The sequence below is a fragment of the Coptis chinensis genome, chromosome 4 (assembly GCF_015680905.1).
Source record: "Coptis chinensis isolate HL-2020 chromosome 4, ASM1568090v1, whole genome shotgun sequence".
NCBI lineage: Eukaryota > Viridiplantae > Streptophyta > Magnoliopsida > Ranunculales > Ranunculaceae > Coptis > Coptis chinensis.
This window is the reverse complement of record NC_141459.1, coordinates 108279870-108390809: the sequence shown is the minus strand read 5'-3', so window position 1 is coordinate 108390809 and position 110940 is coordinate 108279870. Positions and strand designations below refer to the sequence as shown.

The 110940-nt window shown below is 36.9% G+C and overlaps 7 protein-coding genes, 4 long non-coding RNA genes and 3 pseudogenes across 18 annotated transcripts; 5 read left to right on the top strand and 9 right to left on the bottom strand.

Annotated features, from left to right (window-relative positions):
• Nucleotides 1–17737: 17737 nt before the first annotated feature.
• LOC147506936 (uncharacterized) lies at nucleotides 17738–18508 on the bottom strand. The gene has a single exon (XM_086605862.1). The coding sequence runs from the start codon at nucleotides 18506–18508 to the stop codon at nucleotides 17738–17740; it is 771 nt and encodes a 256-aa protein (XP_086461988.1).
• Nucleotides 18509–38264: 19756 nt separating this feature from the next.
• On the top strand, nucleotides 38265–39994 carry LOC147506935 (uncharacterized). The gene is made up of 2 exons (XR_015194032.1): nucleotides 38265–38440; nucleotides 38609–39994. It is a non-coding gene; the product is annotated as an uncharacterized LOC147506935 (long non-coding RNA).
• An 8287-nt stretch (nucleotides 39995–48281) lies between these two features.
• LOC147506934 (protein TRIGALACTOSYLDIACYLGLYCEROL 4, chloroplastic-like) lies at nucleotides 48282–54027 on the bottom strand (annotated as a pseudogene). Its single transcript, XR_015194031.1, has 5 exons — nucleotides 53870–54027; nucleotides 53561–53790; nucleotides 50643–51024; nucleotides 50079–50392; nucleotides 48282–48708 (listed from the first exon to the last, which is right to left on the bottom strand). The product of XR_015194031.1 is annotated as a protein TRIGALACTOSYLDIACYLGLYCEROL 4, chloroplastic-like (transcript).
• A 1240-nt stretch (nucleotides 54028–55267) lies between these two features.
• Nucleotides 55268–56335, top strand: LOC147506933 (enolase pseudogene; annotated as a pseudogene).
• A 2561-nt stretch (nucleotides 56336–58896) lies between these two features.
• LOC147506932 (guanosine nucleotide diphosphate dissociation inhibitor 2) lies at nucleotides 58897–65693 on the bottom strand. The gene is made up of 13 exons (XM_086558982.1): nucleotides 65418–65693; nucleotides 65209–65271; nucleotides 65060–65143; nucleotides 64854–64961; nucleotides 64568–64740; nucleotides 63519–63630; nucleotides 63337–63417; nucleotides 63177–63239; nucleotides 62951–63052; nucleotides 62590–62714; nucleotides 60574–60784; nucleotides 60409–60483; nucleotides 58897–59152 (listed from the first exon to the last, which is right to left on the bottom strand). The coding sequence occupies exons 1-13, from the start codon at nucleotides 65502–65504 to the stop codon at nucleotides 59102–59104; spliced, it is 1335 nt and encodes a 444-aa protein (XP_086415108.1). The 5' UTR covers nucleotides 65505–65693; the 3' UTR covers nucleotides 58897–59101.
• Nucleotides 65694–70888: 5195 nt separating this feature from the next.
• Nucleotides 70889–71472, bottom strand: LOC147506931 (uncharacterized). Its single transcript, XR_015194029.1, has 3 exons — nucleotides 71352–71472; nucleotides 71206–71247; nucleotides 70889–71027 (listed from the first exon to the last, which is right to left on the bottom strand). It is a non-coding gene; the product is annotated as an uncharacterized LOC147506931 (long non-coding RNA).
• A 3751-nt stretch (nucleotides 71473–75223) lies between these two features.
• On the bottom strand, nucleotides 75224–78622 carry LOC147506930 (WAT1-related protein At5g47470-like). Its single transcript, XM_086558981.1, is given in 8 exon segments — nucleotides 75224–75506; nucleotides 75725–75876; nucleotides 75963–76124; nucleotides 76314–76354; nucleotides 76357–76526; nucleotides 77764–77880; nucleotides 78033–78098; nucleotides 78283–78622. Coding segments are annotated over 8 exon segments (1038 nt in total). The 5' UTR covers nucleotides 78483–78622; the 3' UTR covers nucleotides 75224–75376.
• A 472-nt stretch (nucleotides 78623–79094) lies between these two features.
• On the top strand, nucleotides 79095–82470 carry LOC147506929 (HhH-GPD base excision DNA repair family protein). The gene is given in 8 exon segments (XM_086558980.1): nucleotides 79095–79339; nucleotides 79342–79541; nucleotides 79620–79679; nucleotides 79764–79886; nucleotides 79966–80063; nucleotides 81146–81693; nucleotides 81800–81894; nucleotides 82104–82470. Coding segments are annotated over 8 exon segments (1332 nt in total). The 5' UTR covers nucleotides 79095–79209; the 3' UTR covers nucleotides 82182–82470.
• Nucleotides 82471–83167: 697 nt separating this feature from the next.
• On the bottom strand, nucleotides 83168–88519 carry SMU2 (RED family protein). The gene is made up of 10 exons (XM_086558979.1): nucleotides 88083–88519; nucleotides 87877–88020; nucleotides 87639–87803; nucleotides 87508–87556; nucleotides 87315–87404; nucleotides 86591–86659; nucleotides 86374–86500; nucleotides 84504–84856; nucleotides 83955–84338; nucleotides 83168–83650 (listed from the first exon to the last, which is right to left on the bottom strand). Exons 5-10 carry the CDS (start codon nucleotides 87351–87353, stop codon nucleotides 83381–83383), a joined length of 1242 nt encoding a protein of 413 aa, XP_086415105.1. The 5' UTR covers nucleotides 87354–87404; nucleotides 87508–87556; nucleotides 87639–87803; nucleotides 87877–88020; nucleotides 88083–88519; the 3' UTR covers nucleotides 83168–83380.
• Nucleotides 88520–89429: 910 nt separating this feature from the next.
• On the bottom strand, nucleotides 89430–93430 carry LOC147506927 (RAP domain-containing protein, chloroplastic-like). Of its 6 annotated transcripts, XM_086558961.1 has the most exons (5): nucleotides 93289–93430; nucleotides 92345–92830; nucleotides 92119–92230; nucleotides 90850–91057; nucleotides 89430–89780 (listed from the first exon to the last, which is right to left on the bottom strand). In XM_086558961.1, the coding sequence occupies exons 1-4, from the start codon at nucleotides 93311–93313 to the stop codon at nucleotides 91012–91014; spliced, it is 669 nt and encodes a 222-aa protein (XP_086415087.1). In that variant the 5' UTR covers nucleotides 93314–93430; the 3' UTR covers nucleotides 89430–89780; nucleotides 90850–91011. The 6 variants fall into 6 exon arrangements, with proteins under 6 accessions (XP_086415087.1, XP_086415084.1, XP_086415085.1 ...); XM_086558958.1 differs by lacking the exon at nucleotides 93289–93430 and having other exon boundaries at nucleotides 92345–92921; XM_086558959.1 differs by lacking the exon at nucleotides 93289–93430 and having other exon boundaries at nucleotides 89430–89750; nucleotides 92345–92921.
• An 11-nt stretch (nucleotides 93431–93441) lies between these two features.
• On the top strand, nucleotides 93442–94828 carry LOC147506926 (protein STRICTOSIDINE SYNTHASE-LIKE 10-like; annotated as a pseudogene). Its single transcript, XR_015194025.1, has 2 exons — nucleotides 93442–93695; nucleotides 93875–94828. The product of XR_015194025.1 is annotated as a protein STRICTOSIDINE SYNTHASE-LIKE 10-like (transcript).
• A 251-nt stretch (nucleotides 94829–95079) lies between these two features.
• LOC147506925 (uncharacterized) lies at nucleotides 95080–99847 on the top strand. The gene is made up of 5 exons (XR_015194026.1): nucleotides 95080–96735; nucleotides 96827–97747; nucleotides 98058–98286; nucleotides 98447–98534; nucleotides 98644–99847. It is a non-coding gene; the product is annotated as an uncharacterized LOC147506925 (long non-coding RNA).
• Nucleotides 99848–99986: 139 nt separating this feature from the next.
• Nucleotides 99987–110690, bottom strand: LOC147506923 (uncharacterized). Its single transcript, XM_086558964.1, has 5 exons — nucleotides 110532–110690; nucleotides 110355–110451; nucleotides 100821–100899; nucleotides 100666–100747; nucleotides 99987–100428 (listed from the first exon to the last, which is right to left on the bottom strand). Exons 1-5 carry the CDS (start codon nucleotides 110562–110564, stop codon nucleotides 100288–100290), a joined length of 432 nt encoding a protein of 143 aa, XP_086415090.1. The 5' UTR covers nucleotides 110565–110690; the 3' UTR covers nucleotides 99987–100287.
• Nucleotides 106878–110346, bottom strand: LOC147506924 (uncharacterized). The gene is made up of 2 exons (XR_015194027.1): nucleotides 109799–110346; nucleotides 106878–109751 (listed from the first exon to the last, which is right to left on the bottom strand). It is a non-coding gene; the product is annotated as an uncharacterized LOC147506924 (long non-coding RNA).
• Nucleotides 110691–110940: the final 250 nt, after the last annotated feature.

The following is a 110940-nucleotide window of genomic DNA, read 5'->3' as shown; positions in this document are numbered from 1 at the left end:
TTTTGCCCACTATATCGCCTCTCTAAAATTTGAAATTTCACTCAAAAATTTCAATTTTTCGAAGTTATATAAATTGGGCCCAAACATCAACCTCCGGTCCATATTATCGACAAAAATTTAAAACAAACCGCTTATCTTTCCCACAACTTCAAGCTTCTCCTAAATGCCACATCTTCCGTAACGATTTTCTTTGTTGCATTCTTGCCTTCAAATTCTTAGAAAGAACCCCAACTCTTTCGTGCATGTTTGTAACCTCCCTCAGATTTTGTTAGTTTTGCTATACCATACCTTGCCATAACTCACCAAGATAATTATCTTGGTTTTTAAAGGTTGTTGAAATTTGAATACCTAAGTTTGGCCACGTTCAGATTTACACTACTATAGACAATATTATAGAATGTTTGATAATGTTCACAAGTTTACATTTTACCATTTTAAGATTATACTTAGATATTCCTCATCGACCGTTTTGCCCATCTGATATATCCATTTGAGCAGGTACCAGATATCAAACTTCGAGCAAGCACTATTTATATCACAATTTTCGATAACCCTATAACTATATATATATTAAATTAACTTACTAAAAAATGTCTTTGTCCTCGTGATCTTTGTTTATAGTCCTCCCCAATGGCTGAAGATACCATCTCTCGATGATAGCATTAGTAGCTGGCGAACCCTTCTCGACGATAAACTCAGAGTCATAATCTTGCCTCTACTTTTCGAGGCCCAATCGAATTCCAAACTTCGGATTTGTCTTATGTTGTATAAGGGATTTCTTGTTATCCTTTCAAACCATCACTTCAAAATCTGAAAGCACAAAATCGTGGAAGATACAAGTCAATGGAAACACGGACCTCGGGCTCTTTTTCTTCATCAAAAGACCCAATCTAAATAAGTAGTTCGGACCGCTTATCAAATTCCCCTTTTCCTCTTTTATCTACACCACACTACGCCGTACTGGACTTTTACCAAATGTCAAAGTGGCAACGCATTTCGAGTTTATTATCATTGTCAATGACTGCCAACTCGGATTGATTGAGATTTCCTCCGACCAATCTCGACGCTGAAGCTAAACCATCTGAAAAATTTCCCGGTCAAGGTATGGGAATTTCGAGGTTAATGTTTATCCGCAATTATTACAATAGCCACCTTCCCCTGTAAGTATGAAGCCGATAGAATCAGATTATCCGATATCCTTAGGCACTATAAATTTGGTGAAAAACTTCGATATTTTTACCCTAGAAAACACAACAAATCAACCATCAAGGGTATTATCCGTAAAACCGTAAAAGCCGACAAGGAATGGACCAAGTATCCCATCATTGTTTTTTGGTGACTGGAAAGTGTCGATCCTCCAAATAAACCTCCTCCAAACATCAAGTCTTCAATTCTTCGTATACCCTCCTTTTGACTTAACTTTGATAACTTGATATTTATATATATCGAATCCCACTCGACCCCCAAATTTTCTCAGATATTTTCGCATTTCCCTCATTTTGAAAAAGCTCGTAGGAAACCCCGTGATAGAATGCCAAACTCTTAGAAGGAACTCGATGAAGAAATTGATGTCAACTCAAATAAAGAAGGGAACCCTCGCTCATCGTTGCTCTTCCCGACATCAAAAATTATCGAAAGCACCTCTTTATGTTCTTCAAATTCGGCTCTTCTACAAAATGGGTCACGCCAATTCCCACTCAATCTCCTTCAACAAATCCTCTAAATGATCCTTTCTTTTCTTATGTTCTCCTTCGCTTTGCATTAACTACCTCCTAGTCTTCCCCAAAGTTTCTTCGACTACTTAGATAACAATCTTACCATGACTCCAAATCTTTTTCCCCAAATTAAAAAAGTTCCTGATTTTTATGAATATCCGCTTTTACAAAAATATATTTGACCAGCATCGTTTATTGTATACAGATATGGCCCCTCGATTGTCAGTGAACCCAAATGTTAGTCGCCAACTTCCTGCTAAAGGAAAATGTAAAGTTGTTGACACTACATCGCCAAAGCTCCACAGACAAGCATCCCCGCTTCCACCATCGACATTCGACCTCTTTCTTCCAAAGATAAGCATTCTGCTCCTCCTAAAGACATCTCTCGTGATTTCATCGCAAGATACCCATACTCAATCTAGTTCCAAGAAATGAAAAAATTTGGGGAGAGCGGGCTTGTCAAGGACAAACACTCAATCCATTCCTTCGATACCAGTGAACTTTTTTAAGCCTCAGATTCCATCTATGTGATGGAAACTATATTCCCTTAACTGCCTCGCTTTTGCTGATAATCCCCCGAAGATTTAGGTGTGTCGCTATCTTCCAGCTCATTCTTCCAAAAGATAAGATTGCTATGGGTGTCAGTCTCTCCTCACAATGCTTAACATACTTCAAGCAATGTTATAGAAAAAGGTATCCATTCTTCTTTCTTAACCACATATCCTTTGACTTTATTTCCCATTTCTATCTCTGCTTATCTATTTTTAAAGCACTTTTTAGGCTAAAGTAGTCGCTTCCAATTTTGACTCTCACTATCATCAAGACCGACATTGGTTGTTTGAAAAAAAAATTGAGACTCAACAAATTGGAAATTGAGAAACAACAAGAAAGTAACTTGCTTTACAAAAGAAAAACAATCAACTGAAAATGACTTGAAAATGAATGTTGAAACTCACTGAACAGACTTTACAACAGAATATTGTCGATCATACAGAGATTCTGAAGAAAGAACATGTCGAACTCCTAAAGAAAGTTACCGAAGACTTTGCTAGCGTAGAAGCAAAGTATAAAGAAGCTTCAGAAGCTGCAGATAATGAATTTAACGAAGTTGTTGAATCTCTGAACATTCTTGGTGATCGGTTGGAAGCCTTCAGAACATATGTTCCTCGTTCTGTTCTTGAAGAACATGGACTTACTGCCGATAATGCCCTTCTAGAGGAACTTCCAACTGCAACTCCACCTATTCCTGACGCTACAACTACAACAAACTCTTGCATTGCTGCTAATACTACCCCTTGTATTACTACTGACTTTGGCGACATAGATGATCTGCTTAATACCCTCCAGCTTGATCTCTGTACTGTTTGTTGAGTACTTTGTAATATTGCTACTATTTTCTTTTATCCTTGTCAAAATTTCCATTTGCTCAACCACTTCTGTAATATTTTTTCTTGTAATATCTTTTAATGTCTGTGGAACTTGAATCTATACCACTTTTATAATATATCATCCACATGTATGTGCTGATAACATATATTTCAAAATTTTTTGATACCCTCAACTAAAAGAAAATATCGGCTACGATACTAAGATTTGTATCACCGTGATTTTCAATACCCCAACCAAACAAAGAGTATCGGCGATACTAAGACTTGTATCACCAAAAATTAAATTTTTGATACCCTCAACCCAAAAGAGAGTATCGGGCGATACTAAGACTTGTATCACCAGAAAAATGATATTTTCGATACCTTCAACCAAAAAAGAGAGTATCGACGATACTAATACTAAGACTTGTATCACCAGAAAAATGAAATTTTCGATACCCTCAACCAAAAAGAGAGTATTGGCAATACTAAGACTTGTATCACCAGAAAAAGAAATTTTCGATACCTTCAACCAAAAAGAGAGTATCGGCGATACTAAGACTAAGAATTGTCTCACCAAAAAATGAAATTTTCGATACCCTCAACCAAACAGAGAGTATCGGCGATACTAAGACTAAGACTTGTATCACCAAAAAAATGAAATTTTCGATACCCTCAACCAAACAGAGAGTATCGGCGATACTAAGACTTTTATCACCAAAAAAATGAAATTTTCGATACCCTCAACCAAACAAAGAGTATTGGCGATACTAAGACTTGTATCACCAAAATGAAATTTTGATACCCTTATCGGTATTAGACTTGTATCACCGTGAAAATAAAATTTTTGATACCCTCAACCAAAAAGGAGAGTATCAACGATACTTAGACTTGTATCACCAGAAAATGAAATTTTCGATACCCTCAACCAAAAAGAGAGTATCGACGATACTAAGACTTGTATCACCAAAAAAATGAAATTTTTGATACCCTCAACCAAACAAAGAGTATCGGCGATACTAAGACTTGTATCACCAAAAAATGAAATTTTCAGTATCCTCAACCAAAAAGAAAATATCAACGATACTTAGACTTGTATCACCAAAAAATGAAATCTTTGATACCCTCAACCAAAAAGGGCACTAGTTAAATCCCTGTATTACCTTTAATAACCATAAATCAACCAATTGATTCAAACACCAACATGCATTGAAATAATAATCTATTTAATTAAATTATCATTAAATGACTTACTACTTCCCAAATGTCCCTTGCACAGATAACCACAAAATTACTTTTTCTACTGACTTTAGTTACCAACTCCTCGTTTTTTCCTACTAATCTCCCTTACCTTTTCTTGTTTTTATGCTAAATACCATTTATTTTCCTCGTTTTTACCATCTTTTTACTTGTATAAAAACCAATTTTGCACATTATGTTTTAACTTACTTTTTACAAACTATTCTACTGAAACACGTTCAAACGTAAAAACATAAAAACATGTATCATTTCTCCCTCTATCTTACTATTCTTGCCATTTTAATGGTTCTTCCAAAGTGGCTCGATTGGTCAGATTACCCAACCACGGAGTACTCTGATGAAGAAGAAAAAAATAAAGCAGAAGAAGAAGAAGAAAATGAAAATGAAGAAAAAGAAAATGAAGAAAATGAAGAAGAAGAAAACGATGATGAGTGGCTCCGAGATCCTTATTGTTATGACTATAACAATAATGGATCTTCCACTGATAGAGAAGACGATGATGATGAGAATGAAGATGAACATGATGATGAGGATGAAAATGAAGATGATGATGAAGATGAAAACTAATTTTATCTTTCGTTTTTCAGTCGCTTTTATGCTATGTATCTATCTTTGACAACAACCTGCTAAGAATCAACTATTATCATTTATATTTTGACACTCTTATTGCACTCTACTTTATCCTTGGGACATGCACCTTTTTAAATATGAAAACCTTTCAATACATGCAACTGTCGCAAAAATTAAAAATTTAAACCACGCACCTTTATCATTAATATGGTATCTGATGCCGCATTTTTGCTGTTGATATGCCTGGTATCAGTCATCGCCTTTGATACCAAGATTCTTGACGATATGCCTAATAGCACCATTGCTGATGATACTAGGACTTTATATGCCTGGTATCGGCCACTATTTTTGATACCAAGACTTTTGACAATATGCCAAATACCATCATTTCTGCTGATATCAGGTCTTCATATGTGATTGACATTCTTTCTATGAGACTACTTTCGTGAAGATGCTAAAGTGAAGGACCCGACACTTCATATGTGATTGACATTCTTTCTATGAGACTACTTTCGTTCAGAAGTCTGTTTTTCAAGGTAATATGTGGGATGTTCGTATGCATTATTCTTTTCCCCACATACATGAGGTAAACTAGTATACCATCTTCCTCGAGAGATTCTTTGTTGAGTATGACCGTGAGGATTGAAAGTCGAGATTATCTGCCTAAAGGTAAACTAGGGATTCCATTTCTTGAATAGGAGAGTATAAGAGATTGACTAAGTACAAACATAAGCCTTGATTGAGAATTTTGTCAATTTTTACTATCTCCCATCATAATCTATGAGTCTTTGCAGCAATGTAGTTAGCAATGGAGACCGTCTGTTGGAGTAAGCACTAAGTGGGTAAGGAATTTCTCTCTCTCGAAAATACTATTCATTCTTGAACATGCTATTGATTGATTTTGTGGGTATATCACCTGAAAACCCTCACGAGACTATAACTCGTCCTTTTTGGGGAACTTAAAGGTTTAAAGCCTTGTTGCATATGGTAAATGCAATCGCGATGCCTGCAAAAGTGAGTTAGGATTTTATTTTTGTTTTTAGGATGTAATTTTGATCACTTATCTATTTTTTATCTTATTTGCTAAGAGACTAGCAAAATGCTAGTTGGGAGTTGTGATAAGTGCTCAAAAAGTGCAATTTAACCCTCGATTATGCCTCTTGTTTAGCCATCTTAGTAGACTAATAGTGTTTGTAAGTTATGTTTTAAGATTCTACAGGTGAAAAAGAGAGTTTTGTAGAATATTAGAGAAAATGGGGTAAAACGAAGCAATTCGGAGCATTAAGGATCACATGGGAGGCCCATGGACAATCATGGAGAAGGCCAAGAAATTGGAGCTAGTAAAGATGCGACTTGGACCTATTTTAAAGTCTATTTGGAAGCCCAAGGCCAAAGAATTCGTTGCTTGGACCAAAGCCCGCAAAAGAGGATAGAAGGATAGAGCAGAAGAGAGAAAATAGGCTTATCGTCGGGGCCTGGATCGAAAGCGCCCGGACGATTGATCAAGTCCGGGACGATGGATCGAGTGTCCGGATGCATTGATTAAGTCTGGGACACATGAATAATGCGTCCAGAAGCATGAATCGACACTGTAGCCAATTCCTTCTCAGTTTTGGAGACGAAGTCGGACTCTGGAATAAGTCTATTTGTATTAGGAAACAAATGACGATTTGGAATGCTTCTAGAGCTCATTGTAACCCCTATAAATAGAGGACCTAAGTGCCTCATGTAATTGTGCCAATTCACTTATATTCTTATCTCCGGAACTTGGAGGCGAGAGATTAATAATAAAAGATCGGTTTTAACTAGGTAGTCTTAATAAATTAGTCTTTCTAGTCTTATGTTCTTCAACTCTTCTTCTTCTCGCTCTTCATGTTCTTCTTTCTATATGGAAGGCTAATCTTCTCCTTCAAGGGAGGAGATGAAGCCGATGTTTAAGGTTTAATGATTCTTCCGGTTCATGGTGTTCTTCAATCAGGGTTAGTTCTTTATGTTTTTAGTTATTAGTTCCATTGCCCACACCGTGGGGATGGAAGTATAGATTAAGGTTTTATTTATTACAATTGAATATCATCATGCTAGTTTAGGGTTTTATTTATTGCAATTGAATATTTGCTAGTAACATGCTTTTTTATTTATTGCAATTGAATATAATGCTATAATAGAGTTTTATTTATTGTAATTGAATATTATACTATTATTCTCTACTTTTCTTCTAATTGTGTAGTGTTTTTAGAGTAAGGGAAGTATTCCTTGTGTTTGCCTTAAAATGGTGATTCATTGAATAGCCGCCCAAGCTCACATAAAAGGAAAGAAGATACTAGTAACATGAACATAGGAACAACCTTAAGTAGAGTTAATTGTTTAACGATGTTTCACCCAAAAAGGCATCAACACTTGCTTGATTGCCCGATTATGTAGTCTACTTGGAGAACAACATGAAGCAAAAGGTCATTGAATCAAAAGCATTGGTGGATTTGAATCTCTTGAATCTATCTCTCTCATATTCTCTCCCTATTTCCAATTCTTAGCTTTAGTATAAGTTTAGTTAGTTTAGTTTAGTTTAGTTTAGAATCTACAATATCTATAATCATAGTTTTTAATCCCTCAAACCCCCTTTTCCAGTCCTGTCCTTCATATAAACATACACTTAAAAGTGGAACGATACCCTACTCATCCTTTTACTTATTGAGGGATAATTAGGTTTTGATACGCTTTCTATTTGTTCAATCGACCATCATCTATCTACATCATCCATATACCACATCTCACACACAAAAGGAGCGAGTGTCATAATGCCAAGGGTGAATATGTTGCCACGCATGGTCCTATGAAATGGAGGATCTGTATTGATTACAGACGTTTAAATGCCATGACACGAAAGGATCATTTTCCTTGACCCTTTATAGATCAGATGCTTGAACGCCTAGTCGGTCATGTTTTTTACTATTTTTGGATGGCTACTATGGCTATTTCTAAATTATTATTGATATTGATGACCAAGAAAAGACTACTTTCACATGTTCTTTTGGAACATAATGCCTATAAACGCGTTTTTGGCCTTTGTAATGCTCCCGGTACCTTCCGGTGGTGTATGCTCCATATATTTATGACATGGTATAACGCTCATGGAAGTATTCATGGATGATTTTTCTATCTATGGAGACTCTTTTCATCGATTTACTGTCTAACCTATCTAAGGTTTTGACACGCGTGTGAAGAAAGAGTCCGGTTTTGAATCGGGAAAAGTGTCATTTCATGGTGAAAAAAGGGAATAATGTTATGTCACATTGTATCTAGTGATGGCATCCAAAGTAGATAAGGCCAAACTAGATAAGATAGCGACTTCTACCTATACCACGGAAAGTTCGCGGATATTAGAGCCTTTCTAGGCCATCGAGGTTTTATAGGCGTTTTATCAAAGATTTTAGAAAATAGCTAGGCCTTTAACTAATCTGCTTTTAAAGGATGCCATCTTTGATTTTAATTTTAATTGTAAAAACAGTGCTTTTGAAACTTTAAAAGTCGCCTTTAACATCTACCCTCATTATACACTTCCCAATTGGTTTAAACCTTTCGAACTCATGTGTGATGCTAGTGATTATGCAGTTGGTGTTGTCTTGGGACAGAAACTAGATAATAAGTCCACTGTTATTTATTATGGTAGTAAAACTTTAAACGATGCTCAAAGGAATTATACAACTACCTAAAAGAATTTTTAGTCAGCGTCGCTTATGCTTTAGATAAGTTTTGTCCTTATTTGGTTGGTTCTAAGACTCTAGTTTACACGGACCATGCAGCCCTTAGGTACCTTCTTGCAAAGAAGGATGTTAAGCAGAGATTAATCCGATGGATTCTTCTCCTGCAAGAGTTCACATTAGAAATAAAGGACAAAAGAGGGGTCGAAAACGTAGTTGCCGACCACTTATCTAAACTTACAAACGATGATGATAGTAATTCTGAGCCCATACCGGACTCTTTTCCTGATGAGTATCTGTATGCTATTTTTTCTGCACCATGGTATGCTGACATTGTGAATTATTTAGCGTCTGATGTTATTCCTTATGATTGGTCAAGAAATGAACGTAAGAAGTTCTTGGCCAGAGTTAAGCTATACTACTGGGATTAGCCCTACCTTTTTAAGTATTGTGCGGATCAGATTATTCGTCGTTGTATTCCCCAATGGGAATATAATGAGGTTCTCTCATTCTACCATGACAAAGAGTGTGGTGGCCATTTTAGTGGTAAAAAAATAGGTGCTAAAATTCTTCAATGTGGGTTTTATTGGCCTACTCTCTTTAAAGATGCCCAAATGCATTGCAAGGCGATGTGTTCGTTACCAACAACTTAAAGTTAATCGAGAAGCGTAATATGATGTCATTAAATCCAATCATGGTGGTAGAAATTTTTGGCGTATGGGGCATTGATTTCATGGGTCCTTTCCAGTTTCCCACGGTTTTATATATATTCTAGTTGTCGCCGACTCACGTCTAAATGGATAGAGGCCATGGCTTGCCATAGCAATGACCATAAGACAGGTTGTGTTTTTGTTAAGGAATACATTTTCGTCAATTTGGCATTCCCAAAGCCATCATTAGTGATGGTGGAACACATTTTTGCAAATGTGCGAGTTGTTGCATCTCTAGTGAAAAAGTATGGAGTTACACATAAGGTAGCAACTCCGTATCATCCACAAACTAGCGGACAAGTAGAAGTTTCTAATAAGGAAATCGAAAAGATCTTAGAAGCAACTGTAAATCCTGATAGGAAAGACTGGTCAAAGCGTTCATCTGATGCCTTATGGGCATATAGGACTGCTTTCAAAACTCCTATAGGTATGTCTCCCTTTAAACTTGTATTTGGAAAACCTTGTCATTTTCCCGGTTAAATGGAGCACCGTGCTATGTGGGCTATAAAAAGCCTTAACTTCAATTTTGATGAGGCAGTGTCAAAGCTTAAGTTGCAATTGAATGAGCTTGAAGAAATCCGTAGCGATTCTTATGATCTCGCGAAGGATTATAAAGCTAACATGAAACGTGTTCATGATAAGCAAATCTTGTGCAAAGAGTTTGTGGTAGGTCAAAAGGTTTTGCTTTACAACTCCCGTCTATATTTTTCCAGGGAAATTAAAAACCCGTTGGTCTGGTCCTTTTCTGGTTACTGAAGTCACCCCTCACGGGGAATCACCTTGGTAAATCCCAAGAACAACAGTACCTTTCAAGTCAATGGCCAACGGTTGAAACATTTTCACGAGCTATTGTCCCCTAATGTAGAGGAAGTCCTTTTACAGGACCCTATCTATGAGGACTGACATTTTCCTTGGTGTACTTCCTTTCATTTTCCATATATTGTTAAGTGCACCATTTAGGTAACCAGGCCCTCCCTATGGAGTGTGTGGTTGTAAGTACCGGATCCTAAGTCCACGTTTAACATAATTCACGTTTTCCACTCTTGCATGTTTTCTCGGTTTTTGAGTCATGTTCCTCTACGGTGTGAATTATACATTTATTGCTTTCTTGTTTTTCTTATATTAAATCTTTTTCATAAAAAAAAATAAAAACAATTAAAATCACAAACATAGTAATTTAGGAGGTCTCGGGAATCTGACTTTAAAAGACCCACTTTTAAAACAAATTTTCTAAACTCTGTTGTCTAAAATTTGTTTAGGGGTGGGGTGTTCATTTTTATATCCTAGATTGTTCAACTTTCCATTTGTATTGCTTAGGCCGTTTAATCGTATTTCAATTCGGGTTGACATTATCTATGAATTTAGATTTCATTCATTCGCATAACTTACGTCATGCACACACTTTGAGGCTTTTTCCATCTTCTTATATGTCACCCACAGTTGGAATTGAGTGTTTTATGGATCATTAGATTGGAAATTCTCTCCTGATCATTTTCATATCTCATTCGCAAAAATCGGACCGGTAACGAAGCGGCATTTTTAGTTTGAAGTTGCGCAGAAAAATCGACAAATTTCGAAAAATTTAATTGGGCTTGGGCCCAATCTCGCATACCTTACGCCACGACGTCGTCTCCATCTTCCATACCAAAACGGATAGCGCGTTTCACTTTTCACCACTGCCATTAACAAAGCTTCAAACCCTATAAACCAAAATTAAAAAATAATAAAAATAATAAAAAACCTAACTACACCCACGCCAAAAGTTCAATCCAAACCCAAATCTTCTCCAAACCATCCTCACCACCGTCTCTATTAATTTCAACCATCAAAACATTAAAAAAAAATCAAAAATTGGAACTGCCGCTGCCACCACAATCATTTTTTTTAGTGAGGTTGTTTCACATTGTTTCCTACACCTTATACAAACCCTCAAATCAGTTCAAAACTTTTAATGGCTCAAAGACGGAGAATTTTGCCGGAACAAGTGTTTATGGCCGACTGCTTCGTGCCGTTTTACGGTGATGAGATGATTAGGAGGGATTGGAGTAGGTTGTGGTACTCGACAGAGGATTTCTATCACTCCGATTTGGTGGAACAATTCTATAAGAAGAGGGAGATGGAGGGGAATAGAATTTTTGTTAAGGTGGTCGGGACTAGGAGAGAAGTATCTAGGAGGTTGTTGGCTGAGATTTTAGGCATTCTGCCTAGACGCCATCTCGACGCCACGTTACAGGAATCCCAATTTGGTGGGATCAAGCCTTTGATGAATGCGACGGTTGTGGAAGGAAACTACAATGCGAGTTCGCATTGTGTTCGCCAGTCGTCACTGCGAACCAACCAGCTGGTTGTAGCTCAGTGGATTGGTAGGAATGTCATGGGAAAAGAGAAGGTAAGTGACATCAGTCTGAACTGTCTTCACGTTCTTTGGATACTCTAGGAGCAGAAGTATGGATTCTATATTCTGGAGTTTTTGATTAATATGATTAGGGGAGTTGGGAAGAGTATTGCACCTCTCCCCGTATTGGTGGCAAAGATCATGATGAATTTGAGAGCAACTCCTAAAACTGAGCGTACTATGATTAAGATGCATACGAATGTCGTAGCATATACGGACTGTGTTCAAAAGGTTTGGAGGTTGCCTGATGACTGGGTAGGGGAAGAGACTGACTCGGAGGATGAGGAGGACACGGCATGTTTTGATGCCGATGCCTTGGAGAGGTGTAGGTCGGATGCAGAACGCATGTTGGTGCTTCATCGTGGCATGCATTCTCTCAATACTATTTGCGAAGATCTCCGGACTCGGCAAGTTACCATCCATCGCAACTTCGAGACTCGTGCCCAGCGCGAGGATGTGCGTTGGGAAGAGATGAAGGCCGAGATGGAAGCTCAGCGGAAGTTCCGAGCAAATATGCTTGACCACTACCCACCCCACGGGGGTTCTTCTTCTGAGGAGGCGTCTGTGAGGCACGAAGCGTCATCGCCCGAAGGGCGGATGGCTCGCCCATCGGAGAGCTCGTGAGTCATCTCCTTCCCATGTGCCATCCACAACCAGGCAGCGTTCTTTTCTTTATATTATGAGTTGATGTTATTTAGTTGTTTTATTTGCTTTTATTAGTTCGGATGTTAAAAAATTTAATTCCGTAGTTAAATTTGAATTTGGTAGTTAAATATTGTTTGAATTTCAATTTTAATATAATGTGGTTCTTTTCAAATTGTGCGTTGTTCTTATTGTTAATCCCACCTTCCCGAATTGTTTGGGGGTGGTATTATTTATTCTAGCATGATTTGTTATATGATCCTCCATTTTAGAAGTTGTTCTAGAGTGAGGGTTGAGAATATTGCCGATATTGGTATGCCTATGATTAGATGTGGTGGTCAGATGATATCTATAAGAGTTTAGAAGTTACTATTCTAAATTCAGTCTAAGAGATATTAGGTTTGTATTAGAATCAAGAATATGGGTTGTTTCCGTTTCCGGTTTTCGAAATTGTTGTTTTCGGCAATTGCCTTTAAAACTTTTGAAAACTTCCCAATTCGCTTTGGAAACTCAAACCTATATAAACTTCATTCATTCTCCACACAAAACTCACATCTCTCACATTCATCTCTCACCTTTCACTCCCAAGTTTTCCTTCTTTTTCCTTCTAACTTCAAAGACTCAAGACTCGAAGCGCTGCCAAGGAAAATGAGCCACTGCCATGCTGCATAACACTGCCGGTCATCCGGTTTACCTAAGCGAACCCGAACCATACTACCAAGCCCAAACCTGAGTGCCACATGCGCCCAAAAACACCGAATTCCATTTTTCTCTTCTTGAGCGACCCGGTAATACCCAAGCATAGGTTGAGCACGACCCGCGCCCAAAACACTGTAAGTCCAAAATTCTCCGGAGCGCGACTCGCGCCCATACAAGGCTTCAGTTGAGCGCACCCCGTGCCCTGACCCCCGTGGGCACAAAAAAAAATCCAATTTTTTGTAGGTTGTTCCAAGATCGTTTGCAACTGTTCCAGAGGGTAGTTTTGTGATGACATCTCCTACAATCATACCTAAACAATCTTTCGAAGACTTGTTGGGAAGCGAGTCTTATGGACATTGGTTCCGCGACAGGATCTTGCAGTTAGGATGGCGCCATCTACTAGTAAGTGATGACAACTCATATTCACCTCAGCTAACTGCTTATTTCTATGACCATATCAATTTCTATTATAACCAAGATGGAGAGCAAAAATTCTCCATCGTAATCGATGACATGCCACTTGATTTCTGTAAGTCTTTGGTAGCGTTAGTTTCGGGATTGCCCTTGCCTGACCCTATGCACACGTGGGGATATATGACCGATAATGCCTACCTCTATGACTATACATACTTTCATGAGAATTATGGGGGAGGGGTGTTTCGAGTAATGGACCAAGGGCGATATAGCATAGCCCTTGGTAGCCTATCCCTGAATGTTGGCACAACCATGTTATTCATTATGATGAATATTTTAGGGGAGTGGCAGTTTACTTCTGCAAATAGTACCGCTGGTGACATTTTCCTTGCTTTAGCTGAGGGACGTCGCCGCTATGACATTCCCCGAGTATTAGTGTCTAGTCTTAAGAGAGCCCATAGCATGAGGCATAAGTATCTTCTTATGCCTGTTTTGGTTTGCCGCATCATGCGCGGTTGTTTACCTGAATTTTGTACCCAGTTCACGGATTGGAAAAGGGTTGAAGTCATGAGACCCACCAATTGGGTGGTTAAACTCATTTCGAAGTTATGACTTGGCCGGGATGGCAAGTGCAACCTCAGTTGGTTGCTCCTTACACCCCATCAGACATAGTAACACTCGACAGGTTAGCACGTGTTGATGACATACGGCGACGGACTTGGCAAGTTATCATGGCATGGCAGGACACGAAGGAACCTCATCTCTTTAAAGAGGATGAAGAGGAGGAGGACGATTAAGCGGGAGATAAGGTAAGTTTTTAGTTTCAGTTAGTGTCTGCTTATGTCCCAAGCAATTTATTTCTTATTAACCCCATAACGGGTGGAACTCTTATAGAGTTTCATCAGTTTTTATTTTCTATATTAGTATGTTATAACCTTGTTTTGCAGATGTTCTAGAATTTTACGCGTTTCCATAATATATTTCTACCCTTTTTATTTAAATACTTTGAAGACAAAGCATGCTTCTTGTTTGGGGGTGGGCATAGAAACACGTGTAATTAAGGCATCTGTTAGGATATAGATATGTATAATATGCATTTGTTTTCTAGTTAAAATTTTTAAAAAAAAACAAAATTTTAAAAATAAAAATAAAAAGTTTGCTATACACTTAGGAATATTGGTATTGTTTTCTTTCTCTATGCTCTTAATAATCTAGAAGTCTCACGTAGCTTTTGCATTAGAATAATTTTTGGAAACTTAGGTTAATATGTAGGTAATAATCTTTGCATCTATCTATAAATATATTACATGAGTATCTATGATTGTTAGCAGTAAATTTCTGAAATCTAGGCTAGAGTACTTATTCTACAAATCCTGTGAGAATATAGCCTAAAGCCTTATATGATTGAAACATTTGATAAATGACACAAGGGAGAAGTAAAATCCTGATAGAGAAATCACACGTCCACTTGCTTGATCACTATACCATATCCTCAGCGAGAATTTAGGCCCTCTTTGGATCGATATAGCCAGAAATTCAACCCTTATGAAATTATTTTCCGCTAGTCGCCCCTCTGAGCCTTTCTTTAGCCTTTCATAACCGCAAATCCTTTAACCTGTAACAAAACAAAATAAAAATAAAAAATTAGCCTACCTATTCTTTAAATGAGTTTGAGAATAAAGATGAAGAATAGAAAAGAGAAAGACCTTTGAAATCAAGAATTTGTTAGTCGCTTCAAATAAAAAAAGAAAGTTTCCATCCAAATAAAAAATAATAAAAGAATAAAAAAAAAATAAAGAGTTAGAACTCCAAAAATAGAATCAAAGGAGTCAAAAGCCAAAGAAAAAGAAAAATATGGCTAAGGATGGAAACAAAGTGTAGAAGCAAAAGTAAGAAACAAGGTTTTCTCTAGTTACATAATATGAAGACTCTATTATCTCAGACTTGTCCTTTTTGAATATCCATTTCCTTCCTTCTTAAACCATCTCCTAATCCCCGCAACACCTAATAAAGACCTCTAGCTCAATTAGGAATAGGTTAGTGTGATAGTAAGTGGCAAATGTGTTTGATCGACTCCGGCTTCCTTGTGTGTCATTGAGATTGTAAGGTAAAGTGTGCCCACAGCACACTGGAGTAGCGAAACTTGAGTGGAAAAATCAGAGTAGTTTTTGTCTTGACATTTATGTGAGGACCCACTTAACGACATTATTCCAAGTTTTCATAAACAGACCTGCTAGGCATTTTATAGTATTACTCATTGTATATATGTTTATTCATAAATGATTGATTATTATGCATATATTAGCTTAGGTTTAGACTTGATTATTCTCAGATTCATTCTTAAGTGAGATATATAGATAATTGGGAGCATAAATAAGAAAACAATAGTTTTATTTCTTAGTCGTTGTAGTATAGATGAAGTTTGTGAGTACCTTCACTGGAAAACTCTCACGAGGCTATAACTCGTCCACTAGGGAATTCCTAGTGGTTTAAGGCCTTGTTGTATATGGTCAATGCAATCGCACTCAGCGAAATGAGAGTAATTAGAACTCCATTTTTGGTCACTTATTTTATTTCTCTTATTTGCTTGAGGACAAGCAAAATGCTGTTTTGGGGTGGTTTGATAAGAACCCAAAACTTTAGTTTTAACCCCTTAACAATAATACGTTTAGACCAATTATGTGAGTAATAAATAAGAGTTAATGCTGATTATGTGCTTTTATGTATTTCGGGCATTGAGTCAATTATGTCAAAATATGCCACTTTGGCGAGATAAAGGAGCAAGGGTTGGTTGCTAAGAAGTTCTATGATTAAAGGCCAATATTCAAGGAGAAAAAGCCTTTGTCAAGCCCGGTCAAAAGCTGAAAAGTCAAAGTCAACGCGCAAAAAAAAGCAGGTGCACAAAAAAGTCAATGAACTTAGAAGACCAGATCTTTGGACTTAGGCCTTGAATTGGGCCTACCTTATGTCAAAACGACCGGCTTGGAAAGAGCTTTCTAATGGTCTAAGCCTTGATCCAATCAGAGGAGCAAAAGTGGACGAAAGGTCTATGGAAGTCAAATCTAACCCAAAAAGGCCTATGTGGACTACAAAATTGGGTTTTGGGCTCGATTTTCCGCCCAAAACATGGCTCCTCAGCCCATGCACGAAAATGTGGATCTGGTCTCCTCCATTTCAACACACAAGACTTAACTCTTAAGAAAGAAATTAGTTAGGTAGCAAGTAGCCATTAGAACATAATTTTAGATCTAGATCTAGTTTTTACATTAATTAATTAGTTTCTATTATCTTGTTTAATTGAGTATTCTGAATCAATTGTTATTTCTTCATTAGATCAATAAAGTTAATTAGTTCTTGATAATTTAGTTTTATTTTCCATTAAGTATTTAGTTTCAATTCATAGATTTAGTTATTTGTCATTATTAGTTTCAATCAATTCTTGCATGAGGAGTTTCCATTTGAATTCAAACAAGTAAAGTTAGAATCTTTATACCATGTCTTGTTTAATTTCATTGAGAAATGATAGCATAATGATTCTAGGCTAAACCTCCATTAGAGGGGGTTGAAGAAGCATTGATGAAGCTTCATTTGTGTTAGCGTAGAATAGTCGTGATTTCCATTCCATTCTAGAAAACGATTAGTTCACCATGAGAATGGGTTTGATTGTTTCACATGCTAGATGTTAGTTGGTAGAGATTATCATGAACAACTAGGGATTAGGAAGAACCAATTGTTATCGCAAAGCAGTTCAATTCGGATTACAACGATTCTTCGTTAGTAAATTAAGTCGAGTTAAGGTGGAATCAATCCCCCCCTAATTCCTTATCATAGTATCAATTTAGTATCTCCGTAATTGAATTGTCATAGTTAGTATTTGAGTATAAGTTGCATCGTAGTATAATTTTCATAAAACTCTCATTGACTTTGGTAGGATTGATAATCTTAGGAAACCCGAATTCTAAAGAACTAAGAGTGGAACAAATCTTCTATTCCAACTCTATTTCAATAGTATCGAGAGTAGAAATCTTTGATAAACAACCGAGTATAGTTCAATTTAGTTTTGCTTGCGTTTGAATTTCATCGTTTATTCAGAGTAAAACTATAATTTTACTTTATTATCACTTTCATGTGGTCCAAAAAATAGTCGGAAATCGATAACCCGATAAAAGGTACTAGGAACCGCTCTCATAGCATGTATCCATTTTCTTCCCAATATAGCATTATGATCCAAGTGATGCTTGATAACTATAAACTTAGTCATTATTGTCTATGGACCTGCCCTTACTGGCAATTTTTTTTCTCCAGCTGGTTTAGTTGAAGTTCCATTGAAGCCATACAAATTAAACTGCGGTTCCTTCAGATGCGACTCATCAAATCTGATACCTATATATTCTTTCCAAAACAGAATATTAACCGAACTTCCGCAATCCACCAATATTTTTTGCGCATCATATCCAGATATCCTTAATGTTATTAACAATGCATTATCATGAGGTAACATCACCTTCGACAAATCATCGGGAACAAACATAATAGCTCCAGGTATGCTTGCTGCTACTAATGATGGGTTCACTGGTATCGGCTCTATGTTCACCTCTAGCACCTCCCTTACTGTCGATATCTTTCGGATTTCATCCCTTATAATCTTTTTCTGTGGGATAAATCCTTTGTAAATCATATTGATAACTCCTAAAGGCTTATCATTCAACATAGTTGTTACTTTTGGCTGAGCATCTGCTCTGAACTTGCGAAGCTTCCCATCTCTCATTAATCTGTCCACTTCTCTGATCAGTTGTAAACACTTATTTGTTTCATGATTCTTTACCTTGTGGAAATTGCAGAGAGGTTTATCTGATATTTCTCTAAGCTTGTGAATCGGATGCTGGAAATAAGGTTCTTTCCCCACCCTCCTTAAGATATCCTCCACTGTTGTATTAATGGCGATATAATTGCTGGGATCTAACTCTTCTTTCAGCGATCTTTCGAATCTCTTTTTCTGTGACGGTTGGTTCTCCACCTTTGCATAAGAATCTACCATCTTCCTCTTATCAGACTTATTATAGCTATCCTCTTTAGCAGACTTGCTTGATTCCGATACCTGTAACACTGACTAATTCGATGCTACCATAATTCCCTCCTCAACTTGCACATCTTTTTCTTTTTTATCATATAATTCTCTCAGAGTCTTGATCTCCTTCCGAAACATATATTTGTGCATGTCATAACCTGGAATAAGTCCTGTCTAAAAAGCCATTACTGATGTCATTTCCGATTGATCCAAATGTTCCACTAGCTGTGCCTCTGCCTTGAACCACGATAAGAAAGTTTTTAAAGATTCCTTCTTCCCTTGCTTGAGCTAGAACAAGACTAACACCTGTTTTGGTTTTACTCGTTGATGACCATAATTGGACAAAAACTTCTCTTCAATCTCCCGATAACGTGATATCGACCCTTCCGGTAGAGAGCAGAACCACTTCAACACCTTCCCCTTCAAGCTTGAAGAGAAAGATTTACATAATAATGAATCCAGATAAGTTGTACCTCTGTATATCGAAAATTGATGTCAATATCCGAATAGATGGTCCATCGGATCTGATGTCCCATCATATTGGGTGTACTTCGGCAGTTTGAACTTTGGTGGAACGGGTATCATCTCGACACTATGATGTATCGGATTTCTACTAACATTGTCTGCCAGTTTCTTTATCGAAGCAGAAGTCTTTTCAAGAAGCTGGTTCTACATCATTTCCTGTATCATCTCTTTGGTGATGGGTTGTGGTATCAGCATTTCAACTATCGGTGAAGCTTCTGTAGTTCTTTCATGTCTTTCCTATGCTTTTTCTGCAAAATGACTACCTGATTTTGAGCTACACTCCTCTTCCTCGTCTCCCTGGATATCCTTGACAACCACACTCGGACTTCCCTTCTTCATCTCTTGGTTCTCCTTTTGTAATATCGCATTTTGTCGTTCCACTTCCCTCAGCCTTTTCAAAATCTCTTGAATTGAACTGTTACCTTCCATGTTCTCCTCCTGGTATCGCCGACTCACCAAAGCTCTTGTATTTCTTGATTGTGATTGATTCTCATTATCCACTCATTTGTTGTTTGTTTTCTTCATTGGAGCCATTATGATTCAAGGCTCACTGTATTACTCAAGTTCTTTCACTCCTCTATCACTCAACTGCAGAATAACAACTATGGATTCTAAATCGAAGAAAAAAAAACCCTTTAATGTTTCTTGTTCTTGATTCACAGACGGCGCCAATGTGATGTCCAAGAACACTTTCTCTCAATTCTCAGATCATACAAATGTAATACTGAATTGAATGAATGAAGAAGAATGAATGAATTGAATCAAAGTTTGTATTTATATGTAATAGACAATTACAATTTCCTTTTTTCTCACTCTTTCTCTCTCCTGTTTCTAATGATTTTTCTGACCATCAACTAATGAATCTTCTCTTGCTCTTCTAGTCTTTATATAGTATCCTGATTTAGCTTTGACTCATCCAATCTCTGACACATGTCCCTTGTCTTCTTCCTCTCTTTCCCGCTCAATACCTGCAAATATTTGAACATAACCACGAAATATACCGAAACATTGACCCTTATGTCAATGTTTCAAGTTTCAAAATATCAGTTATAATATCTCTAGGCACGATATTTGCCCACTACACCTAAGATATTTAAGGAGGTGTGATCCATGAAAATTATCTTTATGCGTCGCTTTATTATTGTCATATAAATTTTCCAATATCAAATAATAGTACCTTGTTCTTCCTTGTTTTTCGCCATTGCAATGGATATTTGAACAAAAGAATTATACGACAAACTCATTTACAGAATCCGACTTGTATCAATCAAGATTCAACTAAAAAACATATAATAAATCAATCATTAATAGAATCAAATCAAGAACAAAATAACTAATAAACCCAATCCAAATCTTTCGGGGAAAAAAAAGTGCTAACCTTTTTCGCAAAAAAATCTATCAAGAGAAGAATAAATACAAAGAGAGGTTTTGATATTTGCAGGATCATGATGATGTTGCCAAACTTCAATGGCAGCTCAAGCAAATGGCTGAAGAAATAGCTAACGGGAAGCAATTAAAAGAAAATTTACAGCAACAGATTGAAGTGAAAGACCATGAGATGGTGACAGAGAAGAATAAACGAAGAGATTTAGTCGATAGTTACAAAAAGTTGAAATCTCAATACAAATTTCTCTGTAATAAATTTGGTCTTAACACAGAGAACTCGCATCCCAGCAACAGAATGGAAGAGGAAAGCCCTTAACCAAGCCGATAGAAGAACGCAAGGATTTCCAACGCTAAGAGTACTATTTTCTACTTGGTTATGCAAATTAATATTCATTCTATCAAGTTTCTTTCCTCGGACTGTGCTTCAGCTATGATCTTTTATGTGAATGGATGAGCTTCGCTCATCTTAATTCTAATGAAGGTTAAAGTTCAGACTTCAAACATTTTCCTTCTGAAGTAAACCATTTCTAGTGATTGTGACGCTATATGCTTGCCCATTATAGATGTGTTTGCAAAGCAAGTTACAACCATCATCCGTGCCTTACCTCATCTAACGGAGTTCAGCTAAAATAGAGCAACAGTTTTAGTCTATCTCGAACTGTACAATCTATCTTTATATCTTGTATTGCTATTTGTATCAATAACATCACAATAATCTTTCTTTTTAACCTTACAGATCCTCAAACCTCTGGCATTGTGTTTAAGATGAATGAAACGGATGGCAGCAGTTTACTGGATAAAACCAACAATGGCCCAGTATCCGGGTTAAGTGGAAACTCAAGTATCAAATACCCTTCTCATCCAGTTTTCATCCTCTCAAATCTCATCACACTATAAAATCTAAGCCACTTGGCGGCACTAAGCGATCGACCCATGTCTTTCGAGAAACTGTTTCACGCCAAGAAGCATTAGTTAGCGAACAAATGAATAGAGGTGTGTAGTTGATTTTCGATTTGAATTTACACATACGTCCTTAAGGGTGCTATATCATCTTAAGGGTATAAATGGTAGTTAATTTTAAAATAAGGAAGTAGTCCTTCTTAAAATCATTGAATAATTTGTTTGAATATTTTATCAAGGGTATCTAGAAAAAAGGTTGGTCCAATTTAAATGTCCATGTTAATTATGGAGTACTCTACTAATTGAGATGACTTATGTGCCTTGCAATAAAGACACAAAAGAAGCTAATCTTTGCTTCAGTAATTGAATTTGACACAAGGTCTGCCGCCTAAACCTGAATATGTTGTTCTGTGCTTAAGAGTAATGATGATGCAAGACCTAGTGAAAGTTGGGTGCATAAGCCAAGTGCAAATAATGACTTGTCAAAGAAATGCTTTGCGACGTCCCGGAATGCCACCAAACAGTTGTTCTTTGATTGATGATATTAGTTTCTTGGGACGAAACTTACCAATTACTCCACACCACCTATCAAGTATCAAGAAAGAATTCAAGAGTTGAAATTTATTGATATAGAAATAGAATACATTGAAATTCATTTATGAGATGATGGATCCAATGGGCCGGGAAAAAGTCCATTCGATTTGAAACTAATAAGGTCAAATTCATTAATTTCTGTTTCCTCGATCAAATCGCGTTTTTCTAAACCCTAAATAAGTTTCCGGGCAATCTCAAAATGTAAGTAATCAAATCTTTTAAATTTAAATCTCTAGGCAACTTTTCTAATGAACTTTTATTGAGTTCTGCACTGTTAGAAGGTTCTTTTTGTTTAAGAGATCTTTCCGTAAGACTGTTGAGTGATTTTTTTTTTTTTTCTTTTGATTCATGTAGCAAGTTAGTTAATGGAGGAAAACTTGGTGATGATGGAATGCAGGAAAATTCTTGAAGAGACAATCTGCGATAAAAGGAGCAATTTGGTTGTGCCATATCTTGAGGACGATATCATCTTTGAAATTTTTGTAGGAAACTTATTCCAAAAATATTCTTATTGTTAAGTAAACAAGAAAATCAAATTGTTATGACAAATATATCATGAACAAAACTTTAGTTCAACTAATGAACTTAATTTACCAATTATTAAATCTGAGCCTAGTGAAGATTCACTATGCCCTTAAGACAGATTTTCCCCCTCACGGTGCTTGAAGGTTGATGGGAAACTGTCTATCAAGATAGAAGGGATTTCCTTCTATAGAAATCTAGCACTTCAATTCTATAGACTCAGCGAACACAACATAGTATTTGACTAAGAACAGAGGGAGAAGAGAAAGATCAGAACTCTGTGTGATCTGGTGTGTCTTTCTCTCCAAATTCATCCACTATTTATAGGTGAGTGGTGCCTCTTCGAAACAACACAATGACTCTTGGGAAAAAATAAGCAACTCTTTGAAAAGTCACATGTTTCGAAAAGACACACCATTTCGGCATAAAGCACTGTTTCGAACCAGTGCCTATTTCGAAAGGTCACACCTTTTCGGCATGATGCACTGTTTCGAACTAGTGCACATTTCGAAAGGTCACACCTTTTCGGCATAATACACTGTTTCGAACAAGTGCATCCTTTTGAAAAGGTTTTTCTCACTTTACGTACTGTTTCAAGAAAAACCCATTTCATCTCAAGTGGGGTAACTTGGGAGACAAACTACTCATTCATATTTCAATAGATTTGTACAAATCTATTTTTCTAACAATCCCCCACATGAATGAAGATTTGGCTTCTTTTAGCATAAACATCGGATTTCTGTTCTTTTACAAGTGAAAAGATACCGCGTCAGGTCAAGTAGCATGGGAGGCCTTGAACTTGCCTTAGTGAAAGATGGTCGGATTTAATTGGACGATCATCGAGACTTCAATTAATGTCCTTGAACTGTCGACCATTTGTATAAACCTAGACAATCATCTTCACGCGCGATACCTTCTCAAATACTGTTAGTTCTCACGTTTGTGTTCATTTTGGCCTTGAACACTTCTTGGTTTCAGATAGTGCTTTTGAGACATTTGCCTTTGAAATTCTCATAAAAGCGGCCCCACTTCGTACTAACATAGGTGATTTCTATAAAGAGTATCCTGCAATACTCCACTTGGATAACATAACTTTCCAAGATATAGTAAATCATTAAAAGCTTGACTTATCTTAGTTCTCGCGGGAGATATGCACTATCTTATATAGGAATGGGTTAGAGTATAATATTACTCGCCAGTGCTAACTGAGTCACAAACATAATTCAGTTGGCCCACTGAACCTAGATCTTGGGATCTCCAGTCAACTAGGTTGGTTTTTCCATTATGAGGACTCTTGGTTGATTATCTCAAAGGCTTTAAGCCCATTCCCCTTGATAATCTTTCAACTTGCTCTCTTGTTAAACCTTTTGTAAGCGGATCCATGATGTTATCTTTTGACCTTACATAGTCAATTGAGATAACTCCATTTGAGAGCAATTGTCTAACGATGTTATATCTATGACGTATGTGTCGAGACTTCCCGTTATACATGCTACTCTGTGCTCTACCAATAGCAGATTGGCTGTCACAGTGTATACACACTGCTGGCACAGGTTTAGCCCAATTTGGAATATCCTCTAAGAAATTTCGAATCCACTATACTTCTTCTCCAGCCTTGTCCAATGCTATGAATTATGATTCAATAGTAGACCTTGCTATGCACATTTGCTTTGAGAATTTCCTTGAAATTTATGCATCTCTCCTAGATTAAAACACCACATTTGATGTCTTTTGAGTAATGCTTCAACAAATTTCCAATTTTGAATTGATTAATTCAAGAAGATACATAATCCCCCACATTTTCCAATTTTTCATGACAAAGTCAATAAATTAGAAAACCATTTAGATATATGTTTTGTAAGTGAGGTGTCTTGTTAAGGAATGCCACATATCATTCATATAGTGTCGAAACACTTCTAAGACCTCAATTTTGCTTATAAGTATGCTTATAGAACAATATCTTAAACAATCTTCTTTATTGGCACTCTTTGGCGCAATAGTAAAACACATACATCTTACAAATAATACAATATTTTTAGAACCCTTTTAGCACCCGCCATTCCTAACATCTGGAATGAAGCAAGGGTTCTCGAAATCTTGGATCATAATTCCCCCCAAGTGTGGCATTACCACCACTTTGTTTGCTTTCAAAAGTCCATTCCAAGAATTACTTGAAAATGGTCTAAGCGAGCTACCATCAGTCCACCTTTCCTCGCCCAGGTTGTTCATCTTAATGTCAACTTCCAAAGCGAGTCCTTTCACCGGTTTGGCTTCTTAGTTCAAGCCTCTCATAGAGCCTTTACATTCTGTGAGTTTCAATCCAATGGCCTCGGATACATACTCAGAGATTAATGTATGAGTTGAACCAGTATCCACCATTGCTAGTAGACACCCGTAGTTGTTGAGTTCCACTTCTACGAACATAAGGTCATCATCGGAGACCAAAATGTTCATACTATTCAACGGACTAATAGGTCTAGCAAATGCAATAGGAACAACATGAATAGGAGAACCTAGTGGTGTTGTCATTTCTATTCTAAAATAGAAATGCACTTTGTTATTATTTAAAACCCAAAACAGAAACATATTCTGTTTAGAAAAAAAAAATACACTCACAAACTAATATGTGAACTTGCTTCTATTTGAGAAAGAAAGAATGGGCGTCGAAAGTACCTTTTCATTAACAAACCAACAATGCATGAGATGTCCTTTTCAGAACGTTCAAAATTGAAAACAATTTACCGTTTTCAGTAAAAGACAAAGACCATTTGAAACAATCTTCTCGAAATGCAGCCTCTAAAGAATGTTTTGTTTCCTGTACGAACCAATTTACTGGTTTCACCGCCAAAACAGTTAACACTTCATAACTTGAAAACCATTCACGTGTTGTATACTTAATACACTTGAAGAATGGCAGCCCACTCTGTTTCAAATTGATTTCAATGCTTGTTTCATTCAAACTTCAAGTCCAAGTGGATAAAACTCACAGCAGATGTCAACCCAAGTCTCAATTACACATCCAAACCCGCCACTTGTCTCTTGGCTGGGACAAACAGTTTTAACCACCCTTCACTAGGTGCTTCTATTTAATGTTGCCACAAAGACACACCTTACATACAGGCCGGACGGACGGACATATATAAACTTGCATCTGTACATGTTGGCTAAGTGCCTGCAAATATAATGTTAGTGAAACGGTGGTTTCACGTCTCTTTTTGCCAATGAACAATTGCGACTGTTCACAACATTAAAGTGTGCTTTGACCAATACATGTTTGGAAAGAAAAAAAATTATTATGTACGTCAATCTTAGTTAGTTGCTAACGGTTAAAAGAAAACTAATAACCAACATGTATGCACCTGACCCACACGTTCCTTTCTTTTTAAAAAATATTGAACCTTTCGGATGGATATCTAAGACCAAGGCATTTGTCATGTACAACTATCCAACAATAAAATTACTTAACAAAGTCATGTCCCGAAAAATATACCTGACTTTCTTTGTGTTACTGAATTGTACTAGTATTTACTTGTAGTTGCTTTCATATTGTCTCACACCAATAAAAATTATAAGTATGATAACCAAAGTTCCATCTAAAAAAGAATGAAAAGAATCTGTCTTAAGTTTGTAGGAAACTTATTCCAAAAATATATTTATTGTTAAGTAAACAAGAAAATCAAATTGATATGACAAATATATCATGAACAAACATTTAGGTCAACTAATGAACTTAATTTACCAATTATTAAATCCGATCCTAGTGAAGATTCACTATGTCCTTAAGACAGATTTTCCCCCTCATGGTGCTTGAAGGTTGATGGGAAACTGTCTCCCAAGATAGAATGGATTTCCTTCTATAAAAAGCTAGCACTTCAATTCTATAGACTCAGCGAACACAACATAGTATTTGACTAAGAACAGAGGGAGAAGAGAAAGATCAGAACTCTGTGTGATCTGGTGTGTCTTTCTCTCCAAATTCATCCACTATTTATAGGTGAGTGGTGCTTCTTCGAAACAACACAATGACTCTTGGGAAAAAGTAAACAACTATTTGAAAAGTTACATGTTTCGAAAAGACACACCATTTCGGCATAAAGCACTGTTTCGAACCAGTGCCTATTTCGAAAGGTCACACACCTTTTCGGCATGATGCACCGCTTTCAACCGGTTGCACATTTCGAAAGGTCGCACTTTTTCGGCATAATGCACTGTTTCGAACAAGTGCATCTTTTTGAAAAGGTTTTTCTCACTTTACGTACTGTTTCAAGAAAAACTCATTTCATCTCAAGTGGAGTAACTTGGGAGACAAACTACTCATTCATATTTCAATGGATTTGTACAAATCTATTTTTCTAACAATTTTCAGGGGGATTTGCGCTTGCAAAATTAACAAATTGAGGTATGATTGCAAACAGTGGTACAACTTATTTAGCAGTTCCTATTTTATTGATGGCTGCCTTCGTCAGTCAAAACTTGGTTTGATGGCCATACCAACCAGTCTCCCCCTACACCGTAAATGGGGGGCATGCATGTTGATCCTAATTTTGTACATGTTACGAATGAAAAGGTTTCCATTCGTAGTTTAAGTATAACAAGGAAAAATTTTGTGAGAGGTACTTGCAATGGTTTAGTATTGCTAGAAGATATATGTGCTAATCGGAAATCTAAGCATTGCCAATCCTCGCTCTTGGTCGGTGGCTCAAACTGCCTCCTTGTACTCAAAGAAGTAAAAAAAAGTGGATATTGTACGGGAATCACATACTTTGATTGCAGTGGGGAATATAAAATAATCTCGGTTGTTATTCACAAAACCGGATGGTTTGGATGTGAAATGCTTGCTCTAGGTTCCAAAGTCGTGGAAATGGGTTGCTTCACCTTTTGAGTGCGTGAGTAAGTGGTCCTCGGTCGGACGTGGTTGCGTTTTCTATTAAAGGAGTGTTTCATATTATGTTGTTTTCCATTTGAGGGTCTGTTCATACACTTTCTTTTGATAATCTGCATGTTGAGGAGAAATTTTACAAGTCGAATTCCAAAATAATTGCTTGTTAAGAGTGGAAGTTTTACACGAAATTGAAGGTTGTCCTTCATTTGTGGTGCCAAACTTTTGGGTGCGAGGTTGCCCGAGTTTGATATATGGGTCTTGAAAGACTTGTGCACAGGAGAATGGGATAAACGATACACTATTAGTCTTACAATATATCGTGACAAATTTTCGGGAAATTGGACTTTCCCTATATTGTTGGTGTTCTTAAAATGGTAGATTCTTGATCCTAAAACGAGATAGCCTATGGGGAAAGTACTATAGTTATGATGTCCAAATGCATCGGTTTGAAATTTTTGAATCTTGACCTAACGTTTGGAATATGTTTTCCGACCTCATGTTGAAAGCCTTGTCTCTTGCCATGACCATAGACCATCGTGTCACCCTCTATCTAGTATTTATTGCATTATTTTTTATCATTCTTGTCTTTTCATGTTATTTATGTTGAAGACTTGTATTTTGGGGGTTTTGTTTATGATAAATTTGAGTCATGCGAGAAGATGTTTTGAAGTATATATGTTCTATAACATTATTGCGATCACACCTACGTTAGATTTGGTGATGTAATATAGGAATGAGACAATAAGGGTGTAAGCTGTTCTAGTCATTTAGGGGTAGGGGTAGGGGTCCCATTAACAACCTCCTTGCATTAAAAAAAAAAAAAAGATTACTTAATGTTTAGTGTCTAAAGGTTTTTAGGGTTTAGACTTAGGGTCTAGTTTATTGAGATTTAGAGTTTATGGTTTAGGCTTAGGGTCTAGTTATAGGGATTTAGGGTTTAGCATTTAGAGGTTTGGGCTTTAGGCTTAGGGTCTAGTGTCAAATGCCTATGGGAGACACAATACTTTTAGTTTTTACACAATTACACTATATATATATTTTAAAATGCAAAGTAGGTGATTATAAGTTAATTCTATTGTTTTTAAAATGCAAAGTAGGTGATTACAAGTCCAAAGCTGCATGGGTTCCAGTAATTGAAAGATTCACTCGTAGGTTGGCCATTTGGAAGCAGAAATGCCTATCGAAAGGTGGTAGGTTGATTTTAATAAAATCTACCCTTTCGAGTCTCTCTACATACTATCTCTCACTTTTCACTATTCCTACAAGTGTTGTGAATGTGCTTGAAAGAATCATGTGGGAGTTCTTATGGGGAACAAATAGTGATGTTCGACGCTACCACCTTATCTCATGGGATAGTGTTTGCATGCCGATTGAGCTAGGAGGTCTTAGTATACGACGCTTAAAAGAGGTGAATATATCTTTGATGTGTAAATGGATATGGAGATTTGGAGATCAAGATTGTGATAGTCTATGGAAGGAGGTCATTAAAAATAAATATGGATTGGATAAGTACGGATGGTACTCAAAGAAGGTTAGTAGTACATATGGGTGTGGGTTATGGCGTGGTATTATGAATTGCAAAGAGTCGATTGAGGCTGAAATAAGTTTCAATGTTGGTGATGGCTCGAGGGTCTTGTTTTGGGAGGACAAGTGGGCCGTAGAGAGACCTCTAAAACAGGTTTTCAGTGACATGTACGAGATTTCAGAAAATAAAAGAGGTACGGTTCAGCAACATGTGGTTTGGGTGGATGGTAGCCAGTCATGGAACTTGTGTTTCAGGCGGAATTTATTCGACAGAGAACTCCCTCGAGTTGGTGAGTTCCTTGGTCTGATTTCGCGATATGGGGTGAATGATGAGGATAATCACAGGATGTGGAATGGCAAGCAGGAGCAATTCACTCCCAAGGTCATGTATGAGGTGATAGAAGCTAAGCAAATTAGTGAGCATCAATTGGGTGTTGCCAATTTCCCTCATGAGATTGTGTGGAACAACTAGTTCCTACAAAAGTTTGCTTCTTTGTGTGGGCTCTTCTCTGGGGAAGAACTTTAACAACGGATAATCTGAGAAAGAGGGGCCAAGTTATGGTGAACCGGTGTGTGATGTGTGTCCAAGAAGAAGAGAGTATCCAACATCTTTTTTTGGATTGCAGCATGGCGAAGTAACTATGGGAATACCTTCTCTCCACTCTCCACATTCCGCTTGATACCTCTCTTGGGTTAAGTAGTATGTTTCTTAAGAAGCCATCGGTGGGTTTATCTCCTATGGGGATGTTATTGAGTAAAACCATTGCTCATGGGATTACATGGACTATTTGGCTGGAAAGAAATCAAAGGATCTTTGATGATAGGTTTTGTGATTTAAATAGCATTATTTGTAATTGCAAATATATCATTTGGGGTTGGGCTTCTCATCTTCCTACTGTTAGGAATTTGAATTTTGAGTCAATTGTAATTGATTGGGAAGTTATAGTTCAACTTTGATGTAACTATTATAAGGGTAGTGTGAACCTCTCACACTAATTTTCTAATACAATACTGTTTTATCGACCAAAAAAAAAATCGAGTTAAAATGCATTTTAGTAATTCTTTAAATAAATGATTACTTTCAAACGCATTTTAAAATATTTTAAATTTTAAGAGATTATGGGAGAAGTAGTTGTAAATAATTAAAATAGGGTATTTCTATATTTTGCTTCCAAAAAAGAGTTAACATGTGTCAAATTCTAGTTTTAGTCAAACTTGGTGTTAAAACTAAAAATATTATGCCTCTGTATTTGGAGTCCAAACAATTCTTAACCGACTCCCTTAAACTAATATTTTGATAGTTGATTCTTGTCCAAAAAAGACAATAGTACTCGGTATATAGTCAAGAATAACTGACTTGATTACCACTCTAATTGTTACTAAAAAAAACTACAAAAAAATAGATATTGCTGGAAAACACACTAGGTTCCTTTAATAGGTACTAGCTTTTTTGTTCGTGGCGAATACGTGTCTTCGCCACGTAATCAATCCCAACAATTCCCAAAAAAAAAATTCCCACGTGGTAGACCCCACCGAATTTAGTTTATTTTTCTTTAATAATTTTTGGACGTGAAAGTACAATTTGACCCCTTCAAAAAAGACAAAATAAAAATAAAATAAAAATAGCATGAATTGTAATATTGGCATTTGGCAAGGGGCAAAATAAGAAAGAAAAATTAATGTCGTGATGAATTTTACTGTAGAGCCCCCCGTTTTCTTTAAAGAAGTAAGAAGTAAGATATATGAATGATCGAACTCTACATAATGGGACCACCCGACTAAGGGGTAGGAGGTGTCAGGGCCAAGGAAAGCTCCCACGTTGGCTAGGTAACTAAAGGACCTGAGGTACTCAAGTGACTAAACACGAAGGCACTTTTTAAGGGAAACCCCACACCTACCTCTAGTGCCCACACTAGAGGTGTTTAGGTCAGAGATCGAGTATCGGCATGTTCTGGACCTCACAACCTTGTACACTTTGTTCCAAATACTCATGCTTGAGCTAAACCCACTTTTAAGTCTTGGAACGCATCATCCATAAGAGCATTCCCAATGCAAGCAACTTTTTTTCACCTCCATATGACTATTACCCCTCTTTTTCTCCTTCTTTGCTACTTTGTGGTGAAAAACAAGAAAATGTTGCTGAATGAAGAGGTGAGTTTAAACCTCGGACGGAATATTTGATTCTGTCTGAGTGTAAAAAAAAAAAAAGACCCATACGGAATGAAACATCCCATCCGAAGTTTTAAAAAAATCAAAAAAACGACCGAGACAAAATGAAACATTCCGTCAGAAAAAAAAAATCGAAAAAATTAAAAAAACACACGATACGGAATCAAACATCCCGTCCGAAGTTCACAATTCAACTACTATCTCGGTTGAAGGTTTAACTCTCGTTTTGACTTGGGAAAATAGTCACCTTGATATTCACCTTTGCATTAGACAAAGGTTTTTGACCATTTGAAAGTGAATATTGTCACATCCCCTTGATATTCATCTGCATTGGGAATGCTCTAATGACTTACAATACACATGAGAACAGTTATTAATGCCAAAGTTCCACTTACGTCAGAGAGGATCAGATTAAAGTTATGAACGTATAACTATATTCTGTTATTAGTTAACTAATATGTGGAGTGACTTGGCTCGATTGGCAATCCAATGTGTACAGACCAAGCTACAAAACTAAAACAAGTACTTACCTTTGCTAAGCTATGTATTGAAGTTCCAATAGAACACGATTACAAGAAGTCCGTCAAAAGAGTCCGTCAAAATTAAGATAAGAGAAATGGAAACTAGACCTTGATCTAGAGTACCCATGGATACCACAAAGCAAACAACTGTGCATCCAAAGTTTCTTCTGTATGGGCAGTCAAGAAGTTTAATGATAAACAAGTAGAAAGAGAAGTGCCTACTAAAGCTGAGCCAGTTGAAGTAACTGAAATTATCAATGTGGTGGACAATATAATAGTGCACAAGGAATGGAGCCAACTGTAGCTTGTGACTCTCAGGTGAATACCAGTGTTCTAAAAAACGCTAGGCGGTAGTCGGGCGGTGGGAGAGCGCCTAGGCCTTCTAGGCAGTGCCTAGACGGGCTAGGTGCTAGGCGGTTTTTTTTCCTAATATATATAGTAATACACACCTATACTACAAAAAATGAAGAAAATAATTTACCATAACTCAAAAAATAAACACAAACAAAGATACTTATTAAAACAAATGTTTAATAGTTGAAGAATATCGAATTCATATAAAAACATACTCTTTGTTATAGTGACATATAATTTATATTAGACTTTAGTTTTTTAAACTCATTCAAATCTTAAGCCTACACGGGCCTTTAATTTTCGACATTTAATCATTTAAAAAAAAAAAAAAAAAAACTAGACCGCCTAAAGGCCGCCTAGCCCCGCCTAATCGGTTCGTCTAGACCCGCCTAGTCGGTCCACCAATTTTTTAAACGACTTAGGCCTAGGCGAGTCGGTTGGGCACCGCCTAGACCGATTTTTAGAACAGTACTGAATACTATGACTCATGCAAGGGAGAAACAAATTGAGCCCATAGTGCAGAATGTAAATTCTTTCGAATTGTTGAATCAAGAAGTGAATGGAGAAGATATGACTACACCAACTCAAAATGTTGCACACCAACAAAATGTTAGTACCTCAACTAATGCTTCCCAGTTGATTGGTGAGCAGGATTGTACTCCCGTTGAACAAGAGATGAGATATAAAGTACAACCTATCGATCTCTCCACCTAGTACAAGGTCTAGAGTTCAAAAGGAAGCTCAACCTGAGAAATGGACTATGGTTAGGTCAAAGAAAGTTAGCAAAGAACCCTCTGCAAGTGCAGTTAGGGGACGCTTAGATGGTGAAATTAGTCCTACCTTAGCTATGATTAAGCAAGCTTCCAAGGCAAGATATAAAGGTAAGAACCTTGATGGATACATCAAGGAAATTTCAGATGATATTCTTGGTCTAACATGTGTTTGTTGTGAATGTTGAATATTTTTCTATAATTTTGAGAATGCGCGGAAGCATCTAAGGAATGATCATCCGGTCTTAAGAGATAAACTTTTGTTTGGTGGGAGTCGTTCGATGTTTCTATGTAGTTAATTACATGTACCGAAAGTGGACTATGTTCGTGAGTTTTTTTTTCATGACTGTAAGGCTTAGAGCCTAGTGTTGTTGTACTGAAATTTCTCCCTCTAACGATCATACTCTTAGGGAGGTATGTAACTCTTTGAAGTTTAATCAACAGGTAGGAGTCTGCCTCAACCCCATCACCGTTTCAAAAAAAAACTAATATGTGGAGTATAAAATACTTAAATCACAAATACTATGCATTAGTTGAATCTTCCAGGTGAGGTGTTATGCTTTATTGGACAGTGTATTACAAAAATTTGCAATCCAAGTGATACCAAATGAGCCAATGGGGCTGCTTCACTCGGATTCAATAATACGATATCGAAAGTTGCACGGAAACATAAAACCCGACCGGATATTCGATGGGTAGACCCAAGAAACCATTTTAGGGAAAAAGCCCATGATAGATTGTGAGAATTTTTGGTTGGCCTGGAAGAGCAGAGAAAACAAGGAAGAAGGTTGTTGGTTTTGAGTGGTCAAGGTTGGGGAAGAAAAAACTTTGTTTTTTATAGTGGTTGTTGTGTATCACAAAGCATAAACTGTGTATCTCAATGCGTCTTGTGTGCCCATTGATGGATGGGAACATTGGGGCAGCGCGTTTCAAGCCCTTTTCTTTTTCTTTTTTTTAAATTAGAGCATCTATCTCTAGGTGGTAGTATCAACCCCAATTTTACTTCCAAAACTCGGAATTTTGCGAAAAACCAACTCTAGATCTAGGTCTAGGTCTAGGTGGAAGCAAATCCGGACTTATCATCGTGCATGCAAATTTGTGAATTCGGAAGCGGATGCGGCGCGACGCGCTCAAACTTTTTTTTTGACTTTAACCAGCACATCGCCCCATTACTAGTGTCGCGTGAGGGGTTTTTTTTTTTCAATTAGGCGCCACAGTGGGAATGTCGCGTGAGTTTTTTTTTTTTTTACTTTTTTCAACTTGGGGCGACAGTGGTAATGTCGCATGGTAGACCCTACTCCAAATTTGCAATTGATATTTGCGTCTATCTAGAGTTGGTCAAAATTTGATGATACTTTCTTCAAATTTCGCCCTCAAACATGTAGGTGATACTACCACTACCTAGAGATGCTCTTACTCCTCTTAGTATATGTTGTTTTTGGTTTGTGTGAGCGTGCCCAGCCTCTTTACAATAATCAACACAAATTTTGATCCCCTCGCCTACAGCCCACTCAACAAAAGAATGATCACAATTCACAAACAATGAATTGGTCACAGTTTACTCTCAAGGACAACACTAGTCACTCTCCTTGCCACATGTCATTGTCACCAAGTTCGGCGTTTTATTGAAAAAAATGGGTTTAAAACATGTTAAATTGGTAAGACGTCTTGTATTAGTTTAAAACCCGATTTTTTTAAAATATCGCGTTTTAAACATTTTAAACGCGTTTTAATCTTAAAAAACGTTTAAAACCGGAGATTTTGAAAATCTCCCGTTTAAAACTTTATTAAAACTTTTTTTTTTTTATCTAAAAGAAAACGCGAGAAGAAAAAGGGGTTTTGGGGTTTACCTTTTTGAAGAGTGGGCGTTAGATTGACTTATTGAGACAATTCTATTTTGCTTTGGACTATTAATACTAGGAAATTTTAACGCTATTAACTTATTTGTAATACTTGATTATGCCATTATAGTTGGTAATTAGTAGTATCTTATTTAGAGTCGTGTTTTGGTACCTTGAATCTGAAACTTCTAGTATTTTGATGAATAATGATAATTTGATACTTTCATGTATTTGAATTTTCTTTCATTTGTATTATTATTATTTTTATTTTCTATGTCTATTCTTTTTTCCACTCTTATAACAAATCAAATTCCTTATCTATCATATTCTTTATCATCAGTTTTTACCGTTTCTTTTATATATTATATGTATTATACGTTTTAAACCCGGTTTTTTATGTTCTACATTTTTTTACGTTTTTTTTCCCCTGTTTTTTTTCCGAAACGTTCTGTTTAAAACACGAACTAAGTTTTTTTCAAGTACACCATTTTAAACCCGTACCGTACTTGGTTTTTAAAATATCGCGTTTTAAACATTTTAAACGCGTTTTAAACTTAAAAAACGTTAAAAACCTGAGATTTTGAAAATCTCCCGTTTAAAACTTTATTAAAACTTTTTTTTTTTTATCTAAAAGAAAACGCGAGAAGAAAAAGGAATTTTGGAGTTTACCTTTTTGAAGAGTGGGCGTTAGATTGACTTATTGAGACAATTCTATTTTGCTTTGGACTATTAATACTAGGAAATTTTAAAGTTATTAACTTATTCGTAGTACTTGATTATGTCATTATGTTTGGTAATTAGTAGTATCTTATTTAGAGTCGTGTTTTGGTACTGAATCTAAAACTTCTAGTATTTGGATGAATAATGATAATTTGATACTTTTATGTATTTGAATTTTCTTTCATTTTTATTATTTTTATTTTTATTTTCTATGCCTATTCTTTTTTCCACTCTTATAACAAATCAAATTCCTTATCTATCATATTCTTTATCATTAGTTTTTACTGTTTCTTTTACACATTATATGTATTATACGTTTTAAACCCGTTTTTTATGCTCCACGTTTTTGTTTTTTTTTTCCGTTTTTTTCCAAAACGTTCCGTTAAAACACGAACTAAGTTTTTTTTCATGTACACCGTTTTAAACCCGTACCGTACTTGGTGACAATAATTATGATAAGTGACCTTAGTGATATAGGTAAAAGAGTATAATCCTTTTCGTATTGTATGGATGTGCTCCTCTTTTGCTTGTGGACATAGTGAATTAGGTACGGCTAAATGATTTTAAATCATTTTTGCATAGGACCTATGTGTTGTGGATTTCTGATCTTGCTTTATTATTATCATTTTATCTTTGTTATAATCATCTCAACGGGGTGCGTTATATCTGCATCATTGGAAGTGCCATAAGCAATCAGTAAAATGGTCCATCCAAATAATAAGTTGTCCCTAGCTTAAGTAAGATCCCTACAAGGAAAGACAGGATGTCTTTAAAGCTCGGGACTCGATTGAATATACACTTCTAGATCATTAATCATGACTAATACCCATGCTATGGTTCTAACCAAGGCCCAAAATTTCGATATCGGTTAATATATCGGTGTACCCAAAAACCGAGATATATCGGATATCTCGGTTTTTTTGGTGACCAGTCCAAAGTTTCTAAAATATCGGATATCTCACCAATATATCTCGGATATCTCGCCAATATATCTCGGATATTTCGAAAATTTCAATATTAAGTTATTAACAATTGGTCAAAAAGTCAACTGATATATATCGATTATCTCGGAAATATAGATTATATCGGCGATATAAACTTTCATATCGGAAATTTCGATATATATCGGAAAAAAAGGAGTTCAATATTCGGTGGATATATGTCGGAAATATCGATATCGGTGTACCAATTTACCGAGATATCGGATATCTATCTCGGCGATATTTTGGGCCATGGTTCTAACCAGACAGCAAGAAACCACAAACTAAAATTGCTCAGTAGCGCAGCATTAACCTCATGCCAAAGCCTTAAACGGGTGTAAAACAAAGACTGGTCGACAATTGAGACATACGACTTCTGTGCCTTGCAATAAAAACATAAAGCAAGCTAATGTTGCTTCCTGTAATTGAATTTGACACAAGGTCTGCTGCCTAAACTGAATATGTTGTTCTGTGCTTAAGAGTAATGATGATGCAGGACCTAGAGAAAGTTGGGTGCATAAGCCAAGTGCAAATAATGACTTATCAAAGAAATGCTTTGCCACGTCCCGGAATGCCACCAAACAGTTCTTCTTTGATTGATGATATTAGTTTCTTGGGACGAAACTTACCAATTACTCCACACCACTTGTGAGGGAGTAATACTCACATCTAATGAATATCAGGCACGCGTCCAGCATAAGCAGAGATATCCTACCGATCTCATGTCATTGTCATCCTCTAAACAATGTTTCATAAGCAGCTCGCCTCATGTAGGTGGTCTACTTCAGCTCGCTCCAGGATAACGCAGGTCGAACAAGACGATCTCACGCAGAACGCTTCATCTTATGACACCATCCCTTATCCAGATACAATCATTACCAGGACCATACTTGTACAACCAATAATCACCGTAATATACGAACTACTCCAACTACTCTCCATCATTACATAATTCCTACCAAAACTACCCCTACACTCATCTTTGATCTCAACCACACATCTGTATTTGTCGATACATGTTGCGTAGATCTTCATGCTCAACGGCTATAAATACCACTTACATGAACTACGTCATACCTGATTCAACTCTCCCAAAAGTGAGAGCTTGATACGCAGGCAGTTTGCTCAGAACGAACTCGGTCTTTCCAATCTCCAAACCCTTTCACCGGCCTCCTCCCTAATCACAATTTGTAAAGCCCAAACCAAATAGCACCTTTACATTGGCACTACTAAAAAAATGATTTTTTGCCATGACCAGTTTTGGTGGCTAAAAGTCCAAAATTCGTGGCGAAATGTGTTTTGCCACAGAAAAACGCTTGGCCACTCTCGAGGTAAAACAAAGGCGTGGAAAGAAGTTTTTTGCCACGGCTTTTCTCAACTCGCTACAAAAGAGTGAACATTTAGCTGCAACCATGTCGTGGCAAGACATTGTTTTATATTTAAATTAGTTTTATCTTCTAAAATAAATACATTTCTTTTTTGCGCATAGGCTGGCGCAAAAGTACTTTATTACCACACCAAGGCAAAATGTTTGTTTGTTTGTATTTTTATTTTTACTTTTTTTCCTACAAGTATTCATATATAAAATTATAAACAACTTCATAGAAGAATTTTAACATAAAAATCTCACATTTTCTATTAAATCAAATATTTCTTAAGCTACAAAATGTCGTCATTGAATCAATAAATAACTTGGTACAAGGAAGAACAAAAGGAAAAATATATATATATATATATATATATATATATATATATATATATATATATATATATATATATATATATAAAACAAGCTTCAGTTCTTTTCATGTTGTCAATTTGTCATACACTCGACCAGGTCATCATATGACTTGATCTTTCCAGTCAACCAATAATCAGATCCCAAATGAGTAATACTCTCGTCCATAGTACAAAATATTGTGATATATTACGATATTTATCGATATCTATCTATATTTCAGAAAAAGATATATAAATATCACGATATGTTATGTTCAGATATATATACGACTGTAAATATCAATGATATTTGCGATATTTTACGATATTTTACGGTTTTCGTCATTGAAATTCATTTATGAGATGATGGATCCAATGGGCCGCGAAAAATTCCATTCGATTTGAAACTAATAAGGTCAAATTCATTAATTTCTGTTTCCTCGATCAAATGGCGTTTTTCTAAACCCTAAATAAGTTTCCGGGCAATCTCAAAAGGTAAGTAATCAAAACTTTTAAATTCAAATCTCTTGACGTTTCAGGGCTCTTATTGTAGACTTGTTTCCAATGAACTTTTATTGAGTTCTGCACTGTTAGAAGATTGTTTTTGTTTAACAGATCTTTCCGTAAGACTGTTGAGTGATTTTTTTCTTTTGATTCATGTAGCAAGTTCCGTAATGGAGGAAAACTTGGTGATGATGGAATGCAGGAAAAGTCTTGAAGAGACAATCTGCGATAAAAGGAGCAATTTGGTTGTGCCATATCTTGAGGACAATATCATCTTTGAAATTTTCAGGGGGATTTGCGCTTGCAAAATTAACAAATTGAGGTATGATTGCAAACAGTGGTACAACTTATTTAGCAGTTCCTATTTTATTGATGACCACCTTCGTCAGTCAAAACTTGGTTTGATGGCCATACCAACCAGTCTCCCCCTACACCGTAAATGGGGGCCCATGCATGTTGATCCTGATTTTGTACATGTTACGAATGAAAAGGTTTCCATTAAGTAGTTTAAGTATAACAAGGAAAAATTTTGTGAGAGGTACTTTGCAATGGTCTAGTATTGCTAGAAGATATATGTGCTACTGGAAATCTAAGCATTGCCAATCCTGCTACTGGTCAGCTGCTCAAACTGCCTCCTTGTACTCCAAAGTAAAAAGTGGATATTGTTCGGTGGAATCACATACTTTGATTGCAGTGGGGAATATAAAATAATCTCAGTTGTTATTCACAAAACTGGATGGTTTGGATGTGAAATGCTTGCTCTGGGTTCCAGTCGTGGAAATGGGTTGCTTCACCTTTTGAGTGCGTGGTAAGTGGTCCCTGTCGGAACGTGGTTGGCGTTTCTATTAAAGGAGTGTTTCATATTATGTTGTTTTCCATTCGAGGGTCTGTTCATACACTTTCTTTTGATACTGTTGAGGAGAAATTTTACAAGTCGAATTCCAAAATAATTGCTTGTTAAGAGTGGAAGTTTTACACGAAATTGAAGGTTGTCCTTCTGTTGTGGTGCCAAACTTTTGGGTACGAGGTTGCCAGTTTGATATATGGGTCTTGAAAGACTTGTGCACTGGAGAATGGGATAAACGATACACTATTAGTCTTACAATATATCGTGACAAATTTTCTGGGAAATTGGACTTTCCCTATATTGTTGGTGTTCTTAAAAATGGTAGATTCTTGATCCTAAAACGAGATAGCCTATGGGGAAAGTACTATAGTTATGATGTCCAGCGGCATCAGTTGAAATTTTTGAATCTTGACGAACGTTTGGAATATGTTTTCCGACCTCATGTTGAAAGCCTTGTCTCTTGCCGCAGACCATAGACCATCGTGTCACCCTCTATCTAGTATTTATTGCATTATTTTTTATCATTCCTGTTTTTTCATGTTATTTATGTTGAAGACTTGTATTTTGGGGTTTTGTTTATGATAAATTTGAGTCATGCGAGAAAATGTTTTCAAGTATATATGTTATGTAACACTATTGCGATCACACCTACGTTTGATTTGGTGATGTAATATAGGAATGAGACAATAAGGGTGTAAGTTGTTCTAGTCATTTAGGGGTAGGGGTAGGGGTAGGGGTCCCGTTAACAACCTCTTTGCATTAAAAAAAAAGATTACTTAATGTTTAGTGTCTAAAGGTTTTTAGGGTTTAGGCTTAGGGTCTAGTTTATTGAGATTTAGAGTTTATGGTTTAGGTTTAGGGTCTAGTTATAGGGATTTAGGGTTTAGCGTTTAGCGTTTAGAGGTTTGGGCTCTAGGCTTAAGAGATCTTTCCGTAAGACTGTTGAGTGATTTTTTTCTTTTTTTTCCTTTGATTCATGTAGCAAGTTCGGTAATGGAGGAAAACTTGGTGATGATGGAATGCATGAAAAGTCTTGAAGAGACAATCTGCGATAAAAGGAGCAATTTGGTTGTGAGATCTTGAGGACAATATCATCTTTGAAATTTGGGTTAACTAGTATTACCCCCCTACTAGATGAGCCCATTAGAATTTCCCCCCACTAGATGGCCAATTAGGGTCTTCCCCCCCCCCCCCCCACAACACACGGTCAACTTGGTTTTACTGTTAACTTTTAAGTCAAATGGCTGAAAATGACACAATTGCCCCCACCTAATTAAAATTGAATATTTTTTTTTGAAAACATTGAGGGCATTTGTGTCATTTTCAGTTGTTTGACTTGAAATTTAACGGTCAATCCAAGTTTACCGTGTGTTTAGGGGGGAGACCCTAATTGGCCATCTAGTGGGGGGAAATCCTAATTGGTTCATCTAATACTAGTTAACCCTTTCTTTTATTGTTCCTCATTTCCTTCTCCAGTACCTGCACTACTAGTGTAGCAACCACACACAACCTCACCTGACAAAACAACATCCTACAACAACACAACCAGTACAAAAGCCAAAACACCCCCACCCCACCCTCACAGCAACTAAAATGCTCAAGATTACAGACTTCATTTTCTTCAATGAACTCAATATTCTTCGGTTCATTGTAGTATTCTTATGTTTATCAAAGCAGAAGATAATAAAAGAGTACAAGAACTTGGTGAATAAGTTGTACGTATATATAAGAAATATATACTGAATTGGTGTCGACTTTATCATGAAGAAAAAGCGTACTGAAACGTATTGAGTGCTATGCGTTTATAAAAGAACAAGTGGTATTCCGAGTTTTGGCAAGGAATTCTTCTGGTCAGCGTGCCGTTTAAGTTTATATCTTTCCTCATTGGCCATGTTAGCTTAAACTGATTTCTGATTCTAGCATTAAGCATATAGTGGCTGCATCTAAGCTACGGAGAATCAATATTTTTCGACGTTTGTAGAAAAGTAGAACCACAAGAGTTGTTGGCATTGGTTGTATTGAATGTCAAAATCATACCAGCACCCGTAATTTGCAGACAAGAAGTTGGGAATTTGGTCCGTGAAGTGCTTGAGAACGAAGCATTCTCCCAAAGTACCACAGACAACATATGCACGCATAGCTCTCTATCAAAAACATTATAATTTGGTTACATTCACCTCATTTTCAGGTTACAGTATAATGGAAATAAAGAAAAGTGATGGAGGTGATTCTTAATTATTTGGGTCCTCAGTGTGTCATCAGTCTAAGATTCGTCCACAACAGATTCTCTGAAGTAGTGGTGATGCTTAACAAATAAATAAACTAAAAAATACGTATAAAACAAACAACACACAGATTCACTTAAGTAATTGAGGTGCCCTGTGACAGTACCCATTCCCTGCATCGTCTTCATGATTCAAATGTAAATGGTCCACTCAAGTAGCATCAGTTCGTAAAATTTATATGTTTCGTGCTGCTCCTTTTATGTAAAACCAAAAGGCTTCCAAGTTGACGTTTCAGAACGAATCAAGGGTAACACAATCGATAATTCAGTACTTAAAATCGTGGCATGGATGCCAGCTGATTCCTTCATTCTACAAAACTTTTAGGTGCAACTTGGTAGTGTCAGCAAATGTTTATTTTGAACTTGGCTAGATGTGATTGTTAATTCGGTAGTAATGCAGCCTACAAAACAAAATCATGCCCTGACGTACAAAACTTCGCTGTATAACAAGCAGAAGCTCACAACCCAAGTACTTAAACAAAATTTTAATTCTAGGCCAAGCAGTCATAGTAAATAAACCACAGTGCAACATCTACTATCTATATACTAAAACAGAGACTTTTAAAGGAGGATTTTCTCTCTCCTATGTGTCACTCTAATATGAGAGTTAGCTTTTTCTCTATCTTATATGGCACTATAATATGAAAGATAGTATTTTCTAATAGTCTACAATCCTACATACATGGAACCTCTTTGGAGAGTTTGAGTGTATTTCTAATTATTATATTTGGAGCTCTTTGGAGAGTTTGAATGTATTTCTAATTCTTATATTTGGAGAGTTTGAGTGTATTTTCAATTCTTATATATTTGATCAAATAAAAAAAAATTGCTAAAAAAATAGGTGATTTGTAGAATGTAATTTCATATTACGAATCAAACACTTTTATTGTTCTAATTTTTATATATTTGATCAAATAAAAAAATTGCTAAAAAATAAGTGATTTGTAGAAACTAATTCCATATTACAAATCATACAATTTTAGTGTCTATGAGACTATGATAAAGCACTGACTTATTTCGAATATATCTTTAACACGTAACAATTATACTAAAAATAACATCACAAAATATATAATAGAAAATGAAAAAAATAAATAATAACGACAAAGCAATAATGACAAATATTTTAAAATATGTATAATATTGAATGAAACTAACGTAAAAAAAACAATTAATGGGGAACAAAAAACTAGATGCAAATGTATCGAACTAACCTCAAATAATATTTAACGGAAAATCGGAAACTGGATGCAAATACAAGCATTAAACTAATCTTAAAAAGTAATTAATAGAAAATCGAATATAGATACAACTACATTAAACTAACCTCAAAGAATAATTAACAAAAATCAAAACTTGGATGCAAATACATCAAACTAACATTAAAAAATAATTGTCATAAAATCGAAACTGGATGCAAATACATTAAGCTAACCCTCAAAGATTAAATTAACGTAGGAAAATCGAAAACCCGAATACAAACTGCATTGAACTAACCTCAAAGAAAAATTAATTATAAATTAGAAACATAATGCAAATCGTGGAACTAATCTTAAAAAAATAATTAACGGAAATCGGAAACTATATGCAAATACAACTTTATCAAATAATAAACGAGAAATCGAACCTGGATGCAAATACATTAAATTAATCTCACGGAATAATTAACGGAAATCAAAAAGATGGATGCAAATGCATCGAACTGACCTGAAGAACAATTAACAGAAATTGGAATTGGATGCAAATGTATTAAACTAACCAAAAAAAAATAATTAACGATAAATCGAAACCTGGATGCAAATCGGCATTGAATTGATCTCAAAAATAAATAACAAGAATTGGAAATTGGATGCAACTGCATTAAACTAACCTCAAAATATAAATAACGGAAAATCAGAAACTGGATGCAAATGCATTGAACTAACCTCAAAACATAGTTGGGTTATATGTTGTGGAAATGTCTCGATAAATATAGTTTTGTATTTAAAATGGTGTATATCTTATCTCTTTTCATATTCAAGTAGCTTCAATATATATGAACTTCACTTTATTAGGCAATCTCACAAAACATCAATCAAACTTCTATTATTAAACAACAAAATGAAGTTGAAGGATTTTATCAAATGTAAGTTTTTTTTTTAATGGAGAGTGAGGTTTTCACGTTATAAGAAATTTGGTTTAGTGATCAATATAATATTAATATATAATAGTTCTGCATATTTGCAAATATTTTTCAGAATAATTAATATAACAACACCCGTTCGTAGATAATCTTTGAAGATCGATTCCACATAGTGAGTCATGCATAATTTAAAGAATAATTAATTGGAAATCGAAAACTGAATAATCTTCGATGATCCCACATAGTAAATTAAGCATAATGTACTTTTTATGTCATGTTTGCAATGACACTACAGATGGATCAGTAGAACTTGGTATTACACACCACATTAGATAATTATAAGGAAATCGAAAACTGGATTCAAATACATAACTGAGCTCAAAGAGTAATTAACGGGAAATTAGAAACTTTATACAAATTGCATTAAACTAACAACAGAGAATAATTAACGGGAAATTAGAAATTGGATGCAAATCTTTAAAAAATATTTAACGAAAAATTAGAAATGGTATGCAAATACATCAAACAAACCTCAAATAATAATTAATGGGAAACCAAAAACATGATGCAAATGCATTGAACTTAACTCAAAAAATAATAAACAAAAAATAAAAAATTGAATGCAACTGCATTGAACTAACCTCATAGAATAATTGGTGGGAAATTGGAAACTAAATGCAAATGCATTGAAATAACCTCAAAGAATAGTTAACGGGAAATCAGAAACCGGATATAATTGTATCGAACTAACCTCAAAGCATAAATAATTAGAAACTAGATGCAGATGCATTGAACTAACCTTAAAGAGTTATTAACGGGAAATTGGAAACTTGATCCAAATGCAATGAAGTAATCTCAAAGACTAATTAACGAAATATTGAAAAATGGATGAAACCGCACTGAACTAACCTAAATGAATAATTAACGGGAAATTATATATTTGATGTAACTGCATTGAACTAACCTCAAAAAATAATTAACGGGAAATCGGAAACTTGATGCAAATGCATTGAACTAATCTCAAAAAACAATTAGGATAAAATCGGAAATCGGATGCAACTGCATTGAACTAACCTCAAAGAATAATTAACGGAAAATCAAAAACTGGATGCAATTGCATTAAACTAAAATCAGATATTAACTAACGGAAAATAAAAAATTGGATGCAAATGCATTGAAATAACCTAAAAAAATAGTTAACTAGAAATCGAAAGTCGGATGTAACTGCATCGCACTGACCTCAAAGCATAAATGTCCACTTTTTTAGCATTCTCACATGAATAATTACGAGTAATTAGGAATCCAAAACGAAAGTGAATTTATAAAAACAGACCCTTACATATATGTAAACTGTATAGAAATTGTAAACTATCGAACTAACCTAGAAAAACAATTAATAGGAAATCGAAAACCGATACGGATGTATTAAACTAACCTCAAAAGAGTAATTAACGGAGATTGGAACATGGATGCAAATACAATGAACTAATCTCAAAAAATAATTAACGAAACATCGAAAATTGGATGCAACTGTACTGAATTAACCTTAATGAATAACTAACTGGAAATCATAAAGTGGATACAATTGCACTGAACTAACCTCAAATAATAATTAACATAAAATTGGAAACTTGATGCAACTGCATTGAACTAGCCTTAAAGAATAATTAATGAAAAATTAGAAACTGGATGCAACGTACTACATTAAACTAATCTTAAAGAATATATAATTAATGGAAAATCAAAAACTTTATGCAAATGCATTGAACTAATAACCCTAAAACATATTTGTATTATATGTAGAGAGAATAAATGTCTCGACAAATATAGTTTTGCATTTTAAATAGTATTTATTATAATCTTTTTTATTGTGATTGGGAATGTCTTGCTATTCAAGCAGCTTCAATATTATTTTGGCCACATTAGACATTCTCAAAAAACTTTAATCAAACTTATATTATTAAACCTAACAATAAAAAGAAGTCGATGAGTTTTATCAAGGTTTGGTGCTTCCTTTTTATAGAGAATGGTGCAAGAAATTTAAATGAGTAATTAATATAATTTTCATTTTTTCATAGTTATGCATAGTTGCTAATATTTTTTAGAATAATTTAATATAATGACACCCGTTCATAGGACACGTTCATGTGATAAATCTTTTCAAATGAGAGTAGTGTATTCTTTGATGATATGGAAATAATCAATCTGTTTTAGTGATTTGTACACATTAGTACATAAGCTGAATGGTGATGATTTACAGCTAAATCACCATAAATCTAATAAAACTATTATACAAACTATATTAAGTTTAAGATAATTCTATTTGAAAATTATGGATTAATATTCTAAACCATAAAGTGAAAAAGGTTATCTCAATTTAATCCTTTAGTTTCAAAGTACTTATACACCATAATCGCTGCTCATTAACATATTTCGGTTTATTTTCAATAAAAATATATTCTGATTCGAAAATTTACCGCTAAATCACTATAAATCTAAGAAAACTATTATACAAGCTATATCAAGTTTAAGATAATTCTATTTAAAAATTACGGATTAATATCCTAAACCACAAAGTGAATATGCTATCTCAATTTGATCCCTTAGTTTCCAAGTACTTATGCACCATAATCGCTGCTCATTAACGTATTTTGATTTATTTTTAATAAAAATATATTCTGATTCGAAAATTTGTGTGAGACATTTTGTAAAGCTTTTTCAGCACACAAAATATTTAATAGATCCCGGGCGTATGCCCGGGTCCAAAATCTAGTTGATAGACTGAAACTAAAGACACATTGGAAGAGAAAATGGAACTAACCAACTATAAGGTTAGACACATGAAACCTGCATCATATTAACATTAAGATACATGTAACACGCTCATGAGGACTCCTGCTAACCAGTTAATAGGGGATACAACCGGATCAAACTCTTAAGGATTGTTCATCATGGATGACCAACAAGCACATGATTTGTTATGTGGATCAGTTTAAGAACAACTTTCAAACGTGTTTTCTTCATATGTGACCTTTTGTTTATTACCACAGTATTGATTTTCATCTCAGAACTTGTCTAACTGTATCGAACTTAATTACACTTCAATACTACATGAAGCCTGAAGGCTGTTTTTTGTTCAATGCAAGAATTTCTGAAAAGTAGCGGTTGATTAGGTTAGGTATTACCTCCTTTAATAATCACAACAATGGGCGGGAGCATCTTACGAAAGAGGAAGTTGCTTTTCTAATCTGCTAGCCTGAGAGAAAGATGGAGGAGATAAAAAAAGAAAATAGGAGAGGTAGATGCCTACATATATTGCATGAACTAGAGAGAAGACAACAAAGAGAATATCGCGGAAACTTCTCAAGGGGCCTGGATTCCGTGAACCAAACACAGGACTGATTGGTGAGATCAACTTAGCTATTTAAAACTTAATCTAAGACATTCTATATCCCTAAAATCTCTTGTAACAGTTGTATTTAACACCATAAACGTGCTAACTGGTTTCAGATCATGGAGTTCTTGTAACAGTTGTATTTAACACCATAAACGTGCTAACTGGTTTCAGATCATGGAGTTCTAAGGGACATCTCCATAGGCGATTTTAGGAAGACTTTATGTAAAACTCGTTTATTTTCTTACATGTATTGGAGTTATACAAGGCCGAAACTAACTAAGGTCATATCCTCTTCTTCTCTCTCTTCTCTCCAAACTTTCTTCTTCATTAGCAATAATATGTTTTGACCACTGAAATTTCGGAGGTCGAGAACAGTTGCAAATAAGATCACATATATAAGCATTGAGTAAGATTCAGGTCCAAATGGCGTACATTACCAAACAAAAGAACAATAAAATCAGTAGTGTCCTAAAAAAAGTCCTAGGCAGCCGTCTACGCAGTCCTGACTAGGCACACATAACCTTTTCTTCTCTAATTCAGGAAGAGCAACAATCATGATATTCCTAAATCAAACTAAAATTTAGCTCCCCCAGTCAATTTGCATTTTGTTCTTTTTGCTCTTCTTCTAATAAACTCCTAATGACAAGATTTGATTTGTAAGTACTGTCTCAACCAAGGGAGTCTAATATCACTTTACTCACCACGAAGTCCTCTAGATAAGTTCATTAATCTTCCATATGTCATATAACAGCCAATACTATTGAAATATCATTCTAGCATGCTGAGTGAAGAAGTCAATATTATTAAAAAGCAACTAATTGCTAAGAGTCCTAACTGACTAGTTCATATATTTGTTTTCGTTTTAATTATGCAAAACTCTTGATTGGAGAGCTCTTGTGCCTTTTTAAGTATTTGTGTTTAAACTTCGAACTTCACGAAATGTTTGGTTGGAGAACTCCTATGCACTTTCAGGGAAAAGTGTATGTTTCTTCATTCTTGTAGCATTATATACACTTATACATAAAATCAACCGCCTAGTGCCTCGGTGGTCTAGGCGCTAGGCAACCATCCTGCCGCCTGACTACTGCCTAGCGCTTGTTAGAACATTGAAAATCAATAGGGCTTATATTGAACTACATGTAATTAGTGTGAATATAAGTACACTGAGATAATAAAAAGTAACTCATTAAAATGGTTCAGTCCCCAAGCACATTTAGGTGGTGCAGTTTTGTTCTAAGATTAGGTGGAACTGTTCCATCTCAGCAGCCAAAAAAGAGCAAAGGGCTAAGTCTTATGAACCCGAATGTCAATCAACTTACTTTTGAATGGATTAAAAAAAAATCATAAAAAAAAAACAACCATAAAAGCTTTGCTCCATTAGAATTGTACTTCAGCTTGAGAATTTTCAGAATTAGAATTCAAAAGGGCGGAGCTCAATCATCCCCTCTTTCCTCTTTGGAGAATACCAAGCTACAACTTTCCCCGAGCGTAGGAGTCTCAGAGAATAACTCAAGCTGTACATGACATCCTCAAAATGTGGGCCATGCTTCTCAGGTGTGGAACCAAGAGAAATCTTGGAATCAACGCGAAAGACGATTGGCCCTATAACCTGTCAATATGATCATACAAGTGATATATGATTAAGTTGTACACTTCCAGGGTTCCAGCAGAAGCAAAAGGTTATGCCTGATGATTACTATTTTCTGGTAAAAGTGATAACTACTAGGTATCAAACTTTGTTATATAACTACTATTTCATTGAATTTATGAAAGTTCATATTTGCTTTTAACAGAAAATGTTGAATTTCGAATTTCTTTGATTTCATCAACTTGAGTCTCTAAAATCTCAACGCTAGATAATCATTTAACAGTTTATTATGTACCACAATTGAATAATCCAGCAAAGTATCATGTGTGCTGTGAAAGTTAAGTGCAAAAAGTACTTTTAAGGCGCAACAGCCTCCTAGGTGAGGAGGTTGCCCCCCCCCCAAGTGAAGAAAAGGTGCCAAAAACTAGAAAATGTATTTATAAACTATTTCTGAATAGAAATACTTGTTAATGTAAGGAATTTCTTAATTTAAACATTATAAAGCATTGTATACTCTTAACTAATCACAATAAGTTTTAATTTGTGTTACCAAGAACGTTATTACAACTTTTGAACTCTTAAATAGTCTTCAACTACCAATTATCTGTTTGCCTATACCTTGAAGAAATAGTAGCAACCATAATGGTATCAATGGAAACTAAATTAAAACATGACAAAAGTACACGCATTACAAATTTAGGAATTCCCCTAAAAAATTAAAGTATCCAAAAAATTGTCATCCTTAAGTCTCTAGGATGTCACCCATCATCTATTCAACAAAAACATTAATGAAAATTTAGTGAATCTAGATGCAACTTGTTGACAAAGGCGTTGCCAAGGTGGGTGCCCCTACACACCAGTTGGAAAACCTAGCTCCTAGCCTCCTTTTGACAACATAGGGAGATGCCTAAGCCACGCTGATTCTGGTGTGTGTGTGTACTGAGGGTTGGGTGGGGGAGCTTCTTGACGATGCTTGTCTCATTATCAAAAGCTTGAGGGGTGTGTGGGGGAAGGTCTCCCCATTTTGTCTTATATGTAATTAACTTGGGTGAATTCAAACCAAATGGAGACCAAGATGATTCCAAAATAGAGAATCACTGTCACTGAATAAACAAGAAACTATACTACGCTTTGCTATTTAGAATGACATTAGGGACTAAACTGCTGTTCTTTTAACTGAATCCAACTAACAAGCAGACCTTTCATCTTTCAGGTCAGACACTCAACCAAAAGGATGTTTAGACCCAGTATATATTAATACTAATGCATAACTTCGTAACTGTAGCTATGTTAATGCTATTCAAATAGAAGGATATTTCCTGCAATGATCTGAACAATCCTCCACTTCACACAGAAAGTGCCGAGAAACAAAAGGGTACAAATTACAATACCTGCTGCGGCAAGATAACATTGAGCCTTGGAGGAGCGAGTGGATTTGCTTCTCTTTCTGTGTGAGAGCATTTGAAACTATATGGGCAGCTCCTTTTGCAAAAGCTGAAGCTGAACAAATGTCTAGACGAGTATCAACCGGAATCCCCATATGACTTCCTGAATTTCCCGTGCTGGAAAGTATAGCAAATGGAGCCAAAAGTCAGCATTAAACATTGCTTGGTGTAGGAACCTATAGACATTCCATCTTCTGATGGTGCCGAATTAACAACAGCTGACCTCTCCTTATCCCCAAACCATGCAGTACAGGTACCGCCTAATAATGTACAAAAGAAAACAATGAACAAAGATAAACGAAGAAAGTTTCAGGGAAAGCAACCAAATGCCGCACTAAACAATGAGCGTAAAAACTGAGACCACAACATAATGAACTTTAAAAACTTAACAGTAACTATGCAGAAAAATTGTTTAGAAATTTTTATAATCAAAGTAATGAATAAGAAAGGCAGCAACATTTCACAATAAGGAATAGGAGGAACTATACGAGCATAAGGAAGGAAAATTACCAAGGATTCCCGATATTGCAGCATGAGGTTCTTTGAGACGTACATCATAAGAAGGCCACAAAAATTTACCCTTCTCTGTCGTAATAATGGTATCTTTTGGTTTCTCCTCTTGTCTCCAAATGTCACTGCTCTTCTCATAAGAGAAGGCAGCTTTTGCACATATTCCAGGCATTAAAGCTAAAGGCGGGTCACCATTTATGGCATTAACAGCCTGCGGATGGCCGCTATTTTTGTTCACACCAAACCGGTATCTCAATCCAGAATCAGAAATGAGAGATGACATATCCAATGAGATCGACTCTGGCACATCCCAATATTTTCCGTAACGGTCAATGAAAAGCTCAGGCCATGCTGCTTCCAGTGTAATATCATGTTCAGGTAGCTGCATATTCAAGAAACTCTGAGAAACGATCTGGTAGATCTTTCATAAACAAGTACCTTACAGGAGTTAAGTAGCTCATAAGTCGTTAAAAGTTCCAAGAAACAATTATTTTATCTTTGCCTCAACACCACCACAAAAGTACATATAGAAAGAAATAAATTAATTAAAAGCGACTGATCATCCCATGGAGGATTAAAAGCGTCTTTTGGGTGTCATTTTTGGAATAAATACTTTATGGATTTGTTATAGTTTTTCTCCATAGCTTATTCTTGAAAACATATAGGATTTTCAAAAGACATACGATCAATCACCAAGGAGAGGAGACCACTTAAATATGATGAAGCAAATGAAAGCCTTGTTGCATGCAATTCAGAAGGAGGGATAAACAGCGGTAACTTCGTTAGTCTATGTATAGCTTTGACAAAGAGACTTGAAATGCCCTAGCTGATTTAGAGAAAGGACAAGACCTCTGACAGCTGCGAGGCAAGCTATGTAACAAGAATCAAAGAGAGAAATTGGAAGAGATATGGTGTAAGAGAAAGACAGCAACAGAAATATGCACAACAATTGAGTAGCAAGATGACAGATGTGTTATGATAAAAGACCTGATGAGTGATGACCAACAAAGTCGTCTATCTTTCTTCTCCAGAATACTCTGGATTTGATAAGTTTTCTTTCTTGGTTGTGAGGGGAAAAAGCGAGGAAATCCTAAGGTTACATGGTCCTAATACTATATGTTTTTTTTTTTTAAAAGTTCAAAGAAAAACTGGTTGACATTTTCTAACAACAGAACAGAATTTCATTATAGATGTAGGAAATACAAAGCATGCTTCCTTAGCAGCACACGAAGAAAGCCCTACAACCAAATTAAATGAATTACAAAATATTCCCATTATATATAAAAAATTCCTTAAATGTCAACCTCACTAAAAGCCTAATGAGAATTCCCTTTTGATTCTAGGATGATCCGGTGCATATCTCTCTCAGCATTGTCAAAAACGGCTATTCCTTTCCTTCCACAAAACCCATATGGACATCTCGGATTAGAACCTAAGTCACATTGACACAGATATGCGTGTCAGTTTCCGACATGGATACGGAGTGTCTGACTCCGGGACCTATATGAATAGGACATGGATACAGCTAACTATAAATAAAACTATTACTTTTTCATAGTTACACAAATAATTATGGGGCTCAAGACCTTAAAAAGCCTCCTTACAAATAAATAACTATGAAAGTGGCATATCATCGAGTTGTAACTATGTTAATAAATTATTTTATTAGTCTTTTAGAGTACAGAAAAAAATACTTTGAACTCGTATGCATAACGTGTCCGTGTTTCTGTGTGTCCGACACAGATTATTTTAAGAATATGAAGTTTTCATGTTACTAAGGCTAAAAAGGGACTGATAGTAACAACTGAAAATTGAATAATTGATGAATCATCCTTTTGTTCAGCTCTCCCTTCCTGGTAATATTTCCTGGACTTACTTGATAAATCTAACACATTTGACTAATATACCGACTTATTTTATATGGTGCTGAAATCATCTTTCCCCCATATTGGACTAAAAGCTACATATATTTCCAAAAACCTGCCCTTCCAAATGAAAGCATCTTCACGTACAATATAAATAGAAAAAAAAAATATATGAGCAAGGACATTTTCATTGGAACCACAATACATTTCACAAATGCTTGTGGCATACATGTTGAGCATTGCTAGTGAGTTACTACTAGCTGGTCAATGAATCCAAATATTTCTGCCAGTGAATGGAGGGTATTTCTGCGCATTAAATTATGTTATTTACACTTAGTGATATAGGTAAAAGAGCATAATCCCTTTCCCTATTGTGCTCCATTTTTGCTTTTGGACATAGTGAATTAGGTACGGCTAAATGATTTTAAATGACTTTTGCATACACCTATGTGTCGTGGACTTATGATCTTGCTTTATTATTGTCATTATTATCATTTTCTCTTTGCTATAATCATCTCATGGGGGTGTGTTATATCTGCATAGTTAGAAGCACCATAAGCAATTAGTAAAATGGTCCATCCAAATAATAAGTTACCCCTAGCGGCTAGTGTAAGTAAGCTCCCTACAAGGAAAGACAGGATATTTTGAAAGCTCGGGACTCAATTGAATGCACTTCTAGATCATTAATCGTGACTAATACCCGTGCTATAGTTTTAACAAGACAGCTAAAAGCCACAAACACAAATTGCTCACTAGCGCAGCATTAACCTCATGCCAAGGCCTTAAAGGGGTATGAAACAAAGACTGGGCGAGAATCAAGACATACGAGTTATGTGCCTTGCAATAAAAACTTAAAATAAGCTAATGGTGCTTCCGCTAATTGAATCTGACACACGGTCTGCTGGCTAAACTGAATATGTTCCTAGAATGTCCTATACAACAAAAGGAACGAAAGTATATAAAACATTCCTCCCAACATGACAAGGAAATAAAAAAAATATTAGAGAATAACCAAATATGCATACCATTATCAGTTCTATCTAGAAAACTTGCCTTGTGAAAAAACTTTGCCTTGGAGCGACGTCCCTTTCTCTCCCCATGCTGTTCTGTGCTTAGAAGTAATGATGATGCAGGAGCTATGGAAGGTTGGGTGCATAAGCCAAGTGCAAATAATGACTTATCAACGAAATGCCGGTAGTTCCAACTCAGCACCACCAAACAGTTCTGCTTTGATTGATGATATTAGTTTCTTGGGACGAAACTGACCAATTACTCCACACCACCTATCAAGTATCAAGAAAGAATTCAAGATAAGATGGCAAATTTAAGCACAAACAAAGAGTTGCAAATAACAGTACATACCAATTATTAGTAGAAGGTCTAAGCAAGAGAGACTGGAGTAGAAAAGAACCAAGTTCCATCTTAGCAGGAATGATACCAAGAGGGAACCCATTACTCAACAGTGAGAGCTGTTGAGTTCTGAGAGCTCGGCTAGCTTTGGAGTGTTTGTGGTGATGATATATTTAAGTCCCAGAATGTTGAGTCCATTGCCAGTCTCTCTCTCTCTCTCTCTCTCTCTCTCTCTCTCTCTCTCATCTGTGTTGTTTGAAGTGAGTGTGGCTGTTTACTTAATGTTGTCTAAAGGGGAAGGGTTTGTGTGGGTTTATCAGTTCAGAGTTCAGACCCACCCTTGAATTTGAATGGACCAGGACCCAACCCATGTGGTTTCGCCCAATTGGGTGTTAATGGGAATAGCGTGGTTGGTCCTAGGAGATTAGTTGTCCAGAGTGTTGATGTGATTCCAATTGCTGTTATACATCTTTATCGATGAAAAAAATGATGTAAAAAGTTGTTGGGATACATCTACAATTGAAGGAGCAACAAGCTTAAGATGTGGATGCATAATGTGATTGGTTTGTCGGTTTCCTAAGATTATCACCAAGAGACTGATTCATGTTGTTTCAAAACTCATAACTAAGATTATCACCAAGAGACTATCTATCTTGTGTAGCTTCAAAAATCATATTACTGGAACAGTGTGGCTTTATCCCAGCTGAGATCATACATTCTTGTATTGGAATTTGGTTTAGCATCTGGTATAATGAAAAACATGAGAGAGAAAATACGTTGTTCGTTGGTTAGATGGGATTCCGGAATGTCTATCAATCTAATAGGAGGAACAAGTTAACTAACCAAAAAAAAAGAGATCCGTCCGAGCGTTTTTATAATAAAATAAGGAAAATGGGAGAAACAATTAAAAACATTAAAGCTAGACAAATATTTGATAGCCGTGGAAACCCTGTGTTGTTGAAGTGGACCTTTTTCTTTATGATATGGAACTCTAGCAAGAGCTGTTGTTCCAAGTGGTGCTTCAACTGGTATTTATGACCTTTGGAATTAAGAGATGGGGGATCATATTACCTTGGGAAAGGTTCTCTATGGTTCCCAATGCAAGTGAGTATGATGAGAAATTGAGAGTTTTCACCCCTTTGGAGAAAAAAACCCTTGCGCAGTGCAAGGGTGACAAAGTCGGTGACTTCTAACTAAGTCATAATGAGAGTAGCACTTGCTACCGAGATTTTCACTGAGTTGTGAGCTTTGGACGGAATGTTTTATTCCGTCTCGTGTGTTTTTTTTTTTTTTTGTTGGTCCCGCATGTTTTTTCGATTTTTTTTTAATTTCGGACAGGATGTTTCATTCCGTCTGAGTCATTTTTTTGATTTTTACATTCAGACGGAATCAAACATTCCGTCCGAGACTCCGAGGTTTAAAGTCACCTCTTCATTCACCTCTGCATTGGGCAACATTTTCTTGTTTTTCACCACAAAGTAACAAAGAGAGAAATAGAGGGGAAATAGTCCTACGTGGAGGTGAAAAAAAGTTGTCTGCATTGGGAATGCTCTTATGGAGAATGTAAATGCAAATGTTGGGCCTGCATTGATTGGGAAGGGTCCAACCAAGTAGACTGAGATTGACAACTTCATGGTACAACAGTTCAATGGAACAAACAATGAGTGGGGTTGGTGCAAGCAGAAGGTTGGTGCAAATGCAATTTTGGCTCTGTCTACTACTCTATGTAAAACAGGAGCTACTGTGATTAAGATCCCTTTCTACAAGTACATGGCCAATCTTGCTGGTAACAAGAATTTACTGCTGCATGTACCAGCATTCAACGTCATCAATGGAGGTTCACATGCAGGCAATAAGACGGCAATGCCTGAGTTTATGATTCTTCCCATGAGGGCATCTTCTTTTAAGGAGGCAATGATCAAGAAGAAGTATGGTAAAGATGTTATCAAGAAGAAGTATGGTAAAGATGCTACTAATGTTAGTACTGAAGGTGGTTTTGCTCATAATTTTCAAGAAAGCAAAGAGGGTCTTGAACTGCTAAAAACAAAGGCTGGATATACTGGAAAAGTTGTGATTGGGAGAGATGGATGTCGCTGCTTCTGAGTTTTATGATAGAAGGGATAAAACTTATGGTTTGAATTTCAAAGAAGAGAAAAACGATAGGTCACAAAAAATATCAGGGGACAGTTTGAAGAATGTTTACAAGTCCTTTGTGGAAGATTTACCTTATTGTATCTATTGAAGACCCATTTGATCAAGATGATTGGGAACACTGCCTAGTTAACTTGTGAGATGAAGCGCCAAGTACAAATTGTCAGGGATGATCTACCTGTTACCAGTCCTAAGCGTGTGGATAAGGCAATCAAGGAGAACACCTGCAATGCCCTTCTTCTGAAGGTTAATCAAATTGGTATGGGGTGTGATGGGAAGCCATAACAATGGAGAAACTGAGGAGGATACGTTTATTGCAGACCTTTATGTTGGTTTGCCCACGGGCCAAATCAAGACCGGCTCCATGCAGCTCCATCTCGCTGCCTATTTTCCTTTCTCACATAAAGAATACTCGAGTCTTATTGTCTCTCTGACAACTATGTTATTTCTTACTGCACGCTATTTATTTTAGTAGTTCCCTGTTATTGAGATTATTTGAAATTATAATATTTGGTGAAGTTTGCTAGTGTCAGTTAATATTTTTTAATAGACCTTTGAGAATTCAAAGAATATTGCTACAAGTTGGTGCATATCCAGGACTATGAACTCTTTTGAGTTAACATCGTTAATTTGGGGGTTTGGTTAGAGTTGATACCTGTTATACTTCTTGTTTTTGTGTTGCATAAAGGACAAAGTGTTCGTGGATTAATTGCAATTGGACCTGTTTGAGGTGCTTAATTATATCTTGAATGCTTTGAAAACGTACCACTGCCTTCTTTTGACTTGCTTCATATGTTTTTTTTTTCCCTTTAGTGTTTGCTTTTTTTCTTCCTTTGTAATGTAAAGTTGTAAACCAAGTTTATAAAGTCAAATTTGTGTAGTGAGTTTACTGCGAGTAGCTAGCTTCAGTTATAGTTGGCGATATTTGGCTACTAAAATGGGAGCAAACCTATGAAACCACAAGGCACAAGCAATATCAAATTCACTTCTTTACCAAAATAAAATAATAATAAATTTAGTTTATCAAATCATGTAGATTAAAGGAGTCAACATATTGTTGATTATTAGCATCAATAGATTTTGATATTTGTTATGGTTGGCAATACTTTCTTTGAGTATTATGGCTTTCCAAGTCTCTAAGTGATAGTTTTGTTATTGGTGGTTGCTATTGACCCTTTCGACACCCTTTGGTGGCTGCCACAGAGGCACAGACTACTTGAAATGGCTTATGAATGGCACCATTTGGTCTTCTACTTTTTCGAATTCTGTGTCTTTGGAATGTAAAACATCAATTTTTCTCAAGTTTTGGAATGTAAAACATCAAGCTTCATGGTTCATTGTTATTTTGGTATAAGTTTTCTTTGGTCTGTTGTTATTTTAATTTTCAAATGAGACAATTTTTAAATTTCATTCTATTCCCATTTGAAAATGGTCCACATCCATTGAATCGTCTAGTAAGTTTTCAACTTTATTAGGGTTAAATTTATTGTTATATTCTTTCCAAAAGATATTGTTATATATTCGAATCAAGGTTCTGATCGGGTCCGAGTTAGATTGTTGTTTATGTTTTTATTTAGTTGTTTTGGTTTATTTTATTTTTTATTTTGGGTTTTGATATACTTTTTTTCCAGATGGTTTTGGGAGGGGAAGTAGGGAGGTGATAGCAATATAATAGTAAAAAAGTTAAAAAACAAATTTGGGGTGGTCACTACCTTCTTGCTCTGAATCGTCTAGTGGCAGGGGGGGGTATTGATCCACATGATGATTTTCTTGACACTCCAATAGAGAATACCAAAATCGTGGAAATTTGAACAAAGCTCAAAATGAAGAAGTGCATGATTGTCCTGCTCCAGCTCCAAAATAGATATTTTTGTTGATTAAGCTTTTAGTGGATTAGGATTTTAACAAAAATTATTTTGAATTAAGTTTTAAAACTTCTTTTTCTTGGTCCGATTTTAATAGGAGAATGATTTCCGTTTGTTTATAATGATTTTTTTTTAATGTGTTTCCGCTTTAATTTAAAGTGTTAGAGTTTTAAATGAGATTTCGAAAGGGAGTTTCCACTGGTTTGTTCAAGGTTTTTAGAGTGGGATTTTTATTTTGGGTTTTGAGTTAAGAGAGACCGAAAGGTTTTGGACCTTTATTATTCCCTATTTAACACAGAGATTTTTTTTTTTTTAATTTTATAATGAGATACAGATAAAAAATGGGTCAAAAATAAAATGAAACACAGCAAACTTGGATTTTCATCTAGGTTGGTATTTGGGAAATGGAAAATTTAGTCAGAGGTGATAGCAATTTAAGAATATATTAGAGAAATTTAAACAAATCTTTTTATGGGGATAGGAGCCATTGGTGTCACTAATTAATTATTCCATCCCCTTTTTTTTGATGATTTTTAAGATTCAGCCCTTCTGGCTACTTTTACTTGAGTCACTTGACTTGTCACTGCATATAGCACTTGACTATTCACTCGGGATTTGCCCTTTTATCATGGCCGTGCCTTTTTGCCTCAATTTTTCTTTGCTTGGTCCTTTTGTACTGCGGACCACAGTGATCCATCTTCAATTCATACGAAGCATATTGGGGTAGTGGAGAAAGAGGTAGAGAGAAACATATAAGCCTTTGCTCTTTTGTCACGCATGTGTTGGCATGTCAATCCACAGAAATGCATGTTCAATTTAACACGCACCAGAGCTCGCACACAAGAAAGCTAATGCACAACAAGGCAAAAGCATGTGCCTTTTCCACTCTCTTCAACCAAATTAAATGTGAAATTCTACTTGCACCTTTGCACTAAAATCAATAACACGAACAAAACATGCAGACCCATTAGCATGACCTATAGTGCTCCTTGCTTCCTTGTGCAGATGATTGAAAACCTCATATGAAAAAGCATATAAAACACGACTATTCACTAGCCATGAAACTCTTCATCAGTTTGCATCAAACAAATCCATGTTGTAGGATCGGATTTCATGACTGAGTAGATTCACCTTAACTGCAACGTTACAGACATTGGAAACATGACAATCTCATAAAATTACAGAAGATGCAAGCATAAATAGTTAAACCAAGTATAACGCCAGCTTCTCATTCTTCCGCAGCACTGGCAGCACTTAAATCCACACTGAGGTCGAGTACCTGCTCATCAAAACAGTCATTGTTATACGAATCAATTCATTGAAAGCACAAAATCCTAATGTCATGCAAACTAATGATTTTAACATTCCCCACGCTTTTGCCATCGGTTTGCAACCGCTGGATAGGATTCCGGAAGCGCTTGGTGGGGACATCATCACACATACTCCAACTCCATAACAAATTCCTAGAGATGGGTTCTTTGGAACGAAATGAAACAAAGAATCTTCCAAAACAAGACAAAGGAGAGATTCAAAATCTTGTTAGAAATAAAACAAAACTCTTTATAATTGGTCTAGGGAAGTAGCGACTTTCAAGGACTTAAGGTTTCAAGACTTCGCACGTAATTGGGATAGCATTGCCTAGTAATGTAAATAAATTCTAGATCTTGTGTTTGATGGAAGGTTTAACCTTGGAAAGTAGAATCTTGCCAAGTGAGGATTGTATCATTTGGAGGTACTGAAATATATCTTATACCATACAAAAAAAATTAAAAACAAGTAAAAACAAAAATTAAAAATACCTTTACCCTTTCTTGAACAATTTTTCAGTTAAGCATCCTCGTATCCTAAGGTGAGGCTTCAGGATTGCATCTACACATCTCAAATAACCTATACCAGTGGTTCCTACACATTTGTCTGCAATTTTATGTAAAGTGAAGCCTACTTTGCATGTACAGGTGCCCTATAAGCACCTGCTACATGAAGCAACCAAACACAAGTGCTATGACTCAAATCCTAGTGGAAGATCATTCCAATTATACAAACACTTGCTTTAAAATCTTAATTTGCTCAGTGAACACCCACATTCAAGATCTTACACATTGAAGAATGTGAATATGTTGCTAAGGAAGAAGAACTCTAATAATCCTGACACCCTGCAACCAATGGTGCGGGTTGCACAAAACTTGATTGAGAATGGAGAACATTGCCCAGAAACACAAGTTCTGTGCCCCTGATTTCTCTACTGGTGTTGCAATCAACAAAAATTCATAACATGCTGGTCACTTGAAACCTACATGCCTTAGTATCTCCTAAAATTGTATCACGGAGACAGGCCTACTGCCACATCAGCTTTGATAACATCAGTTTTGATCAAAACAAAATGGGCATTTTCAATTTCATACAAAATTCTTTTGAATGCCAAAACCTACCCATGTACCAACAAGAGTATGACCATAACAAAAAGATTACCCAGCTTACAGATTCGGAACATAAAACAAGAGTAAAAATCAAGCAAAAAGATTAGTTAACTGTTACCTTTCCAGTGATAAGGGTATACATGTTGAGCACATCCATAACAGTTGACTCAAAGTGTGTAGTGGCGTCATAACTCTGTTAGGCACATAAACTTGGTCATTAATCGTCTCTGAAAACAAAAGGTTGGCCACAAGAAAGGTTTCCATCAACAAGTTTATCACTCACCATTGATATAAAGCAATTGTCCAGGGAGGGTTCATTGACAGGTTCATATCTATCATAGGCATCAAAAAATATCTCGTCAACAGGCCCTAGAAGATCGATTCCTTGCTTCAGTTCAACTTCGGGATGATCAGTCTCTGCTTCCGTAGAAACAAAGGCAATGAATTTTCCCTTAGCAGCAACATTGTGTGAATATGAACAGCAGAAGAGGTACCTGTTCAGTCAGAGCCATTAAAATACTTACCAACATGTAAACAGTGAAAGCTACAGTAAAATCTGGTCTCATAAAGACCGTATTGGTGTGTACTAAATGATTCAGAAAACAAAAACAAACCAAGAAAAAACAAAAGAAAAATAATAGTAATAATCAACCCCAATACAATAGAAAGTAGAGAAAGATCAGATTTCAAAATGTTGATTGTTGACTAATGACGAATATGCTAGTAATATTCACAGCTCCTGCTTTGACCTTCATCAAAGAAAGTCAAAGTCATTATTGGCTTGTCCCAACAACATTAACTGGTCTTACTTATGTTTGATTCCTTTGATTTCTAAACTAGTCTAAATATGCTGACGAAACAGGATTTAGAGGACATAATAAGATGGAGATATCAAACGACAGAAACAATTTGTCATCGGCTTTGAAAACTTCCTTTTTTTTTTAAAAAAAAAAAGAGAGACTGCCACATAAGAGCAATATAGAGACAGAATACCTAGGCAGTGAAATGCCAATAAGTAGGCAATGCAGCTAGAAAAAATACGCATAATGACGAGCATCAGAGGTAGAATATGATAATGGTACACATGCCATTAGTTCTGAACTGATGAACATGGATAGGAAACCAATTTATATATGCAGTTGATAAAAAAAGAAGCACTCAGCACAAGCCTAAAAACTCTGTTTTAATATTTATCAGTAGTCCAACCCCAGATTAGACCAGTGGCCATTGAACACCATCAAAGTTTGATGCTAATCAAAATTTTATTGCTAGGGAATAGCACAACAACCAAAATCAAGATAATGGTTCTACCATCTAGAAGGATAGAGATCAATGAAGGTGTAAACAAGCAAAGTTGGTAAAACCTTTGGGTGATGATACCAGAGGTCTGGCGATCAAATCCTGTCAGCACCAATTTAGTTACTGATCTCTTCTAAAACAGGCTTGCCAATCCAAAAAAAGGATAGAGATCAAGGATGTGTGTCCTAAAGTCAGAGAATAATTCATATATATTATAGAATTTCAAGACTGCTATGTGCATCGAAGCAAACTTCTATAAGAAATAAAAGCAAACAATGAAATACAGACATTTTGAGCACCATAGAGTTCAAAATTACCTAAATTGTAATTTCTTTATAAATATATACAGTGCTTAAAAACCACATCAAGGCATGCACCTCAACCATTTTACAAGAAATCGCAATAAGAGGCTTGTGCCTCACTGCAGTAGGGTGAATGGCCTGAGATTATATGAGGGGTAAGCCTCAGTGTGCCTTACTGAAGCACGTGACTTTGTAGACCCAATAGCAGACAAAGTTGGGTCTTATTTTATTTTTTTATCACCCCCACCCCACACCCAACAAAAAAAAACATTTTGTTTTTCATTTTTCTTGATTTAATGCTGTTTCTAGTTTTCTACTAGATCGTTTTAAACCGGCTTGTATATTACATTGAGGCTAACGATCAAAAGAAAAATTACATCGAGGTTTACACCTTAATCACCTTTGAGTCTTGCCTTAAGCCTCGAAAAGGCTTGGCGCCTCATGGTTTATCTCAGTTATATGCGGATTTTTATTGTTAATACTGTTATCTATTATAAAATCATAGAGTTCACCTTTAGGCATACGAGGTAAAACCTTGATAGACAACATTACAACAATATCATAGAGTTGATGCATATCAGGTAAAATCTTGACAGACAACAAAATGTGTGCAGAACTCCAGATCCAAATAAAATAGTGATAATACCAGAAAGCATGGTTAGATTTCTCGATCATCAGCAAATATAAAAAGGACTCACATGTCTGATCTGCGGCCTAATTGCTTCTGAGGGAGGATGACTTGCACCGAATGAGAATCATTTGTATTCGGGATAGGATGGCTCATAATACAGATTGCCCTGGCAACCCTCCCAACCTTCCTAACCTGTTTCATCATTAGAAGTCATGTATTAGCATAGAGATTCTAAACTTGCTTTCTTAAAACCTGTTCCTTCTATATTGCCGTATTATTGCGATATAAAACGTGCAGTTGCTACTGTGTTAAAGAAATTAACATTATAATTTTCTTTGCAAAGTTCGATTTCCATCTCCTTTATTACTTCGTGCAAATATCGAGGCATGAATATATAGTCGGACAGGAGCAAAATTTATGACATTTACCTTATTGGGCAAGTAAGAAGGATCACAGACAACTTTCTTGCATCTGGCAGTTTCCCCTTCGGAAGTGACACCAAACACCTTTCCTTCCTCATCAAACTCTACCTGACATTACAGCAAAGCCATCAATAACACATCCCCAATTTATGTAGAGAAAGGTGACATGTGCACTCTGAATAAGTGTACTACCAAATGATAAAGAGTATTACAGAAACAATCAGGGAAATACCTTGCATTCAGGTTTATTTAGCATGTATGTTCCACCATACACTGCACTGAGCCGTGCAAATGCCTGAAAACAAGAAATTAAACCAAATCAGGTGGATCAACTACCCCTGTAAATTCAGGTTTGCAAAGCATGAGTAATTGAGTATACATCAAAAGAGTACCTGAGGAAGCTCTGCTAAGCCGTATAAAGGATATATATACGGTGATCCTCCTTGAAAACGTGCTACAGATTCTGAATAAAGCTGTCAAACACAAATATTCACGCATTAGCAGAGAGTTCTGGGACTATTAGAATCTGATAACGGCAAAGGTAAACACATGGTGGTGCTACTAAGATTATCACCTTCATTCTCATCACTGTATCAAGTGCAGGTTCATCAAGGTAACGGTCATCTCTATGAAGTGCCACAGCATGACCAATGAAGTCCACTGTGTTGTCATCGAGACCGTATTTCCTGAGAAAAGGTTAACAAATTTTTGTGAGCAGAAACTCATGGTATATTGTTTCATTCGAATCGAATTAAAAGTTTTCAAATAGATTGTTTAGTGAAACTTTCAGAAGTTTGAACAGTAAGAAATATAGAAGAATGCTCAAAGAAGGGAATTAGAACAAATGAAAAGACATTTCACAAAAATATGGTTGACTAAAAGACGACAGTTGCAGCTCCCAGAAGTGACCCAAGCCTCTGGTTTCTTAGACAAAGCCATTGTATATTTGCTTCTAATAGAAGTCTACAATTAAAACAGCAGAGTTAGTTTTGATGACTGCGGCACATTCAATACATCATAAGTACAGTGAGCTAGCTGTTGTTGTTGTTGTTGTTTTTTTTTTTTTCTGGTGTTCACTTACTCATAATTGAATTATCAAAATGCATATATATTGAGTAAAACGGTGTACGCTAATACTGACCATTTGAACCTAAAAATTAGAAGATCTTTTGATGATATATTTCTCACAGAGGTAAAACCAATGCAGAACACCATCTCATTGATTTATTTTCATTTTTTGTGACTAATAATAGTTGTTGACTTGTATCTAATTCCATAAAAAAATTGACACAAACAGACAAAGGTGCTTACACTTATACTTACGGAACCCTATTTTCTTTAGGAAAATCACAAGGTGTTACAACTATATCATCAAATCTCAAGTCCATCAAAAGGGCATGTAGTTAACACACTAACACCCACCAATTATACAAGGCTTCCCTATTAACAGCAAGATTTTATGCATTTCCTTCCCCTTGTTCTCGAAAATACTCTAATTTTACTTGTTGAAAGAGATCATCACACAAATTCTTAAAAGCAAATTAAAAATTGCACCATATTTGACTGCAGACACAGCAAGCCAGAAGCAAATATAGAAAACAAAGGCTATGATATAGAGCATACGCAATAAGTTGTCTTGTAGTTACTCTTGTAAGGTCCATTCCCTCGTGTGTTTGTGGCTCACTTTCTTTGTAATCTTGAACGTAAATGAAAAACTTGCGAGCACGGCGCTTCTCAAATAAACCCATGAGTGGAGATTTCAGGGCCTCCATGTCTGTTGCCGGAACCTTGTGAACCTGTGGCAATGACAAGAGGAGATATTAGCTATGTCCAGAAAAGCCATATAGGTAGAAACAAAGCGGATTAAGATCTTGAAAGCTAACCTAGTGAGGGAAAAAATAGGTAATACCTTTCCTTTGTTAAAGACAAAACTTCCATCGACAGCCTTAAAGGACAAATATTTTGTAACATCTGTATGGATGAGCGTGCGCACCAGGGTACCATTTGCCATCATGAACTAGTAGGAAGAAAATTATTCGACTAGGTATTAGTAGAATTGAAAGTGAATTCTGGTCTCTATGCAGGATGAAAGAGAGCAATAAAAGAAAGGGCAACCTTTGGGATCATGTCCACATTATAGTCCCTGCTAGAGCCTAAATGTGCTGGAGGCTTGTCATCTCCCCTAAATCTTTTCCACAGCTGTGAATTAAAACATAGTGAGAAAGAAAGTGATTTTTTGGACTAAGTAAAAAATAAATGGAAACCTGAATGAGATTGAGCGAAGTTGACTCTCCGCCGTAATAGTCATTCCTATCCATGTGCAGCACCTGATTTATTATCAAATACAACACTGAATCACTTTTTGATGGATCAGACTAATAATTAACATTTATTTAAATGATTAGAAAGAAAACTTCCGATAAATGATTGAAAGTTATAGATCAGAGAGATGTAATAAATAATAAATAATCACCTTGAGGCCGTCAACAGAGAGAAGACCGCTGAGGATGCATTCTTTGAGACCAGTCCCCAAAACAATCACATCGTACTCTTCATCCATGGTTTTTTTTTTATTATTTTGATTGATTGAGGGTTTTTTTTATTTTGATTGATTGATTGATTGAGGGTTTTTTTTTCGATCGATCGGCTTTTTCGGCTGCGATAAAAGAAAAAATGGAGTCTAAAATAAAGTATTTAAAGAAGGAAAGAAATAAATAAAGAAAAAGCATCTGCGACTATTTTTCAACTCGGGTTGACCATCCAATATGAACCCTCCCTAGTTGGGTTCTAAAATTTATTTATCCAACCCATAGTACAAAATATCGTGATATATTGCAATAAATATCGAGATTTTATAGATGGTATATAAATGTTGCGATACTAATTTGGATAAATACCAGTGTAAATATCGTCCTCTTTGGTATTGATACATCATCGTAGTTGGTTTAGTTTTAATCTTGGTAATTCTGACTGATACCAACTTAATTAGTTGCATTTCTTCTTTCTCTGCAACTCTTTGATTTTTTGTAGTATTGATTCCAATCATAGTTTATAATTAGTTTTGTCGGCAAAAGACTCGTGGTTTAGGAAGAAAAGTAGTTCTAAATATTTGTCTGCTCGTCTGCCAATCATTCTTCCAATTTGAGAAGCGGAGTAGGCAGCTCCATGCATCAGGGTCAGGACAATCTAGTGTGTTAGTGTGTACATCACTAAGATTTAGCAAAAAAAAAAACAACAACAACCCTTTTCTTCTGATTGCTCTTGTTCTTCTCCATCTCTGATTCACTGGAAGCTTCACAAACAGTTAGGCCCCAAGCCCTTTTCTTCTGATTCTTCCTCTTCTCTCTCATCGCGCGACCTCCCTTTTCCACAAAATAGTTCGCTACTTCAGGTAGCTTCTCCCGTTTCTCAGCTCGAGTTAGCTTCACAAATTCCTCTATCACACCCAGCTTAGTTGGCTTTTTTATAACGAGCTCTATAAAAACAACACAGAAACATGTCAGATACAATGTCAATAATCACAAAATCAAAACAATAAGAACAACACACTCCTACCCACCCGAAAGGTTACAAACCCTAGTAATCACACCAAATACTCTGACATAGAAGTTCCCCACTAACAACAACGGCCTCCTCTCTCAAGACTCGTTGCTCACTCCATCCAACACACTAGATTTTTTCGTGACCGTCTGCAAGCTAAAGTTAAAAGTGCTAGATCGCTTTATAGAGAAATGTTCAATAATGTCAGCGACCCTATGCGATATTCACCACTCGCATTCAGCAGGTCGAACACCCTAAGCAGCCGCCAAGTATTACCTACAAATTGGCAGGGCGCTTTCCCACAAAAGTTCAAAAATTCACAAGTCAGACTCGAGAGCGGTATCCTCATACCAGCCCTCAGCTGCCCCTCGCAAACTACTATCCCGTAGTTCAGTGGGGTGTAGCTCTCACTAAACACTTTTACATTCTCTCTCAGTTCGTGTATCTCCAGGTCGCCCACGTGGATACTATAAGCTTCCCTCAGATCAACGAAAGCTTTCACCGCACGCTTATCTACCACCCTAAGGGGAAACCCACTAGAGGACGACCTCCTCACGACTTGAAGTACTAGCTACAACAACAACCGAATCAGATCCTACATCCTCATCCACATCCTCACTCTCAAACCCCATTGATTTCTCCTGTTCTTCCTCCATTTCACCATAACTCAACGACACCTCTCGAATCTCTTCAAATCGAGTGTCATCAGAATCAGACATCTCCCTTTTTGTTTAATGATTACTAATCCTAAACAATATAATCTACCAATGACCTAACAACTGAATGGAAAAAAGCAAGAGCAAAAGAAAAACAAAGAGCAACAATGGTGGAAGCACTAACCTGAAGAGTTCTAACTTTGAGTTTTTCTAAAGGAGAAACAAAAAGTGACTTTTCCGATCTCCAAAAGGTGTTTTATGCGACCGACCCTCCAGTTCCCAACGCATCATGATTGCACCCTAAACCATAGCCCACACGCCTGCCAAGGAGCTGTCTTTTCAAAATCTCGAAAAAAGAGGAGGCGCATTTTTCTCCTCAACTGCTCAAATTCTCCCACGTGTCAATCACGTGCCCACTACAGTCCACCATCAGCTTGTGGTACATAACCAAACGATCTCTCCAGCACGGTGGATATTTCTGTCCGCAAACGTTCTCCTCCTCACTTATGTCAACCACGCGCCACCGTTCTTTCTCAGTATATCGCTTCTCCGTATAAAACAACCTACTAAGATGGGGCTGTGTGAGGGAGTAATATTCACATCTAATGAATATCAGGCACGCGTCCAGCATAAGTAGAGATATTCTACCGACCTATGTCATCGTCCTCCAAGCAATGCTTCATAAGCAGCTCGCCTCATGTAGGTGGTCTACTTCAACTCGCTCTAGGATAACGCAGGTCGAACAAGACGATCTCACGCAGAACGCTTCATCTTATGACACCATCCCTTATCCAGATACAATCATTACCAAGGCCATACTTGTACAACCAATCACCGTAATATACGAACTACTCCAACCACTCTCCATCATTACAAAATTCCTACTAAAACCAACCCTACACTCATCCTTGATCTCAACGGCTCAACCACACATCTGTATTTGTCAATACACGTGTTGCGTAGATCCTCATGCTTAACAGATATTTCCGTAAGACTGTTGAGTGATTTTTTCTTTTTTTTTCTTTTGATTCATGTAGCAAGTTCGGTAATGGAGGAAAACTTGGTGATGATGGAATGCAGGAAAAGTTTTGAAGAGACAATCTGCGATAAAAGGAGCAATTTGGTTGTGCCATATCTTGAGGACAATATCATCTTTGAAATTTTCAGGGGGATTTGCGCTTGCAAAATTAACAAATTGAGGTTATGATTGCAAACAGTGGTACAACTTATTTAGCAGTTCCTATTTTATTGATGACCACCTTCGTCAGTCAAAACTTGGTTTGATGGCCATACCAACCGGTCTCCCCCTACACCGTAAATGGGGGCGCATGCATTTTGATCCTGATTTTGTACATGTTACGAATGAAAATGTTTCCATTCGTAGTTTAAGTATAAGAAGGAAAAAATTTGTGAGAGGTACTTGCAATGGTTTAGTATTGCTAGAAGATATATGTGCTACTGGAAATCTAAGCATTGCCAATCCTGCTACTGGTCAGCTGCTCAAACTGCCTCCTTGTACTCAAAGAAGTAAAAAAGTGGATATTGTACGTGGAATCACATATTTTGATTGCAGTGGGGAATATAAAATAATCTCAGTTGTTATTCACAAAACTGGATGGTTTGGATGTGAAATGCTTGATCCTAAAACGAGATAGCCGATGGGGAAAGGAGTACTATAGTTATGATGTCCAGCGGCATCAGTTGAAATTTTTGAATCTTGACGAACGTTTGGAATATGTTTTCCGACCTCATGTTGAAAGCCTTCTCTCTTGCCGCAGACCATAGACCATCGTATCACCCTCTGGCCTCTATCTAGTATTTATTGCATTATTTTTATCATATAAACTCACTTTAATTAAGTGATAGGAAGAAAGATTATCTAAAAAAAACTGTCCAGAACACGCAAGTGTTGGCTATGGTAACCATATATTCATAAAACTCACAAAAGAAACAAATGGCATATCCGAGATCTAATCGTTTCAAAAGAAGAATTGATTCTGAAACTGAAAGTGAAGTTAACAAGAAGAAGAAGAAGAAGAAAGGAATTATTGAAGCTCATGTAGGTGTTGAATTATCTGAAACTTTATGTGTTGAATCATGTTCCACCGTCAAGTTGAATGACGACAAAGAGCTGCTAATTGAAGCCAAATCTGTTTCTGAAGCAATTTCACTTTTTCAGAAGTTTCATGTATTCCACAAATGGCACAAAGTGAATTCACAGAAAACACTTCCAAGTTGAAAGTCACTACTACTAATTGGACGAAGAAGAAACGAAGAAAAAACTTCCAAGTTGAAAGTCATTACTACTAAGGAAGAAGAAGAAACGAAAGACAACAACAACACATCTTACTACTAAGGAAGAAGAAGAAACGAAAGACAACAACAACACATCGATTACTATCAAAGCACCATTACTATTGAATGTAATCAACGGTTGATCAGAAACCGAAAGAGTTGATTGAATACAGTCTAGTTTGTTTAGAGAATCTTTCTTCTTATTCAGAAGAAGAGTTTTCAACTAGTCATACTTTATCAGAATTCGAATCAGAACTATTTCCTAAAAAAAAATGTCCAGATCACGCAAATGTTGGCTATGGTAACCATATATTCATCATTAAAAAAAACTCACAAAAGAAACAAATGGCATATCCAGGAAGAAACTTGTTCATTCACAAAGTACAACTTTTCTAGGTTTCCCATATACATCAAATCAAATAAAAAACGAAATCACTTTACACCATCACTACTCATTCTGTATCATCACCCATTTTGCATCATCACTTTATACAGTCATCAGCATTCTGCTTCCCAAGACCAACTTACTTCTGAGTTCTGACTCCCACTCCCAGCAGCCTAATCACACCCTTTATGCAATATCTTCATAAGTCTCTTCTACAGCAGCACTCGGTTCATGTTCCTCACTTTCAATCTGACTCCGACTCCCTTTTGCACAACAATTTGGATTATTTGGTGGAGATTTCAAACTCTTTTATCGGTGTGTGGTTGTTGGGTCGGCTTTTGGCTTAAAAATTGGTGGGGTCAATTCTCTTTTTGATGTTGTAAATCTAATCAGTGGTGATTTTGGAGGGATTTCCAAATCAAGTAGATGTTGAATTTGGAGGGAGGAATCTCTCTGTGGAGCCGGTCAAGTTTGGGACTTTGTGGGGACTGTTTGCTCCTGGTATTGGTGAAGTTGTGAAGTCATTTTTTGATTCTGAGAGTAATATTGAAAGATCAAAAAATAACTTCAGAACTTCACCAATACCAGAAGCAAACAATCCCCACAAAGTCCCAAACTTGACCGGCTCCACAGAGAGATTCCTCCCTCCAAATTCAACATCTACTTGATTTGGAAATCCCTCCCACTGATTAGATTTACAACATCAAAAAGAGAATTGACCCCACCAATTTTTAACCCAAAAGCCGACCCAACAACCACACACAGATCAAAGAGTTTGAAATCTCCACCAAATAATCCAAATTGCTCGGGCAAACAACCCAACAACTTAGAAACAAAATCAGGTTCATTGGAAAAAAAAACCATCAGAGTCAGCTAAGAATGAAAAAAGCTTGCGAGGAAGGTCCATCTTAGTTGTGGTATTAACCTCCGTGAATTCCAGTGGAAACATCAACACCATATTCTCAAACAACAACATCAAATAATTACTTTCACCAAAAATCCCCACAGCAACACTGAATACATTATTATCACACTCTTTCATTTTATCTCATGCTTTAGAACACTTTTTCTCACACCAAACTTGACAAGCCTATCCTTGATTCTTCTAAACTCACTTGTCACTGTTGCATATAACCTCTTTCCTCCACAAACAGTAATTTTGAACAATCCACCTTCCTCACGCACCAACAACAGATCAGTTCAACTCCTAAATAAAAGAAAGTTGGAAGGTTATTACCTCAATTCCTTCCACATATTCTCAAGAAATCACAAATTTAGAACAACAAGGACCACAATTCTTTCCTCATTTCTCAAACAAAATGAACATTGTCATCCACACGAATCAAGAAAATAAACTAATTAAAGACTGATTACTACGCTATTACCTGATTCTTGCTTTTGTAATCATCAAGATCGTCATTAGAAACCTAGTACAACAAACAATAGCAGATATGGATCAAATTCACAAGTTTGAAAGCAGAAACTAAACGAAATGATGAGAACAAAGATGCAAAAACGAATCGAAATTAACCTGTTTCTTTCCTTATTTTCATTTTTTTTATTCTTTATGATAATTGAAATTCATTGATGGAGTTAAAATGCAAGAACGCAAATTGGATAAGTCTTCAAGAGGTAAGGAAGGCCAATACCCGCTGATCCGATACAATACAAACTAAATGGGCTTCATTTTGGCCGTAGATTGGATTATTATAGACCAGGCTAGGGTGTAAATATGTAATTGGCTGGACTATATATGAAATGCCAATTGCCATTGATTCTTCTTGGGCCAAAATGTTAGGCCTATTCATGGGCTTAATGTCTAACACACACGGGCCTGAGATTTGAGTAACAATATTTTGCGTTCAAATCAGACCTTTTCAATCTCATGACTTCACCAATCAAGATATGAATCTTCTGATGCTCAACTAACATTACATTTAGTCTACTAAATTAAACAAGAAATTGGGCCAGAGGTGCAATTTTGAGCCAAAATCACGGTAGAGGACAACCTATTTTAGAAACTACTCACAAAACCAAATTTCCTGTTTTAATCACGGACCCAGTATTTTAATTAAAATAACCCTTAACGACAAAATAAGTTGGCCTGGTTTTTAATTTTTTATTTTATTTTCCCTTTTACCCTTATGTGAATAAAACAAAACTACGAGAGATAAAACCCAAAAGGCCAAAACTCCTTCTCCAACCAACCAAACCCTTTTTAGACGATAATAACACCTCCTTGCGAAGAATAACCATTTTTATACGATAATATCAATGGCTAATTATCAAACAAAGCTAGAGATGGCAGCACTAGACTAATTATCAAACAAAATAGTGTTCATAGCTCCAATAGGTATGAACACTCATTGTTCATAGTTAATATTCATAATTGGGGGTATGAACAATCAATGTTCATAGCTAATTGGAATAACTTATTCAAATTTGGGTAAAAGTGATATCCAAAGGTGATGGTGGTTCGATTCCACTAAGATTCTCTAAAATTTTAATGTTAATCAAACAATGATTGTTCATTTTTTACTGTTAAACACATATTGTTCATACTTACTTTAAGTATGAACACGTATTGTTCATATCTGTTTTGGAAATAAACATTTATTGTTTATATCTACTTTGGGTTCATGTTTTTTTGTTGGTATGAACACGTATTTTTCATATCTGTTTTTGGTATGAACAATCAATGTTCGTATATGTTTTGGATATGAACATTTATTGTTCATATATGTTTTGGGTATGAATAATCAATATTCATATCTGTTTTGGGTTCATATTTTTTTTAAGTAGGTTTGAACAATCAATGTTCATATATGTTTTGGGTATGAACAATCAATGTTCATATCTGTTTTGGGTTCATGTTTTTTTTGGGTATGAATACGGATTGTTCGTATGAACAATCAATGTTCATATCTGTTTTGAGTGTGAACATTTATTGTTCATATATGTTTTGTTCATACCTATTGTTCATAACTAATGTTCATAATTTGGAGGTATGAACAATTATTGTTCATATCGGTTTTGGGTTCATGTTTTCATAACCATAATCAATGTTCATAGTTGATGTTCAGCATGGGTAGGTATGAACAATCAATGCTCATACATATTGTGGGTATGAACAATCAATGTTCATAACTGGATCAATATTCATACATGGATAGGTATGAACAATGTTTGTTCATAGCTCAAATAGGTATGAACACTCATTGTTCATAGCTAATGTTCATAATTGGGGGTAGCTATTGTTCATACATGGATAGGTATGATTGTTCATACCTATCGTGGGTATAAACAATCAATGTTCATAACTGGGTTGTTTCAGTTGAGTCGGGCCGTTTATTTTTTTTCTTCAAGAGTATACTTGATCTTTCATCTACCCGAAATAGTTCTTATTTTTAAACTTGAACTTTCATCTACCCGGTCCTTGTGAGTGATTACAAAAATAACGTGTCCTCTAGAGTTTCTCTTTCGGCCCATTTGTCCTCTAGAGTCGCTTCCTGCTAAATTAAATTTATAGTAATCCATACAAAAAATTAGGGCGGTCATTAATTAACCTATTAATGATTAAACTGTACGGTATGAAACCATGAATAAAATCGTCCTGGATTTTTCAGTCTAGGAAACTCAGTACCCCCCTTCAAATTTACAAATAGTTGACAGTGGAGAAAAATTAAGAAGCAACAGCTATGGATTAGAAGATAATGAGAGTGTCTCAGATCATAGGAACATGCTAATCATGTATTCACATGACAAGATTGTGGACTGCAACATATATCTTGTAAATTTGTAATTAGTGTTCACAACAAAATGGAGGGCTCATAGGAAGCTTGCTTGTGCTTTCGGTTCATCTTTTTAGCTACACCACGCATGCTGTGTATATTCTGAATCCACCACACGATTGGTTGGTCTCACTTCCACCTATAATAAGTCATGTTGTCTTATCAAAAAGAAAGAAAAAAAATATCACGATCTAAAATAGCATGTTTTGGGAAAAATCTTCCTGATCCAATTTTTGGCCTCTCTCTCAACGGACCAACCCACTAAAATTACCTATTTTTGAAACCCGCACAATATAGACAGAAATGTTCTCAAAACTACTTTAATGGCAGAAAACAAATTCTTAATCTTCTCCTCTTTCTCTATCTTTTTTTAAGTTCTGATCAAAATTTCCTTTTTCTTTACAAATCTGAAAATTACAACAACAAATGAATTGAAAATTATACAACTACCATCTTTTTTCTTTCTTTCTCACTTTCTCTCATTCTTTCAAATATAAAATTATTATTTTCTTTCTCTCAATCAATTTCTTTTAAAATTTGTTGTTCTCCAACCAAACAAATTAGATTTGAGAAACAATATCAAGACTTGGAAATTTTGTTTCTTCCACTCAAAACCGGATCTGAGAATTGTCTACTTTTTAAATTCAAAAATGAATTCTTTTTGAATATTTTGAATATGAAAGTCAAGTTTTTTTCAATTCAAAGATGAAATCTTTTTGGGATGTTGTTCATTTCAAATAATTTTGCATAAATTATGATCGACCTGTTTTCTCTATGAAAATTTAATTTTTCATAGGTCAAGTTACTGTATAAATTTAAATTTACATAAATCAGTTCTATTAGATATCAGTTGTAGTAATCTACTGTGTAAAAATATATTTTAACAGGTCGTATAAAATTACATGAGTTCGTTATATCAGATGTTAGATTGGTCAATTTCAAAAAAATGTTATGTGAAAACAATTTATCATGCATAATTTTTTATTTTTTTGCAGACTTGTAAACACACTATTCTAAATTTAAATTTTCATAAATCAAGTTACTATGTAAATATAAGTTTTCATAGTTCTAGTGACTATGTAAATATAGTTTTACATATATATGACTATGTAAAAATACATTTATATATATTTTGTCAGGTGTCGAAAAATTTTCAATTCCAAAAGTTACTATGTAAATTTAAATTTTCATAGTTCCCATGAATATATATATATATATATATATCACTATGTAAAAATACATTTACATATATTATGTCAGGTGTCGGGAGAAATTTTCAATCCCAAAAGTTACTATGTAAATTTATGTTTTTATAGCTCCAATGACTATGAAAATATAGTTTTACATATATATATGACTATGTAAAAATACATTTACATATAGTCGATAATTTTTCAATCCCAAAATGGTAAAAAAGGAAATAAGATAAAATGGGAAATAAAAAACTGACCAAATTTTATCTCTTTTTTGGAAAACAGTAAAGTTATTTAACGAGACCTAAATAATAGGGAGGTTATGTGATATGGGTCCATGGAAGGGAGTTTATATTCAATCGAGTTAGAACCAAGGGGCTAAGCCTCATTTCTTGCCTAAAATAGTAATGATTTTGATCTACAAAGCAAAAAATATCGGTATTCAGCCAAAAAAGTTAAGAAAATCAGCTACATAAGGAAAACAAAATGAATAGTTTACAACTTTACAAGAGACTTCTCTACATAACACGATTTTGTTTTCTTTCATGCTCTACAACAATTTTGTATTTCATCTAACTTAGAAGTGGCTTTTTTTCATCGTGAACTTTTAGTGATTCTTCATCCTCCAAAACAAAATACTCCCTTCTTTTAGCCCATAGCACACAATAGAGGCCACTGAACATTAGGAACATTCCAAGCAAGCTGCAATAAAAATGAAAAATCTTGATTGCTAGAAAGAACCATTGTATTAGAATCTGTCAAAAAACCTAGTCGATAAACGCTATAATGCTATATATTTCCACAAATAAGAAAAGATGTACATCGGTTGAGCCTAAATCCTAATCCTTGTGTCAAGGTTAAGTCATATGTGTGTGTTAGATTGTTAGAAAATTTTCAGATTACAGCTTTGCATTGACTACCTTCCCAGGGAGATAGATTCTCCTAATGTGATGGCAGAAAGAATGACAGAGAAAACAGTTCCAATTGGGTTGAAGGTTGAGACAAAAACAGGGCCTTTCTTCTTCATTGCCCATGTCTGAAAACTAGTGCATGCTCCACTCACTGCACCTCCCTGCGTATCAAAAACTTAAGTGAATTCTCACTAATGTACTACAATATATAAGGAGAGAATCATGAATAAAAAAGGCTTGTTCTTACCATTAGAGCATAGCCAACGAGATCTTTTCCACTCACAAGCGGTGTACTGATTTCCAAGTTGTGGTTTTGAACCAATTGTACAACTGCAGTTATAATTGCACCTACAAACGCTGTTACTGCACTAAGGGAAATTGGTGCTGGAAAATCGCCCAAAGTTGCAGCCTGCGAATAAAACACATCACACATACTGATCAGAATATATTAAATAAACAGTATATTTATGTTAACTTGAAAGTAGAAAACCTAATTATGCTAGAGAGGTTAATATTGCGAAAAATCCTCAAGTCATTGTAACAGGGAGCCCCCTAAACTGTTGAGCAATATCTAGTAAGTTTGAAAAAATTGTTGTACCTGTAAAACAACAGTACAAGATAAAACAAAGATGGCCCCATGAGATATATAGTCCCAATGACTTTGTCATGATCAACAAGATCTGATTGAGCTTTTATTGCTTTAGCAGTAGTAGAGTGCAATAAGCTCATTGTAATGGCTCCAACAGTGCAGATTAGAGTACCCGTAATCTTGACTACACCATACATACACTTCACATTGACCCTTTCAAACCTACAAGAAAAAAATGATCGCACTGAATCATAATTGTATAATTTGCTTATTAGGAGGGTAGTGCCGACTTAGCTTGTTGGTCCCACCCATAAATGGATCGGTTTGGGTCCGGAAAATCCAAACCTGAACCGATAAAAAATTGGAAACCCAAAACCGAACCAAACCGAAAACTATAAAATCAAATAAATCTTAAATTAAATCAATTAATTTCAGCCATACAATTAATAAACATATACAAAATTAATTATAAATATTACTAAAATGTCATCTTATCGGTTCGGGTTCATATCGGTTCGGTGGAAGATAAATCCGAAACCAAACCAATATTTTATCTCTTCAGTTTGGTTTTGGGTTAGTAGAGAGCAAACTAAATTACCAAAACCTAAACCATTTTTTATCGGTTTGATTCGAAGTTGGTTATCGAACCCACCATAAGTGTGGAATAGATTTTTGTCTAATGTGATACATTCTTATATAATCAAACATTTTTGTAGGTTAGATGATATACTTCTTGAGTAATGCCGAGAAACACATACATCTTGAAAGAATTGTCTCTAAACACCCAAATGAACTCTTTACCTCTCGTAATTATACTAATCAAAGAATGTGTATTTTCGTAAGTTTGTTTTAAACAAATTAAATATTAAGTTTTCTAGCTTTAACTCCCCCCCCCCTCCCGAACTTAGGCCAATTAGTTTTTCCTCCAATTAGCTTTTACTCCCCAAGTTCTTTCATCCAAATCAACCATTACCTTCATCCCCAATTGAGTTTGACCATAATATTTTTGGTTAAGACAAATAAAAAGACTCTAATGCCCTTTTCATGGTATAATTACATAAATACCCTATGACTTTAACAAAGACAAGTGAAAATTCAAATCATCTAGGACACATGTCATGATCTTGTGAACTCTATCCGACGGCTACAACCAATCCTTATCAAATGACATCCACACCCTTAATATTATGAAATTACATAATTAACAGTTAGAAAACTGTTAAAAAGGGAAAGGACAATAAAACCTTTTTACATATATTGACTTGAATGTGGTGTGGTCTTAGGGGGTAGATCTCTACATGGAAAAACTGGAAGAGAGGGGGTGTAAAGCTAGAAAACTGTTAAATATTTAACTTGCTATTCAACTTGTACAAAAAGAAAGAATTAGGTTGCGGTAGAGCTACTTTGAACTTGAATACGCACCAATCAAGACTATCTCGTAATTAAATTAACTAATTACCTGAGCACCCAAGCAATGATGAAGATGAAACCTGGAGCAAGGTTAGGCATGGCAGTAGCAACTGTAGGAGAGGTTTTCTTAACACCATTTAGCAACAGGACTTGAAACAATGTAACCCTAAAAAAAAAAGGGACCATAATCCTCCCATTAAATCTGTTCTAGGTAGTACTAAACCATTTCAGTCCATCAAAAAATAAAAATACATTCAACACGATAATTATTTTAAAGGAACGATTTTCATAATTAACATAATTCTGTAAAATTCTTACCCTCCAAACGATAACAATATCACCTGTGCCATCAACTTTAAACTGAATTCCCTAGGCCAAAGTTTCCTGTAACACAAACAAAATTCCCACAATTTGGTATAAAAGCGTGTCCTACATCAAATAACATTATGCCTTGGGCAGGGCACAAAGAAACATAATCAAAGAAGGGTAGGTGCAAAATGTACATGTTTGTACGATAAACAAATATCAAAACAATGAAATGAATGTAAGAGAAAATGGTGGAGCAAACCTTTCGAAACAAATGGAGAGAGGAAAAAGGTAGAAGGAGATGGCAAGACTTCCATAGATGGTTAGAAAAAGAGGTGTGAGACCTATAGACATTAAATGACTTGTAAACACAGCATAAACAGCATATACAAATTGTGTGCTTACTAGGGCCAACACGATCGCAAGTTCCTCAAGGAACTCCGTCGTGAATGACCGAAACATCTCTACAAATGCTTCTTCCACCTCTTCTTTTTCTTGATCTTCTTAATCTTAACCTTGTTCTTAATATGATTATTGTTTCTTTCTTTCCTTCTGTTTTTGCCAGAGATGTTTCTGTTTCTGTGACTATTAACTAACTACCACCTCTCTTGCCCTTGTACTTCGGAAGAAAAAAATTCCGTGTGAAATATGAGTCTCTTTTGTAAGACTTAATATGTCTTCCTTGTTTTAAGGTTGAAAGGTCTATTTTAAATGCTAATCATTTCAGTTAAGATTCCTTGGTTCCAGTATCAATGTCCGGAACTTTGGGGGGTCATCTTTACTTGCCTGAACAAGTGAACAACCTTAACCAAATCCAATACAACCACAGCACACACAGCACAGGGTTCGTCTGACTACGGTATCAGTTCTGTACTAATACGCGTAGATAGATGAAAAAAAGGTTGAAAAGCCTGTCTATTTCTTGATCCGCACGCTTCTTCCAACAGAAAAAAAATACCCAAAACTCGAAAGAGTGGCTCTAGCACTTGTTTTTTGCAGCAGAGAAGACGATATTTGCCCACGACATACAATAATATTTCGAGAAGTTGTCCCGGCAATATTTGTGTTGTGAGTTGTGACGCATTTGTGTAGAGTGTAGTCGTCTAGAAAACTCAATGCCGTTTGATGGGAAATTGTGAAGAAAAAAGAGAGAGTTTTTCCAGTCTTGCACTAATAAAAAAAATTGATAATGATGGGGGAAGAGAAAGGTCGTGAGAATAATGATGATGTAGAAGATATGGAAGATTTTGGCAAAGAAGAAGAGCGTGTGAATAAAATAAGGGCATCTCTGCTGAGCTGGTACTACCAAAACCAGAGAGTTTTCCCTGGAGAACAAGGACAACCGGGAACGAGAATCACAAGGACCAACAAGAGGGCACTAGTACTAGTAAGCTGGCTTATGGTGTTTGGGTTTCCGAAATGATGCTCCAACAAACTAGGGTTACTACTGTCATCGACTATTACAACCGTTGGATGCAGAAATGGCCCACCATTCATCACCTTGCTTGTGCTTCTCAAGAGGTCCTCTTTCATTTCCCATTTTTCACTTATTATGAAAATAATATTATGTATCATTATAACATTTTGGGGACTGCGCAGGAGGTTAATGAGATGTGGGCTGGTTTGGGCTACTACAGACGAGCTCGCTTTCTCTTGGAGGTTTGATTTCTTTTTTTGTTTCTTGACAAGATGTAGGGATGCTTTACTCTTAAATGCATTGATTATGATATACCTCTGATATAGGGAGCAAAGATGGTCGTTGAAGGACTAGGCAGCGAGTTCCCTACAACTGTTTCTGCTCTTCGCAAGGTTCCTGGAATTGGAGAATACACAGCTGGTGCAATTGCTTCCATTGCTTTCAATCAGGTGACTACATTTATATGGATTTACCTAGCCAACTCATCATAAGTTAAGTTCAATTAACTCTCCAATTCTTTTTTTCTAGGCGGTGCCTGTGGTTGATGGTAATGTCATTCGAGTTCTTGCTAGATTGAAGACCATTTCTGCAAATCCAAAAGCTTCAGCAACCATCAAGACCTTTTGGTTAGTGGACTTTTCCCCTTTGGTCTTGTTGCTAGGATACCTTTTTACGATTATCCAAAGTGTTGACTATCCTCCATTACATATAAGTTCACACACTATTGCCTCCTAAGCTCAGATAAATATAAGTTGTACTTCTGAAAACTGGCTAGAAGAAGCAGCAAAATCACAACCTGTTCTAGTTACTTTTTAAGACTGGAACTTACACAAGTTTAAGCTATGTAATGGAGTATATGTTGTGAACACCAAAGAAAATTAGCTTTTGAAGAAAAATGAAAGGGGATTTCTATATTTCCCATTTAACTCAATTTCATCTTTTGTAAATCTTTCCATCTAATTCAGACTGGGTCTACTTTAGTTTAACTGAATATGGATTGTGAGGGATGGGATATATCACTTACTGAAGTCTATGCCATCGCCATGTGCTGAATGTGACATATTATGTTTCTAGTTCGATTTGTTAGCGACTAAAGCCTAAATGCATGAGCACTCGAGCAGCCGTTTGTTATGTTGTATCTCACATGCATGTATACACTGGCAATTCTACTGACAACATTGAGGAAAACAGTGAATATATAATGAAGAACGAGGTAGTATTTTGGAAGAAAGAGATATGGAAATCTCGATGAGAGGAGAAATGAAGAAAAGAGAGATGAAAATTAGAAGAATAAGAACAATAGATTAAGAATAAGATGAATATTGAGAGTAGAAGAGACAAAGAGATAACAAAGAAAATAAACTCGGAGGAATAAAACCTTCAATTCAATTGATAATCGTAATGGTTGGTTCTACAGAGCATTAGAGAATCCATATATGTAGTAATATAGATATGGTTCCTTGGACTTCAAGTAATTTGAAAATAGAAACCAATTCTAATTCTACTAGGATACAAAAACAAACTACTAATAAATCAATTCCTTATTCTACTAATTTTAAAATAGAATAATGCTAGTTGCCAAAATCATGCTTCTTGTCCTACACTCCTACATCAATACATTAGCTTTAATTCTGACAGGCATGGTTCTATAAATTACGAAGACGAGCTTTATTAGCATTTATTTAGCTAACAACTAGTCTTTGATTAGGAAACTAGCAGGGCAACTAGTTGATCCTTGTAGGCCTGGAGATTTCAACCAGGCGCTTATGGAACTTGGAGCCACCATATGCACTCCATCTAGCCCAGGCTGCTCTGTTTGCCCTATCTCAGGCCAATGTCAAGCATTCTCACTATCCAAAGGTCACAATTCTGTTATAGTTACAGGTTATCCTACAAGGGTTCCAAAGACTAAACAAAGGCTCGAGTTTTGTGCTGTTTGTGTTGTTGAAATATTGGATGACCAGTGTCCAGATACTCCTCGGGGAGCTCGCAGAAATAATGTGTTTCTTCTTGTGAAGAGGCCAGATGAAGGGTTGCTCGCTGGTCTTTGGGAGTTTCCATCTGTTCTGATGGATGGAGAAGCTGTCTTAACTGTGAGGAGGCAGGCAATAGATCAGTACTTGAAAAAATCATTCAAGCTTGACACTAAGAAGATGTGTACAATATTGTCACGGAACCATGTTGGAGAATGTATGCATATATTCTCACACATTCGACTTAGGATGTATGTAGAATTGTTGATTCTACGTCTAAAAGGTTAGGACACAACCATGTACTTCCCCTTCTTTATGTCTGTTATTTATGTCTGTTACTCTGTTAGCTTTTCAAGATTTACATTTTTCATGATTATCGTCTCTCAAAGGTGGGGCCAGTTTCTTTTACGGTAAGGAGGAGGCATGGAAATGTGTGGACAGTCACTCCATTCAAAGCATTGGATTGACATCGGGAGTAAGAAAGGTAAGGTTTCAGCTTTTAACCCACAATTAAACAGTTGAGAATCTATATGCCTAAGGGAAAGAATTATTTATCTTGTACTGTTAAAAGTCTACTGCACCAATGCTGATTGCTGGAGAAATAAAGTTTTTTTGTCGTCGTTTTTATTAATCTTTCCTGTTGATTTGAGCCTTGAAAAATGCTGATCTGCATCATTTTGCCACCTGATTCAGGTGTATAATATGGTTCAACAATTTAAACAAAACCAGTCATCCTTGAAGTCCTCAAGCAGGAAAAGAAAGAAGACCTAGAGAAACCAAGTTCATTGCACAGATATCGATGGCTTCTAGTTTGCTCCAGTTGCAACGTTCTTACTGGTTGCTTGCTAAGTGAATACTACTTAATAAATTATCAGTAAAGGTTTTATGTTGTTGTTGGCAGTGGTGAACTGTTTTTTGGGTTTGTTCTATTATTATCATCATTTTTTGTTTCAAGTTGCAGAGTTATGATTTATGGATCATGTATGTTAACTGTGAGTATGTACCATCGAGTTGCATCAATGATTCTTTAACAGGAAAGGATAAAATTCCAAGTATCCAATCAAGACATTGCTTCTCACTCAAAAATGTGAAAGATTTCCCTAAATTAGTCCTCAAGGCGGACCAGTCATTGCAGCCAAAGAAGAAAGATGAAGTTATGTGCAGATAGTGAGGCATGACAATCCAGACAAAACCCTGCTTCAAGACGCCCCAACAATCTTTAGGACAACATTATCAGTGCTACAGAAGCCACCAAGAACAAAATACTGCCTCGTGCAATAAATTTCAACCAGAGAATCATCCTTTTTGACACAAGAAAACACTGCTACGGGCAATACGCTTGCAGCGTCCGAAAGACTAAAGGTCCAATCTATGTTTGGGTCTGGTTTAGATGATCCATCCTCAATGCTAATATTATAGTATAATAATTGCATTTCTCAATTCATAAATAAACCTCACAAGAAACATTTACACTTACAATTCTGCCAACATTCCAGACCTTGACAAACCACATTATCTGAGGGTTGAAAAAAACCTATCTGAAATAAGATCGTACTGGGGGCTGAACCCAAGACCTTCACCACTGACCATATAGTACTAATGAAGAAAATTAGAAATGCCATTATAATCAGTCCTCTGAGTTGATTTAAGAATCTACTCATGCATTACATTATGATTGTTTTATGAGGGGAACTGACATTGTTAAGCCAGGTAGGTAACCTACAAAACTTTCATGTTAAGTTAGCAACAAAAGATACTAATAGACAAATCCTTATTGAGTAGTGTAGCATAAATAGACAAAATAAAAATGATAATACATTGTCATTCCATACACAGACTACTGATATGCCCACGATGGATGGTAAAGCATGTCTCAGTTTTACAACAGTCGTGAAAAATCACAAAATTTGAAGAACTAAGAGAAGTTTCTTCCGCAAACTGTCAGGAATATCTCAATATCCTACCAAGCTTCACACACGAATTTTCTTTCCAGGCTGCATCTCATCGTCATATTCCCCATCATCATCATGGCTCTCCCCCTTCTTCCTTGCAAGAATCTTGTTAATCTTGTGTAGCTCATTGGTGAGTTTCTGATCCTTGTTTTGTTTACGTGCCTTACGGCCATCCTGCATCTTCACACCAAATTGGAATGCCGCCTTTGGCATTGCTTCCTTCTGTTCATTGTATGTAGCCCATTCCTCTTCAGTCTCAAAATCCCACCTATGAAGACGACCCTTTGCCTGTCAAAAGAATCCAATAGCCTTATAAGTATCTATATATATCTCCAGTCTTGGTTTGAAGCTATCCCCTAATGATTTCTCAAATTAGAATCACATATTACATTGCACCAGATACTGTACTGTTTCTCAGTCAGAAAAAAGTCTTTCATGTACCAGTCTTGCATTTAATGTATATATATATTACATTTCATAATGGTGTAATGTCATTCATTGTTCATTGTTCACAAACTTCAGAATTGAAGAAATTACTATCTATTAATTCAAAAAGTATCAAGCATGTTCTACAAATAAGAAAACGACTTACTCTGCCACCCATATCCATTTTTGACAAGTCATCCTCATCGTCACTATCCACGACTTCACGGTTATATTCCTGGTATCCAGGATAGCATTCGGAGTAGCTCTCAGATATAAAACCAGGATCCTTCTCCCGGGCATCCTTTTCCCTAAGTTGCTGAAGCCTTTCATCATCACGTTTGAAAACCGACCCAAACCCTCGATCCTTTTCTTCTTGGGTCATCAAGCGTGGATCTTGTGGGAAGTTAGTGCCAGTTTGCACATCATAAGCTTGCAAATTTTGTTGGAGATATTGTTCAGGATAGGCAAACTGCTCGGCATTAGGGTACTCCTGCCACACTTCTTGATATCCAGAAGGCCCTACTTGGGCTTGCATAGCGCCATATACGTCCTGTAGAATTATACTGTCAAGACATACCAGAGAAAACTTCCAAAATACCCAAATTGGATAAATCACGGTTAAGAACCATCCCCACGACACAAAAGAGAGGCCAGGGAAGGCATACAATGTAGTTAGAAACAATAATAAAAAAGTAAACTACAAAATGGAACTCACTGCCTGTTGCCAATTCTGAGCAGGGTCAGAAGGCGGGACTGGTCCATAAGCAGGTCCGGTGAAATAGTTTTGTGTTTCCCTATTCCGAGGAGACTCTTGCATATCCTCTGAAGCAGGACTTTGGCTTACATCCTTGTTGGGAACAGTATAGTCAATGCCCTCCCCCACAAATATGTCATCCTCTTCTACTCTAACAATGGGAGGGGATTGTTTTTCTGTAGAATCGAGATAGCTCTTGAGGGGAGGTGGTGATGGCAGTCTTTCACGTTCCGTTTGATGCTTTAACATTCTACCTTGAGCAAGGGCAGGTTTCTCATCCTCATTATCTCCATTGGCAACAGCAGAAAGCTTCCCTAAAATAGCAAAGGCAGTGATGAGGAAAAAGTAACATCACATTACCTTCAACAAGATTTCATATTAAAATGTTGAAAATGGCAAATCATCAACAACTTGGGAACCTTAGCAACCTAAAGCGTAACCTAAAGCGTCCAAGTGAGGCCACATTTGCTCTGAGTTTGTGATTTCACGCTTTAAAGCCAAATTTGGACTGAATGCGCGCTTTATTTTGTTGAAGTCACGCTTTGCAAAACTATAGGTTGTAACTAACCAATCAGACTGAAGAATATAAACTGCAAGTTTGACTTTGGGCTAGTAAAAGCACGCTTTACCAAAATAAAGCCTGTACTACTCTTTTACTTCCTAACACGTGTCAAGTGACAAGGACCATGTGGTGATACAGACCACTTTTTAGGTCCACCATCTCAGGTGGCTAAGTGTCTAAACGCCAAAGCCATTTAATTGGCTTAATTTTTTTAATTGAATTCTAACTTGAAAACTAAATAAAATAATAAATTAGTATATGTAAAAAAAAAATTATTAAGTTAAATTTATCTATACACCCACACTCTGGAGGCGCTTTGTATATTGGGAATTTTTGAAGATAGCCTCTTTGACGCTTGCCCCCTCGCTCCACGCTTTGGTTGCTAAGTTGGGAACCCATCCTTAATCCACCAGATGCAAATGAAATTGAGGCATACTCTAGTATAGCGTCTAGCAAGCCGACTAGCATGGAGGACTGCAAAAGTTTTTCTTTGCAGGCACCAGACAGCCCATTGAACATGCACAGAGTCTAGCTTGAAACAAAATAACTTTGACAACAAGTAAGCAAACATATATCCAGACCCAGCACTGTTTGTTGACGAATTAATCAACAAGGTATGGACATTTATCATACAATTGACTGTTCAGCTTTGACCAACGACTCGGGGAACACATAAACAGGGAAATCCACCTATTCATCTGAGTCCTGCTATGGCATATATATAAACAATTGCAAAAGTATCAAGCTCCTTGTTTATAAGTCATGATAGCAGGTGATTGTCCAGTTCTAAAGTTAATACTCTGAGGTGTCAAACGATACATAAATCATGAACATGGTATTACCTCACTGGGAGCTGTTTCAGGTCGAAACCGAGTTATTTTAAAGAGTGGGCTATAGAAAGGACCTGTGGGAAGTCAGACTATTGTGCCACATACAAACTTTTAGACAGGATAACAAGCTTGGTAACCAAAATGGATGAGGTGCAATTCCAGGGTCCTTCAGTGCTATATTTCAATTACGCGGAGATAAGGAAACATTACTGCAGACTGAGTTGCTAGGTTTGACGCTGGTCTTGACATTGATGGTGCTAACTTCCACAAAGGATGGCCTATATTAATTAAAAGGTGGGTCGTAGCAGACACGCGCGTGTGCTATGTAAGAGGGTGAAATTGCTATGTAACGATCCTACACTTGTAATTACGTCTTATGTCAATAGAAAAAAATTGATCAATTAACAAAAAGAAAAAAAATATTTATATAAAAATATACCTTTCATGTCTTTATTATCTTTTTTCTTCTTCTTCAGAACCTTCCCAGAAGATCCAAGGCGAAGATATGACATGATTTTGGTAATTCGGTCCAGTACAGAACCATCAACACTGACAGTAACCATTTCCTACAGAAGATAAAATAAAACATTGAGCTATTAAGAACTAAAATAGATAACTGAAAATTGAATTACCAGCGTAACACAAAATTTGCAAACCTCAGGAACTGGGCAGTCAGCTTTGCTTCTGTGAACTGTAGTTGGAATATCGTGGGAAAACCCATCCTCCTGGGATGAATCAAATAAAATTTCCATCAGGAAAAGTCTGCTCTTAAAAAACATGGGCAATCATTTTGTTAATCCTATAAGACATAGACATTCCAAACGAAAGAGGATTACATCTGATTTTGGGTAAGCCATACCTAACTGGACGCTAACTTCCACCTACCACTACCCACATTACAGTCAAACCCTCCCACCCCATAAAATATTACGGTACTGAGATCTTAAGTCCCTTTGTGATGTGGCACCCTTAGACCTATCAAATAATGTCCTTACAACAGCAACAACTAACTCCCACAGGCAATCATGTCAAAAGGTCACTTGACTTACGTTACCGATAGTTGACCAACCGAAAGCCTAGTCAAACAGTAAAGTGGGGGTGAGCTTCTAAAAGGAACTAAGTTCGGGATGTGTGTCAGATATCGAATTAATAATTGCCTTTAATGTCAGAAAAAGTCAAACATTTCTAAGCACTATACCGCACAATATTTGCAAATTGCAACATACATCCAGATGAAACCCGTTATTACTTGTTACATGCCATTACCAGAAAATCTACTACTTCAGATTTAGAACAACAAGAGTATATGCATCATCCATTACCAGGTAAAAGCCCCCAAAAAAGTAAACATACATTCTTCCAATCGAAGGACAAGCTTACCACGTTAAAAATAAATGCCATGCGTCCAGGAAGAAACATCTCATTTAACTTGCCAGTGGTTTGAGGTTTGACAATCCACTGATATACAGACTGCAAAAGGAAAAAAAAGTACCAGAAATCAATAAAAAGTTACATTCAAAGAGCTTCTTCTCAAACATCAATTGCTTTTCACATTCTTAAGGAGATAACTCACCTTTGCGGTTTCTGTACGAAATGTCAGTGCTTGGTCTTCTTTAGATACTCTACACAACAAAAATAACGTGAGTGATACTACCAAGTGCACTGGGTAATAACAGATAGAAAAGAGTCCCTAAATTGCATCACCTGGGCTTTCCATCAGCCTCATCTCCAACATCTGGTTTCTTGTCAATCTCACTCCTTACCTTGTTAAGTAAAGCAAAGTCCAAACCCTTGACCAAATGTGTATGCTCCACGTCACCTCCAAGATACTTGCTGTTCTCGATGGATATCTTCTGAGCATCAGCCAGCCTAGAAAAGATAAATGCTTGAGATATACGAAGAGCAAGTGAATCCGAAGCAATGAATAAGAGGAAGAAATAACCTTAAATCAACATTGCCAGGAGGAGCAACAGCATGAAAAGAGCCCAACTCAGTAGGTTCATAGTCAGGATTTTGATCCTCTCTACGCTCCTTTGCTCGATCTCGATATTTGGGTCCTTCCAATTCCTCTTTCTTCACTTCCCCCCTATTATAGAATACGATTATTAGTAGGCATCCATGCAAATTGTAAAAGTAGAAAGAGAGAACCTGCTGGTCGGCTTAGAGTGCCTGTTGGTGTCCCCCCATCGCGGTGGTGTTTGCCAGACCTCTTATTGCTCCCCCGTTCACCACTCATCCTCCTCCAAACTTCTTCTTTCTTACGCCACTAAAAATTTTATTGCAAGAAAGAGACCAGAGCTGATAACTTTTTTTTTTTTTTTTTTTTTTTTTCACCGTTGCTACCGTGGACCCAAATGCCAGGTATATATCGCAAATATATAAATATACATACCGATAAGTTGGGATATTTTCGGCATTTGGTATACAAAAGTCGTTTATTACTAGAATTACTGCGTAGCAGTGGGTGCGGGTGGGCGGAGAGAGGGAGAGGGACGAAGAGATGAGGACAGACAGAAACCAACCCAACACATTTTTGTCCGCGTACCCCTCTTCTGCCTAGAACGTTCGCTCTACTAACTTGATTACTAGTAAACCAACCCAACAAATAACATTTTTGATTACTTCTGTATACTGTTGGCAGTGGGGAGATTATTATCTCATCCTCAGTTGTAGTTTGTTAGAAGAAGATGGGTGGAGGAGAAAATTTGTTCACCACTAAGAAAAACATTTGAGAAAGTGCTTTCCCACTATTATGCTTCCAAACCACAGAGCTCAACCCGATAGGTGACTACCTTAAGACCAAGAACAAGAAGAAAAAGTTTACTACCTTGATTGGGGAAAAAAATAAATTCAAGTAGGTCCGTCCACACCGTTAAAGTAACATTGCGTTGGCTATCTTAGTTATCACCTTCCTGGACTGAGTTTGTTTTAGCATTATACTAGTTCTTTGGCCTGTGCATCCACAGTAATCTATTTTGGATTGGTAGAAGATAAATTTAAGGTGCTACATTGTTCAACAACATTAACAACAGATATAAAAGTGTCCTAATATGGATACAATTGTATATGAAAGTATATATTACATACTAACCCATCTGAATTCCTTAAGACCAAGAACAAGAAGAAAAAGTTTACTAGATTGATTAGGGAGTAAAAAATAGATGATTGGTCCGTCCAATCTTTAAAAGTAACCCACCATCCTGGCTATCTTAGTTATGGACCTTCCAAGACTGAGTTTGTTTTAAAATTATCATTAGATGTCCTTAGACTCAATTTTGATTATAGTTTATTTGGATTGGTAGAATCATTAAAAGTAATAGTATACTTATTAAATGTTCAACAACAAATTGATATTTTTTGTTGTAAAAAGTCTAGTTGCCATTGCACCCATCTAACTTTTACAGGTTGCCTACGAATTGGGGGATTATACAGTCAACATAGATGAAGTATAGTTCTTTTATGAGATAGATGATTGTCCCTACAAAGTTCTTTAGAAGTAGTCCCACCATCCTTCCATGTATGATTCTGATGAGATAGATGATTCCACTCTTTCAAGTAATGCAGTCTGTGCAATCTGTGCATTGACACTCACTGGTCTAACCAGCTTCAAAACCTCCAGTGGCTGAGTCAATAATGAGTACAGCGCAATCAGCCTGTGAAGTACCAGTAATCATGTTCTTGATGAAATCACGATGGCCTGGATCAGCAATAACAGTACAATCTAGTCAGACATTCCCTATCGGACTTAAGCCTGTCCAGAACCCAGTCATACTTGAATGACCTTTTGTTCATCTCAGCAGCTTCTCTCTTGAACCTCTAGATCACACGCTTGTCAATACCTCCAAGCTTATAGATCAAAATGACAGAACAATTGTAAGTTGTAGGTTTCTAAGTTGTAACATTACATTATGCTAACAGTAAAAAGCAGAAATGTCACCATGTTATCACCAAAAACCAAGATTCTACACTAAGAAAATGAAGCATGGAAGTACCGACTTAAACGCTAGATACCCTAAAAAAGCTGATTAGTTTTGTTTTCATGCTTGAATAGTACCATTCAATCACCAACAATGATGATTGAGGAGTTGAGTGGATGCCTCTGCCACATAACATTAGCTTGGTCAGACATATTTCCTCTGAAGAGAGAACCATACAATCAAACTGGAAGCAGAGTAGTGAAGTATCTTTTGGTTAAAAAAAAAAAAATCACATTAATAGTTGTATGTAACATAACCTTTTAAAAATTCAGATTTAAAAATTCGATGAGTAAAACATTTGTTTACGTACAATGCAATTGATCGGTTAGTAATCAAGTTCAACTAAAGCTGTAAACATTTATCAGCCTTATACACACTCAGGGGTTTTAATAACCAAACAACAATAATCCAGACAATTATTCATACTTCCATACTCAGGTCTGCTACATCGACTGAGAGCAGATAAACAAAGGCTACCATAATTTCGAGTTCCACACATAGATGATTGCACAATTAATTAATTTAAAAACATCATTCTTGTTTACATGTATGTGATTGTGAACGTCGAGGACAACGTGTTATATTTGACCCATTAAATTACATAATATTCCTCATCAAAACTCAAGAAAAAATTCCAATGCCTAGAAGTGTTTTTAAGCAAAGTACTGACTTGGTGAAAAGTATATACCTCATCAAAATTCAAGAGAAAAATTCTAATGCCCTAGAAGTGTTTTTAAGCAAAGTACTGACTTGGTGAAAATTATATATAAAGATGCAGGGAAAAGAAACAGACATAGAACAGACACAACATCCCCAATAAAGAAAAAATGGCCTGGAATGAGTAACCTTATCTACTGATGCAATTGAAAAAAAATAATAGGAGAACTCTGACATGGGAAAGATCGGATACAATGATAATGAATAAAAAGAGAACTCACATGTCCTGATAGGTATTGGCAGAGTCCATGGCTAAGACATAAAACCGCTTATAGAAATTCCAAACTACGAAGATCACATGTTGCTTGCCATACCGGTATTTCTTTCTCCAAATTTCTTACACTTTCATCAGTTAAGCATATCTTGTACCATGTCTTATTCCACTATTTGAAATCAGCATATAATTTGCTGCTCATCATAAATTGGTTTCTGTAAGTAAAAGAATTTCAGTTTTGAATCAAGGTACCAAGATGAGTAGCAACTAATGCATTTGGCAAGTTAAATCATAACAGGCTATTCTAAAAAGATGTAGCTTAACTATAAGTTGCAAAAGCGAATTTTAAACCTTTGAGAATATAATGTGAGTCCAACTATAAGAAAAGAAGCTTAACATATGGAAGTTTTTCTACCTAGCGTGAAATGAGACTAAACAATCCAGAAGCAATTACTATTTAAGAAACAGTTAAATAATTCATATCAAAATTATCATTATATATATAAACCAATAACTAAATGTAGTTCATTTTTTTAATTCTTTTTTCGTTGTGAAAACTGAAACAGCGGTTATTCTGCATCTGAAAAAGTTCACAACTCGGCACAATCCAACGTGTAACCCGCCTGCTGTCTCATTCAACTACATTTGTTCTTGCAATCCATAGTGACACCAGATAATGTTTAAGAAAAGATACCAAGGCTTATGCCGCAAGGCACAACTGGAAGACTTATGGGAAAAACACACCGAGCACTACAACTTCTAATCTAGTTGAAGAAACTGACGACTATGTACACCTCAAGGCGTAAGTCCTATTGAAATCCTTTCTTGTCTTTGTTTTTCCTACTTGCTCTCTTTCTTTGTCTTTTTTGTGTGTTATTTTCCTTGTCTTTCTTTGTCTTTCTGTGTTTTTTGACTTAAGTACATTATGTATTAAAGCAACCTCTTATACTTGTCTTTTTGCAACTTACTTTGGGTCAGAATTGGATAACATACTATTTCAATATGATAATGTGATTGTGTCCTACTAATTTGATAAAACTTACTACTTCTCAAGTACCTAAGCCTGAATCCCTCAAAAAATTTTATTGTTGCTTTAGAGTGGTGTCACTTACTTTGGTCAAAGTTTCGTGCGACAACTCTTTAGTGCCACTCACAATTAAAATGAAATGTTCTACTTTAAACGTTGATACCTCCAAACCAAGGCAAAGAGCATGTATTTAATAAGAATTAAACTTTAAGACTATTGCGAAAAAGAATACTGCGAGTTAGAACTTACTGTGAGACGCCAAGTGAACCCGCTGATAATTGAATGAAAGCAACATTCTTCACATTAAAACCAACATTGTCACTGGGTAGCGGTTCCTGAAGAGCATCATGGTGCATTTCGGCTGATTTAACTTCAGTGGTCTATCCAATAGTGCCAAAGGTGATATCCATGTTCTTAGCAATCCGGTGTAGTGCGGTGGCAATGTTTAAAGGTGTGAGAGGTGAAGGGGTCAAACCTTTGGTAACAGCTGATATAGTCTCAGAAGTCGCTTCCAGAACCTCTTCTGCAGTGTAGGAATCTACAATGGCTTTGTTCAGAGTGATCTCTTTCTTCCTGTCAGACGGGCCGCCAGGAGAAAATTGAGAGAGTTTGTCAACTAAAGCTTGCATCTTTTCTTCAATCGTATGATTCTTATTCTTATTATTAATGTCTTGATCAAGAATGGCTTCTATTTCGCCTTCATCTAGTTCTTCTTCTTCTTCTTTAACTAGTTTCTTGGTTTTCTTCTTACTAGTATTGTCAATCTTCTTCTTTTTCTTCTTCTTCTTTTTGGTATTGTCATTGTCAGTGAGGTGTTGGGCGAGGCCGCGTGAGTGAATGGATATCAAGGCAGCATTTCTGGCCCTGGAGCACCAGTCCATCCCATGAGTCTCGTCTCCAATGAGCCTAGTGGCAGTAGACTTTTTCTTGTTGTTGTTGTTGTTGTTGTTCGGGTTGAGCTCTGCGACAACATTATATCTCCGCCGATAAGATAGGCGAGGAGGAGGAGGAGCAAATGTGTTAATAGTGGTGAAGAAACTAGCTCCCTCCATTTATCTTCTTCTAAAACAAACTAGATAATAATAAAAGAAACGACTTTTGTTCCTCCGTGATACCAAATCCCAATTTATCGGTATGTATATTTATACCTGCCATTTCGGCGAATCAAAAAAGAAACAAATAAAAAGGATTTGGTCTCTCTCTTGCAATCAAATTTTTAGCTTTATACAGACAGGAATTGACAAAATGCACCAATTTATAAATTAGCAACTTCAAATTGATCCTTAAAATGGAAAAAATAAGAAAAAAAAACATAATCAAATAGATTTATGAAATCAATTGATGCTTTGGCGATATTAGATTAGATTCCATACACATATCGATTGTAATCACGAGACAGAGAGGATAGAGTTTGCCAACCTGTTACAGTTTGAGTTGAACTCATAAACCTCTCTTTAAGCTAATCATCAACTGAAGTAGGAATGAAAACAGAGTCACAGTTTGAGTTGAACTGGAAGTTATTAGGTGCTTATAAATAAGAAACAAGACAGTGAAGTATGCCATTCTAAAACCATGGCGTGTTCAATGAGAAATCTCTACTTGGTGTTGTTATTCTTCACTTCTTTTTCATTATCTCTCATCTTCACAGTTTCGTATCCTACATATCCTGAATACAAATCCATCCGATTACCACCTAGAGTTACTGGACCAGAAAGTTTTGCTTTTGATTGCAATGGAAAAGGTCCGTATGTCGGAGTCTCTGATGGCCGGATTTTTAAATGGCAAGGACGTGGTTGGAGCGAGTTCGCACACACGGCCCCATACAGGTACGACTGCGTTTATCATTGATTTTCCATGCATTACTTCATATTAATCCGATGATGTCTACTGAGTTAAATTTGTTCTGAAAACTGTCAAAATCAAATTTGTCAACTATTAAGAATTTGTTGCATTTTTATGAATATCTATATAGGTATTAATGGTGACTTGTTTTGGTTGTAATCAGGAGAAGGGATGTGTGTGATGGCTCTACTAATCCCAGTCTTGAATCCATATGTGGGAGGCCACTGGGTTTGCAATTCAACAACGCAACATGCGAACTTTATATAGCAGACGCTTATTTCGGGCTTATGAGTGTTGGAAAGAATGGTGGGGCGGCGACCCAACTTGCTTCTAGCGTTGAAGGTGTGCCATTCAAATTCACTAATAATATGGATATTCACCCAGACAGCGGCATAGTATATTTTACCGATAGCAGCACCCGATTTTCAAGAAGGGAACACTTGCGTGTAACCTTAAGCGGCGACAGTACCGGAAGACTGTTGAAGTATGATCCCCGAAGCAGACAAGTGACCGTGTTGCAGAGAGGTCTAAAGTTTGCCAATGGAGTTGCATTAAGCAGGGATTATACATTCGTACTCGCCGCTGAAACTGGTGCTGGCGCGAGTTTTTAAGGTATTGGCTTGAAGGTCCAAGAGCCAATACGATTGAATTGTTTACTCAACTTCCAGGTACACCTGATAACATTAAGAGAAATGCTATGGGCGACTTTTGGGTAGCTCTGAATGATGGACAATCGACACCATCATATACTGATAAAACTATAGGAGTTCGACTTGATGAGCAAGGTAGACATTTGGAGTCACTGCATGGTAATGCCTACACAGAATCTGTTAGCGAAATTAATGAATACAATGGTATTTTCTCGGTAGGATCCGTGGCTACGCCCTACCTTACCATTTTCTCACGTTAGATCGATTATGTAATTAATTCCAGATTTTGGAGATTTTGCTGGTTACTCTTACTTAATTTTGCTCGATTATGTAATAAATAAAGAGTCAACATTCTTTCGATTTTTAGCTCGTAATTTTTATTTTTACTATTAATGTATTTTGGTAATGGGATTGATAAAACTTTGCCTTCCAAATTCCAACATACAATTCAAGGAACCATATTTACATTTTACAGTAAGCAACTCTTGGAAGGTACAAGCACAAATCACTTCACTATGTGCGTGGTTGCCTCTATCTCACTTTCTTCTCTCTCTATCATAGGCTTTGGGTGGTGCCAGTTAGCTCTCTCGTGATTACAATCGATATGTCAGGTATGGATGAGTATGATTTTATGACTGTGGGGGTTTTAGGAGGAGAACTTTGTGTGCTTTGCAAAACATATGGTTTAAGAATTATGGTTTAAGAAATATGGTATTGTTAGGCTTACTAGGTCTCAGGGCTCATACTGACTATAGGTTTTACTGTACTGCGTATAGATTCTTTAAAATGTAGTTTAATCCTAGTTGAAATCTGGGTGAAATTGTTTTGGTGTTAAAAGATCTGTGAATCTGTTCCTCTCTCCTTTGACAAGATTGGCGCCCGAATGCCCGATCACTCATTATAATACTTCCTCGGTCTCATACTGACTATACCTCTTGTAGTATTGCAATTTGAATTATTGTGCATGAGCAAGGAACTACATTTCGATTGATGTGCGTGTTGAAAGAGTGACTTGGCACTGCCCTTCTCCCAGACCAGCTTGTACCATGTTTCCTTTGGCTCTAATTCTGAGAGCTTTACACTTAAAATCTTTTTATGTGTAGGTCCAATTGTGAGAAGCAGTCGGCAGAATCTTATCTTCTGTGTCAGCACACTGATTTATGTACTTAGAAAATCTTGTCTTGTGTTCAAACATCATTCTTGGTGTCATGACTGGAATATATAGTTTTATGAGAAAATTTCTATATGTTTTAATAAAAGTTTGACATTGGCATATTTTGTTCGTCTTTAGGGTGGATTGAGAGAAAGACTTGTGCGTCTATAGCAATATTTTGTTCATTTGGTTGAATGTATCGCTTTGTTGCATTGGTTGTCTAATTTGGTGAATGGTCATAAATATGTATGCGTATATCCATGTTTGTTTAGATATAGGATATGTTGAGTGCGTCAGTATGAGGTTCCATGGAGAGAGTGATGGGAGGTGGTGTGTGTCGGCTGGTAGTGGGTGTATGTGAGCGTGTGTTGGTAGGTGGTGGTGGTAGTGTGTGTGTGTGTGTGTGTTTGTGGTGGTGGTGGTGGTGCTGTGTGTGTGTGTGTTGAACTGGTGGTGTGTGTATTGAGTGTGCTGGACTAGTGGTGTGGTGGTGACTGCCTGTTGTTGCTGCTGGGTGTTGTTGGGTGATGCTGCCTGGCTGCTGCTGCGCTGATGCTGTAATAACACTTGTAATATCTGTTGACTTTCATGCTGCATTTTTTATTTTTTATTTTTGATTTGCAACTTTTTAATCACGTTAACTTTTCTATGTTCTTACTAGTACTTGTAACGACATCTAGACCAAGTTTGATAACTTTTCTATGTTCTTATTAGTACTTGTAACGACATTTGGACCAAGTTTGAGAAGACATATTATGAGTACTATTAATGTTGAGTTGTATTGTCTTTAATTTTATTTATTTTGTATTTTATTTTTTGTTTTTTTTATACTTCATTGAATTTGAAAACAAAAAAATATATATTTCCCAAAAGTTGAAATATTATTTGCCATGGGAAAAAAACCATGTAAACAAACACTAGCAAAACTGGCAAATCTAATATTTTCCCACTAGAAATTTTTACAAACAAACACTGGCAAATTGAAATTTTCCCACTACAAATTAGTCTGGCAAAACTCTAGTGGGAAAACACTGGCAAATCCCCTAGAGGTTTGCCACTAAACAAACACAGCCTTAGAGGGAAGAAGAGTGGTGTCACTTCCTTGGGTCACCATCAAAATTGCACAAAGACAATGTGAATGACAACATGAAAATTTACAGCTACAGAAGTTGTTCTTCCCTGCATTTGAAATGCCCTTATGGATGCATCTGACACAGTAAGGTAAGTCGTGGATGAAGGTCATATGTCTTAGTTATTGACTAATGTACACTATACGATACCAAATGCATAATGACACTAGCTTCTTGTACAGGCAAAATAATATGATCCTCAGGCTGCTTTTTGAGAGAACATGGAGAGGAAATTCCTTACTTTTCCTTGATCCCTTTATGGGGAGATTACCAGCCAATTATAACAATTACCCTTTTTTAGTATGCGTTTCGAATGCCTGCCGAGGTTTTGTTTTATAGATTAAGTATTTCTTAGTGCGCCGATGATACTTGTGCAGTTTGGGATGGGTCTGTTGCCAATGTTGCAATTTTAGTTTTTGCTCCATATGTTGAAAGGGTTTAGGATTTAAAGCAAATTTTATTGGTGCTTAGGTATGATGAGGTTCTTCTTTTACAAGCTATGGCTATTGGCCTAGTTGGAATAGTTGCAATGGTTGTTGGAAGGATGGGATTTCCCATGCATTGAAGCTGCAATATCTGTAATTTTCTTTGGCATTCTCACTTTAATGGGCACGGAGGAAAAAAAATTGTGGGGGGGGGTCAAAGCTCCTTAATTATTGGTTTTTTAGGCGGATCTTTGGGAGTAGTAGACTCATGAGCTCTTCAGAAATGTCACTTAAGTTATGGACTATGATTTTGTGCACATACGAATTGTAAGCAGGGATTGTATTGTTATTTCCTTTTGTTAATCCTGTAATTAACTTATTGCCCTTCTAGGGTTCCTCTTATTTGTAAATAGTAAATAGAAAGTGATGAGAAGGAACTCTCACCCACTTCATTTTCTCCTAAATTAGCTTTTACACGAATGGGTTTGCATTTCATTTCTATGAGTGTCCTTAACATTTTCGTGCAATCATGATGATGAATTTGTGGGGAAAGTGGGGGTTATCTCTTTAAAAAATGTATCTTGAGGGAAATGTTTCTTTCAAGGTTTCTTGGGACACTTACGGGCTCTTCAGCAATGCTGGCTATGTTGCTGAGTTATGGAAGATGGTTTTGTGCAGGTACACATGGGTGTATATTTTTGGCTTAATAGCTCCAGTTAATTACTTTTTGTCTATGTGCTAATGGCCTGTTAGGTTGTATATTTGTCTTCTTCTTCTTCCATTTTTATCTGCAAGGAAAAGTAGGTCACCTGTTTTGTACTCAAGGTAGTATATAAGACACAAGCTACTGTGTGTATTTAGGTTATTGTGCCCCACCTTGATATGATAACGTACACTGATACTAGTGATTTTTTTTTTGTGGGTGGTTTCTTAGGAATTGGATTGTTGCTAATTCTAGTTACTGTTTCCGAATTTATTGTTTGTCCAGAAAGGCCAGCAGAGGCAAGGGAAGTTTTCAGTGATGACATCTAGAAATGGCAGTAGCTTGGTTTTTGGGCTATTTTCTCTCTGCACTATGAGAAACTTTAACATATCCTGCAGATTCAGTTCGTGATGAAATATGCATAAAGACGAGGAGTGAGGACGATGATTACAACGTTGTTGCTCAAGCATGTCTGAACATGGTTGACACATTGTCAAGGACTCTGGATACATAGGTATTGACTCTTGTATGTAGGATGCTGTTTTGCCAATACTTAATGAAACTAAAGCTTTCTTAGATTGATATATTCATGAGCTACATGCTTTTGTTTCTCCAAATTACATACATGCATCCATTTGTTGGTGCAACTCTGCTACTCTTACAAGAGAAATCAGCTCCTCAGCAAGACTCGATCAAATAGTTGCGGATGCTCTTTCTGGCCGGCTTCCTGCATATGCAGAAGTCCATTTAATCTCGTTTTGGGTCTGTCTTTCACTCTTTCCTAAGCTGTTTGAGCAGTTCTCGTTTTGGTTTGTGTTTATGTTGTCTATATCTCGTATACTGATTCTTCTCATTTTTCATGTTTGGGCAGAATGGCTGTTAGCTTCTCGTCCTCCACTAAATCGGTGTTCGCATTTCTTGCTGAAGTTGCTCAAGAAGGGTTGCTCCTATTGCAAGCTATGTTGTTTGCTTTGAGATTTATATCGCATGTTTGGTGCTTATTTGATTTCTGCAAGTTCACCTGCTGAGTTCTGTTTCATATGTGTCCCTTGGTACTCAAAGAGTCATAGGGGTAGGATCTTCAGAAGCAACTAACAGAAGAAATGCTTCATTTGCGATGGCGAATAGTGGGAAAATTGTGGGGATGCAACCATGAATTATCCTCACCAGTATACGTGTCAGATATTATTGCAGCTCGGCCAGTTTTTGTTGGAGTCCTTGCTTGTTCAGATCGCTACTTGGTTTAAGCTCCCCATCACTAGTATTCCTATAACTTCTTACACCATTTTGGTCATTGTCAGAAGCACCTTGCTGTGGCACTGGCAATATGTGCAAATTCTTTCCTATAACTTCTTACTTCATTTTGGGGTTGCTTTACCTTCAGATATATTTTTTTTATCTTAGACTCGTAAGTAAGTTTCCGATGCTAATCAGAAGCCGCTGAACTTGTAGATTTATTATGTCTTGATCAATCCAGGAGCCTTATCGATCGACGCAGCCCAATACCAATCACATAAAGGAGGTTGATACACAGGGTACCTGTATATAACCTTAGGCAGGTTCTTTGCAATCTGACCTGAATGGACCCCACCTATGGATCAATCCCAAAGCTTCTGTCATCATTCTTCTTTGCCAATTTGTCCAACTATTGAACTTTATATCCTCCCAAAACGATAATTTGCTTTAGGGCCTCTATTTTTCTCTGTGGAATAGACCCAGACTAGAGTTTTCCCAGAGTTACATACTGAATCATTAGGAATAACAAATTTGAATAGATGGTAGTATTCCTATGCACCTTTATCATGATTTATATTCCTTTCTGAGCTCAATGGTTGTTGTATTTATTATGGTGGCTATACTTTTGCATAATTGCCTTATGACTGTTGCGTCAGGTTCTGTTGAACGTTCTGGTTAAAATGAAAATCTTGTTGCTTCTGGTGACAATACAGGTTAAGCTATAAGTGATATTCTGGCATCCCTAACAAAAACTTAGTTTTTTTTGAATTTCTCTCTTAATTTTTGTTAAGATGACGTGGCACTATGAGAACACGGTAAAGGACATCCCTTTAGTAGTGTTAATATTCTGAAAATGAGTGAACATGTTGCCAAAGTTCTGTCTGTTGTTACTGTGTATAACCACAAGTCCCACATACTTTGAAGCAGTCCACCATTGTCCTCACTTGGATATAAAAAATTTAAATACAAACGTTCTACTGACGCAACGAAAGCTTCCATCGATAAGTATACATTAATAACTGGCGTTCCAAATTGCACCTGTAATCCCATACACAACAAGATGTCCTGTGCAAGGGACTACAAAACCCTTCAAATTTAGTGTAGTCATTAAATAGGCCAAACAGATCTTGTTATCATGTGTTTAAACTCCACTAGGTATTAGCAGAATCGTTGGCCATAACTACAACATAAAAAACGACCAGCACAAAGGTATAAAAGTACATTGAAAGATTCAGTCGTTCAGACAGAGGCCCGTGATGTTATGCAGGAACAATATTTGTTATACAGCTGTACTGAATCCAAAAGACTTGACAATAGAACTGACTCTTTCGGCAAATATTCTGGAAGTGATTTTCTTCCCCGGCACATGAAATGGGTTTGAAACCGCATCCACATATGCAGAATGAAACCTCCTGAAAAACTAAAGAAATAAACAAAGAAATCAAGAACAAGTGAGAGTGTTTCTCAATTTTTCTTCAAATAAACGTACAATAAACAGAAGTCTCCGAGCCATTTCTTTACCTTTTTCTACATTTTTTATTTGTATTATTCACACTCCAGTTTCGAAGAATCATGGAATCATTAACTATGTATTTTGACTTCTGCATTCGAAGTTTGATTGTGAGTATGACTATTGCACTAATGCTTAATTGCTTACATTTCTCACATCCGCATCCCTGACATCTAGATCGGTTGTGACCAAAATAAACTTCACCTTTGTATTGGTCAGATATCCGTATCTGCATATAGTAAACTCAACGATTAGAAAATAAACATAAGCACCTCCAAAGAAATTGACTCCAAAAAACTTACACTTTGTAATTCTCTGTTGGATAAAGAAGACCAAGAAATGTTTCATTCAGCGTTGGGCCAGTTTTTTTCGGATTGTTCACTAAACACACAGAGCAGGAGTAAAAACATTAGTTACAACAGTTTCTTTCCTACAAATCCAAATATTCAGGCATAGTTCAAACATCTACTTCAGAAGGCGCAAGCTTCCTAAAGAGCATCAACGTATGAAACTAATAACTACAAACGATAGCAATGTGAGGCACGAAGTCAAACGCCTCATCTTGAACTAACCTACACATCAAGATTAAAGTGGGTTTTGTATTTTGGAATTAGGAGATAGAATTGTGGTTGAGAAGTTAAAATTATAATCAACGCCAAATTCATAACTCAAAGTCACAACCAAGACAGCTCATAGTCATGCAATAGTGTATTTCCAAAGACTTTTCTGAAAAAACGAGAAGGATGATGAACAGAGCAAAAATTTCTTTTCGACCCATTGCTGATCTGTTGATACACATTTGATTGCACCAAGAGAAAGACATACAAAATGATAAGTACATCAAAAACCCTAAAAGGCAGCTCTGATTGAGATTATCCAAATATGATAGATATGTGTCTTTTCCAATCATGAATTGACCAGTACCAGTCAGACTATAGACTCTTATCTTATTATGAATCTAGAGAGAAGCATGTTGCTCGACATTACGTACCAATTGTTTGAAGCAACCGGTTAAGCTGAAGTTTTATGGCTTAAATAAAGAAAATGAAGAGAATGGGAATAAACCACAAAGGGGAGAGTTAGGTAATGGAATTGGAATCCACCCCACCTTTCGATTTAGGTGATTCCATATCCATACAGCTTATGAATTCATGGCAGCTCAGTTAGTAGCTCTTTTGAATCAACAGAAGATGTTGACAGGCCTTTTTGGCATTATCCACCAGCGAGCAGGTGGGGTATCTCTTTAGAGTCCAGGACGTGGGTACGAGGTATCCTTTAGGACCCTTCCCTTCCACTTCTAGCTCTGCTGCTGTTTGTTTGTTTGCCAGAAAAAGCCTTCTTGGATGACAGATAATGTTGTGAATGATGAGGTGATAAAAAAGATAGACACGTGTGGTTGACAAAGGGACTTACTATATGAATAGATCCTCATCCCTAGTAAGCCAAAAATCTATAAGAAGGGAGATGGTGAATGGATCACCGAGGCAAGCCAATGCATGGCCCAATGATCTCAACTCACTTAAGTAGCACCTCTTACCCGGTAGGCAGCTGTAAGCTCATGCAACCTGGTAGTCTGAGCTCACCCTATGGAGGAGGCATACTAGCCTGAATGAGACGTCAGGCGTAAAAAGGGACAGAGAAAAACTCAACCTCAACACTGGACACTTCTGATAGGCTTATAGGGCACTTCCTTAATACTCTTTGCAATAAGTTGCTTGAAGCTGGCTGGGTGTGACCAACCACTCCAGACGTACTATGTTATTAGAGTAGTCTACGATTGAGAGAGAGACTAACTAACTAACTTTCAGCGAGTTAACCGAGAGAGCTCAAGAAACACACTCCCTTCAAACGCAGTGAAAGCTAATAACTCCCTTCCTGGAGACTTATGGCCACAAGGGTTGAGTTCGCTAACCGTTCAATCCGATCTTCCCTTCACATGGCAGAAGAGCGCGGCTCGAGACTACTTTTTAAATGAAAAAATGAAAGGCAAGCAGGAATTGAACCCACTAATGGGCCAGCGCTTGGCGCTTACTCTAGCCCGTGTTTTTAGGAAAAACCTCTTATATATAAATGTTTCCCCGAGATTCCTGGCTGTCCCCTTATAAGTAGATCGGTTGAGGCCCAACCCTTTGGGGTTGCCGACCTTGATGCCATAGTTTTGAGGGGGCTGAGCGGTGGTTTGGAAACAAACACGTTGTTGAAACGGAATTGAGCTAAAGTGCACTTTCCCTTGATGGAAGTGTATCCCATAAAAGCACACAGACAATAAGTGAGATGAGCCCGCCAGCTCAGCCTTGGCCCTATGCCTTTTGGCCAGCTCGTCTTTCCTTGGCTTTGACCAGTCGAGCGGACAATGAAGCAGGACAGGATCAACATCTCTTCCTCTCATCCGCTTTAAGGGAAGGTTCATAGCCATCAGACTCGGAAGCAGGGTACTCACAAGCGCGATGCTGGTGATACCAAAAGGACGGTGCTGGTCTTTTGACGCGGCCAGGCTGTCCTCCTCGGCCCCACCATGTGAGATCGGACACCTGGTTGCTGAATGGGAAGTGGCCGAAAAGTATGAGTATAGGGTGAAGACCCATCGGGATGGTATTTGCTGATGTAGAAGGAGGTGACAGACGGGGGTATATATCCGTCACCGTCAAGCATCCCTCGATTGACGATGGAAAAAGGGGACTAACCCATTTTGAATCCTATACCTTTCCTTCTGGGGGATGGAAAGAATGGTGCAAGCAATGTTTGAGAACGGCTACTACGCCCTGAAGCTTCAAAAGGCGGGGATATTGTCGTCGATGGAATTGTTCGCAGACTTCGATACAAGGAAGGATACGAATGGCTTAACCGCCCTCGTCCACAGATGAGTGATAGTCACAATTTCGTTACTAATCCGAAAAGGTCAGCCTATAGACATCATTTTGAGGGAAATTCCCACTGAGATGATTAAAAATCTAGCCCGGAATTTCTTAGTTTGATTATTTAGTTAAATGGTAAAATAGAATCCATGGATGAACTAGAGCCCTTGAGAATCATTCAAAGATTTTCTTATTGCTTTGAACTTCAAAGATGCCCTTGTGGAGCACCATTTCATTCATATCCCGATAAGCCCTAGTTGGCTATTCTTCTACTTAAATACACGAATGAAAATATTCAAAATACCCCTGGTTTTCCTACTGCCTTGTCCAATCATAGGCATTCTTTCTGTCTTGGATAGATAAGGCATCGTGATACCCACTTAGTTACATCATCAATCTCAGATATTGACTGCGAAAGCTTAATGTCGATCAGAAAGACCATTAAAAGAAGTCCTTTGCCGGGGTTTTCTATAGATGGATAGAGTAGTGTGTTAGCGTTACGACAGATGAGCAGAGGTATTTGATTAATCCGTTGCAGCTTAAGCCAAAGACTCGAACAGTAGTATTGGCTGCTATGATTGGAGCTATGATATTAGCTCATGACTGGTTAACTTATAGCGAAATCTGAATCGTAGAGTGCTTTCACTCTTCAACCTTCTTTCTGCAAATACAGTGGATGCCGCAAATCTGGTGTGTTGTCTCCTTGAACAGAGAGTAAGAAAGCAGAAATTCCTTCCTCCCTCATTCACGGACACTAAGCAGGGGTGGGCTTTCAAAGTAGTAGCTTAGCGCCCAGAGAAGGAGCTTGACACCATTGAATCAAGTTTGAAAGACTACGATGAAAGAAGAATCCCCAGAGGGAGTGAACAGAGCTGCGAAGTGAGAACTAGAGCTTTAGGTTAACGCCACAGAGCCGGTAGGAACGGCACTAGCTGTATGAAACAATATGGCTCACTTTGGCCCGACGCCAGGACGCTTGTACTAGGATAGCCTATAAGACTTGTGGAGATATTAAATGAACCATGGGCCCGGCTAACAAAGGTACTAGAACCTTCTAGCTGATGGTCAAATCTTGGTCTTTGCCTATCACCGGGACGTGTGATGCAAAGGCTTCCGTCCCCAAGGACGGACTGGAAAGTTATTCCCCTTCAACTTGACCTGCTTAATCACCTAAAGCCTATGAATGAATCTCAACCGTATCCACGTCACATTCAAGGTCGATTAATTGGCTTATTTGAATGCTGCCGCTGCTGCCCTTTCGATGCTTTTAGTATGGTGACACTAAACTGAAGCGTTCATAAAACAAATAATTGATCCAACCAAACGATCGTAGATTTTAGTTTCTGCATAAGCCCTTGTTACTCACTTTCCTCTCCCTTTCCTTACCTAGAAGTCTTTGGCAGGCTTTCCATCTTAATACTAGAAAGAGACTTTCTGCTTTCACTCTTAATGAACGCAGTAACGAGTTGGACAGAGAGAGGTAGGAACAGCACCATGTGAGATTCTCATCCCGACTCGTTCGATTAATGGTGTTGCTGTCAGCCCTGTTCCTAGAGATCCTGGGATGGAGGGACGCAAGAGAAGTAGGAATGGGATCGATGCAGTAGCCCAGGCATCCAATGCATTTAGTACAGCTGACTGAACACCTACCCAATCTTGATGCTTAAAATGAAACATTCAACATTTTCGCATGCGATTTGCCGTTGAAGGCTCCTTGATTTGATAGTAGCACTTGAGAGCGAAAGGTAGCCTCTTCTTTTGATGATGATCTAGCTATGTCAGTTGGTTTGGCTACTACTCTTTCTTCTATGATGCTATTTTGGTCCCATTCCTCAAGGCAGAGGAAGGTTTTCCAAATGACTGATCACCCTGTGGAACTATGGTTTGGCTACTTCTGTATGGTCTTACCGAGAACCCTTCAGATACGTCCATGTGTTACTATATTTGTTGTTCAAATTTCATCATTGACTGGGTGAGGCATACCATACATCTCTTTTATCTGGAGCAGATAGACCTAGAGCAAAGCCCTTCTTTCACTCACATCTGGTACCGTGGAGCTGTACCTATGGAAAGGATCAAGACCATAGGGGAAGGAAATCGCTCGCTAGTGCACCTCACCCAAGGTTCACGTCGCTAAGTAAATTCAAGCTTTGATGCACTCCCGCCTCATGTTTTCGACAGAGTGTTGTTATGCCCTCCTTCGAGTTTCAGAGGTGAATCCTCATATGAATCCCATCCCCGGAGAAATGGAACCTCTTTGATAGGGACCCACAGCCCACTTCCCTACACACCCCCCCCCCCCCCCCGCGTAGCCGCAATGGAACGGAGCCTCATTTTAGGCGCATTTCTTCTTTCTATTCTTTGCGCCCAAAACTACACGACAGCAGCAAAATGTCATAACCCAATGTTAACCAAACATTGAGATTAACTGTTCGACACTTTGAAGATAAGATGTCGATTCCGAGCCATGAGTTTGAACATCGTCAAGAACCTCCTGGGCATGACTTATGCCCTCTATCGACAAATTTCCATACCCCAACTCTGTTTCCACTTTATCATAAAAAATATCGCGGATGACTTCATCCGCTTCTGATTCGATCTTGTCCCGAATTTGCGGGGGCAATAGGGGATCGCTATGAAGATGTCCACGCACTACCAAATGCACTTGAAAAAGCAATTCGGCACGCGCAAGTTCCCTCTCTTCGAAGGCGAGATGCGCACGATACGTCGCTAAATTCGATTCTGCAGCGCTCTGAAGTGACTGCTGAACAGCTGAGACGTAGCGGTCCTTATCCCCTTGTAAAAAGGAGTTGTTCTCCCCGAAAAGCAATCCAGAAATACGGGAAAACAATCCCGATTCTTTGCTGGCGGGTTGGATGAGTAGGTATGTCCATTGTCTCTCCCCCGTCCCAAAGAAGAAATGGAATCCTCCTCTCCGCTCAGATCACCCATGGTGGAGTCTGATGAGGAGGAAGATGCAATCTCTGCAGCATTAGCGCGGATCAAATGGTTTACAAAAAAGCCATGGTAGATTATTGCCCCCTCCAGCAGGATCAGAAAATGCCAGGGCAAACAAAGCAATAGCTTTGGTTAGAGCAAAGCCCAAAATGGCATAACCAAATGATTGTTTTGCTAATGATGGATTCCTAGCAGTTCTCCCTTTAACACCATCTGAATTTTTTTTTTTTTTGTATGAGCGCATAATTGATGAAACAGCATCATAAACTTGGTTCTTTTTGTAAGAATCTACGAAAATAGATCTCAGAGCAATCTGTGAATGGATTGAAGATTCTGAAAGGACAAAGGGTTATCACACCCGCAAGAATCAATCATACCGGTATCTTCAAGTATATAACGATACACCTTATTCAAGAAGGGTGCCGTAAAGCGGACTCTGGAAAATCTTTTTTTATTTCTTTTTGATAAAGATCAAGATAGTCCGAAACTCCTTGAACAATGAGAGAATTAATAATGTCCCGTTCTTGATCTTTATTTCGTTCGGGATTTTCATTTGGAGCGTTGCGATTGGAAGAAGACGCGCCCACATTCACGTTTTCTTCCATAAAAAGATGAAAAAAAGATAGATAAGGAAGAACATAACCAAATGATTGTTTTGCTAATGAGGGATTCCTAGCCACATAATGGGACAAAGAAGAAGAAAAAAATACCGACAGCAGCTCCCGCTGAAGCAATTGTAGCAGCTCCCGCATCTATTAATTTCACTCCTTCTAACATTGATAACAATAACACAAAAAAGTCATTCGATTCTTCTTTTCTCTTCGCTTCGATAAGAGAATGGATGGAGTCAGCATCCAGGTCTTCCTTTCCTGCAGAAAAACATGGAAAGCCAAGCCCTTGATGGAAAAGCTTCTGTTAGAAGCGACAGAATTGGATATCCAAAATGATATCAAAGTGGTCTATATTCTAGTTACATCTTTCTTTTCTTTTGCGATTCTTTCTTACTTGTTGATTCTTTCCTATGTTCCTTTTCTCTTGGGCATATAACTTGGTGGCAAAAAAAAGATTCTAATTCTTTTTTGGGTCCCCTTAAAACTAACACAAACTAGATCGCCGAACTGTTCTTTTTTCACATTTCTCAACTCGGGCGTGCTTTTCTACCTTACGGATCTTCCCCTGAACGTGTGCCAATACCACAAAACAACTGGTCACCCTGCTCTCCAGCTTCTTTGAAAGCCTGTGGAAAACTTCCCTTATTCGAGAGGAATGGTTGAAGACTGGAATTTGTTTTTTACTTTCTTACGATAAATCAAGTCAGCTCTTATGTTATGAGTGGGAGGCTCTCACCGGCCATTTTTCCTTAGACCGAAGGCCTCTTTAAACATCTACTCACATCACATCCTGAAACATGGCCCATTTTCGGTAACCCTTCCTGAGCAGTGGCCTCCTGCGACACCAGCATGGGCCTCCCTCATTCTCGCGAAATGTTGAGGGGCCGCCTCACAAGTCATTTGATGTGAACAGCCACCAGCTGCTTTGGCCTTGTTGGCCTCTTCCTCTGCTGCTTGGTATAGCCTTCCAGACAGCAGGCCGTAGGAACGGAGTTGAGAGGACTCCAACAATGGGGAGGGGGGTTAATAAGGGGGGAATGCTATAGTTCTCACTTTGGTGGTGAGAGCAAGCAAGGATAAGATATTCTCTTAGGTTTTCATTCCTTAATGTACTGGTAGTGTAATAAGGCTAGTGCAGCAAAGTCCCTCCTGTCTAGAGGGACACGCGTAAGGGATTCGTTCTTGCTTTTCTTGATCTTCCCTTCAGTGGGCGAACGGTTGCCTGTAGGTTAGCCAATTGAACTCTGTCTCTTCATCTTCTTTTTCTTTCTCATCTGAAAGGAGTGAAGGGCTTCCCGGTGGGGATCCCGAGTGTATTTAGCTCTTTCTTTTGATTCCTCTATGCTTAACCAACCAGAGCAAACCATTTATAGAAGAGTAAAAAAAGCCTTCTTGCTCTTATCTTCCTCCTTCGTGTAGTAAGGGATTGTAATAGGTAGTAATAGGTAGCTAGCCTGAGTCTGACAGTCCTCCCTTCTTGCTGGATCCTGATTCCGATCCATTGGACTCTTAGCAGGAGGGAGATGGCCCTTTGGGCAATGCAATGATCTAGTTCTTGTCCATTTTCCTTGCTTTGCTTCCTTTCCGTCCTTCTTTCCCAGTGAGTGTAATAAGGCCTGTAGGCTTCTTGTTTTCACTTGTTAGTCTTAGATTGAACCATTCTCATTGCCTTTATCCCTATGAGTGAGTCATCCTTTCTTCTAATGCTTCCGATTGGAAATTCCTTACTCTATCTCTTCTAGTATCAGGCCATATTTCACTAAAAAAGAGTTACTGCCTTTCCATTCCTGCCTCCAGTTAGTTTTTTTTTTCCTTCTTACGGTTAGTTCACTTTTGATATGTCCTAGAGTCCAATGAGGCTAAAGAGTTAGAAGTCTTAGACTCCAAGAGCAGCAATGCATATCTAGTATAATAGGTTTCCGCTTCAGCTTATCTGCTGTTTTATCTGCTCTTTCCTTCCTATCTGACTAGCTAGGCTGTTCCTAGTAGCTAGATATCTAGGTATCAAGTAAGTTCTATAGTCTCAGACTCATGAGACGCATCTGAGGCTGGATAGGATAGGTAGTTCGGTCTGAGAAGTCTGCTATCCCTGTGCTAAGTGCTTCCCTTCCCTCCATTCCTGCCGCAAGTCAGTACTGTGCTAAGGTCCTCCCTCCCCTCCTAGTAGTTCTGGCTCGATAGACCTAGTTCTCTCCTCCTGCCTAAGCGAAATGTGAAAATAAATGAATAAGTCGAGTGATTCCTTTCGTAATCCTTTCTTTTAGTAATTCCTCCCGAGGTTGAAAGAAATATTGGGTTAAGCTTCCTCGCCTAGGTGGCTGGATGGGAAGAATCCTCGTCCAAAGCTAAAGGAAAGACAGGCGAAAGCCCAAGCGAGCATAACTTCTTGTAAGTGTAATTCACAAAGGTGCTTCCAGACCTTATTAGTGCGGGCACTTTGCTTCCTCTGTCACCCAGCCAAGGGTAAGCCCGAACCCTACTATATAGGAGAAGAGCTCTGCAGGTGGGAGTCCATAGAAGCGAATACTCATCGAATCTCATAGCAGGTTGGTTAGTTCCCCCCTATCTCAACTTTTTCGCCATACGGGAAAGGTTGATCTTGATTTAGGTCTAGCCTTTAAACACGAGCCCCACCTATTTGGTTATTTGCTACCAGCTTTAGCTCACCCCTTGCTTTGCTCGTACCGGAGATAGGGTAATCTACTACACAGCTGCAAGCAAGAGCTTAGCCATAGGAAAGAGTCGAATCGCCTAGCTTAACTTATACTTTGGCTCACGAGAAACTAGCCAGAGGATACTTAAACATGAACTTAATCCTTTATTCAGGTAGCGAGCTAACCAGCTGCTTGGCCTAACATAAGAAATCCAGATTAACTAAACTTAGCACACTTGCAGTAAAATAAGTAGGATCGAATCGCATAGCTATATCTAAGCTAGCGAGAGAGACCCTTACAGGGGAAACTCAATAACTGTATTTTAGAGTACAAGTCAGACGATGCAGACGCAACACTATACCTAGAGTCTGATTTGTTTTCACAGTCTGAAATTCCATAATATGCAAGGAATGACATTTTGAGAACTGCTCTATTGTCAGATTCCATCTGAGCCGCACAATGAATGACTGCATAAATTATGCAAAACATGTTTTTACACGGCCTCCGTGCCAATATAGCCACTTAACAAACCAAAGAATAAGGGCAACCTCACGGGCCAACAAGGTGCCCAATATAAAAAACACATTACTGGATGTGAGCCTAGGTACAAATTCTGATGTCTGAAATAGCTTTCTAAACTCAAGTAAGGGTTGCATCTATCTTTCTTAACATTATGACGGTGTTTGTAAGTAACAATTGTAAAACAAAAACAAGTATATATAATTCAATTAACAAAAAGGCAATAAATTTCACCTCACCTCTTTCGTCAATTACATCCAAGGAACAGTGAACGATGTGGTGAAGTTTTAAGGCATCATCTGCTTCTGTAAAACTCTGTAGATGCAATGGATTGTTCTGTTCATCGGAGAAAGATGTGTCAGATTCTAGTGATGGAAATAAAAGAGAAGAACATTTTGAAAAGAGAGAATTTTTACCTGGTGACCGACAACTGCAATGCAAACGATCATCTTCTCCGGTTTTTTCAGATGTTTCTTCTTCTTCTTGTGGCATTTGAGATCTGCTGCTCCCTTTGCCAGTGATCTAAAGTTGTTTCACTTGAAAAGTTATTGGATTTGGGCCATTGGTTTTTCGTAAGACAGGCTTTGATAATGGGCTTTACACTTAGCATAAAGCCCAAGTGTTTGGGCCTTTACTGCTATGCAGTGGGTGGTGGGAGGTGGAGAAGAGAGTGAAGAGATAGAGAGAAAGAGAAGCTGGGTATGGTGAAGAAGAAGTAGAGAAAGAGTGAGGGAAGGTATATGAATAGACACCAACGATGTGGAATTTAGTGTGACATTTGAACCCAACCCAAGAGTTGGCAGAAAATGCATAATCATGCTACAA

What these genes read in the sequence shown, in the direction of transcription:
- LOC147506936 (XM_086605862.1), bottom strand. Translation starts at nt 18,508, where the DNA reads ATGGTAGATTCTTATGCAAAGGTGGAGAACCAACCGTCACAGAAAAAG.
- LOC147506932 (XM_086558982.1), bottom strand. Translation starts at nt 65,504, where the DNA reads ATGGATGAAGAGTACGATGTGATTGTTTTGGGGACTGGTCTCAAAGAA. An exon ending in CTTCTTACTTGCCCAATAAG is followed by an intron (nt 62,715 to 62,950) that starts GTAAATGTCATA and finishes ATGATGAAACAG; the next exon opens with GTTAGGAAGGTTGGGAGGGT. An exon ending in ATACCCTTATCACTGGAAAG is followed by an intron (nt 59,153 to 60,408) that starts GTAACAGTTAAC and finishes TTTGATGAGCAG; the next exon opens with GTACTCGACCTCAGTGTGGA.
- SMU2 (XM_086558979.1), bottom strand. Translation starts at nt 87,353, where the DNA reads ATGTTTCTTCCTGGACGCATGGCATTTATTTTTAACGTG. An exon ending in TGGCATTTATTTTTAACGTG is followed by an intron (nt 86,660 to 87,314) that starts GTAAGCTTGTCC and finishes GATTCATCCCAG; the next exon opens with GAGGATGGGTTTTCCCACGA. An exon ending in AGATAATAAAGACATGAAAG is followed by an intron (nt 84,857 to 86,373) that starts GTATATTTTTAT and finishes TTGCTATTTTAG; the next exon opens with GGAAGCTTTCTGCTGTTGCC.
- LOC147506927 (XM_086558958.1), bottom strand. Translation starts at nt 92,921, where the DNA reads ATGGAGGGAGCTAGTTTCTTCACCACTATTAACACATTTGCTCCTCCT. An exon ending in TATATCAGCTGTTACCAAAG is followed by an intron (nt 92,231 to 92,344) that starts GTTTGACCCCTT and finishes AAGTTAAATCAG; the next exon opens with CCGAAATGCACCATGATGCT. An exon ending in GGTTCACTTGGCGTCTCACA is followed by an intron (nt 91,058 to 92,118) that starts GTAAGTTCTAAC and finishes TTTTACTTACAG; the next exon opens with AAACCAATTTATGATGAGCA.
- LOC147506923 (XM_086558964.1), bottom strand. Translation starts at nt 110,564, where the DNA reads ATGATCGTTTGCATTGCAGTTGTCGGTCACCAG. An exon ending in GGATGTAATTGACGAAAGAG is followed by an intron (nt 100,900 to 110,354) that starts GTGAGGTGAAAT and finishes CTGTGTGTTTAG; the next exon opens with TGAACAATCCGAAAAAAACT. An exon ending in CCAACAGAGAATTACAAAGT is followed by an intron (nt 100,748 to 100,820) that starts GTAAGTTTTTTG and finishes TACTATATGCAG; the next exon opens with ATACGGATATCTGACCAATA.